This window comes from Hemicordylus capensis, chromosome 3 (assembly GCF_027244095.1).
Source record: "Hemicordylus capensis ecotype Gifberg chromosome 3, rHemCap1.1.pri, whole genome shotgun sequence".
NCBI lineage: Eukaryota > Metazoa > Chordata > Lepidosauria > Squamata > Cordylidae > Hemicordylus > Hemicordylus capensis.
Genome location: NC_069659.1, coordinates 268,123,600 through 268,267,778, shown reverse-complemented (window position 1 = coordinate 268,267,778; position 144,179 = coordinate 268,123,600). Strand labels below are relative to the sequence as shown.

Here is a 144,179-nt window from a genome sequence, read left to right as displayed (position 1 = left end):
ATCCTCCCTTAGCCCGATTGCTCCTGGTCGTGGGAATAGTTTCAGAGAATTGTCCTCTTTTGCCCTACCCAAACCAACCCTATTAAACTGGTGTTTATAGTGCATGTAGAAGAGTGGTTTGGACAGCTGCCCTCCCACACTATTAGGGAAAGGTGCCCCAGTGCATTAGGGATGTGTATGAACCGTGGTTCGAGCACCTTTTGGGGAGTGGGGCCCAGGAGCTTTAAGAAAGAGGAGAGTAGGTCCTACCAGAGAATCAACTCTCAGAACACCTCAGACATTGAAAACAACAATACCCAGTGCCCCATGGGCTTGTGGGTTTGTTGGCACCCTATGTGCATTACACCACAACCCGCTCTGGTCCACCCTGGTGCCCCCCGTGTGGAATTAGGGGGCTGCTGAAATTCCCATTATTTCCTATGGGGGGGAAGCTTAAAGAGGTGCAAACTTCAGAAATTCTTTTAAAAGCACCCCTTTTACCAATTTATTTGAAATCTGGGTGGTAGAAGGAACCCACTGGGGCACTACTACCTGACCCACTCTTCTGCCCCCAAAACATCTTTTCTGCCCCAAATCTGCCACAAAGATATGCCAACTTAATTAAAAAACAAAACAAAACACCCCTCTGCCCAATTTCTTTGAAATCTGGGTGTTAGCTTCCTTGCACCCATTGGGCACACCACAACCCACTCTGGGCTACCATGGTGCCCCCACCGGGGAGTTATAACTAAGGTTGATGAAATCTTCATTATACTCTATGGGAAAAAGCTTAAGATACTTTAAAAATTACTCCTTTGCCCAATTTATTTGAAATATGGGTAGTAGCTTCCTTGCACCCATTGGGCACTACCATCTAACCCACTTTGGCCACACAATGGAGATCTGAATCTCTGAATCTTTGGGGTCCAAATCTGGGGTGATTTGTTTTGTACCCGAACTTGGGCAATTGAGCCCAGGGGTGATTTGTTTTGTCTACAAATCACCCAAATTCGCCAGACTTGGGTACAAATCATTTTGTTCCCAAATCATTTTGCACATCCCTATGAAAATTGCCCCTTTACTCCATGAATGCAGACACAGAAGTGTTCCCCACACAGAACTCTTAGTTTGCATGTAGATGATAGATCATTCTTATTTTTTATTCCAGTATCTCTCTGCATTTGGCACTGATGACCCTTTATGAAACACAACCAAATGCACTTGGCATTCCATGCATTTGCATAATATAACAGTATATAGCAAATTCAATTTAAAAAAAAAAGTGGGGGTTGGGGTGGGTGAGAAGAAAACACGATCTCTCAGAAGTCCCTCAAAAATAAAAATAAAAATGGATGGATAATTTTCTAAGATGAGAAGAACAGAATCTTTAAAAGAGGGGGTGGGGTGCATGATCATCTCTCAGCATAACGTGGGATGATATGATCCTAATTCTGCACATGCATTGTCTTCTTTATCACATATTTCAGTGCTAAACCTTAGCATTGCAAATAGGTTCAAATTAAACCCTGCAAATGCACATGCAGAGTATAGTAACTTTCTCTCCTGCTGCATTCACTTCTGGTGCTTCAGTGGAAGAGAAGGGAGAAAACACAGCATATCTATGAGGAAATAAAATATCCTTCCTGGATATTTTATTTTCCCATCAATTTTTTTTAAAATGCACATCTTGTTGAAGCCAGTTTGTTAAATCTGCTTGTCATGTGTATATTTAGAAGGGGGGAAATGTGTGCGACTGGATTTATCAGTGAAAGCATATAGCAAAGACCAGAGTTTGCTACAGCAACATCAACCGAACCTTTGTACTGGCTGGGGGTGTAGGGAAAGAACCCTCTGAATATTGCTCTGCTTCCATTGGGATCACACAGCAGCTGTGCATTATGTATGCAATGCTATTGGCACCAGGCAGCTCTTGTTCTAATTAATACAAGTCAGGCTTAATCAGTGGGAGGAGGAAGAAACACCCCCCCCCCCAAAAAAAAACCCAAAAGGGGGAAGGAGGAAAAAAAGAATCTTCCCACAATTGCCTATTGCAATGCACAGTGACGGCTCATCTGCATAATATTAGAGGTACCAAATATGCAAACAGATGTTTCTCTCATTAAATAGTATATGCAAATAATATGGGTAGGAGTGGTAATGTTGTTTTAGGGTTGAGAGGTCACTGGGGGTAATTAAAGGTTAATCCAGTTTTCAGTTCACAGACTGTAAGACATGACTGGCTGTAAAGAGAAATTGTCACTTAACCTTCAATTCATTACCAACAGGCACATGGATTTTCCACTGAAATACCATAAACATATATGCATTTATCCATTATCTACTGTCTAGGCAGGGTGCATCTCACTAGCAATAGCTCGGAATGATTTGTTGTTATGAATCTAGTTAAGTAGGTGCTGGAATGCATTAATTAGGCAAACTGGAATTTGATCAGAAATTCTCAGACCCCAATCTAATGTTGTAATCTCATTAAACATATTTCAATTGCTTTGAGATCTTGTCAAACGCTAATAGAAAATCGTCTGAAGTGCTTGCAGAACTATCCCCTTCCCGAAGATAATTAAAATTCTACCAGTTCAGGTGGCGGGCTGTGGCAACCATCTGAAAGTTGGAAGCAAGCGTGAGTCAGCAGGCAGCCAATCAGCACTTGTGCTCCAAATGCCCTGCCAGGCAGATTGAAACCAGTAAACATTTTAGCACTTAGAGCTGGGTTCAGCTTGCCAGATGAAGTTTCCCCCACTTCTTGTTCCTAGGAGAAAATAAAGTGATAAGTGTTTTGCACTGCAGTCTACCCAAGTTCTACCTCAGTCAGGGTGGGAGGGGAACAAGGTGGGAGTAAGAGGAGTGTAAGTAAACACCTTCTACTACAGGTAGAAATCATCTCAGTGAAACATGGGGAAAAGATTTACGGCTTTCTTGAAACACAGAGGTATGTGTATCTGTCAGACACCTCGTTAACTCCATTTGGTCTGCTTGCAAGAGGTGAGAGTCACTTTCCTGGAGTCACAGGACAGAAGTCGCCAGCCGATCCACATGCTCTAATCAACTATACATGATAGTTTCCCATTACAAATATCTAAACTCTGAGGAATATAGGTGTTAAATAACTCTGCATTAATGTGCGATGTATATGGAATTGGGCAGCAGTGGTGGTGGTAGAACACAAATGCCAGACTTTTCTTAATCATTCAGGTTTAGATTATTCATTAGGCTAAGTAAGATATAAGGCTTGTTCACACAGTTGTTTGGATCTAGGTTTCATGTGGGTTACTGACATTCATGTGATTGTGTGAACCCACACCAACGTGGGTTTGAACCCACACCAGCGTGGCCCAAGAGTCCCACTTTGGCATGGGCTCATGCAATCACACTAATGTTGGTAACTCGCATTAAACAAAGATTCAGGGAACTGTGTGAACAAACCTATAGTATATGGTCTCATACAAACTGGATTCCTGTATCATGTCACTAGCTCTGTTTTTTTTTTCCAGAAGTATGGTAACAGCGTAGTCCTCAGCCACTGGAAACTGGAAAAATACCGCCAGCCGGCCATCTGGAGAATGGCTACATTTTCTATACTCCAAAGCTCCTATCATTTATTATACAGTGAGGCTATTCAAACGATGGGGCAAAATCGGGCTAGTAGAGGCTAACTCGATTTCGCCCCATCGTGTGAACCACCAGACTTGGCTGCGAGCCTGGTGGTTCCTAGGTGGGTAACCCGCCTAAATACCCCTGCCCTAAAACCAGGTTTGTGGAGCAAGCGCTCCGCAAACCTGGTTTTGAAGATCGTGAGTAGCCGCGGCACGACTCCGCACCACGCCCATTCACGAGGAGACCCCCGGAGGGGAGGCGAAAAGTCACCTTCCAGCTCCAGGGGTTTCTCCAGCATGCTCTGAGTGCTCGCACAGGGCATGCTGGAGCTTCTGGGGGCCGATTGGCCCCCGCTCCCCCCAGCCCCCACCGGCTCCATCACGGAGCCGGCAACCATGTGGGCAGCTGATCCAGCCGCCCAGGGCTCCCTCCGTGATCGTCTGCGGGGAGAGCGGGCTTAGGTGAGATCGGGCCCGCTCTCCCCACTTAGCTGCAAAACCCGGGTCTCACTGATTGTGAGACCCGGCTCTTTATGTGCCTTTATTTTTATCCTCTCCTGATCTGCCTTTGCCTCCAGAATAATGAGGGGCAGTTTACCTCAACTGTTCCTGATATGTTGTAGAACATTTCATGAGGTAAGCAGCTGGTGTGGAGGACACGCAATGAGTGTATCCCAGCAGCTAATTCTTTTTGCCTTTTGAGCTCTGACTTCCACAGGTATCAAGACAGGCCTAAGTCTCAAGAGAGCAATTGTGAGTAAAATGTATATAATACAGATAATTTTAAAAAAATTTAAAAATCCCAACCTTTTTTCTTCTTGGTTACCTGGAAGAAGGTCTGGCTATCAAACTGAAGTCATTCATTCTAGGATATGCAAAGAGAGTAGAACAGGTATAAGGCATAAGAGCTGGAGTTTTGCTCATCTAATTGCTGCAATTTATTAGGGAAACAAAACAGAGGAGATCTTTCCAGGCTTCAGTCATATCCGTGGGGATTAATTTGTCAGTCTTCAAAAACAACTCATTGGAGGAATAACCTCTTTGATTCTTTATTCTCACATTAATTAGGAGTAATAAGAACACTAGATACACTTGGTGCTTAAAAATTAGGAGCAATAAATCTGCCATACATCTCAAGGGGGGTGGGGACAAAGATGTGAATAAAGAGAGAGAATGTATCAAAAATGAACCTGACAGTCTCAGATGAACATTATTGCTTTAAAAAGTTCTAGTGTTATGGAGCCCAGGAAAAGTTCCAGACAGATCATTTAGTCACAATAACAATGAGTGTATATTAGGCATTTAAAACTGTGGGACTAAAATTATGGGAATCTTATTCCAGCAGACAATGAAATAGGTTCATAACATTTATGGCTACCATGCAGAATGCCACCATGAGGAAGGTGGCTTCATTGGCCTCTACATGGGGGCTGTAATGGGGGCCTCCATATGTAAGGGCTGTAAACACAGTCCTTAGACACACTGAATCATGGAGTCTAGTCCCCCAACAAAAATATGAGTGCAAACATGTTATGAGAAAACTGTTTTTGTTTTTAGAAAATCTGGTCAGAATAACCAGTTTAGTTTTCTGATGTGGTATGTATTCATTCTTACAAAGAATGGAGTCCCAAACTGATTGTGAGGCAATTGCTGCTTCCAAGTCTGCGGCTGATGCACTTGCATGGATGAAATGGCAATTGCATTAGGGATGGGGCTGCAGCTGAGTAGCAGAGCATCTGCTTTGCATGCAGAAGCTCCCTGGCATCTCCAGGTCTGATTGGGAAAGACTCCTGCCTGGAACCTTGGAGAAGCCACTGCCAATCAGTGGAGGCTGAACTAGATGGACCAATGGTATAAAGGCAGCATCCTATGGGATGTATTCACTTTAGGCGTTCATCATCTGTCACCTCAGTACTTATACAAAATGCTTCTGTATATCAAGATAATGGAAATTTCATACACCTTTTCCTACTCTGGAGGTCACTGCCTCTGGATTCTGGTGTAGAAGGGCTATAGTACAGATCATTCCCACAGCTTCCATAGCTTTGTGTTGCTGTTACTGGACTTTTCTCTGCTTCTGCTACTATTTAAAGACATATTCACACATACTTCTGCTCCTATCACTACAGTGTCCTTGGAAATGGTATACCTGTGTTGAAGATGGAAACACGAAACAGTTAACAGGAGCAACACTACACTGACTTAACAATGATGGTGTTAAATGAACCACAATAGACAGACAGACAGACTCTATGGCTCTGTTCCCCCACCCTGCAGAATGTCACCATGCTACACTCTTCAAAGGGCTTGGTCCTTAATGTTTTCTTTTCTGACTTGGTACAGCTTTTTTGCATGTCAGACCTTGGAAACCCAATATCAATGACAGCATTCTAGATGACACAATAAGAATCAGGCTGCACTGCCAGCAGAATGCCCATGTTGGGTAAAGCAGTGTACTTCCCCATCAAAGAGATTGGCATGGTGAGAGCTCCCCCTTGTGTTTGAAAGCAGAACACTTCATGGTAACTTAGTTTCAGGATGCAACAAGCATAAATACAGAATGTCGTCATGGTAAATGGGGTTGTATGGCTCTTAGTGTGAAACAAGTTTCCTAAAGAGGTTAAAGCGGTTAGTACATGTGATAATATTTAATTTCTTGCCTTATTCAACCCAGCCTAGAATTTGTGCCTTGAGAAGGCCAGAATGTAGCATAGCAGCCTACGTCTCCCAATCAAAGCAACATGAGCAGCTTGTTCAATGCCTGGGGCCAAAGTTAATCCCCACATTATTTTGCAGCTCCTTTTGTGCAGCAGCTTAGAGGATACATGTGACCATGAGAAATGTAGGGATAATTTTTCTTTTATCAGCCTCATATTCTCCAAATGGAACTATTTAATGAGTGCATAGAGTACTTTCTTGGGTGTGGTTTCTACAGCATACTCATAATTTGATTATTGCAATGTGATGTGTGTGAGTGGTATATCACGGATATAAGCTCCCCACACTTTTATTTCTTCTAAAGGACCAGCAGTGAAGAGAAACACTAGATAAGGACTTTTATTTCTTCTAAAGGACTAGATACGCCTTGGGCCTGATCTAGAAGTGCTGTGCTTATGTCCTTATGTTCTCAAATGCAATGCACTTCAATGGTGTCAGTTCATCTATTCAGTTTTCAGTAATCAAGCAAGAGGTGTGTGTGTGTGTGTGTGTGTGTGTGTGTGCGTGTGAGAGAGAGAGAGAGAGAGAGAGAGAGCTCCTGCTGTGTGTGCCATATGTTGGTATATGCCACTTTGTACCTAATGCTGGACATGGTTTGCTATCTATGACAGCTTAGCTGACATAATCTGTTCTTAACTGGATCTCACAATTCTGCTTATGTGCACAGAATGTCATCATTTTAATGTTTTGAGCATGAAGCACCCTACCCAGAGGCGTAACTAGGGAAAACGGCGCCCGGGGCAAGCACTGAAATGGCGCCCCCCCACTGCGCCCCCCCACCGCGCCCCCAACATACTACATTATACTTAGGTTTTTCCTCACAAGCGCCCGCTGCCACCGCCAAGCCAGGCCACTGACTAGCCGCCAGGCGCCAGCAAAGCAATGGGGGGGGGGGCACAGGTGGCGCGGAAGGGACTGCTAGTGGGGAAGGGGGCACCGACGCTCTCCCTTGACTGCTGCAGCGCTGCTGCACTGAGCAGGAAACATTTGTATTAACAAAAAATTAAAAAATTAAAAAAAAAATTGGTCATGGCGGCGCCCCCCCACGTGACCAGAAAAGATGGCGCCCGGGGCACGTGCCCCCCCTGCCCCCCCTATAGTTACGCCTCTGACCCTACCACAGTACACATTTCAGTTTTGTGGCATCTCAGTGTGAAGATGTGGAAATATGGGAAAATATATTTCTGAAAATGGTCTTTTGGGGTGGGGGGAATTCCGGGGCACATGGCACCAGATTCTGACTGGCACATTTGGCTTCCTGATGAGCATACTACAACCTGCTTTTTGCTGTTAATGTAAAGGAAGTTAATCTCTTCCCCCCAATATTAGTTTGCAGTCTTTTGGCTTACAATAGACTAGACCAAGAAAATTTTCATTATTGTGGCTGGATTTCACTTGGGAAGGTTAAACTCCCTGTTTTCATAAGTAAAATAAATGGCACCCGGAGCAAAGCGAAACACAAACTAACAATTTTGGAGGGACTTCCTTCAGACAGTGGGCTGCAAAACAGACAGGTTGAGCAATTAGTGCATCCAAATCACTGAGCATTCTCGTAAGAATGGAACACAGTTAACATAGACCATTGTAGCCTGGAATGCTAAGTTCCCTTTCGACATTTCATGTCCTGAAACCACTTTCTTAGGGAAGTCCCCTTTATGGCCTGCTTGTTTAAGGTAATTACAAGGTATATTTCCATGGCTTGCTCCACTGAAGCAGAAAGCTAATCACCCCTTACTTAACTCCCAAAATACCAAGGGGGAAAGCCCACCATATATATATATATATAAAATTTACACTCAGAGACAAACTGAAGGGTTTGGCTTGTTGTATTTGGCTTGTGGCAAAATAAACTTAACTTGCCAATCTGTTAAGTCACTGAAGTAGAGCTCTCTTGAGAAGCTCAAAACTGAAGGAGCTGAGAGACCACCTTGTACCCTTGTTGATAAACAGATCTTTATTTGCATACAGTTGGTCCTCCCTTTTACTTCCCCCTCCTAGATATTTACAACAAAATACTGTTTCATTTCTCGTTATGAGAAAGGAAGGCAGTGACTGAGAAACTAAAAAGAAGTTCAGCACTAATTAAATCTATGCTGCCTAGAGAGATATCAAAATCCATGCCACTGAGTTTCAAAGGGAAATGAAGTTGATCTGATTAGCAAACCACTTCACATGTAAACATAGGGCTTTAAGTTCTATAGTCAGTAGCTGATACTTCAGAATTGCAGGGAAATACCCCCTTTGTTGCTATCTTCTGACATTAAGGGCAGAAAATAATACAAAAAAACATACATGTGAAAAATGGGTATGTGAATTTCTAAAATAAAAAATTTAAACTAATAATTTTGGTACATTTTTTTTCTTTCAGAAAGATCCTTCCTATAAATAATATGGAAATGTTCTATTCAACAACTACTTAGAAGTTTATTCAAAATGAGCTGCAGTGCCACCTCTTTCCTTCTTCTCCTAATAAAGGGCTGCATCCAATTTGTATGTTATTCTGATGAAATGGTTTAAGCAAGAGAAAATGAGGAGCTCGAAAAATAAAGAAATGGTCCATAGAAGCAATGAAGTGCTATCACTGAAATCTTTATTTATGTGAAAAGAAAAGGCTAAAACATTACCTCAGAATTCAAGATTACAACATCAGTGGGACATAATGTAAATCCATTCTAGTGGCAAAACATCAGAAGCCATAATCCTTTTTCAAAGACCCTTTGTTATTTTAATGTCTGACAAATTATGCCTTTTTTGAGAGAGAGAGAGAGAGAGAGAGAGAAAGAGAGAGAGAGAGAGGAAGAAGAAGAAGAAGAAGAAAAAACACTTACATTTAAGAGGTTTCTTTTACTTCAGCAAAAGTAGTTTCCCTGCTTGAAAAGTTTTAATTTTCTACAACCAATAGTATCTACCAGGCTGGCTAAGTATTAACACAAGAGTAGAGTTATTTAGTTTCAATAGGTTTCAGTACAAAGTTGCCACCAAAGATTTTGCATCAGGTTGTTATGGCAACTCCACTTCTAAAAAGCACTTAAAATTTAGCAGAAGTCTTTTGTTTTGTTAATGACAATTTGGTAACTGGTCCTTCAGATTTAAGTTGTCATTATAATAAACTGCCACTTTAGTATGATTTACATGCGAGGAACCCAGACATAACTTGTCCATCAGCCAAAATTTTGTTATAACAGACAATAGGTCCCTTCCACCCACTGCAAAATTAGTTCATCTTAACTACTTCCTCATTGAATATGGATCAACTGAGGACTGTGTGGTAGTTGTCAAGGTCTGACTGACCTATCTCAGTGCAGGCAAAATGGAGAGGAAATGGCCTTATTCACATTTCTTTGGGTTGTTTGCCAGTAATCTCTCAGCAAAGTAAATTTTTAGACATTTAACTAACTGGAGTTACTGTTAAGTGCTCCCAACTTCCTTTAAGCTGTGAGAAGTCTAAGGGGAGCACAGCAGTGGTTTAACTTAATTTATATGAAAGTACATTGAGGACTTACGGTGTTTCTGTGACATCTGTTTTATTGATAAATATACAAGCAAAGTGTGATTTTTTAAAAAACAAAAACAAAAAAACCAAAAACCTAGATTCCTGCAGCGGGTAACATAACCATTGACAACTTCAGAGTCCCAGAGAGCAAGAAAATTGCAGCTGTACAGCCCATCCCAGAGTACTCCAGTTAAAAGCTGCCTCTGCTTTTAACTGTTCCAGATTCTAAGCTACTAGAAATGGTTTCTCTGCACCTCCAGCCTCAAGCATATCATCTTTCTAAAGCTGGAAAGAGATACTTGTCATCAGGGAAACCATCCACAGTCCTAGGTGAAACTACAGTGATAGATCTATTTGCACTGCAGTAATAAAGACCAACAAACTCATAACACTGGCTAAAATTCTGACTAACCATGCTCCCACACAGTGGGAAGAAGTGTGCCTGCCTGCTGCTGGAGTTCCACAGGAGCTTTGCCAAGTGTGTGGGGAGGTGTTGGGATTTTTGCCAATATCTTCTCTCCCCCCTCCCCACCGAAGTGCCTTGAACAACCCAAAAATATGAACCTGAGAGTTTTGCAACCCTCAGGGACATATTTTCAGGTGGTGCAGGGCACTTCTGGGAAAGAAGGGCTGGTAAAAGTCCCCTCCCTTGCACAATAGCCACTATAAAGCTCCTGAAACTCTCAGCAGCAGGGATGCTTCTTCTTAGTGCATAGTAAATCAGTATGTTGACCACTATGTTTTTAGAACAATCAACTGAGTAGCACGTGCAGAGGCCAGAACTGAGCTGCTGCCACAGAGACAGCTTGGTAAAGCAGGAAGGATCATGTGTGTTTTAGCTATGGGCTGTTTCAGGAGGGCAAGCAGCAGCATCGGCAGCCATGCAGGGCAGGTAATAAGCCCTTCACAACCTCTCTCATCAGCCTCCCATTGCCCCTTAGGAGCTAGGAGCCCTACCCCTTTACTTGTAAAGGGGAATCCTCACCGGATTCCCCTTTAGAAGTATTAGCCACTGTACTGCTAACCCAGTTCAGTTAAACAGAATGGACTGGCCGGTGGGTTCGACTGAACCTGTTCGGCTTGAATTCTATTTGAATTCAAGCTGAACCACGATTTTCGGTTCATGCATACCCCTGGCTACAGCTTCTATCACCCCCAGCCACAGTGGTCGATAGTTAGGGGTGATGAGAGTTGTCGTCCAGCATCTGCAGGAGGGCTGAAGTTGTGCAGCCCTGGCCTACCCCATCAGGTTTGCTTTTCAAGTTGCACAACCGCCCTAGCCGGTTCCTAATGTCAAGCACTATCAGCACAGAGGGCTTCCTGTCATGTCAGCCACTGTGTTTAATGGGGCCTACTCCCTAGTAAAGGTGCATAAAATTGCAATGGTAGAACTCCAAAAGAAATATTTACAACATGGTAATGTATCTGAATCACTTAAGAGAACAAAACATAGGCTTTAGGAACACAGGAAGCTGTCTTATTCTCAATCAGATTACTGGTTCATCTAGGTCAATAAATTTTACACTGATTAGCAGCAGCTATTCAGAACTTTAGACAGAGGTCTTGTACAGGGTTGGACCCTGGGACACCTCAGGGTGTACCTAAAAGATGACAGGGTTGGACCTGGGACATTCCGCATGCAAAGTGGAGCTACTACCCCACCAAGCTGTAAATGTCAGCCTGAGGCAAGTGAGTATTAGGAACGTAAAAGGGAAACAAACCATTGCAGGACCCCAATTGTTTTCATTATTCACATTCATTCCTCACATCTGATTTCACTTACCTTCAGTTTGCAACCCATTGGTTATTTTTCATTTGTTGCTATTTTTGGTCCCACTGCTGCCTATAGGGTGACACTATAGGGGTGGCACTGGAGCTCTTCAGTGGAACTGACTTCTGGTTGACCGCATCCTGAATACTAATGCTGCCTTGGGATGTAGTATCATCCCAGGGTGGCGTGGGTTAAAAAAGGTTTAAAATGTTACCACCATAAAATGGCAACCATCACACACACACACACACACACACCTTTTTTTTGTACCCATGCTGCCATGGGGAGATGAAATATCCCAGCTCAGAATGGGCATTCATAAGCCCCCTATTCCAAGGAACTGCAAAAAGGATGGAATAGGTACTTTGATCATAGCTCCAACCATAGCTCCTTTGGAACAGAATGTAATAATTTCAGAAGGAAGGAAAAATGAACCAAATAGACCCCATTTGTTTCATTTTCCCATTTGGCAAAACGAAAGCTCACCTCCACTGAGTATTCCTGTCACAGCAAGTTAACAAATTTAAGGACATGCTTTAGAAACATCCCGCTAAAGTATTTAGTATTGAAGCAGCTCTACATGCCTTTGAAAAGACTGAAGCCAGTGTGGAAGGAATTGAATGCAATCCAGTTTAGTTAAGGCTTTGTTGGTATTAATTGTTAATACGGTACTGTCAATTTTAAAAGGAAAACCTAGTGGAAATCTGTGGAAAGGGAGGGGCAAACCCCAGAATAGTTCTGGTGTCGGTGTAGACAGAGAGCAACAAGCTTGTAAAAGTATCTGTTGAGCTGAGAAGTAATAAAGGTTTGCTTCCCCCCCCCTCCCGCAGTCTCCTTACATTATGATCAGGGGCCTAGAGCACCTTTCAGGGGCCTAGATCAGGGACCTAAAGCGCCTTTCTTATGAGGCAAGGCTACAACACCTGGGCCTATTCAGTTTAGAAAAAAGACGACTGCGGGGAGACATGATAGAGGTCCATAAAATCATGCATGATGTGGGAAAAGTAGATAGAGAGAAATTCTTCTCCCTCTCACATAACACTAGAACCAGGGGTTATCCCATGAAATTGATGGCCAGGACATCTAGGACCAACAAACAGAAGTACTTTTTCACACAGCGCATAATCAACTTGTCGAATTCTCTGCCACAAGATGTGGTGAGAGCCAACAACCTGGATGGCTTTAAGAGGAGTATGGATAACTTCATGGAGGAGAGGTCTATCAATGGCTACTAGTCAGAGGGCTATAGGCCACCTCCAGCCTCAAAGGCAGGATGGTTTGGTTCAACCCTGAACTGTGCGCGTGCGCGCACACACACACACACACCAGTTCAGGGGTTAGTTGAGCTTTAAAAAAAAATTGGGGGTGGGAATCTTTATTTTGTAACCTACCCTCCTCTGGGGGTCTTCTCCAAGGTGGTGGTGGTGGTGGGTCCATGGAGGTTTCCCCTCCCCCACCGCCAGTCTTCCTTCTCCTAAAAATCACCCGGTCCAGGTGTCTTCAGTCCTTTCCAGACCTATTCCCTGGCATGGTGGCCATTTTGGAGGCTGCTGCACCTGTGTAATAGGACCCTGCATGGCCTGGGCCATGACCCGGTCACACAAGGTCCCACTGAGAAGGTTCAGCGGCCTCCATAATGGCAACCACGCCAGAGAATAAGCCCGGATAGGGCCAAAGATTCCCAAACCAGGTGATTTGTAGGGAAAGGAAGGCCAGTGGGGGGGAGAACCTTGAGGACCGCCCCCACCACCACCACCTTGGAGAAGCCCTCTGGAGAGGATAAGTTTTTTAAAAAGGGAAACCTTTAAAAAAAAAAGTTTGCTGAACCTCAGGCAGGAAATAGCAGAAGGTCTCCAAAGGGACCAGGAATGACCTCAGGCAGGAAATAGCAGAAGGTCTCCAAAGGGACCAGGAATGACCTGACAATTCAGAAAGCACGGCCCCAGAATCAAAACAAGCACATGGCCAAGGTCCGACCTGTACAGCTGGATGTGGTGGGAACTACTTCTGCCTGCCATCTCACCCCTAAGCAAAAAGCCAGAATGGTCCACTTGCTGGGAAAGAAATGTATTATTTGGTATATCCTCAGCCAAGTCACAATCCCAGCTAAGTGGGATACGGAGGAACAAATGTCCATGGTGTCTAGCCAGTGGGCAAAAGATAATCTTCCAGGAATTCCCCTGTGGAAGCTTGGAGAACTGCTAGAAATAGACAGTGAACTGGACATGAAAGCATCAAATGGAACTTCAATACCCTATGGATCAAGGCCTAGTTTCAGTTATCCATGGATGATATCTTGACCATTCTTGTGCTTGTCAATTCACATAAAATGGAGCACATGATCATTGGCTACAATGTTATTGAGGAGGTTGTACAATGTCAGAGTAGCAGTTCAACCAGGAAAGCACCTACATCCAATTTCCTCAACAGATTGATCAAGCATTTCTTAATGTTGACACCGGAAAAGTGGAGACTTTAGTAAACCTCATTAGAGGCAACAATTCTTTTTTTCTTTTTCATATTGAATTTTTATTGATTTTAACAGTCATAATATTCATTCATAACAAACATAATAAACAGAAGTGGACTTCCCGCTCATCTCTCTTCATGAAACATCAGCTATAAAATTTACCCTTGCTATAATAATAATTCAAAACATAAATTTAAACCCTTACAAACACAATTAGTCTACCCAATCTGCATTTCTTTTCTTTTTCTTTTTCTTTTTCTTTTCTCTCTAAATTTCAAATCCAGCTGTAAGGTCCATAGTAGGAAAATAGTTTTTTAGATACACCAAAAATGGTTTCCAATCTTCTCTGAAACATTCTGAGTTTTGATCTCTTATCAGTGTTGTAAGTTTTGTCATCGCCGCATATTCCAAAATTTTTATCAACCAATCTTCTTTTGAAGGCAGTTCATTACTCTTCCATTTTTGTGCGTATATTATTCTGGCCGCCGTAGAAGCATACATGAAGAATGTTAAATTATTTGTAGAAATTGAACCTTGTGTTATTCCCAGTAGAAAGGATTCTGGCTTCTTAGGAAATGTCATTTTAAATATTTTCTTTAGCTCATTATATATCATATCCCAATAGGCTTTAGCCTTCCCACAGGTCCACCACATATGAAAAAAAGTACCTTCAGAATGTCCACACTTCCAACATTTGTTTGAAACATTTTTATACATTAATGCCAGGTTGTTGTTTTTTTGGTGTCAAGTACCATCTGTACATCATTTTATAATAATTTTCTTTTAAAGCATAATAGCATGCAGTAAATTTTAAATCAGTTTTCCATAACTTTTCCCAGGCTGCCATTTCTATATTACGCCCCACATCTTGAACCCACTTTATCATAGTCGTTTTAACCACTTCCTCTCTTGTCTCCTCCAGAAGTAACAGTTTATACATTTTAGAAACTAATTTTTCATCATTTTGACATAATTCCTTCTCAAAACTTGAAATCTGATCCTCAAATCCAACATTAAAGTCTTTCTTATATATCTCATTTAACTGATGATACTGAAACCAATCTCTAACCAAATCTTGTATTTCAGTTAAACTTTTTAACTTACAATCCTTGTCTTGAAAATGTAACAAATCCCTATAGGTACCCCAACACATTTGCATATTTACTTCTTTGCGTGATAAAGCTTCAATTGGAGATATCCATAACAGAGTTCTAGGTTCCAACCAATTTTTGTATTTTAACCACACCCTCATTAAACTCCTTCTCACATAGTGATTCAAAAAGTCTTTGTGTATTTTACTTTTTTCATACCACAGATAGGCATGCCATCCAAACCTTCTATCAAATCCTTCCAAGTGCAGAATTCTAGGGTTTCTTAATGTTATCCATCCTTTTAGCCATGTCAAACAAACAGCATCAAAATACAACATTAGGTCTGGCAGGGTAAGACCACCTCCCTCCTTTGCATCTGTTAAATTCTTAAAATTAATTCTTGGTCTTTTCCCCTGCCAAACAAACTTAGTTATGTCTTTCTGCCATTGCTTAAAACAAGTTAAAGTGTTAATTATGGGAATAGTCTGAAAGAGAAATAACATTTTAGGCAAAACATTCATTTTCACCACTGAGATTCTTCCCATTAAAGAGAAATTCATTTTGGACCATCTTTGTAGATCACTTTTCACTGTATTCCATATTTTAACATAATTGTTTGTGAACAACAGAGAATTGTTATTTGATAACCAGACCCCCAAATATTTAATTTTCTTCTCCACTTTCAACTCACTTATTTCGGAGAATCTTTCCTTAGATTTCTGATGCATATTTTTAGTCAAAACTTTTGTTTTAGTCTTATTTATATAAAATCCAGCCAATTGGCCAAATTGTTGTATTTTATCCAAAAGTCTTTCAATCTTGTCCATTGGATTTTCTAAGAAGAGCACAACATCATCTGCAAAGGCTCTCAACTTGTAGTCTTGTTTCCCAATTTTGGGACCATGTAGTTTGTCATCTTCTCTGATACTTCTACAAAGCACTTCTAGAACCAGTATAAAGAGGCAACAATTCTGGTCAGTTATGTGGCCTTAAGGTAGGGAAAAGGGATGTATGGATTCCTTTTTAAAAAGACCATATATGTAAAGTGTTGCGCCCATGTACAGCCTCACCAGGAAAGCCTGACTATTAATATTTGAACCTGACCCAACTGCATTGTGGACTGAGGACGTGTACCTTGAAAAAACATTGGTCTGGATACCAAGAGGAGTAACTTGCCATGTAAATATTCCAACTAGTAAGCCCACGAAACGTGATTTCTTCTTAAAAGGACAAACCCCACTGCGAAGTCTCTACTTGATAAAACCTGTGGATATCCAACCCCAGTGGATATTCAGGGACTGAAAATATTTCAAATAACTTCAGACTCAAGAGCCAATAGCAATAGGCCTACACATTCTGAATCTCGTCAGATGAAGGGAGAAGGGGAAGGCAGCAGCTTCTCCAGGGTTGCAGGCAGGAATCTCTCTCAGCCCTATCTTGGAGATGCCAGGGAGGACTTGGAACCTTCTGCTCTTCCCAGAGTGGTGGCTCCATCCCCTGAGGGGGAATATCTTACAGTGCTCACACATCACAAGTCAGGGAATCAACTTGTGTTACCACAAAAAATATAAGACCTAGTATATCATGAACTTCACGAGGAATTGGGACATCTTGGTGGTAAATGGGCCTTTGCCTTGGCTGGGAAACAATTCTTCTATCGGCCTCACATGAAAAGAGACATTGAACACTATATTACCAACATTTGCAGTTGAGTCAAGCAATCTGAAAAAGAAACTTCATTACTCTGATAAAGCCACACTAATGCATATTATTACTTCAGAGCCTTTTGAGTTAGTGAGGCCGTTCCCATGATCAGTGGGAACCACCTGGGGAGGGTTAGTGGGAAGAGTAGGCTTAGACTCTCTCCCCGCACACGGGCAGGCAGTCTGCTCTGGGTGGCCAAAGCAGCCGCCCACACGACTGCCAGCTCCGTTACAGAGCTGGTGGGGGCTGGGAGGACAGGAAGTGCGCAGTGCTTCCTCAAGGTAATGGTAAAGTAGAGAGTATGAACCGTATACTGCTGGCTGTGTTGTGCACTTTGCCAGAGAAACAAAAGGCCTATTGGAATCACTCTCTTAACAAGATGGTCCATGCCTACAATTTGAACAGTTTGAAGCCACTGGACTCTCTTCCTTTTATTTGTTGTTTGGGAGATCACTACGTTACCTATAGACATTGCATTTGGACTTTCGCCAAGCACTGCATCCTCATTAAAAGACCACATTACTTATATAGACAGATGGAAACAACAGATGAAGGAAGCATATGAATTGGCATCACAATATTCCCAAACATCTGCTCTCCGGGGAAAACACTGCTATGAGCAGGGAGTACATGGTACTATCCTTAGCACTGGAGTTGAGTGCTAGTTTGGAATCTTTCTGGAAGAGGAGGCCTTGGCAAACTGAGAGCTTATTTGGAAGACAAAATACATGTTGTGCTCCAGAGGAAAGGTGATGGGCCTGTATATGCAGTGCAAGAAGAAATTGGCAATGGGGACATTAGGGTTCTTCACTGTAATCTATTACATCCCTGCCACTTTTACCACAGGAGCAAGCTTCAGTCACCAATAAATTTCAGAAGATATCAAAACACTACAAGCACACTGTGTATCCCAGCACTAGTGAGTCAGACACTGACCCCAACTCTCCAGATGATGAATATCATCAAATTATGCCCCTCTACCAAATACAGGACTCATAGTGGATAGTACTCTTGAACCAAATGCACAAATCTTTTCTGAAAAAGCTTACTCCTGGCCACCCCTGACCTTTCCAACACTGCAGATCATCTTACAGCTTTACCCAAAGAAGGTGTAAAAAGGTTGAAACCTTCTCATGCACCTGAGGGTGGGGAGGTTCCTGAGACTGAGTCTGTTGGATGTCATCAAAATGTGGGAGGTTGTTTAGTGAGAAAGAAACAAGCCCCACATGTATTGACTTATGACCAATTAGGAATGTCCCCCTACATGGGTATGCAAAAAACCAGGTTTCCCGGTTTGGTTTTGGACTTGAACCGGACTGGGCATGTTCAGTTTTGCCACCCACCCCTGAACCCCCCAGGTCTGGTCTGGTTAGGCGGTTGGGGGGTGGGGTTGTGATTTTTTAAAAAGAAAATCTTACCTCCTCTGGGGAGGCTTCTTCAATGCTGCAGTGGGGTCTCTGGAGATCCCCCTCCCCCCACTGGTCTCCATTATGTATCAAATTGCCGAGTTTGGGTGGCCTTCAGTCCATTTCGGGCCTCACCCCCATGGCAGCAGCCATTTTGAGGGCTGCTGCACATGGCCAATGGGCCTCTGCATGGCCAGGTCATGACTCCATGGCCGATGGAGACTGGCAGGGGAAGGGGAACCACCAGAGACCCCCTGCAGCCTTGGAAAATGTCCCCCAGAGAGGGGTGAGTATTTTTTTAAAAAATGCAACACCTGCCCCACCCTGAATGGCTGGGGGGTTTCAATCTGATAACGAACCAAATGGGGGGGGGCAGGGTTTTGGTTCAATGTCGGACTGTCGAACCTGTTCGACATCAAACCTGTTTGCACATCTCTACTACCAGCACCTTCCTTCAACTGTAACACAGATTGCTGTTCCCTGGTGTTATCTGCAAAGTTATTAGCCAAATTGTTGTCCAGTTCCAGTATTTTTTCCTGGCTGATATGTATCCATGTAAAATGTGGGTAAAATGTGGGGTGGGTGGTTTTTGTTTTTGTTTTGTTTGGTTGTTTTTTTTTTTGTTTGTTTGTTTTTGGTTTTGGTTTTGGTTTTGTGGGGGAGGGCAGTGTGAAAGGAATTGAAATGCAATCCAGTCTGGTTAAAGCTTTGTTGCTATTAATTCTCAATATGGTACTGTCACTTTTAAAAGGAAAGTCTAGTGGGACTCTGGGGAAAAGGGAGGGGAAACCCCCAGAATATATTGGCCTAGACAGAGAGCAATACTGCTCACTGCTGAGCTGTGAAGCAATAAAGGTTTAATTCCCCCCCCACAAACTCCTTGCATGTAACACCAGTAGTCATCATATCATTCAAAGCAGGCATGTGCAGACCAGGCTTGCAGAATCTATTCTGTTTTTTACTGTTAATTATTAATCAATATAGCACCACCCATGTCCATGCACTCTACAAAGAATGAGAAGACAGGGCCCTGCCCTAGATGCTCACCATCTTAGAAAGCAACTCAAGGATGGTGATAGAGGAAGGAGAGGGTAACAACGGCAGGGATAAAGTGGGGAAGAATATTGTTTCATTTACAAATACTCAGGTTCAATGACATCAGAGTTTGGGAAGCAGGAGGTTGGGTTAAAGGGAAAATATGAGGTTTGGGGAGGGATTTAAAGAAAATAATAGGTGGCAACATGGAGAATTCTGGAAGGCAGTCAAAGGCATAAGGGACAGGGGCAGATCCAGGGTTGTGTGTGTGTAAGAGTGTAGTTGCATACTCTGTGAATTTGGGGCTAACTTTTTTTTTAAGGGACTAACTTTTTAATTTATTTAATTTATTTGATTTATATACCTTCCTTCCAAAAATGGCTCAGGGTGGTATATAAATCAAATAACTTCCCTTCCTGATGCTTGTCCTGTGGTCTCCCAGCCTTATTGGTTCTTCTGCAGTCTTGTGCTCGTCCCCCAGTTGGCACTGGAATGTAATTGCAGAGCGAGGAAGTTGGCTGTTGGGCTTGTTGTCTGCCTCAAAGACAATAAGGAGAGCTGGTCTTGTGGTAGCAAGCATGACTTGTCCCCTTAGCTAAGCAGGGTCTGCCCTAGTTGCATCTGAATGGGAGACAACATGTGAGTAAGATATTCCCCTTAGGGGATGGAGCCTCTCTGGGAAGAGCAGAAGGCTCCAAGTTCCCTCCTTGGCATTTCCAAGATAGGACAAGATTTTTTTTATTAAACCAACAAACCACCAAAGCATACAGTACGTTACCAAAGCACAATTATATACAAAGTGGTTGTTTGTACATCATATATCTACAAAGATTTACACACAAGGGTTTGGTAACCCACAGGGTTATAAAGTATATGTAGGCTGGGAGAGATTCCTGCCTACAGCTTTGGAGAACTTTGGAGAAGCCGCTACCAGTCTGTGAAGTCTATACTGAGCTAGATAGCCCAATGGTCTGACTCAGTATATGGTAGCTTCCTATGTTCCTATGAAAGTAAAATATTTTTTAAAAACCAACCCAGAGGCGGAGCTATAATTGGGCGAACGGGTTGGCCGTGCCCAATCAGGAGCTGCCATTCGCGGCCCTGACACGCCCCCAGCCTTCATCTAACTGCCGAAGGGGACACGCAGCCCCTTCAGCAGTTAAGCTGCTTCTCCCGAACAGAGCCTCAAGGCTCCATTCAGGAACCAGACCACGCCCCCCGCGTCTGACGTCAGATGCGGGGGCGTGGCTATCCCCTGCATCTGACGTCAGACGCAGGGGGCAGGGCCATCGGGGTGCCCGCCGCGGCTGCACACGGGCCGCCGGTGGGCTAGCTACACCCCTGAACCAACCCTTATCTGTTTGTTTTGTTTGTGTGTGATTTTTCCCCTTGCTCAAGCCACTGTGTTTCTCTTCCCCACCCCATGAATGGCATGTGTTTGTGTGCACATGTGAGAGAAGTCCCACCCCCACTTTAAAAATCTCCGTGTGTGTGTGTGTGTGTGTGTGTGTGTGTTGTGTGTGTGAGAGAGAGAGAGAGAGAGAGTTAGTTTTAAACTTGGGGGGGGGGAATCATTTTCAAAGTATGAACAAAACTATTCTAGTACAAACTTGTAAGAAAAACACTCCCCATCCCAACTCTATGCCTTCAAGAGGAATGAAAAAATGCTCTGACAAAATGGATCAATTTTTGTTTTTGTTCCTGAAGATACTAAACTGCTTATACTTCTTTTCTGTTCTGTTCTTATCTGGCCTGTGTGCATTGGTTTTTCTCTCCCCCGCACCCCGCACAACTTATTAAAAATATTTAGATGATGCTCTTTTTTTTAGCAACAATTTTTTCAAAATGGCTTAAATAGCAAAATATGAGAAAATGGTTCTTTCTCAACATTGTTTCCTTTATAATCATTAATATTTTATTTTACTTTATGCTTGTAGTAGTAGCTCATATATAAATAACTTACATATTGTTGTTTTAATAAGCTTGTAATGGACTAAAATACCCCAACTTAGTTGGGGTAAAATACCCCAAGGGGCTTAGACAAATTCATGGAGGACAGGTCTATCAATGGCTCCTAGTCTGGTGGCTATAGGTCACCTCTAGCTTCAGAGGCAAGAGATGCCTCTAAATACTAGTTGCAGGGGAGCAACAGGAAAAGAGAGGGCATGCCCCCTCTGTAGTGAGCCACTGTGTGAAACAGGAAGCTGGACTAGATAGGCTTTGGGCCTGATCCAGCAGGGCATTTCTTATGTTCTTATTTTTTTACTTGCTTCAAATAAGGCTTTGCAAATCAGATCACAGGAAACTTATTTTAAAAGCCCCCTTGCTTGTCTTTAAATCCTAAGAAATTGGGGTAACTCCATAAATGACCTTCTGCTGTCCTGTTTGAAACCAAATTAGTGGCTTTTTCTTCTGTATTGTATACACACACTGTAGTGTATAGACATACAATATAGCTGAATATGGTTTTTGCTTAAATGTAGTTCATAGTAGAGCTCAAACTGAGTTTTTTGCTGCTGTGATAGGTGTTAAAAAGCTATTTGAATTTGCTTCTAAGTTTACATGCTTAGGATTGGAGTGCATGTGGCTAAAAGTCAGCATAAAGTCAATATATACCTATATTTTATTATGACACATATCGGGGCTATTCCCACGATCAGGCAAAATTGGGCTAGGGGAGCCTAGGCTGATTTTGCCTGATCGTGGGAGCCACCGGGCTCGCAGGTGAACCCGGTGGCTCCCAAGCGGTTAACCCGCCTAAGTACCCCTCCCCTAAAACTGGGTTTACGGAGCAAGCACTCCACAAACCGTTGGTTTTTTTAAAAAATCGTGAGTAGCCGTGGCACAGCTCCGCACCATGGCTACTCGCGAGGAGACCCATGGAAGGGAGGTGAAGAGACGCCTCCCGGCTCTGGGGGTCTTGCCAGCATGCCCCGCGCGCTCATGCAGGGCATGCTGGAGCTTCCGGGCGCTGATCGGGCCCCGCTCCCCCCAGCCCTCGCCGGCTCCGTCATGGAGCCAGCAATCGTGTGGTTGGCTGATCCGGCCGCCCAGGGCTTCCGCCCTGCTCGTGTGCACGGAGAGCGGGCTTAGCCCACTCTCCCTGCTCACTCTCCAGAACCGGGTCTCACTGATCGTGAGCTCATCCTGTTTTTCCTCCAAAGGGTTCAGGGTAGTGTACTTGTTCTTCCTCCCCACCTTTATCCTCACAACAATCCTGTGAGGCAGGTTTAGAAGGAAGAGAGAGCGTCAGTCTCACCTAAAGTCCACAGTGAGTTCCATGACTGAATGGGGAATGCAAGTATCCCAATCCTAGTCTTAACACTCTAATCACTACCCCACACTGGTTCTCAACTGTGTGGGTATTGATTGCATCAGATTGCTGAAATCTGATACAGGAGAAAAAGAGATTCATTTTCAGCAGTGAAGCAAACTAATCGGGAGGAGAGTGCTGGATACCTTTAGAGAGCATGAAAGGGTTCAATTATCAAAATGTGGGGAGGCTGTAGGCATCGGGCAGACTCTGTGGGCCCAAGCCCTGGATCTTTTAAGTACCTAGCAACACCTCTGCAAGGGAGAGAGGAAGAGGGGAGAGTGGCAGGATTGTGCATGCAAAATCTGGTATCGGCAGGTATGTTCAGAATTTCTTCTAAAAATATTTCTCCCAAAAAAACCCATCAAATTTTTAATATATGGGGGGACACCTTTTATGGGGGGAAATTAAGGATTAATTTCCTTCTGGATCTGCCCCTGATAAAGGAGAATCAAGAAAGAAAGGATGGGAATTGTTTGAAGGAGCAGGACACCATTGAACTGCTGAAGGTGGTGGAGCTGGAGGAGCAAAAGTCATAGGCAGTGATGTGTTGGGATAGAAGTGCAGAGAAATAACAAGAAGGAGAGGCCATGGGGAATTTTGAATGTCAGGACCAGAAGTTTGTGCAGGATTTGAGAGTTAACAGGAAGCCAGTGTAGTCATTTAAAGAGGGACATTACATTTCAGAGCAATGAGAGAGGTGTTTTTGGTTGGGTTTTTTTGGTAAGCAGAGTGCTGGATAGAGGTTAGGGGACTGAAGCAAGACAATGGATGGCCAGAGACAAGGCTAAGATTAACAGGGTTGTGAACCACACTTCTTGCCAAACAAACAGGGAGGATAGGCCAAACATTTGTAACATTGAAAAGGGAGAAGCAAAATAGTGGTGGGGTGGAGCCAGATGCAAAATGATAGCTCAGGAAATGGGACCAATTTTACCCATGATCTATACTCAGAAAGGTCATATATTTGTAATGTTGAAAAGGGAGAAGCATAATATGACAGAATTGATGCCAGATACAAAATAGCATCTCAAGGAGGAGGGGAATTGCCTATTGCACCCATAAACAAAACACATAGAGGACCAATTCTCATGATCAAGGCTTCCATCGAATGTCAGAGAGTGGAGAGAGGAGGAGGTGCACACTCTCCTGATTCCTGGTTCTCTGTGTGGAGAAAATGACTGAGAAGTGATCATGTGTGAGGGTTCAATCATAGCTGGATGACATGGCAGCCAAAATTGGCCACCCTACTTCAAATCTATGATTGCTGAACAAAACCAACCAAACATGATTGACCACTTGTACATGATCTCTTTCTAGTCATTTTCACCAGGCAGATGACCAGGAAATGTGGTCATGTGTGCTTCCTCTTCCCTCCACCAACTGACATTCAGCAGCAGCTTTGATAATGAGAACTGGCCCAGAGTTATTATAGATCAAAAATTCTAACTTCTTAATTGGGGGGGGGGGGGACCTTAGCAGCGTTTTTGTTTAAAACAAACAAACAAACAAACAAAAAAACTGAGAGACAAATCCTCAATCTACTGCAAATCACCCAAAGACCTACAAGTAGATCCTGATTGGTCCTCTGTCACTATTCAGAATTATATATTTGCATGCTGACAAGGATGCATCCTGTACAGTGAAACCATACAGATGTGTTTGTAGCATACAGGAAACCATCTGCAAGTCAGTTCTTGTATTGGCAGAAACTGATTTTAGCTGACTGAGTATCAATCAACAGATTGCCGCAGATGAGGTGTTGGGTTGTTTTTTTCCCGGAGAGGTAAAATAAATATGATAGAAGAACTGTTGCCCATGGTGTGCACACATTCATTATTATTTATTTACAAAATCCTTATACCAACATTCAGTATACATTTCCAAGTGGTAGATGATATATATCTACAACAAGCAAAACACAGTAACCTATCAGAAGACAAAAAAATTTCTTGAAAAAATGCAAGAAAACCAAAACCAATACCTAGAATGGCAGAGGAAAGAAAATCCTATTAGAAAATTACTGTGCTCCCAAAAGCACAACAAGAAAGTGGGGTCATAACCCACTATGTATAACAGAGCAGGGAGCCTCACAGTCAGTGGAGGAGCCATACAGCACACATGCAAACAAATCCATTTCCAATTTCCAGGCCTGCATGGAAAAGATCCTGTGCTTCATGGAGGTCAGTCTGGCTTCCACGTAAGTGAGTGGCTGACTAATGAAGTATGCACACCTTGAGGGACTGTGGGGATGCAAGGTGGGCTCTCGTGCAACTCCCTCTTTCCCCTTGCACACCCACTGTTGTGCAAGACACACTGTTGTGCAAGAGCCCTTAGAATCCCAAGCACTCCCAGAAGGGCTCTGAAAGATTGAAACATATTGCTAAAGGGAAGCAAAGTGTTTCTGATCTTGCCGAGCCCTTCTGGCCTGTGGGCAGTGCTTGGGACCCTGAGGGCTCTTGCCCAATAATGCACACACAGTTGCATGAGGGCCCCTGCAGCCCCTCAAAGTACGTATGCTTCATTAGGATGTCTGTCAAGATCTTTTATCGTGGCCTCATTAGTACATCTTAAATCTTGGGCTGTGGGAAACCACTGTTGTCTCTAATCGAGGGGGTGTGCAGAAAACCGGTTTTCTCAGTTCAGTTTGAATCTGAACTGGACCAGACTGGTTTGGTTTTGGCCCCTCCAAGTTGGCCCTCCAGTTCAGTTCAAATTCAAAGCAGTCTGGAACCGGCTCAAAACTCTTTCAGCAAAGGGGAATCCGATGAGGATTCCCCTTAACTGGAAAAGTGGCAGGTGTTGAGTGGGGTGGGCTTCCCTAAGCATAGGGGACTCAGAGGAGTGAATAGAATCACAGCAGCGGCTGAGGTGGCCATGGGAATGCCAGCCCAGGAGACTTGCTGGGAGGCTGGCAGGGGTCAGCGGAGCTGCCAGCCCCCCCTCCAAAGGCTGGTGCCACTGGCGTGATTTGAAAGTACTTCTATTCACTCCCCTGAGCCCCCTCTCTAGACCCCTGTCCCTTTACTGGTTAGGTGAATCATCAGCAGATTCCCCTTTGCTGGTAGGGCTTTGAGCCAGTTCCGAACTGGGTCAGGTTCAGTTCAAAGGCGATCCTTCAGACCAAACTGATTCAACTGTGAGCTGGCTTGATTTTGAACTGGTTCGCACGTCCCTACTCTGATCACAGCTTTTAGAGCCAAACTACATAGCATAGCATAGCATAGCACAGCACAGCACAGCACAGCACAGCACAGCACAACATATTGGCGATACAGCCCAAGCAGCATTGACTCTTTTCACCTTCTAGCCTATTGACCACTATGGGAAATGGAGATTGAGATAGTAAGCAAGTGGTTTCCTCTTTGTTTTCCTCGCCCTTGTTGTCTCTCTCTGCTCTGGCTTCTGATTGGTAGACTGATTGGTAGATTGATATCCCCCTCTTCTTGCTTGTTGCATTTTACCTTCCTCCTTCCTTGTTATGTTCTTGCACTGTGAAGATATAGAAAGCTCAGGGACACAGGCTTTCTATCCAAGTATGTAACTTCCTATATAAACCTTTACAAGCCTTTGTACCTTAAATGTCTGTCTCAAGATACTCTTAATTGGATTTGGTTCTTCTCACACACGCTTGCTCTGTTATAATTGGGATCACTGAAATCCCTTCCCTGCAACAAAATATACTCATAGTAGGGTTCCTTAACCTTGGGCCCCCAGATGTTGTTAGACTACAACTCCCATCATCCTCAGCCACAAAGGCCATGTCTGTGGATGATGGGAGTTGTAGTCCAACAACATCTGGGGGCCCAAGGTTAAGAAACCCTGGCTCATAGTATGCTTCCAAAACTTGTTTGATCAGAGAAAACTCTTGAACAAAAGCAATGGGTGTATGTACAGCAAGGACAACAATGGCTGTATGACACCTTTAGCATTTTCCCATTTATCCAAATGACCTGACTACTCAGACTTCTGGATATATACAGAGGCTCATTAAATGAGATAACCAGAAGACCTGGCTAATGAAGATTCTACTGTATGCTGGTTAAGGCACTCAGTAGATCTATGAAATGAAAGCATTTCAATATATAGTGTGTTCACAACAGCCATCGTTCTTGGAGTGTTGTTTTCATTGCTCTTGGGGCTGAAGATAATTTCCTGTGCATCCAACTTAAATATGCCCATGTGGTAAAATACAGCTGGGGCATCCAATAAGAGTAGCTCTCTTTCTCTCATGTAATTTATTGCCTAATGCTTAGCAGCCTGAGATTTAAAAGACACTCCAGAACTGTCTACATGTTTCCCCTTGTGGCAGATAATAGATAACTGCTAATAGACTTGCTTATAAAGTTTATTTAAAGGGAGAACTTCACTGTATTATTTTTTTCATGGAGGTGTGAACATTGCTAAGCTCCTTAAGTCTCTGTGTATAAGAATTATCAGATAGGTTTCTTAGGATTCTAATATGCATTAATATGAAACTTAGAAACCAGCTTGTGCTGGTATTATGTAGATAGGACTATTCTGTAAATAAAGGCCTTTTCTGATATTGCAAGACTTCTGGGAATTTGGAAGGTGTGATTCTTTCCAAGTATAACAACAGTAACATGAAGCATGGCCTCTCTGTCCTCTTTAGAGTCCTCTTGTGAAATCAGCAGTTTCATCTTGCACTTTCCTCATGTTGTTGGGGGAGAGGCGAGCTGGTCTTGTAGTAGCAAGCATGACTTGTCCCCATAGCTAAGCAGGGTCTGCCCTGGTTGCACATGAATGGGAGACTTGATGTGTGAGCACTGCAAGATCTTCCCCTCAGGGGATGAAGCCTCTCGGGGAAGAGCAGAAGGTTTCAAGTTCCCTCCCTGGCTTCTCCAAGATAGGTCTGAGAGAGATTCCTGCCTGCAACCTTGGAGAAGCCGCTGCCAGTCTGTGAAGACAATACTGAGTTAGATAGACCAATGGTCTGACTCAGTATATGGCAGCTTCCTATGTTCCTATGAGTAATATACCATGGTGCTTAGCCAGTCAGTCTTTATTATGGTCTATGACCAATACCAAAACATCTAAAGCAATATAAAATTTTAAACATAATCATATTAATAACATAACTGTACTCTGGATCTAACCATTAGCGAGCAGAGTGTGGCAAACATGTATTGCAGAACAACAGAATTTTGCAACTGTGTGTGTGATAGACAAATTAGCATCTATTAGCAACTATTTGATGTAGAATTTGTCTGATCAACCTGGCAGATTATATAAAAGAGGGTCAATTAACCTTCACCTAAGATGTATATAAAAGACACACTGCAGGAGCACATATGCAACTGATTCAATCTCATCAGAGTTACAGGGGCAATATCTCTGCTTAATTGGAATTCTACTATATCTACCAGCCAAAAGTTCTGAAGAGAGGGCATTCATATGGGCCCAGGAGAAGACCCATCTATGTTTAGGGAAAGTAAGGAGGAACAGATAATCTGTTGGGCAAGTTCTCATACCACCCCTAGGCAATTGGAATGACCTAGATGTCCTCGACAGCTCTTTCTGAAACTCAATATCCCAGATCCTTCATTTAATAAGTTCTTTGGCCCTGACCAAACCCACATGAGGATCGCCTCAGGTGACCATAGGCACGGAGTTTCCAGACACAGTTCTCCCACCAGCTTGAGCACAGCCTATCCAATAATAACAAGGGAAGGAGTCCAGAGGGCAATAAGTTTAATCTTGCCCAGTTTATTAGTCTTAGATACCAAGCTCTGGCCTCTACTGAGATAACACCTGATTCCAATCTCAGCATAGCATTAGAAATACATTGGGGGCTCAGAAATAATGTTCTTAAGAGCCTGGCTCGGACACCTGAAAATGTATGTGACACTTAGGAACATATTGAGGCGATTCACACGAGCAGCATAAACCTGGCTAAGGGAGCCCAGCCCAGTTTCTACTGCTCGTGTGCAGCAATGGGAGCTGTGCAAGGCTGCAAGCCCACCTAAATGACCTTCCCCTTAAATGAAGTTAATGGAGTGAGTGCTCCGTTAACCCCGTTTTTTCGGCCGTGTGTCTGCCGCAGCTGCTTGCAGGACACACTTGGGGAGGGGGATCCCAGAGATGCACTGTGCACTTGTGCAGTGCATTACTGGGGCTCTGGGGGGTGGGACACCACTCGGTGGCGCTTCCCTTTGCCCGACCCCGAGAGCTGCCAGATGAGCTGTGGCCAGGCACAGGACTCACAGGAGTGCCCGAGCGAAGCCACCGCTCATCTAGGTGGGAGATCTGCCTGCCCAGCAACGGGCCAGTGATTGTCTGCAGGGAGAGCGGGTCAAATCTGCTCTCCCCGCAAACCCTTTTTACGGCTATGCACACGAATCGGGTGAAGAGCCACAATGTATGGAGCCGCAGTAGGATTTGTGAGGAAGGGGTGAAAGACAAAACCCGCCCCTTCCCCAAACTGAATGTTGCACATTTACTGCACCAGGGCGTCCATAGTCTGGATATCAGGCAGAGGAGAAAAGAAAAAAGAAAAAAAGAAAAGCACAAAATAAAAATGAATACTTTCCTTTCAACCTTCATAACCTTATACAAAAAGTATATTAGAGCATTCCTTTAACCTCTCCCATTCTTTGCAAGCCACCCCATTTTTCTTGCTTCCTCTTTACTTTCCTCATTTAAAAAATTTCCTTCTTTTCCTTTTTTATTTCCCCCCCTTTCATGTCTCCTACTTTTAAAAAATTCATTCTCATTTCCCCTTTTTTTCTGTACAAAACTGGTCAGAGGATGCTCATAGATGGGGAAGGGGTTGTAATAGGAGACAAAGCTTAAAATAAACCTTGAGAAGTTATGGGTGCTTTTGTAATATTTGGGTTATGTATATGTTGTTGGGCATTAGATATAGCTGAAATAACACAGAACTCCTATAAGGTTTTCTTTGTTCTCAGAACATGACTTTTACACCCAAAGGTACTTCAGCTCCCTTCCCACAAACTCAGTCACTGAAGCTATTCCCATGATTGGTAGAAAGCAAGTTAAAGGAGCCTAGCCCGCTTTCTATTGATTGTGGGAACCACCAGGCTCATGGGTGAGCCCGGTGGTTCCCAGGCGGCTAGCTCACCTAATTCACCCTCCCCTTGAATGAGGTTAACAGAGCGAGAGCTCCATTAACCTCATTTTATTGCTCATGTGCTGCCATGGCGCATGGCAACACACAAGTAGACCCCCAACCAGGAGGCTACAAGTAGCCTCTTGGGCTTGGGGGTCCCCCCAGAATGCCCCGCACACTCACGCAGGGCATCCTGGGAGTTCCAGGGGCCAGGCAGCCCCCAATCTCCACAGACTCAGTGATGGAGCTGGTAGTTGGGTGGGCAGCCGGTGCGGCCGCCCAGGACTCTGGGCATGATCATCTGTGGGGAGAGCGGGCTAAGCCCACGCTCCCCACAGACCTCACTGATGCGCTTCACAGTAATCGTGTGAAGCGCCTCTCTGTCTGTCTCAGCTTGAAACCTGCTGTTTCTTTTCGCTGACCAAACACACACAGATGGTTGGAGATTGGGAGAAGGAAGGAAAGTGAGTCACCTTGCACTCTCACATCAGCCTCTTCTACCAGGTGAAGGCATATAGTAGCAGCCACAGACTCTGGATAGCTTCTACTTCAGGGTCATTGGTGTTCCATTCAGGAACATCCTTTAGCTTCCTATTAGCTAGTGATCTGCCAATTAGCATTCATAACCATCACCTCCAGCTCATTATAATACAATTCTTAAGTTACCCATGGTGCAAGGCTTCTGGAGGGAGGTTATTCTGCGAATTAAGTTAGTGATGGATTCATCTCTTGCACTGAAGGACCTGCATGTAGTATTGGGGTATATCCCAACTGACTGGGGACTAAAACCCAGTTCTAAACCATGGCTATGGAGTTGCTTACTGGTAGCCAAGAGATTAATATTGCAGCAATGGAAATCTCCCAACCCCCCTAGGAGTGAGGACTGGGTGCATGATCTGCTTGAGTTGGTGGCACATGAAAAATGGGCCCTCATGAAAGTAAATAAACCAGATAAATGGTCAGAAATCTGGGACAACTTCCTTGAACTATTCTTAGAATAAAAACCCCTCTGATCTACCCACATCTACTGGTGCAATGGTGTATATCCCTTCTCCTTTCCCTTCCCTCCTCTTCTGCTCTTCTTCTCCCTCTTTCTCTTTCCCTCTATCTCTCCTTTCTTTTCTCATCTCTCCACCAACCAGCGCAGACTCGGGAAGGAAAGGTTGGGCTTGAGAGGGGGGGATGGCACTGCGAAAGATGTTTGTAAAATACAAAATGTTTAAAAAAAAATAAAGAAAGGAAAAGGAAAAGAAAGAAAAAGAAAGGTTACCTGCATTCCCCCTCTTATTTTGTTTCAGCATTATTAATCAGCATACTAGAATACATGATTTCTCAGTGACTATTTTGAAAAAATATTCTTTAAAACAAAGTAAGACTTGTCTAATAGTGCTAACATTAATTAAAGGGCTACAAAGAAGCTTAGAGGAATAACACTATATGGGATATGACCAATGAATACAAGTATAATTTCACTAAAACTCTGTGAAGAGTTTCAGTGAAACTTCCGGTAGGTATTTAACAGCCTTGAAGTAAGCTGTCTCCTTTCTTTCAGTTGCAGTTGAAGGACTGCACGTTTGCACAAAGGTTCCATACAAAACAAACGAGGTGTGTCACAGGTTGTGCAACTTAATTACCTATGCACCTAGGTAATTTTGTTACCCACTAGCCTAGATCTAGTGGGTTACTGGCTCCCCTGCCACACCAATTAAGCATCCTCTCCACCCCAGGGGCGTAACTACCATTAGGCAAGGGGAGGCGGCTGCCTGGGGGCCCCCACGCCTCGAGGGGCCCCCCAGAGGCAAGTCACATGTGAAGTGAGTGTGTGTGTATCAGCGAGGGGCCCATTTTAAAATTTTATCTCTGGGCCCACTCCAGCCTCGTTACGCCTCTGCTCCGCCCCCCAGCCAGCTTCATGATTTTACACAGATTCCCATTGGCTCCAAGAGGGGGCTTAAGTTCCAGATGTTTTTGTAATGTTCTGCCATGAAACAAGCCATTTATATTACTTTTTAAAATTTACAAACAATGAATGTACCAATCCACTTGAAATTAGAGATAGAGCCCTCCTATCCTGCCCTACCATCTGTGCTCAATATCAAAGCCCCATGCCAAATCATTCCAATATATTTAAAAGGTGGGTCCAAAAAAAAAATTTTTTTTTTTTAAAGCTGGGGTGCTTTACCCTTTTTTTATGAAGGCAAGGAGCAGATTCTTACACATGAGGTGGAATGATGGTCAAGTGGGGGAGGGTTCAGTTCCAGAAGATTTAGTAATTTTCTGCCATGAAACAAGCCACTTATAGAATGCTTTTGATTTTTTAAAAATTCAAAAAGAAAAAAAGAAAAAAAATTAAAACACAACAGATTGACCAATCCACTTCAGATAAGACATACAGAAACCTCCCACCCTGCCTAAAATCTGTGACCAATATAAATACCCTGTGATAAGCCATTCCTTAAATATACAAAAGGGGGGATAACCACAAAAAGGAAATCACATACCTTCCACTACCACATCAGAGGAGTACGTAGGCACTTCTCAGTACACAGAGCAGCAGGGCAGGGTGTGCACAGTGCTGGCCACTCTGCCTCCAGACTGGCTATACAGATAGGACAAATATTTATATATTGCTTTTCAACAAAAGTTCCCAAAGCAGTTTATATAGAAAAATATACATACATACATACATACATACATACATACATACAATGGCTCCCTGTCCCCAAAGGGCTCACAAGCTTAAAAAGAAACATAATATAGACACCAGAAACAGCCACTGGAGGGATGCTGCGCTGGGGATGGAGAGTGTCATCATCATAATCATCAGGAAATGGCCTACTTCCCCTAAATGCCTGCCTTCAGGCAGGAATAAGATGGATGAGGGATAATAAATTGAAGTTGAATCCAAAGAATACGGAGGTACTAATGGTGAGGGGTCATAATTCGAGGGATGTGATAGAACTTCCTGTTCTGGATGGGGTTGCACTCCCACTTTTTTTTGTTTTTTTATTTCTCTGTGTAAACCGCACTGAGCCATTTTTGGAAGGGCGGTATAGAAATCGAATTATTATTATTATTTCTTGTTTACACAGTCAGACAGGTGTTATTGACTGGTTTGTTTTATCCAGACATCGAGTCCTTCCCAAGGACCTGGGATGCCAGAATTTTATCATCAATACTGTTGGTTATTATAGATATCGTCGCAAAATATAGGCCGTTCCCAGTAAAGCTGCTTTTTGTAATTGGCTGATGGTGTTTTCTGTGGCCCCTATGGTGTTGAGGTGCTCTTCAAGGTCTTTTGGGACTGCACCCAGGGTGCCAATTACCACTGGAATTATTTGGGTCTTTTTCTGCCACAACCTTTCAATTTCAATTTGTAGATCTTTGTATTTGGTGATTTTTTCTATTTCTTTTTCTTCTATTCTGCTATCCCCTGGTATTGCTATGTCGATTATTTTGACTTGTTTTTCTTTCTTCTCGACTACAGTGATATCTGGTGTATTGTGTGGCAGATGTTTGTCTGTTTGTAGTCGGAAGTCCCTTAATATTTTTACATCTTCATTTTCTTCAACTTTTTCAATTTTATGGCCCCACCAATTCTTGGCTACAGGTAGCTTGTATTTTTTGCAGATGTTCCAGTGTATCATCCCTGCTACCTTGTCATGCCTTTGTTTGTAGTCAGTCTGTGCGATCTTCTTACAACAGCTGATCAGGTGGTCCACTGTTTCATCTGCTTCTTTACAAAGGCGGCACTTGCTTTTTGTTGTGGATTTTTCTACTTTTGCTCTTATTGCATTTGTTCTTAGTGCCTGTTCTTGTGCAGCCAGTATTAAACCCTCTGTTTCTTTCTTCAAGTTGCCATTCTTAAGCCATTGCCAGGTCTTGGTGATGTCTGATTTTCCACTTATATTGTGCAAATATTGACCATGCAGGGGCTTATTTCTCCATTTTTCTGCTGGGTTCTTGACTTGTTCTTTCTTGTAGGCCTGCTTTCTTTCATTGGTGTTGAATAGTTTCTCGTTCTTGACCATTTTAAGTGCATCTTCTTCACTGTCCTTTATATATTCTTCAATGCCTCTTTTCTCCTCCTCTACTGTTTGATGGACTTGCAGCATTCCTCTTCCACCTGAGCTGCGAGGGAGGTATAGCCTATCTACATCACTGCGGGGGTGCAGAGCATGATTGATGGTCATGATTTTCCTGGTCTTACGATCTAGCGTCTCTTGCTCTGCCTGGGTCCAGTCTATCATTATTTATTATTATTTATTATTATTATTATTATTATTATTATTATTATTATTATTATTATTATTTAACCTGGGAGTCCTTCTGGACCCAGGCCTTACCCTGGTGTCTCAGGTGGAGGTTATGGCCAGGAGTGCATGCAACCGGGGCATTTATATCTACTTCCTTCCTGAGCAGAGCTCTAGAGGCAGGAGCTGACATCCTAAATCAAGCACCAGTGCAACAGAAGTACTGGTGCTTCAGAAAAATTCAACTAACTCAGCTCCACTGCTGGAGGCAATTTTTTACAACCCCCCCCCCCCCCACACACACACCTTTACTCAGGAAGTGCTCTGTGCCACCCTAAAATATGTCTATGAGGGTCACGCAGTCCTCAGAGAAATATTTTTTGGGCAACACCGAGGATTCCGGAGGAAAGGGAGGTCACTGAAATCCCACCCCCCTCCACTGCACACAAACACACTAGTACTAGTACAGTTTTAGTCTGGAACTCCTCAGAAGCATTGGTGGTACATGGGTGCTTCTCCTGTTGCACTGGTATATTTCATTATTCAAGATGTCAGTCAGTGAGACTGCCACATTTCGGACTGATCTCTTCTCCACAAATTCCTTTCCCCCCACTTTTAAAATATATGTTATGTTTACAATGTCATTTTTATTTCATTTACTCTCGTTTATTTCCCCAAACTATTAATTTGTTTTTAGATTGCTGTAAGCTGCTCTGGGACAGAGCAGGATATAAATCAAATAAATAAATGCTGCTTAGGCAGAAGTGGCAACAGAGTTTGACACCTCGTCCTTGAGTCTCTCAAAACAGATATTTTCACAACCTTTCAGTATCACATTTAGCAGTTGAGAAGCTCATTGTGACACTTTTAGATATAACAAAATGGCTTGCTGTTTAACAGTTATAAACCTGCACAGAATTCTCCAGAAAATTAGGAGGATATCCATCACAACATAATTTTTAATCCATTTCCCCCCCTGACTTTATGTATTTAGTTTTGGTGACATAGTGGATCTGACTGTTAATATAGTTCTCTTGCTTTACAGATGAATGCATTTCTCTTTGGAACCCTTGCTTCATCTCACCATCATAAACCGCCTATGAAATGTGTTCCCTCAGTGACATTTCTGTTCTCTTGTGCTCTTCGATCAGAGATAAATGAACCAAATACAATATGCTGCTTGTTATCTAAAAGGATTCAGGTAAAAGTATCATGGCACAATCACATTATTTGAAAATTCTGTTTCTTCAGACAAAAAAGACTTTTCCAAGATTCTTGGATTGCACACAGAGGAAGTCCAGTGTCTTGGGGGAGGGGGAAAAACAGTCACAGAATGTTTGAACATTCATATAGGATTAATTACTTTGTTGTGTTTTCCTTTAATTTTAAGTGATTGTACTTCTTATGGAAGTGAAGGATGAAAGGCTCTGATATGAGCCAGACTTAGCATTAATGTGTGTGTCAAGCCAGCATCCATACATTAAGAAATTTTATAATCACAGATTCTTAGATGGATTACGTGCGAAGAGATCTGAAGGACATCCACCCAATTGCTCACTGCAGATAGACAGTCATTTCATAGCCACCATAGAATAGATTACTAATGGGCCAGGTCCAAGAGGGAAATCGTACAATATATCTCAGGGGCCTCTTCTCCTTGCTCTTACCCCACAGTGGGTTAGGGTGCTATTGAGGGGAACCTAGAGTGGGGCTTTGCACATGCAGCCCAAACTCCTAGATCAGATACTTTGCTTTTCTTAACTCATAGGTATTTATATTTTTTTCCAGTTGTGTTGGACTGAATATACTTATTTAAAGACACTCAAAATGGCTCAGTCAAGGAAGCTAAGACATACTACCAAGGGGAGGGAGAGAGTGAGAGTGAGAGAGACCGTGCACGAGAGAGTTCTTCAGTTCATTTGGTGGTGGATAGATCAATGAAAACATCAACCCAGTATGCAGCAGCTGTAAAGAACAGCCAATTGCTTACCTGTAAAGGTAGTTCTTCTAGTGGTCCACTGTACCTACACCGGGAACTAGATGGGGGGGGGCATCCCTGTTGGTTCTGCTGAACCTCTCAGCAGCTTTCAATACCATCGACCATGGTAACCTTCTGGACCGCCTCTTGAGTATGGGAATCAGAGGCACTGCATTGGAGTGGCTCCAGTCCAGAAGGTGGTACTGGGGGACTACTGCTTGGCCCCGTGGCATTTGGGCTGTGGGGTCCCACAGGGTTTAGTCTCCCATGCTGTTTAACATCTACATGAAACCACTGGGAGAGGTCATCTGGGGACTTGGACTGAGTTATCAGCAATATGCAGATGACACTCAGCTCTATCTCTCTTTGTCATCTGATCCTAGGGAGGCAGTGGATGTCCTGAATCAGGGACTGGAGGTCGTGATGGGTTGGATGTGGGCTAATAAACTGAAACTGAATCCAGACAAGATGAGGGTAATGTTGGTCAGTAGGAGAGCCAAGTAGGGATGAGGAGATTTTACCAGTTCTGGATGGGGTTGCACTTCCCTTGAAGGAGCAAGTATGCAGCTTGGGGGTATTACTAGATCCGGCTCTGCTTTAGGAAGCTCAGGTGGAGGCGGTGGCATGGTGTGCCTTTGCACGGCTTCAACTAGTGCGCCAGCTGTGTCCCTTTCTCGAGAAGGCAGCTTTGGCCACAGTTACCCATGTTTTAGTCACATCATGGCTGGATTACTGTAACACACTCTACATGGGGCTGCCCTTGAAGAATACCCAGAAACTGCAGCTAGTGCAAAATGTGGCAGCTAGGGTTTTATCTGGAGCTGCCCAGTGGGAGCACATCACACCCATTTTGAAGGAGTTGCACTGGCTACCAGTTTGTTTCTGGGTCCATTTCAAAGTGTTGGTTTTTACCTTTAAAGACCTTAACAGTTTGGGCCCTGGATATCTGAGGGACCACCTGCTCCCAAGGGTTTCCGCCCACTTAACGAGGTCATCTGAGGGGGCTCTGCTCCGGGTGCCGACAATGAGGGAAGCTCGGTTGTCGCGCACGTGGGACAGGGCATTCTCTGTTGCTGCCCCCAGACTCTGGAATGCTCTCCTGGTGGTTATTCGCTCCTTAATCTCCATCACAGCTTTTAGAAAGCATGTTAAATCTTGGATTTTTACCCAGGCTTTTATATGATTGTCTCTGCTGTTGCTCTTTGTACTTTGTATTTTGTGTAGTTTTTATACTTGTGATTTAATTTTTTAATTCAGATTTGTCGTATATTTTTAGCTTAATATTTTAACAGTGTCATTTTTATAATCTTGTTTTTAAATTTTGCTGTAAACCACCTTGGGATTGTTTTAATGAAAGGCGGTATATAAATATAACAATCAATCAATCAATCAATCAATAAAACAACTTTTGGAAGAAACTGGAGGTCATGACGCAACACTATTTTGTCCTGGTGAAAAATGAGGTATGTTGAATCTTCCCGAAGGGCCTGTAGCTCGCTCACCCTTCACGTGGAGGTAATTGCCACCAAAAATATCATCTTCTAAGTGAGAAGACATAAGTCACAAGTGGCCAATGGCTCAAAGGGCTGCCCCATGAGTCCAAGTAGTACTAAAGGGTGGTCCCAAGGTGGAGACACGCTGGGAATGTCCAGATGTAAGTTATCTAGACCCTTCAGAGAAGCATGGTCAGGTCAGACCATAAGGACTTGCCCTTAGGCCCGCACCCATGCATGGCAATGGCCACCAAGTGAACTTGAATGGAAGCCAGCAAGAACCTTGACTGTTTGAGGAAAAGGAGGTGAGCTAGAAAGTAAGATTGAAGAGCTGTCCAAGGGTCCACCTTGTCCTCCTTTGCTCTAGAAACAAAACAACACTAGTTTGCAGAGTTAGACCTCCTGGTGGAAGGTTTGGGGGATGCTAGCGGGATAGGTTCTATAAGTCCCAACCATCTATCTAGATCCTCCACACCACCAGTCTTAGCATGTGTGGTAGAGGAGGAGGCAGATGATTCTCCTGCTGTGGCAATAGGTTCCCTTGCAAAGGAAGACGGTGGAAAGTGTGCTTTGACAGCTGCAGAAGGGATGGGAACCACTGTCTGCATGGCCACCAAGGGGTAACTAGTATGCAGTTTGCTCTGTCTTCCCTGATCTTCTATAACACCCTTGGAAGTAATGGAACTGGAGGGTACATGTAGAGGAGTCTCCAACTCCAATTGAGAGGAAACGTGTCCCCCAGAGTTCCTTTTCTGAGTCCTGTCCTCAGGTGACACTGACGATTTTCTCTTGAAGCAAAGATATCTACCTCTGGGGACCCCCAGAGGTGAAAAGTGGCTTGAGCCGGTTCCAGCACCAGGGTCCATTCATGATTGTATGACGTTACACAGCTGAGCACATTGGCTAGTACGTTGTCTTGTCCTTAAATGCACATTTCAGACAGAGTGAGGTGCTGTCTAATGGCCCATTCTCATATTTGTAGTGTCAGTGCCAGAAAACTGCGGGACCCTGTGCCACCCTGATGGTTGATAAAGGCCTTTGTAGTTGTATTTTCCGTCTGGATTAATACCTTTGGGCAGGGGCGTAACGAGGCTGGAGTGGGCCCAGAGACAAAATTTTAAAATGGGCCCCTCGCTGATACACACACACTCACTTCACATGTGACTTGCCTCTGGGGGGCCCCTTGAGGTGTGGGGGCACCCAGGCAGCCGCCTTCCCTTGCCTAATGGTAGTTACGCCCCTGCCTTTGGGCTGTGTACATGGGGATGCAATCGTTGCAGGGCATGCCAGATTGCGAGAAGTTCCATGTGAAATAACTGCTCGCTCTGGGACCAAAAATCCTGGACTGTAACGTTCAGCACCCCAGTCTGACATGGAAGCATCTGTAGTTACGAGGATGTGTGTCACATGTGGTCGAAGTTGTCGAGGAACCATCTTTGTAAGATGCACATGTGGAGACCTGTGTAGGGTATTACAAAATTTACCTGGAAGTTACCTGGAAGCACAGTAACTTCGTTTATTGAATCGAATTGGATGATGTCCAGGAATTTGATAATCCTTGAAGGTGAAGGGACACATTTTTGTAATTGATGCACAACCCCAGGTCCAACAGCAGGGCGATGGAATAATGCAGGCAGTCTAGTAGATCAAACCCCGTATCTGCGACAGAAAGCCAGTTGTCTAGATATGAGAAGACCTGGATCCCTCATTCCTGAGAAAGGCAACCATGTCCACCATGAACTTCGTGTAGAGAGCAGCCGAAAGTCCAAATGGGAGAGCTTTGAATTGGAACATGGAAAACCCAATCTGGAACCGCAGGAACTTCCTGTGCTGAAGTCTAATAGAGATATGGTAGTATGCGTCTTCAAGATCAATAGATGCAAACCAAACCTCTTTCCTTAAAAGAGGAAGAATTGTGGGAACTGTTAGCATCCAAAACATCTTATAGGAAACAAATAAATTTAGGTCTTTGAGATCCATAATTGGATGGCGCCCTCTGTCGGGTTTTGGTACCATAAAATAATGGGGGGAAATCCTTCCGTCCTATTGCGGGAGACTCACTCTATGGCATCTTTGACTAATAAGGAATCAACCTCTTGAAGAAGTTCTCATGATGGCTTTGTAATACGGATGCCTGATGCTGGGGGAAGTGAAATAAACTCTATAGCGTAACCAATGCAAATTATTATGAGGACCCATTGGTTGGTGGTAATCCTCTACCATGAAACTAGGTAGGGCCTCTGTGTTCCAAAGGTAAAATGTTCATTGTCTTTTATTGTAGGTGGATGACCTAGATTTGGCCTGGTTGTATTTCCCCAAAGAGAACTGACGCTTCCTAAAGTGAGAGGTGCATGCTACATGAAAGGAACGGTCAGACAGTTTGGAGTAAGGAGGCACCCGGAAAGAAGAAGCCACTGATGAGGATCTGGAAGCTTTCCCATTCTTGGGGAATCTGTAAATGGACTGATAGGAAGTCATGGATTTAGCAGTATTCCGTTACTTCTGAATCCATTCCATGACCTCATCGATACTATCCCCAAAGAGGACCTGACCATCGAATGGTAAGTTTTTGATCCTTGTTTTCATTTCAGGAGCTAAAGAGGTTGATCACATCCACACATGCCTCCTTGATGTAACTGCAGCTGTCATAGAACGGGCATTGCAATCAGTGGCATGTATGGAATAACTGTTTTGATAATCTAGAAGCCTCTTTATAGAAAGACAACACACCGTCCTTGTGATCCTGTGTAAGGGATTCCACAATGTCCGCTACTCTCTCCCAGAGCAGCCAGTTATGTCTGCATGCCTGGTAGTTTGCTATCTTTAGATTTAGCATAGACATAGAATAGATGCACCTACCTAAGGCATCTAACATCTTCCCTTCCTTATCAGGTGGCACTGTCAAGACCCGATTTTTAGACTGGGATTGAGCTGCCTCCACAATAACTGAGTTAGGCATTGGATGTTGTAACAGAAACTAGTTTCCCTCTGGCTGGACCTTGTAAAACCCCTCCAGCTTCCTAGACATAGGTGGTATTGCTGCTGGCTTTCCCCAGCATGCTTTCACAATATCCATAGGAGCCATATTCATTGGAAGGAAAATGGAGTGTGAGGTGTTGGAGACGATAGGGCCAAAGATCGGATCTGACATCACTTTAGGGGGCTCATTCACTTGAATGCCCAGTGAGGTTGCTATCCTGCCCACTTGTTCTGTCAACAATTTTAGATCTTCCAACGGAGAAGTTGGCTTAGCATCTTCAGTAAGATCGTTAGACCCGTGAGCCAATCCCAACTCAACAGAGGTGTCCACCTCTTCTTCCGAATCCGACCCCTCTCCTGAGGAAGCTGAGTGTTGAGGAACAATGTCTGGAGATGCTGGTGGAATCTCCCATACTTGGGGAGAAGCTGGAACACCCTGAGGTGATGGTTCCAATGGGATTGGGATCACAGCTGGGATAGGTGATCTCGAGTCTTGTCTCCCCATCCCTCACTATTTTAAAAGAACACCTGAAGACCCACCTCTTCACCCAAGCTTTTTCAGCATTTTAAATTTGTAGTTTTAATTTTATACTGTTTTAATTTTATACTGTTTTTAAATTGTTAAACTATTTTAACCTTTTATATTTGTTTTAATTGTTTTTATGTTATTGTTAACCACCCAGAGATGAAAGTTTGGGCAGTATACAAGTTAAACAAACAAACAAACAAACAAACAAACTGGCAGTCGCATAGGTACCAAAAATGCAGGGCATATCATTGTAGCCTGAGCCCAAGACTCCTGACATCTTGGAGACTGAGAACAGGAGCGAGAGTTCCTATAGTAGTTCTCCCGCCAGTCCCAAAGATGATAATAATACCTCTCCCTGTCTTCCAAGCCAAATCTGTCATTGAAGAAATAGGCATAGCGATTGGACAGGGGAGAGTAAGATTGATGATAGTCTGTAGGAGACTAATCCCTCCTGCTAGGCTCCCTGTATCGGGAACAGAGATTGTGCCGAATGCGCCTATCCGGGGAGTAGCATCTGTCTCTGCACCCCAGATGTCTAGGAATCCAGCCAGAAACTGAGGTTTTATCCTTGGAGTGCAGACTGCGTCAGTCCGGTTCTCGGTCCAGTGTGGAGTTCGGCGTCAGCTTCCTCAAGTCCAGTCCAGGTAGTATGTAGCAGCTACCATAATCTGCCATAATCCAGCGAAAGTTCCAGGTTCATTGGGCGGTTGCGTACCATGATCAGTTCCAATGGTGGGAGCAGTTGTGACAGTATGGCAGGGGCTGACACTGTCTGCAATACCAGGGATGCCTGAGCGATCACCTGAAGAGCCCATTTCTGCTTCTTAGCCTTTTGCTTAAGCAACTCCCCTGCCTGAACCGATTTAGAAGCACCTGGCACAGCAATGGAAGAGGCGCTCAGGATAGCTTGGGGCTATCCTGGTGGGTTCGGATTTGCTACCAGTCCCAAGGGACATGGAACCGAAGCCCCAACATCCCCGTTCACAGGTGTGGTTATCTGGGTTGCCACCTGGCCTGCGGTTGGAGCATTAGCCTGAGGGACGAAAGCAATCGTGGTTGAACCCTAAAGTGCTCTTTCCCAGAGCAGGGCCTGAAGGCGGGAAGCCTGGTTACACCTCACTTGGGTGAATTTTAGACAGATTCCCTGAGGCACTGCAAGCAGTACTGGTGGCCATCCGTAGAAGGGATTTTAGCCCCACAATTTGTGCACTTTTTGAATGTGACTTTAGTCCCCATAAACGGGATAACAACGGGCAGGAAGAATGGGGGAGTGGGGAGGGACCAGTTAAACCAAAAACGGTAAGGCCAAAGTCAGAAATAATACTACATAGAAAGAAGAAAACACTTTAGGAGAAATAAAATATAGAAATAGCACTTAGGAAGCTAGAACAAGTTATCCGCGTCTAAGGGACATTAGTCGTGTGGCGGACTATTAAGAATTGGATATGGGGAGATAGCCTCACTGTCATGTAAGGCTAAGGGGCCAAAATGTAGCAAAGCTTGGAGGGTTCCCGAAGTAGGCTTCTGCGCGTGTTCAAAGCCCATTTGTATGAAGTACAGTTACCACGCAGAACAAGGCTAATTCCATGCTATGGATAATAAGGAAAGGGATTGAAAATAAAGCTGCCACTATAGCAATGCCCTCATACAAATCATACACTAGAGTGTAATGTTGGGAGAGTGGGATCAAAAAATTGGAAACTGGCTTTTAATAGAGGGATATACTGCACCACTGTGTTCCATAATGATTTCATACAATGGTGACCATGGCTTACAAGTTGCATTACAGCCACCTTTAGACTTGATGAACTTAATGTGGAAAAGATAATTTGGAATATAAAAATAATACTGGACCTCTGAAGAATAATTTCATAAATCAACAATAAAGTGTTCACAATAAAGATGTGCACGGAACCGGCTGGCCCAGTTTGGTTTGAGGCCGGACTGGCCTCGAGCCCAAACGGGCCAGTTCAGTCCGGCACCCCCTCAAACAACCCCCAGTTTGTTTCAGGGGATCTTTAAATGCTTAAAAAAAAATTTCTTGGAGGTGGCGGGGAGCGTCTGCGGAGGTTCCTCCTCCTCCCACCAGCCTTCTAAATCACCCCCTTGCCCAGTTTGGACGCTCTTCTGCCAGTTTTTGGCTTTCACCCGGTGGCCATGTTGGGGGCTGGGCACCTGCAGTGCAGTGCAGAGAGTGACCTTGCTTATGGCTCTTCACACATGCAGTTTAACCCAGGCTGGGCTGCACTAGCCAGGGTTTGGCTGCACATGTGAAAAACCTTACAATCTGTTATTCTTATTCATCAGGTCTTTTGCCAAAACAGAGGGCTCTGCAAACACATTTGAGTAGAACACAGTAACATTTCAGACCAGTGCAAATGCAGCTGCAGCGTCATTCTGGTCTTAATGTACATAAATTTGCTTTAATGGCTTTAAAATAGTCTCTTCCTAATAGGCTTGGGTGCCAAAAAGCAACTTTACCACTCAGTGTAAATAATGAGCAGCATAGCCCTGCTAACTTGGCAAAGAGGCACCTTTTAACATGGTGATTCTCTTTATTTAGCAGGGAGAGAGAGTAACTGGCCCTATCCACTCCCAGCACAGTACCTCCAGTGACTGTTGCTGGTGTCTATCTTAAGTTTCTTTTTAGACTGTGAGCCCTTTGAGGACAGGGATCCATATTTCTCTGTGTAAACTGCCCTGAGTCATTTTTGGAAGGGCAGTATAGAAATAAATAAATAAATAAATACTTGGTGTTTCCAACAACACCTCCCATTTGTAAACACCTGAAGAGTAGCATGTTTTGGCTTCTTTCTTACTTTATAAAGCAGATCTGGATAATCCATCAAATGAAAAATCAACATGTTAAACAATGTGAGGTCATTGGTTCCATTAACTGTTGACCATTCAAAGTCATAAATTAAAAAATAATAAATAAATGACCATATATAAATAACGTCATAAATAAATAAATAAAGTCATAAATAAATAAATAAATAAATAAGAACTGCAAAGGAATTCAGCAAGCACAGATCAAAATGTACTGAAAGTCAGCTGAAAGGGCAAAATTACATGGAATGCGAAGAAGAGTGCTGATAAGCATAGAATTAGTGTTTTATCACAAAGTTTGACAATAATACCAATATGCCCTTCATGCTGCCCTACTATTGCCATCAGACAAGTCACTATTGCCAACAGAGCAACAAAAAAATGAGTAGAACCCTTAACATCTGCTGAATCACAAGCTTCCATATTTCTGTTGATTGAACTAGGTATTTCTTTGGAGGTTTTCTACTGTTACCAGTCCTATAAGAAAGAAAGAAAACATAACAAAGCAGTGCTTTAGTGATAGTCCTTAAGTCATGGAACAATGCCCCTCTCCAAAAAACTGAACTAAAGAGTTCAGGGAAATCTTCCAATCACACAAATCAATACAAGCAGAATGGTTGGATTGTACTTTCTTTGATGGTCACTGTTCTCTTTCACAGCAACAGTACAAAATTCTTCTACAATTACACTTTCTTACTGTCAATGCAGAAGGATAATCAGCATATTCCTTTCTAAAACTACCATAATAATTCTACAAAATTGGGTTGTCTAATGTCTAAATGACATTAAAATGCCACACTGGCTCTGCCCCACTAGTACTCAACATCTGATAGGGTGGATTGCATACAATTCTCAGATGTACCCCCTGGTAAGGTAAATCAGCTAGAACACTCTCAACAGCAGAAACAATCACCGTGGCTGATTCCGAGTTTGATTAAAAGTGCAAGGCCATTTCTTCCTAAACCAGATCAGCCTGACATAGGTGGTGTCTTATTCATGACAGCAAGAGAATTCAAAAGTTTTAAGTAACTTCAGAATATATACTATATAAGAAGCAGTACGAGATATTAACCTAGAACACTCAGGATTTTTCAAGAATATAATTTAAGATGTGTTGCTTGGCCTTGGCTATGGTGTTATTTGATGTAAAGCAGGAACCTCTAGCTGCACTGTTAAGCAGCTATCATTCCATCAGCAGGTGCAAAATAGACTATGTATGTATGTATGTATGTATGTATGTATAGCACACATTAATAAGGAATGGAAGATTTATTTATTTATTTATTTATTTATTTTATTGTTCAATTTATATACAGCTTCTCATTAAAATAATCTCAAAGCAGTTTACAATATAAGTAAAACAATGCATAATTAAAATATAAAGGTACAGATGATCTCAAAAAATTAAAACATAATTATTGTTTTAATTATGTTAATGTTTTATATTGTGAACCACCCAGGGACTTTTTTTTAAAAAAGGGGCGGTATATAATACATAATTAAAATATAAAAGTACAGAAAATATAAATATAAAAATAATCTCTATTTAAAATGTTAATGACCCATTAAAAATACATAAAACAGAAATCAGAAGCAGTAAAAACAATATTTTCATTAAAAAGCCTGGGTGAAGAGCCACGTCTTTACCTTTTCCCTAAAAACGGTCAAGGAGACGGAGGAGCAGATGCCAGCCGGGAGAGCATTACAAAGCCTGGGGGGCAATGACTGAGAAGGCCCTCTCCTGTGTGTTTGACAACCAAGCCTCTCCCACTATCAGCATGCGGGGCAGAGTGCCCTTTTGGATCAAGCAGTAGGACACCTGAGTAAAATAAAACCAATACTCTGTTGCCAAATTGTAGTAAAATACTTGACATCCAATGAGTTAATAGAATAAGGCTTACTAGCACACACTGCTAACAGCAAGGGCCCCACTAAAGCAATAAGTGTCTGAGTACTGAAACAATCAGATGGGCCCTGTGGCAACAACCTATGCAGCTGGACTTGGCCATACAGTTGCAGCATTCAAATCCATACCACAGCACTGTGGTACCTCAACATGGTGAAACAGCTTCGTAGTTACTAATGGCATGCATGAATGGGAAGTAATTCTTTTCCCATTTGGTGAGGACACAGGTCTTATTCAGATATCATGTTGTATGAATGTACATTAGTAATGTGCACAAGACAGATTTCACATTTTGTTTCACGCTTGAAATAAAATGCAGATAGCTGAAATGTTTCAAGTTTGTACCATCAAAATACATACAGAGAGAGCTGCCACTGTCCATTTTTCACCACGACACTATCTCACAAACAAAACAAACCACAACTCAAGGAAGGAAGGCACCCGAACTTCTGCAAGGGATCGCAAGCCAATCAGAAGCCACTGCCAGAAAACCAATCAGCAAGGTGAAAACAGCCCTCCAGAACGTTGTTCCTATCAAAACAGGGTTGTTCTTATCCAAGCTTGAAACAGGCCCTTTATTTGAAAGGTGTTTTGTTTCAAGTTTGAAACACCTGAAATGGCCTGTTTCAAGTCGGAATGTTCTAACTGTGAAATGTTCTACACATCCCTAGTGTACAGATGTCTGCACGCTCATACATGCTTTTGTGTGTATGATTGTACCTGTGTTTTAAAAGTGAACCTGGGTACAGGCCCCTCAAATGCATGGTCCAGATAGGAAGTGTACTGCTGAACTTGTTTTCAATAACATGTGAATAACTGTATCTGTGCACAGATCTGTACCTGTGTACCTTGTATACTTGTAAGAGTGTTCATCATAATGTCTGTATAGTAATTAAATAGTAAAAATAGTAAAAAAAATTCTATTGATGGCAGATAATGTTCTCAACATCATTTCTTTTTAGGTATTCAAACAAGTTCTAGTAAGAACTAATTAGCCTACTTTCCTTTCCCTGTCTCGACAACTGGACTAAATTTGGTTCAAATCAAGGTCAACAAGTTAGATCTCTTACACCTAAAATATTCATGCATCCGTCATCTTGGATTGGGGTGGATGACATAATCACAAACTATGCCATTGAGGTGTCCCTATGTTTCCCTACAACTGTACCCAATTTGGTTCATATTGGTCCAGGCATTGTGAAATTGATGGGTGGGGGACACACAGGGACACACACAGAAAGCCGGGTGATCTCATAAGCCTACTGGAAAGTAGGCTAAAAAGGGAATGGGTTTTGACTCAGAGCATGTTATTAACAATACACTTGAGTGCAGTTTCAGTGCTTTGCTTGACAGACCATATGGTGAGCAAATGAGGATGGATATTAGTGACTTGCAATAAATAGTTGTGATTTGCATGTGCAATACAGAAATATGTTGGACAATTTAAGTTAAATAACTTTTGCTTCAAGCATCCTTCTAAAATATTACATGTTGTCAAAATATTGATTGATAATAGCTGAAGTCAAGGCTTCAGAAATTACTTCCTATAATCAGCATAAAGTGTTGGGAAAGCATTGCAGAGGAAAGAAAATTGACAATTTAGAATGCAGTTTTGCCTGTTTAACCACAACCACTACAGAACTAATTGTCAAGAATGCAGAAGGCCTATGACTCACACCAGTCATTTGGGAAGTTTTTCTGTGAAAGGTTCAATTATCTGTTAAGGAGACAGACATCAAATCAAGTCAAGTTTTATTGTATGGCCAGATCTGTCACAATATCATACATTAAGACAAATGAAAGCAAACATAATCAAAGATACATATCAGAAAAATACTAATACAAATAGTGTGACCCATACCACCCATATTATTTAATCACTCTTGCAATTCAGCAAAATATTTATTTATTTTAAAATTTTCTATCCCACTTTTCATGCAAGTCTCAAAGCAGTTTACAAAAAAATAGAAATAAAATAAAATCACAAAATTCAAACCACATTTAAAAATTCTATAATTGCCAGATACAAGAGAGCAGTTTTAAAATGCTTTTTTCAAGCCATTGGCAGAAAAAGCATATCAAAGGCCAAGATATTTGCAATATCCTGATTAATCTTGGCATTTTCACAGGGAACTGAAACTTCAAGAATAACCTATCACCATTCAATTTTAAAAATCAGTCTTAAAAATCAGGCTTTGATGACATAACCAATCCAACATCTTATCACAGGGGCCTAAAAGCTCCTTTCTAGAGTTTTATCTGAAGAGAAAGGTTCTTCACAAGGCAGTTGCTGTGGTGGTCCAAGAAGAGCCGAGGGGAGTGGGTGGAGCTAGCTATATGCTATCGTGTCAGAGCAGGGTTCCCACCAAAACTGAGCGGAGGCAAAAGTAAGTTCAAAATGTGAAACACAGGTCAGTACATATCTTAGTATGTAGGTGTGACTGGACAGTCAGAGACCAAGAAGAAGAATGCAGAACATTATTAAAGTGTTCCTAGTTCACCACAGACTCCATCAACTAGAAGTAGAATTAAATGCTTGGTCTAAGATAAGGGAATTAATTTCCAACAGATAATTTACTTGCTTCAGGGCCTGCCTCAAAGGGGAAAACACACACACACAAAAATACCCACTAAAGGAAAGCCCTAGCAGCCTGACCTGATGCTAGATCCCCTTGAAGCACATATACATCTAGTTAGGGGGCTTTTGCCCCAAATGGTCTTGTTTCAAGAACTGAATCTCTTCAATAGTCTGTGAATCTAAGCCAACCAAGAATTATTATAAAGAGGTCACGAGAAGCAAATTCCTTTAAATGTAATTTGGGGAGTTCAGAATTGTCCATAAATCACAATTTCAGTCAATAATTTAACATAACAAACCTTATTCTACTTGACAGAACACATATCAGTTTCCAATAACACTAGAACTGCAGGACTGACAGTTGGAAAAAAGTGATCTAAGGAATATGTTTTGAACTGTTTCAGTTCCCAGTGAATAATTATAACTGCCCCAAACCTGAGCACCATATGACAGTTGCGTAGATACATATGTTTCAAAACTTCTTGGAGCAGCATAGTTCAAATTTCCTCCTTTATTTCTGAAAAAGCAAATGATTGCCCTAAAGCTGGTGACACTCTCAACTGACAGAAAAATGCAAAGATATTTGAATGAGTCAGTTCGCTCAACAGACCGACCATTTAGCATCCAGTTATGGGGAGGCTTATGTCCAAAATCCATAATCTTCACTTTGACATAATTACTGAGCAGTAAGGACTTTTTGTTGGTGTGTGTGTGTGTGTTGGGGGTGGGGGGATTTCATAATCCTAGAAACAGATCAGAATATACAATCTCCATAGTAGAATTTTCTCATTGTGCTAATGCTTGAACAGTGACTGACGTCTTGACTAAAGAAGTGGACACGCTTCCGGGACTGCAGTGACACGCTGGGAGCCCTCACACAACTCCCCCAATCCTCCTGCATGTGCACTGTTGCACCAGAGCCCGTAGAGCTCACATGCTCCCTGTGCTCCGGAAGGACTCTGCAAGATCAAAAACACATCACTGACTGTCAGCAATATGTTTTCCATCTTGCGGGGTTTCCAGAGTGCAGGGAGCACTCCAAACTCTAAGGGCGCTGGCACAACAGTGCACATGCCGTAGGACGGGGGAAACTGTGTGAGAGCTCCTGGCATGTCCCCATAGTCCCTTGAAGCACCCCCACTTCATTAATCAGGATGTCTGCTAGAACCTAAAATCATCTATAGACTGTAGTGTGTCTGGACTTGTCAACTGTCAACTTTTACTAAGAGTAAAGAATGTCACATTGAATTTGTATAACTATTGGCTGACACCCAAATATAATGCTGCACCAGTGCAGCAGTGTTTTCTTTCAGTGAGGATGTGTGTGCAGGTTTTGGTAATCCCCCTTTCCCCTGCAGCCAGAAGTGCCTCCAGAAAATATGTCCCTGGGGATTTCCCAACCCTCGGGGAAATATTTTAAGGAGGCATAGAACACAGAAGGAAGGGAGGATTGCTGAAAATGGTGTGAAATTTTATGAATACTGTAATAGCCCAATTCACAAAATCTCTAAGTCTTTTCTAAATTACACAATAGGCAGCACTTTAGGAGCATACATGCTAAATAGCACAAATGGGTGACAAATATGAATGAGTTCATTTCTTGCAAGCTACTTTCCCCAAGTTAAATGGCAAGGACATTCAGATGACCCTACAGTTGCACCAGTCTTGAGATGCCAGAGAGAACTATTGCCTGACATATCTCATAACCTCTTTGTTTTTTATTGTGCATCTTGCCAACATCTCATGTCCTCCCAAGTCTGAATAAAATTGTTTGTTGCCATTCTTCTCTGTCAGGCCTATGCCATCTTTACTGGTGTCTTTATTATATCTGTGCCCGATTTTAACCTCTTTCCATATCATGCCCTTAGTAGCTAGTGATGGCTAGAGTTGCTTTGGTGTGGTGTCTAAATTGCTCTCTAAACCAATCTCTCATGTGCCACCATACACATATTATGAGCATGTATGCCTGTCCTTTGCTCCCGGTTCAGTGCAACAAGATCTTAGCAGCTCTTATGAAGCTAGAAGGGCAAGATCCTAGCCCCACTTAGTCTTCAGGTGAAGGTCTCATGCTTACTGACACCTACTGCTAGAAGCCTACCCCAGCATCACCTCAGCTATACCCAGAATTACCCATCTGGACTTTGTATTGCTATATATTTTGCAGTCATGTTTGCACCCTGCCGGTGCCCCTTAATAATTGTTACAGAATTCCAAGCATCCAGATGTATACTTAACTCCTTCTCTACATGTAAATATATGTGCACAGCTTCGAGGACTGCACCTGCAAAAAACTTTGGATAGGAAAGAGAGAAGGACTGCAGTGTTGAAAGAGCAAGTCTTTGCTGGCTAGCAATATTCTATTCTATTGCACTGTATGTTGTGTTGTGTTGTGCTATACTATATATTAGAGGCTTAGGATACACTGTGAAACTCTGGTTTTGACTGAAATCCCAACATTGTAGACAGGGAGATAACAGAGAAGGCACATGAAAATCTTCATTAAAAGGGCTGGTAGAGATAATACGTGTAAAGTGTTTTTAAAAAAGTGTAAAGTGATGCACATTGGGATGAAAAACTGCAATTTCAAGTATATGTTGATGGGATATGAGCCGTCGGTGACTGACCAGGAGAGGAATCTTGGGGTCGTGGTGGACAGCTTGTTGAAAGTGTTGACTCAATGTGCGGCAGCTGTGAAAAAGGCCAATTCCATGCTAGGGATCATTAGGAAGGGGGTTGAAAATAAAACTCCAGACAGTCTTGGAGGAAACTGATTATCTAGACCCATTTCAAACTGGCTTCTGGGCTGGCTATGGGGTAGAGACTACCTTGGTGGGCCTGATGGATGATTTCCAACTGGGAATTGACAGAGGAAGTGTGACTCTGTTAGTCCTTTTGGCGGCTTTCAATACTATCAACCATAGTATCCTTCTGGAGCATCTGAGGGGGTTGGGTGTGGGAGGCACTGCTCTGCGTTCGTTCTGCTCCTACCTCTCGGGCAGGTTCCAGATGGTTTCCATTGGAGACTGTTGTTCTTCCAAATATGAACTTTCCTATGGTGTCCCTCAGGGGTCTGTATTGTCTCCGATATTGTTTAACATCTACATGAAACCGCTGGGAGAGATCATCAGGAGATTTGGTACAGGGTGTTACCAGTATGCTGATGACACCCAAATCTATTTCTCCATGTCAGCATCATCAGGAGAGGGCATAACCTCCCTAAATGCCTGCCTAGAGTCGGTAATGGGCTGGATGAAGGATAGCAAACTGAGACTGAATCCAGATAAGATGGAGGTACTCATTGTGTGGGGTCGAAACTTGGGAGATGATTTTGATCTGCCTGTTCTGGATGGGGTCACACTTCCTCAGAAGGAACAGGTGCACAGTCTGGAGGTACTTCTGGATCCATGTTTCTCCCTGGTGTCTCAAGTTGAGGCAATCAACAGAGATGCCTTCTATCAGCTTCGGTTCATACGCCAGCTGTGTCCGTTTCTTGAGAGAGATGACCTCAAAACAGTGGTACATCTGCTGGTAACCTCCAGACTGGATTACTGTAATGCACTCTATGTGGGGCTGCCCTTGTATGTAGTCCAGAAACTACAGTTGGTTCAGAATGCGGCAGCCAGGCTGGTCTCTGGGTCATCTAGGAGAGACCATATTACTCCTGTATTGAAGGAGTTACACTGGCTGCCGATATGTTTCCAGGCAAAATACAGGGTGTTAGTTATAACCTATAAAGCCCTAAACAGCTTGGGCCCATGGTTTTTAAGAGAACGTCTTCTTCTATATGAACCCCACCGCCCATTGAGATCACCAGGAGAGGTCTGTCTGCATTTTCCACGGGCTGGTCTAGTGGCTACTCGGGGACAGGCCTTCTCCGTTGCTGCCCCGAGGCTTTGGAATGCGCTCCCTAGTGAAATAAGAGCCTCCCCATCTCTGACAATTTTTAAAAAGTCTTTAAAGACACACCTGTTCACCCAGGCTTTTAACTGATACTGTTTTGATTGTTTTTAATGTTGTTTTAGAATATTGTTTTTAAAAAATTTAAATTGTCATATTTTAAATTTCTCGTTTTTAACTAATGTTTTAATGTTGTTGTTTTTTGTTGTAAAGAGCCCAGAGATGTAAGTTTGGGGCGGTATAAAAATATGTTAAACAAACAAACAAACTCCTAATATTATAATGCCCTTATACAAAACAATGGTGCGGCCACACCTGGACTACTGCGTACAATTCTGGTCACCACATCTAAAAAAAGACATTGTAGAACAGGAAAAGGTGCAGAAGAGGACCACCAAGATGATCAGGGGCCTAGAGCACCTTTCTTATGAGGCAAGGCTACAACACCTGGGGCTTTTTAGTTTAGAAAAAAGACGACCGTGGGGAGACATGATAGAGGTCCATACAATTCTTCTCACACATAATACTAGAACCAGGGGTCATCCCATGAAACTGATTGCCGGGAAATTTAGGACCAGCAAACGGAGGTACTTTTTCACACAACACATAACTTGTGGAACTCTCTGCCACAAGATGTGGTGACAGTCAACAACCTAGCTGACTTTAAGAGGGGTTCAGATAACTTCATGGAGGAGAGGTCTATTAATGGCTACTAGCTGGAGGGCTATAGACCACCTCCAGCCTCAAAGGCAGGATGCCTCTGAGTACCAGTTGCAGGGGAGTAACAGCAGGAGAGAGAGAGCATGCCCTCAACTCCTGCCTGTAGGCTTCCAGCGGCATATAGTGGGCAACTGTGTGAAAAAGGATGCTGGACTAGATGGGCCTTGGGCCTGATCCAGCAGGGCTGTTCTTATGTCCTTAATATATCCCCTGCCCTTGCCACACTTGAGTAAACAAATATTTGGGTTGCATGTACCATTTGGATAAACTGCACCCCGCCCACGCTGTGTGATAAAGGGATCTGCCAGGAGAGCATTAGGACAACTACGCAAGAGAGAATGATGGGCATGCTTTCAGTGTGTCCCCTTTCTAATCATGTGGGCAGAGTATGTATGCCTGTACTGGCCCAATATGACTTAAGCATGTGCTGTAATATTAAAGTCAAATTGGATAATTCATTATTAGTCTAAGTCAGACAACTAATAAGGCTATTCACAGAAGCAGCATAACCCAGGCTGGGGAAGGCTGCTCGTGAGCAGGACCAGGATCGGGGCCCATCCCAGCACTATCTGCCCACCTAACCCTACGTTAACCCTGGCTTTTAGCCAGGGTTAAGGGCGAAAGCGTGCCCTTGATCCCAGTGCCAGGATCGCATGGGTCCTTGGGCTACATGTAGCCCGAGCACACACAGAGTCGGGAGCCTAGAATGTCCGACTCCTGGGGGGTTCCCCCAATGAACCACACACATCACACATGCACTGAGGGATATTCAGAGGCCACGATGTATCAGCCTGGCCTCTGGAGGTCTGCACTGCTTGGAGAAGCGCAGATCATCTGGGAGCATAAGCCACGCTCCCAGTAGGATTCTGTTGATTGTCTGGGGTGCGGGGGAAGGTAAGTTGGCAAAGCCTCCCCCGCTGCCTGCCCAGTAGTGTGAATAGCCTTACTCTGTATTATCTTGTTACTAAACAAAACAGAACTATCTGCAAAGAAATTGTGAGGCTAGACAATATTTGCTTCTTCTCTCCACTATATAGCAAGAACTCCCCAAAAGGCCTAGTAATTTAGAATATAGACTTTACAGATTTATGGTGCTCTGTGGTAAAAACCTGTTTGGCCAGTGATTTACCGACTTTGTCGCGTAGTTAGCTGTCAATATAACTAATTACAGTTGACTCCTGATTACTGTATTGCAAGATCTCATCTTTGTGAAATACAGTGCTTTGTAGAGGAGGAGGAGGAGGAGGAGGAGCAGGATTAGGAGGAGAAGGAGAAGAAATCATCCTCAGGGCTACCAAACAAGAATGAACGATTCCATGTTAGGCTGGAAAACATAGGACTTGTCATAACCTTGAAATTACTATGCCTTGGCACAATACTTTAGCTCTAAGTACTCAAATACAGTAAATCACCATTACGCTAGTATAAATCCTTGTGCATGAAGTATTTCATCTTGCTTAATAAGAGAAATTTACCAGTTTAACTAATACACACTGGTGACAGACATTTGCAGGAGCTTCAGGAGAAAACTTGTTGCTAATTTACTTGCTATATTTTTGTTTTTGAGGAAATATTACCTTTACCTGTTCTTATTATTTAAAGACACAGGTAAACGTTTGCTTTAAATAAAGATTGCTTCTGCAGCTAATAAATAATTGAACACATTTGCACAAAGTTATTTTTCAAAATTATATTTTCAATAGTTCCACAACAAACAAGAGCCATTCAATTTAGGATGGGTGAAAGGGAATCAACTGGAAATATTTCCAGGGCTAAGGATAGAATTATTTTGAGATATGCCAGATATATGGAATTGAAACCTAAATTACCCTACAGCGATTCCTCCAGCTGCAAAAATAATGCAAACCAAAAACAATGAAAATATAATTTATGTATCCACAATATTAACAACTCTTTCCCTAAGTTTTACAATGCCTTTTTGTCTTCCAGAGCCAATTAACTACATGTATCCCATGTTGCTTTTTGTTTCCCATCTTTTCTTGGCTTCAAATCTGAAAAGAAATATAAACATATGTCAGTGTCTACCGAAGTAGACTTTGGGGAGTTTTCAATCAAATTTCATTTAGCAGCAATAGCTAAATTGGAACTAGGTTTTTAATACTCTAGCAATCACAAAAGGGAAAATATAAACATTTGAATAATGTATCAGTTCTAGTAAAGAGTCTACATTAAACAGATGCACTACTCAAGGAAAAAGCCAAGGTCAAATTAAACAAACAAGGATTAGTACAAGCCAATTTGAAGGAGAAAAATATTTAACTCAGAATCTCTATTAGTCTTAAATAAAGAAGGCCAATGACTCACCCCCATGCAAGCTTCTTTTTCTTTTGGGCCTCTTGAGAAGCTTCTGCATCTTGTTTTGCTTTCACAAAATTTCGACAAGCAACAGCTTTGGCAACTTTCACACCAAGCTAAAGGGAAAAGAGAAAGACATAACATAATCAGTAGGATAAAAATAATTGCACTTGTATGGGGGGTGTTTTATTGTTTTCTTCAACATTCAGATATTCATTTAGTCAGTCATTCATTCAAAATATTTAGACTCTGCCACCATTACTGGACTCAAGATAGTTTACAACCCAATTGTGTTTTTAATCAGTCACAATAAAAAACAAAACAAAAAGCAAAAGCAAATAAAAAAGCAAACAGAAACGGAGAACAAACTTTTTAAATTATCTGCACAAATAAAAGTTACAGTTAAAACTTAAAGTAGGGGCTCATGTATATTAAAGTAGAGGAAACTTTGGAAGTAAGTGACTATATAATGCAGAAATTCTTTATCTTATGGAAAGCTAAAGGCAAGCGTAGTCAAAGATGTACCTTGGATTTCAGGAAACCTGATTTTAACAAGCTCTGAGAAGTGCTAGATAAATTTCATGACAAGATAAACTAACAGGGAAAGGAGCCCTAGAGGGGTGGACATCCTGAAGAAGCAATTATTACTGTTTTAAAAACCACTCACGAGGGGTGTGAGAATCAATTCAGGAACAAAGATATTAGTACCTGAATCTAGCTGATTTGGGTGATTTGGAGACAGCACAAATCGCCCCTGTGGTCCATTGGCTAGATTCAGGTCCAAATCATATCACGCCTGATTCTATCTGAATTGATTTAAGATTTGGAGTCCTCCAATCAATTTCCCCAAATCCCCAGCTTTCATTTTTTTAAAAAAAGCTAAGCTCTAGCCCTTGCAGAAGTGGACTTATGGAACAAAATGTGTGGTCATTATTGTTCAAGTGTTTGGATTCTTTGGTGTATAATAACTTTTACTCAATGAATCCCTATGAGGATTCATTACACACCTTCATTTCTTCTATTCTTTTTTACTGTCTTTGGACAGTGTCAATTGTCAACTGCCATGTGCCAATTACACCTCCCCTCCCACCCACAAGGCAGTGGGGTACTAAATTTATATTCTAGGTATTTTTTCCAAGTGTTTAGACTCTTAGGTGTCTAACAACATTTCCTCATATTGAATCCCTATGAGGATTCATTACATACCAAAGAGTCTAAATACCCTAAAAATTCCTAAAATATAAAATACATACTCAGTGGCTTGCGGGTTGGGGGATAGTTGGCTCATGGGATGCCACTAATTTTCCACCCCCACCTGCAAAGCAGTGGGGTCAAAATGAACAGAATAAATGGAGGTGTGTAATGAGGACACCAAAGAATCTAAACACTTCAAAAAATCCTAAAAAATAAACTGGGTACCCCAGTGTGTGTGTGTGTGTGTGTGTGTAGTTGACACAGTACAGGCACCTGTCTTGTGCTAAGCAGTGCTGCAGAAATGCCCCCATGCCATTTTAGGTCATTGAGTAACTTCCTACCTCCTATCTATAAAAATGGGAAGCCCTTGAAATTGTACAGAAAATATTGCATGCTTTCAGGGTGTCCTCATAGGCAAGCTGAGAGTCTACCAAGAGGAGAGAGTCACAAGAACTACCAAAAACTAGTTGAGGTCAACATCCCTGAAGACATGAGCTGATATCCCGACTAATGAGGTGCACATCTAAGGAGGCTCTGTGGGGATATGCCGGTGCCCTTGCAAAACTCCCCCAGTCCCCCCTTATGGGGCATAGAAAAGAAACCTGCCAAAGGAATAAACTATATTTTAACTATGAACCAAGTAATTAACTGCAATATATTTGTATTAATACAACGAACTAAGTATTCAAGAAAATGTGTGTAGATCACTTTAAAGCATGATAAGTGGTGGTTTTCACTTTAGGAACAGGAATACCTATTCAGATACCACCTGTCATATTGAAGTGTCAATTCCTCTGTTTTTTTAAAATTTTAAACCATTATGCAACTCATACGAGTATGTATAGTACTCCACAGGCCTCTAGTCCTGATCTGAGCACTGCAAGTTAAAGGTGTGGCTATGAAGTGACTTGTACTTGCTTTCCTTTCATAGTCAACAATGAGGCCTGGCTAAGTAAATAGTTCTCAAGATGGCTAGGTTCCTATATGGACTCTTCCTGTCTTTGTAAAATATGGGTCCACGATGAGTTAAACCGGTCCATAATATTGTAGGAGGGAAGAAAGATAAACATCTTGCAGTATTAACATGAGGACTGCATAGAATGGAAGCATACAACTTATAAGAAACAAATGTGTTCTCTGAATCATGCCTGATTCAGCGGAAGCATTTTGCCTTTCCACCAGTACCCCAAAATGCAGCCTCATTTCCTTTTCTAATAGAAGTCCCAGAAATCTTGGTCAATTGGTTTTACTTTTTTATTTTTTTATTTTAATGTTTCAGGTCATCAGATAATGCAGAAAAATACAATGTTGTAAGAAGCAATAAAACATGAATAAAAATACATACAACAATTCCTTGTGTAGTCAAAGTATCAGCATTTTCCATATAGAACATCCAATATTTTGCTGCATTTTAATTAAGGTGTCTAAACATTATCACAAAGAACTGCAAATTGGTCAGAGCACGCAGTAAGGAAAATTAAGCTCTAAAGGCTTTTTATCACCACATTTCAGGAACCAAGGGTGTAAAATGTTCTAATTTGGGATATATTAAAAGCCATAAAAGGTCTTTCAAAAAGATTAATGGTACTTTGCTTGGATTTAAGATAAGGGCTTTAGCTGGTTGGAAAAGCAGGGCCCTGGCTAGACCCTTGAGGCATTCATCTTTACAGCCACTTGGAAGATTTGTAAAAGCGTCTGCATAACCTCAAGCAAACGCACTGCGACATTTTTTTTTAATTCCTTTCAATTTTATAGGTTTAAAGTGTGTAAATCATATTGGGAAGTAACATAGATATAATGGTTCATCCTTGTAACAAAGTATAGCTTTAAAAACTTTTCTAATCAAGTTAGTTTTCTAGGAGGCAAAAATCATTCTTATTGAAGTTCACAGATAATCATTTCAAATATCTTGTTCGTCCAGCTTAATACAGCATAACGGCAAACTTGTTATCCATTATATTTTTCACACACACACACACACACACACACACACACACACACACACACACACAGTATAATCATCAAGAATACCTGGAAACAAATTTATGAATCTTCATCTCTTTCTAAATAGTATAAAGGCACTTATTTTAAAAATACCAATTATCCTATTTTGGAATAACAGGTTTCTATGAAAAATATTTATGCTATTCACTTTTGTTCTTTAATTAAATGAAAACAGATGTTTTCTGAAGTAAAGCGGAACCATTACTGAAGTACTTAAAGTGCTAAGGTCTTTAATTTTTATATCAGTTTGGTCTACAATTCCTGATTGTCTTTACTCAAGCTCAACATTAATGTCAAGCAAGTTACCTAGGAGACGAAAGAGATCAAAGAGACAAAACCCCCTCAAATGTCTGATTAATCAAGCCTGCAAACAGCTTATTTCTTTTAGCCTGCATGCAAGTATGAAAATGAGATTCAGGGAGCCGTACATTGTGCAGATTTGTTCATTCTTATCAGAACAAAGCCAGCGGCAGCTTATTTCATGGATCATTGGCACTGTCATCAGTGCTACACAGAACGGGTGACAGCTCCTCATTTTGAGGCTTGAACAAAATTAGCAAAAAGTCGGCACAAATTAGCCTCTCATCTTTTTAGTAATATGACATTATTCATTTACTTTTTATCCAATTTTTAATTTTTTCCTTGTCAGCTATCCCTTTCTAGTGTTTCTTGCACAGCATCATAAAACCTTTTTTTAAAAAAGCAAAGACATGGCTGAAGTTGAAATAGTAAATAAAGTTGAGACAGCAAGAGGAAAAATACATTTTCTTATTCATTGGTGAAAAATATTTACTGTAACTTTCATGACAAGAAAACATTACAGAACATCTTTGATAACTGACTGAAATGTTATATAGGGGAAACCATTTATGACCATCATGGCCTTGAAATCTACTGGGGATGCTCTCCTAGAGGTGCCATTCATATGCCAAGTTAGAATGTTGTGAGCAAGCTATCTCAGTAGTAATTCCCAGGGTATGGAACTCACTTCCTTTGGAAGCTTCTTTGAGTCCAAGCTTGGCTTATTTCTGGAGGCAACGCAAAGCTATTTTGCTTAGACTAGTCTTTAGTGGCCAATGATTAATGCCTCTGTTTTGAGCTGTGCATTGGTTTTAATGTTTTATATTTTGATATCTTATGATTGGATTCATAAATAATTGTATTTTACCTTATGGGCATCACCTTGAGCCTCTGGGTTGGCAGTATAAAATTCCCCAAAAGATAAAGATTTATTTCTAAGACCTATTGTAAAATACATACTCTCTAGGATATGAATAATGCGACGGAACATTCAAGGCAAGATTCAGAAATGTCATATGCAGGTATGCTCTATAAAAGGCTAAACCCAAAGGGGTTTTAACAAAACATCTCTATTCTAACAGGTCCTGAAGCATCCTGGGGTCTATCAGAGAAACCAAACAGCCTTTTAATACTATATTACAGTTTCTCATCAAATATGAATCTAGTTATTTCAGGTTCTGCCCGTAGCAATGATTTCCCCCCTTTATGTTATGGAATGTTATCCATTGCTGATTTATATTAAATATATAAAGCAAACAAGAATATTGAGTGGATTTTGAAGTGAGAATGATCTTCTGTCAATGATTTCTTCAACTTCTAGTGCAAAATACTTCGTAATACCTTTGTTGAGTTTCTATTGCTGGGTATTAAAACATCATATTATACATAGACATCACTGTTGTGTAGCAGGAACATAAAAATTGTTCTTATATTTGAGCTTTGTTTTGGATTTAATATTTATATGCAAGTAACTTCTTCCATTCATAAAAAAGCATTAAAAATTAACCATAAGCTGTTAGATGTTTTACACAGTCCCCTTGTAAGAAAGGCTGTTTAAAAAAAAAAAAAAAAGAACTGTAGTACTGTTTTCAGCAATTTCTTTATCTCTGTTCTTCTAAGTAAGAAAGCTTATTAACAAGCTTTGAACTTAAAATCACATTTACAATAATGTGCCATCAACAGTTTTATAAGCTAATTAGAAAAAAAGATTAATTAATGACTGGCTGCTAATAAAATGGCAATCATGAAGAAAGAAACCAAGGGTGCTAAGCTTCAACTACCACCAATTAAGAGCTAATTACAAACAAATTATATATGTGTTTTGCTGTGGGCTTTAATTTACTAAAATGGTTTTAATTAAAAGAGAAAACATGCTGATTAATTGAACTGCAGAAAAAAATCTACAGTATAAACTGTGCTTTGTCTCTTTAATTAGACTTGTAACATCTGAAATCTTTTTTTAAGGTTTGTTAAAAAGAAGATATACATAATTAAGAGAGCATATGAATATAATCCTAGGTGATAACCTTTACTATATGACAGGGGTTAAGAGAAAACAACCTCAGTGAAGAGAAACTGAGAAACACCTTCACTAGGGAGAGAGAAACTGGCAACAAAATAAAATACATTTGTCTCTCTATCCCTCCCAGAACTTAAACATTAAAGGAATTCCAAAACTACATATGGTTTCTTCTTCACTACTGATATTTGTTTTAAATCCTTTGAGCATCTAAAATATTGCTGTATATTTGTATGTAAGGTTGGACATTATTAACTCCATTCATGCTCTGATGAGGATACAACAATCAATTTCTTATATATCAAGCTGACTGTGTTAAAGAAACTGCAAAGATGTTCTGCACTTCTTTCTGCATTTCTCCATTGAAATGAATGAGGTTATGCAAGAGTCCCACCCAATCATTTTCAATGGGGGTTGTACAGGTCAACTCCCAAATTGTGCCCCATGCGTTTATGTAACAAAAGGATCTCTGCAAGATCTGGGAATTGTTAATTTCTTAATAATGCGACATTTTAAAAAACTCAAAAGGGATACTTTATGAGAACATTCAGTTTCATAAACTTTTATATTCCATCTGGCCTGCATGAGGAAAGATTCACCCCAGAGTGACATTCACATCTGGTGCTGCCTGGCAGCAAACTTCCTGAGACAGGGCTATTTCTACTTGCCATCAGAAGAGCTGGGCAAAAGCTTGAGCAACATGTCCCCGCAACTGCCCTGGCACCACTCTTTTGAATTTTTGTTAGCCATTTTAAATATGTTCTCAGAGAATAGGGTAAAAATATTAAATAATTAAATAAACTAATCTACATGCTTAGTGTGCACCATTATCAAGACTAAATTCTTTTTTAAAAATTACCTTTAATTTAAATATTATGGAGGTGTATAGGAGGCAATAGAAACTGAAGGAGCATATTTAACATAACAGAAGAGTACGCGTACGTTTGCTGTTAATATAAGAATGATAACATAATTTTAAAAACTTAATTCATTGGTACAACTATAACAAACCATTTTACATTTTTAAGAACATACAAACCACTTTGTAAAATCTCTCAAACCAAAGTGCCAGAAAAAACATAGCTCACACTTAAGCAGTTTTGGCAGGAATGTTCTTATATGAAAAATGACAGCTGCAGTAATTTAGTGTCCTGTACTACACAGTATTTTCAAAGTTTCTTTTGATGGAAAAATCATACATAGCCTGGGTTTTTTCTTTCTTATTCAAATTGTTGCCCTCAGGTTAATCACTGCTATAAAGCAAAGTACCCAAGAGTAGTTAGACAAAGTCACAAGATAACTCCAAAGGTTTAATATCAAGAACCTCGATTTTTTTTGTCCCTCATCTTTTAGTTACATGTAGCAACAAGTAACTATTTAAGTTAACCATTTAAATTTCAACAAAAGAACAGAACACTTCAAACTTATGATGATGATGACGATGAAAATGGCAATGGAGTATTATTATTATTCTTAGTGGCTGACACTCCAGGCAAGTTTATGAGTTCTGGAATGGAACTGCCTGCAAAGCTTGCTTGCAGTGCTTAGCAGGTAGAAGGGGAGGAAATTTTGCTTCCCTCCCTCATAAGTCCATACAGGACTATGTCAGTGAGGGCTCTATTGTTAATAGAACAATAGCAACATCCAAATATTCAAGACAGGCTGAAAATATCAGTGATGGCACTGAATCTTGTAATTATCAGGCTTGTATTACAAATCTGTGTAGTTTGTAATTCATGAGCAGAGTACCTTCTCCTCCTTCTGTAGTGCTTGGAATGGTTACCAAACTGCTATGCATACACCATCAGGAGTAATGGGAAATGTATTCCCCTTGGTTCCTGACAGGCCTAGCAGAAAATCAGATCAATCAATCAATCAATCCACAAAAGCCTTCCCTGTTCGCAGTCCCTCTTTCTCCAACTTATCCTGGTGATGAGGGCACAACTGGCAAGCAGGGCTCCTGGCAACAGAAGCCCCAGGCTTAATGCCTGGATGTTCTTCCACTGCTGCCAGGAGGAATGGAAATTGTAATTCCCAATGCTTCCAAAGCCCTACCCATACATTACAGTGTACATGTATATAGGCATCTGTACAAGTATATATATTTTTGTGTGAATGACTGTACAAGATGAACCTGGTACAGGCCTCCTCAAATCCAGGGTATTTGGTGTTGGCTACTAGTTTGGATGGCTTTAAGAGGGGGTTGGATAACTTCATGGAGGAGAGGTCTATCAACGGCTACTAGTCGGAGGGCTACAGGTCACCTCCAGCCTCAGAGGCAAGATGCCTCTGAGTACCATTTGCAGGGGAGTAACAGCAGGAGAGAGGGCATGCCCTCAACTCCTGCCTGTAGGCTTCCAGTGGCATCTGGTGGGCCACTGTGTGAAACAGGATGCTGGACTAGATGGGACTTGGGCCTGTCCCAGCAGTTCAGGGTATAGGTAAGTGAATTATAGCACATGTATTAAACTTGACATGTGAATAATTGTATGCCAGATTGTATATGCATTGTACACAGATTGTATATGCGTTGAGCATGACATGTGAATAGGGCTCAAGTCAATCCATTAACTATATTTTCTATGCTTCCCTGCAGCAACAGACAATGCAGAGCATGACCATCTTTCCCCCACTTACTGAGGCAAGTATGGGAAGCTTACAGGGAGACTTGCAAGTGGGAAGGCCTCCTGACCTTGTTGCACTCCTGATGACATCATTGAGAACGTGATGGGGCCTTCATCCAGAATGAGCCCAAGTTAGTATAAGATCATTCTAAACTGAGTCCAAATTAACTTGTTTGAGGGGAAAACCCTAATGAATGACCTTGGAAGTGGGAGGACTTACCAATCATGCCAATGCATTAAATATACTGTAGCACACAAAACCCCAAATAATCAATATTGTTTAAAAGCAAGGCTGGGAAGCTTGTTCAAATTATTAGCACCAGTTCACACAGCCAGCTTTAAAAAACAGAAGAAAAAAGGTTAAATTATTATACCCTAGTATAAACTTTTAGGAGGCCAGAGAGTCAAGAATTTTTTTTACTGAAATGTAAAGAAGTTCTCTAACACTATATTGTGTTTAAACTAATCAAAGTTCCACAGATTAATAACTTTTTAACAATATTTCTGTAGGATGCAAAATGGGTAAATATATATGGACAATATAATATGGAAAATTTGAATTTCTTAGCAGATCTGAAAAATACTTAGAACTCCAAATAATGAAGGTAAACAAATAATTTGCATTGCAACTTTTTGTAACACCCTATGATTAACAAGGAACCTACATCACTTAACTACAACTTACTTATTGAGCATTCTTAATATTGGCTTTGATCCAAATGATTTACCTATGCAAGCAGAATTCACTTTTACTCGCATAAGCTGGTCCTCCTGATTATGCCAATTTTCTCCTTGTGCCACAGCCTGTCACACACTACTACAGAGGTTCCCTAATTCCCAAGAGCCATTTTTCGGGTGGTGAATTTTAGGGATGTGCACGAAACCATTTGGCATTCCATTCCAGGAGCACCAAACCAGTTCCAGCAACTGGTGTTTCAACCAGTTCGGAGGGGACTGGGGGTTGCTTTAAGGGGCAGCATTGGCCATTTGTGTGATGATTCTGATCCCAGCTGCAAGGAGGCATGCTGCAGCCCCACGCACCCACTTTTTGGAAGAGCACCAGTGGGGGAAAAGCTGGGGGCAAGGGCTGGCAGCTAGGAAGTGCCTTCCCTGCCCCTTAAAGCAAACCCACCCACCCTCCGCCCTCCCAGGAGTTTGACGAGTTCGAACTGGTTCCATGCACATCCCTAGTGAATTTGGGGAAAGGAGAGAAAGCTCCATTACATGAGCAGAGTTCCACTTGTATATCTTAGGATTCAAACCATTATAAATAAGAGCAGCAAATGAAACCAGAACAAACTCTTAAAATCTACTCTTTTCGCAATAATTACTTTGAACCACATACACTTCAAAAGATTTCTTGCATCACACGTTTTTTAAAAAAAATTCCTATATATATCCACATCTGAAAATTATCTTCTGATCCATGTAAGGCTTTAAAACATACGCGCGCACACACACAAAACTCTTCCACAGTACAACAGTGCCTATTTTTGTTATGGCCATTCTTATGGCCAACGTGGCCAGTTAGTGGAATGGACCCAGAATATGGTTCAGAACTCAGGCCTATTTCCGATAGCAGTGTTCAGCTCAGAGAGGCACTGATGCAAGGTCTCCCTCAACTCTGAATGAACTGATCAGTACATGGCATCCAGGCCTCATGACTTGGTTTTTGTGACAAATGGTAATTGCTTTGTGAAGGTAGGGGTAATTAATCCAGCATTTCCTATGAAAAGGTGTTTCACAATGTTTGTGCAGCTTGTAATAAAAAAACACAATGACCAGGCTTGCTTTCCTGTTTCACATATATTCAAATGCTATCACTGTGGAATGCCTTTACAGATGCATGTTATGTAGATTTACACACACAATTAATTTGATTTCTATAGACAGAGTTTAGATCTCTTCCTCCTCACACCTTTCCAACTTCTAACACTCTTTGGAGCAAGAGGCATCAGGAGTCTGCCTTCTTAAGCAAAGACAGAGCCACAGCTTAAGAAATGCAGGTGTTTTGAGAACACAACAATACAATGTTTTCTGATAGCAGCTAACAGGAGATGGAATCCAGATCTTGTTTATCCTGGACTGAACTAGTATCCCTGAACTGATCAATAATTGTCAGGAGACAGGATCTAGAAGATAACAACAATTTACACTTTTGAGATTCATGACAGATCAAAAGGACCAGCTTGTATAAAAGGGGCCACCTCAGACATGGCCAGTCAGCAAGCTTTGCCTAACCAGCAGACCTTTGTTGAAGATCAATCCCCAGAGTTAGCTGCTCAAGCCACGGGGTTAAAGCAGGAATTCTAGCCACGGATAGGGATTGTCTGTGACTTCTGCTGCATAGTGAGAAGTCAAGACTACCCACCATGGCTCTCTCTCTCTGCCTTGCTCTGAGCATCTACCACTAGGCCTGCATCGTTCCCAAGTCTCGTGCCCTAGCAATGAACAAATCCTTTGAACCCTTCTTCGTGAAACTGGTGAGATGCCTATTCAATGAACAGCTCAGCCTGCTCTCCCTTCCCTCCTCCCTACTAATCCCTTTCCTAAGCCCTCCCTTCTTTCTTCTCTCTCTGTTTCTCTCTAAATGTTTTATTCAGATTTGTTAGACAACTGTAATTACTGATTGCACATGCACACCAGCACATTTGATAGTTAGTCACCAGTGTTCCCTCTAAGGCATGAGCATGTGTATGCGCTCACACATTTTTTGATGCCCATTCTGTTCATTTTAGATTCCGCTCAGGTTAAATCAGGAAAGCCCCATTCTGAATGCATGTGTGTGCACACTGCCTTGATACTGCTGCCCAGAACAAAACTCATTCTGCACACAGACGAAAAAAATTAGAGAACACTGCTAGGCACACTGCACTACACTTTGAATTGGAAACATGTTTAATTTGGATGACCTGTTTGAATTTTATCCTGATGAGCAACTTTCTATAATAAAGCCCATTGAACTTTCTGAGTGTGTCTCTCTCTATCTCTGTTTGCGCGCCCAGATCCTACATGGTCACCATCTCCAAGAACCAATTCAGTTTGTGTATGATGTGACTTTCCCTCTTTCCCTCTGAGCATATGCAGAGTGCAAAACCAGGCATGGATTATTTTCCATCCCATTAGGCCTTACAAATGATAGAGAATGATGATGATCCATATTTCTATGACTTCTATTTGTGTCTCACATAAATTGGTGACAAACAAAGCTTAACTTGTCCAACTATAAGCTTTTCCAAGGAATCATCCAAGAACAAGCTTTTCCAAGGAATCATCAGCATGGATCTTTTAAAGGGCAGTCTTGCCTCACCAACCTTTAAAATTCTTTGAGAGTGGCAAACATAGAGATGGAGCAACCCAGTAGGCATTAGATGCCAGGACTTCCAAAAAACTTTTGATGAAGACACTCCTCAAATGAGCCTACGTTTTCATTACTTCAAGGTTGGCTACATATACGCAATTTTTTTAAAAATGATGTTAATCTTACTCACTGTCTTATTCACTGTGAACATAACTGAAATTAATGTTGGGCATCCTAAGAAAGTCCACTAATTTATCGTCCCCATCATCTCAGAAAAAATAGTGAAACAATTCAGAATTGCATCATAAGACCCAGATAAAAGCTCACAAATGCTAATCACTAAAGGGCCATTAAAAAATACCCCATATGACACATTCCTATGGTTATCAAAGCATTCCTTTGTGTACTCTATTGCACTAGAAAGTACCCTTTGAAAAATAAAAATTCCACAGCAATCTATACCCAGATACAACCTGCAACAAGTACTTCATAGAAAAGAGGCTTTCAAAGTTATCATCCAGATATCACATTTTACTCAGCCTGCTTCCAGATTATGTACGTTCTTCAAGGCCTTCCCTGGTTCTACATAAATCTGATGCTATAAAAATTGGTTCTCTCTGTGACATAATGATAGTACATTCATAGCCCTGTTTCGGCATCCCCTATCTTTTCAGGGCATGTTTTCATAGCCTCTTCTTAGCCATCTCTTTATTTTTGGCTTCATTTCCCCCTTAAATACTGATACTGCTCTATCAGTTTCACAGGCTTATAAATGTTATACATCAAAAATTAGTTTCACTTATTAAGAGAGGGAACAGCTTTAAGAACTCTGGAATCTGTGCCTCAAAGCAAAGCCTTTATCAGCAGGTTCCAGTTACCATTTTTTGAAAAAGAAAATACCACCGATTAAAAACCTATACACCTGATTTCCAGAGAAAACCCACCCATTGCACACATATTCTATCAGATTCTGAAACAGCTGCACCCACAGACACAGCTCAGCTTCCCCCCCCCCTCCTTAATATGAAAATGAAAATGGGTGATGTCTTAGTACCTTTATCATGGTTTCTTGCTTGGCATCTGGTCAATATTTGTTTCTATACTAGACTTAAATAATGTCAAATAACAAGCAAGTAAGAAGTCTGCAATGAGTCTCACCTAGTATCAAGAGCAGTTGGTTATATTCTTGAAGATACCCTGAATAAGCCCCCTAAGGATCTCCATAGTGAAGAGTTATTTCCTTTACTAGCCATCCAATCAGCTCTAAGAGACAAGCTAGAACTTTGGTTTTATGGCTTTGATTGTTTAATGTTTAAATGTATTTAACAGGAGCCACCTTAGACAATTAATTGAAATGGTGGGATATACATGTATTGAAAATATAAACTTTTTATCTGAAAAGATCTGAAAGCTTTAGCATAGTATTTGACCTTGTATGTAGCAGAAAATGTATATAAGCTTGAGAGCAGTGTTTTGGAGCTAAGAGGGCAATGGTATGGATTTTCTTTAACAGATTACAAAATGGTGGGGGAAGGATGGGCTACATTGGTACCATATGCATAGTGAGGACTAAGGTATTGCAAACTGAGACAGGGCAAGGGTGGAAAATATTAGTATTAATTAAAATTGCATTTTTCAATGCTGTAAGTCACTAAGGCCAAATAGTCAAAAAGCAAATTATGAATCCAATAAATAAGTTCACTTTAGCAGGCATGTGAGACATATAAGAGGTAGACCTGTTAATGGTATAGTATAATAGACTATGGGACCAAGGGCAGGGACAGGTTAACTACAGAATTTCTTAAAAGGTCAAAATTAAGGTGGGGGGGAATCTAGTGTTGATTTCTTGATCAAGGCCCTCAAACACCACCACCCCACCCCAAAACACAGTGAACAGCAACACACAGCCTCCCAAATTATAATGGGTAGCAACAGTTTTGAACTGAAACGTTAGAACATTTGTTACAGTACTTGCCATCTTTCTTCATTACAAAACATGAAGCCCAGAGCAATTGCTTATGTCCCATTAAGTCAACACAGTTTAACTGGACTTAATGTTCTCAATGGTGGCCATAAGTTTTAAAACATACTACCAACATCTAGACTAATGAAGCATGGGGTAGGTACCACAATTTGCATGCTACAGCAGGAGAATGATTTTTGTCAGTCCTCTCTTCCCTCTGAAGCCACCTGTGACTCCCAAAAAATATGTCCCTGAAGTCTGTGGGACCCTCAGGGACATATCCTAAAGAATTACTGTGTACTTCAGAGAGAAGGGAAATGAAAAAATTGCCTGTCTATTACAGGGCATGTGCAGTGCTGCTGTACCAACACCTTTTTAGTCTGGATGTCAGCCATCATCCTACGATTAATTGCAATTCCAAAAGTGATGAATCAGGATCAGTTTATAAAATCAATCGCATAGCTTTGGCAGACTGTATCATATCAGGCTTCATGTATGTAGCTATGTGTTTAAATGTTCTCCCATTTAAAACACACACAAATACATATGAACATTTTTCCTCTCCTAAAGGAGCATTATGGAAGCATCTACTTGCAACCTGTAGAAGTACACTCCAAAAAACGTTTTGCTGCTGGATTCCGCTAAGTGGAATTCAGTGGTGTGCGGTGTTGCCCTTATTTTTCCCCTCCAAATTGTACTTCCAATAATGATTCTATATTGCTTTGTAAGCTTTCTTGGCACAACAAAAGCAACTTATGGTATGGGAGGCTGCGATTAGATAAAAATAACTGTAAAGTCCTGCTACTCAAGAAGACCTCATCTCTTCATAGGAATTTATCACTGAATTGTGCTATCTGGGCCTTTTTTTCATGAATGGTTTATTTTTACATAACAGATTTCAAGATGAAGTATGCTCAAACAAAAAGATGTATCCACTACATTTCCCAATACACAGATACATACATACATAAAGGTGGCCCTCTCTATTTGTGGGGTTCAGTGCTGATCTACAACCATGAATAATGCAACTGTGGATAATGAAAACCTGGCCAAATTCAGACGTAACATGAAACTAGAGTTAAAATGGGGCAGAAACTGGAATTCCAGTACACCCGAATATATGAAACTGCGGTTTCAAGCCCAAAGTGACCTGTGGTTTGCTTCGCCAAACTCCTATTTGAACCTTCAGTTTGAAAAAAGGTTTGCTGCCGAGACCTCCGGTTTGGTCGCTGAAGCATTATGTCTGATCCTGGACGCCGCTGTAACCATGGTTTCATTCCTATTTTCAAACCACAATCATAGAGACAGCATAGTAGACCCACCCAGGATCATGGCTGCTCCATGGCTGTGGTGCTTCTTGCTGGCCACCTCTCTGAGCACCAGCCTCTGGTCACCTATCCAGCTATCAAACTGACCGCCAATAGGGATGCTGCCACGTCCCATCCCAAGCTTGTCAAACGCCACAGTCACACAGGGGCATTCCCTCTTCCCATTCTGTTCCTTGCTCCCCCCATCTGGCAAGCAGGAGGGAAAGGGGATGGTATGACAGGGTGGGCACTAAGTGCTTTGCTCCCCAAGAATGAAGAGGTAATGATGCATGTTCTCAAGCACAAACATGCCAGGTGACAACACAAGCAGGGCACCCCAGCACAGCACCAGGAGGGGAACAAATGGCTGGGGTGTGTGTGTTGGGCTTAAAAGGCAGGGGTCAGGTTTTACACCCAGGGTCAGGTTTAAAAGGCAGCCTCAATCAAGGATTCTCAAGCAGCCAAGTTCTATTGGGCCCAGCTCCCTCCCCTTTGGGAGTTTGAAATCTCCAGACTTCCTCATGAGAAGGGCTGGTCTCTAGGGTCAGATTGCCCAGTTAAAGGGACGATTCCTCATAAGTGATGATGATGGATGCTATCTCAAGGCGGATCATGCTCACTCAAAAGAGTGCCATGCCATGGGGACACCCACTCACAACTGAGGAGAACCATCAGAGGGGAGGGGAGAGAATTGCTTAGCAAAATCTCTAATAATGCATGATGACAAAACAACCCATTCTCCCATGGACTGCTCTCTCATGAGAGTGTCAGGCCCTTGGGGCTCTATATCAAGCCAGGTTCTGTATGGAGAAAAGCTCTGGTGTTGGGAACGCTGGTTATTGTTTTCCCTGTCTTGGTGACTGCCACCAAATACCTGTCAAAGCTTGCCCCCTGCCAGCCCATCCACCCATGTGGGCATGTTCCCTTAAGGAATGGAGCCACTCTGGGAAGAGCATCTAGGTTCCAAGTTCCGTCCCTGGCTTCTCCAAGATAGGGCTGAAAGAGATTCCTGCCTGAAATCTTGGAGAAGCCACTGCTAGTCTATGTAGACAATACTGAGCTAGATGGCCCAACAGTCTGACTCAGTATATGGCAGCTTCCTATGTACTATGTTCCTCTCACAACTGACATGTGCTCCACCATGTAAGTGCAGAACTGCGCTGCCGGAAACTGCAGATATTCGAAGCAGAGTACCATTGATAAAAAGTTCGGGTATATATTGCCCTTAGGGATGTGCACGAATCATGGTTTGAAACACGGTTTGAGCACATTTTGGGAGTGGGATCCAGGAGCTTTAAAAAAGAGGACAGAAGTTCCTTACAGCTTCCTGCTGCGGCGGTGCACATTCCAAAAAGCTCCGTGTAACATCAGCATGCACATGGCATCCATGCACGTGCAGGCACCATTTGCATGGTCAATAGTGTTGCTGACCATGCAAATGGCACCCGTGCATGCATCCTGACAGCATGCAGGACTGGAGGGGCCTAGGGCAAATCAGCCAGTGCAGGGCCCCTTTCCAGTTAATTCTAATGGTGGTTAAGAGAGCGGGGCCCAAGGAGGTCGCCCTGCTTGCCATGCCCTAAGGACAGCCCTGCATGCACGTTACCCCTGCTAACTGGGCAAAGAGGCACCTTTTCCCGTGGTGATTCTCTTTATTTAGCAGGGGGAGAGTAACTGGCCCTATCCACCCCCAGCACAGTACTTCCAGTGACTGTTGCTGGTGTCTATCTTATGTTTCTTTTTAGAATGTGAGCCCTTTGGGGACAGGGAGCCATCTTATTTGTTATTTCTCTTTGTAAACCGCCCTGAGCCATTTTTGGAAGGGCGGTATAGAAATCGAATTATTTATTATTATTATTATTATTATTATTATTATTATTATTATTATTATGTGCATGCTGATGCAGCACGGGGCTTCTTGGGACATGCGCTGTCCCAGCAGGAAGCTGCATGAGGCAGCCGAGAGCAGGTAAGGACCTGCTCTCCTCTTTCTTAAAGCTCCCGGGCCCCATTCCTGTAATGTGTTTGAACCATGGTTTGTGCATATCTCTAATTGCCCAACTACAGATACACAAAACCGCAAGTGCCGAAACTGTGGGTAACTAGGGCCACCTGTAGTGGTACTAACTACCTCCAGTATCCTAGCTTAGACAGCATGTTGCTGTCTATTCAGGTAAATTATTCAGCTATTTCATGGAATTCAGGTAAGATGAGCTAAATGGTGGGCAAGAAGGGAAAACTTATCAGTTTAAAAAAGAGAAATTGCACTCCACCATAGATTCTCAAGAACACACTATCAATAAAAATAGGGGGAAACATGTAACTTTGATAAGCAATCTGATTAACTGCCAAAGTTTTTAGGGCCTGTCAAAACTTGGAAGTGATCTAAGCTGTTCAGAGCCTCATTCCAAGTTAGACACCAAACTTCACAACAATTCGCAAACATAATAAGGCGAAACATATTCTTAAAATTAAATGTTTAGAATGATCAGTCAGTCAGTTAGAATGACAGAAAAGCTGAATCAAAGCACATCTCAAAATTCTGAAATAGCTGATGAGAATGTTCTCTGGTTAATTAATCTGATCAAAACATCGCAGATGGAAAGCAAACTTTTGCACTAAATTCAAATACAGGATGGGATTATCCAAAACTCAGACTTATTTTAGTAAGCTATTTCCAGTATTGTCTACAATTAATGATTTACATCCCATCATTCTCCATCAGAGTTCAACATGGCTGCACACAGGGGTCCCAGTAGGTCATCCTTTCAACACTGAAGGGTCTGAAGGCACATGAAGCAGCAACCTTGCAGATGCTACAATCCCTCCTAGAAGGGTATGAATACCACCCAGAGACGAAAGTTTGGGGCGGTATACAAATTTGATAAACAAATAAATAAATGAAGGATATACCCAAGAGTGGCTTTTAGTACTGTACAGTTTGTATGTGCAAAGCTCTGGGCTGGATCCAGCAATATGCAAAGCAAACAGAAAGGAACTTCTACTCCCACAAGGTGATCTCCCAATGTCCGCCAATTCCCTCTCCCCATTGTAGCTGTCTGCTTTCATTTCATGGTGTTTTGGAGGGTTCCAAACAGTGTTTCCTCTAACAGGGATTCTCAGATGTGGTTCACTACAACTCTCAGCATCCCCAATTGCAATGGCCAATGGCTGGGGATTCTGGGAGTTGTAGTCAACATCATCTGAGAATCCCTGTTAGAGGAAACACTGTCCCCAACCCTTAAAGCAGCTCAAATCCATAGTGGAGGGAAGGGAGTGGAGGCCCTGTTATAAGAGCAGAGTTCTGCTTTTGCAACTTAGGAGTGAAGCTTCTGTTTAGAAGTTATGATGAACATGTTGCGGCGAGGCAGCAGGCACAATCCCACTTCCCCTCCCATGCATGTTTAATCAACACCATTAGGTTTGTCTGATCAGTGCTGTTGTCCCATGAAAACATAATGTGCAAAGACAGAGATGAATTGCAGGAACAGTAAAGTTTCCATTTCACATTACTAAAATTTCACAACTCCTCATTATTACTAAAATTTCACAATAAATCATTTGAAGCCTGCAATCCACATTTGGAGTTTATTATTGTTTGCAGAAACAGAAACACTGAAAATACAACTAATAACCATAACCATTCCTAACTGTAACTATAAACTGTGTAGCTGAAAAGAATGCTGACTGGAAGGAGAAAAGTATTAGGAAACTGAAAACATAGTTTCACTGTAGTTGTTAACCATATTATAAAGATCTAGGAGCAAAACTACCAAAAAGTTCAACTCACCTCTCGAGTAGCTAATTGATCACTTAGTTCCTCAGCTTGTGCAACATCTCCTTCAGCCAAAGATTTGTCTATGCTGAGTTCAAGGCCAGACTGCAAAGAACACCAAAACAAAATAGCAATTTCCACTAGAATACTAACTGAACATTGTAAATGGGTGTTCAAGGAAATTAATCAGATCCAAAACAATATTCACTCACACAGTTAAAATTTCTACATATCACACACAAAAATATCATTAAATACTCATAGAACGGTTGTTTGAGAACAAATTGTTGTATTAGTTCCACCTTATGTGTTGGATAAAGACTGCACTTTAAAAAAATTACATGGACTAGTTCACGCCTGTCACAATAACATTTTATCTCAAAATCTGACTTATCTATTCCATCCCTGGAGCTTCCCTGAATAAAACGTGAGGTGTATGTGTCAAATAATATGAAGAATGCCAATTACCACTGTGTCTTTGCAATGCTTAGATCTTATCTTTATCCAAAAAGTGAATTCTGGCATGCCGCCACTCCACTACTTCACTATATTACTAAATCCAACCCTGCAAATTGTCAAGTGTAAAAGAAGAGAAGGCTACATTTTTAATCTCTGAAAACAAGCAATGAAGAAAGAACCTTAATAACACAGGCAAATCCTAACTTGTCTTGAGTTAACATTTACAAATGAAGGACCACTAATGAATGCAATAATAATAATGTAATAGATTTCTGCCCTGAAACTCTAGGTTCATTTTTATTGAACACTCTACTTGTAATATATCTGAAGAAGAAGAAAAAAAGAAAAAGAATGTTGATTACAAGTTGATATTGTGTCAAGAAGAATGTCATCTTCCAATTAAAAAGAGAGCTATCCACTGGATCTGCATTTTATTTAGGTATATGCATTTTTACATATCTTTGCAGGTCACCTCATCTGCTTTGTCACTGAAGGCCAAAGGCAAATATATAATTTTTTATTGGATGTTAAGAAATATTAATAAACAGATAACATTCTGGGTACCCGTATCAGATGAAAGATAAAATAATGCAAAACCTAGCAGCAAAGGAAGCATTATTTAGTACTGTGGCAGAAACCAGTTTGGTATCTTCCATTTTTCCACAGTATAAGGAAGTTGTCCTCAAGACTGGGTTATCAGCCACCCCATGCTCTGAGACAGGGCCAATCAAATTTAAGCAGGCTAGTATGTATAGCTAGATAGCTGTCACTCAAGCCCCAGTTCCGGTCCTGTCTTGCTTTGGACTGGCAGCACTTGGGAAGAGTTCTTGCAACTATTGCCTTTTTTTGTTCTTGTTCAGGCTAGTTCTTTTCTCTTCCCCCTTCCCTATTCTCTGTGCACAAGGGTGGGAAGGGAGTTGTTTATATTTGTTTTAAGAAAAAAATAATCCTTTGGAATTGATTTAACTGCATTTGATTATGGAGGTCTCCCAGGTTGGGGACATGTTGGTCAGTTCCATCTCGAAGGGGCCACTGTCAGACAGGGCACAGATTCTATAGCGCAAGCCCTTCCCTTATCATTCATTCCGCGCTCATTCATACCACAGCGCAAGGGGGCTGCTGACGCTTCTCTTGTTGTTGCCGAGGAATCTGTAGTTCCCACAGTCCCCTTCAAAAAGCCAAAAAAGGCAGAGAAGAAAACTAAACATTTGGAGGGAGAACCTCCAAAGAAAAAGAGAAAGGCAAAGCTCTCCTCCTCAGGGGTCAGGATTAGTAAGTGGCTCTTAATACAGGCGCTTTGCAAGCAACACAAAGCGCAATGTTTCCCTCCCGCCATTTTGCCGGCGCCTGCTCTTTCATCTGCTAACACAAGAAGTGTTTTGCAGGCTAGGACAGAGAGGTGTAAAAAGTGCGTGAAAAAACAAGATCAGGGGACTAGCTTGCTAGCCCCTGACGATGTGCTTCCAGCAGATGGTTTCCTGGGCATTGGTATGAATGTGATCCCTGTGGGGGTTCTGATCCTGCCGCTGCCAGGCCTGATCCTGCCAACTGAGGGCCCGATCCAGCTTTTGGCTCCAGTCATGCCTGCACCAGCTCTGCCTGTGCTGCAAGGGGGCATGCGCTGCCTTTACTGGTGGGTAAGCCTACTATTCCCCCAGATGTTTCTTCCTGGTTACAAGATTTTCTTACAAGACAGTGTTGGGCAATTGTCTCTCCAGTTCTTAAAGCTCACACATCTCTGGTCCCTGGTCCTCCTATGTTACCAGGTTCTTCAGCACCAATCCCTATCCCCTCCATTCCCACACCCACTCTTTTTAAAAGCCCTGCCAAGTTGTCTTTTTCTTCCTCCCCCAACTCTAGCCCACCCAGGGAAGCCATTCCCGTGGCAGAGAGGGGTAGGTTTGTGGCTAGGAATGGAAGGCATTCACACAGGTGCAGGGCTTTTACCCTTGCTTCATCTCCATCCTCATTTGATGAGGCTCCTATGCCCAAGAGGCCAGCCAAGACATGTAGATGGTCCCTTCCAGTGGCTCCAGTGTCACAAGAAAATCAGCCTGTGAGCCAGGACCCGAGCTAGTAGCACCTGTCATTCCAGCTCTGACTAAGGATCACCCCATGACAAGCAGACATCTGACTCTCAGTCCTCTGAGTGGGAAAGGGAGGAAGGGGAGAGTTCCAATGAACAGGCTCAGCCTGATCTACCGAGCTCAACCCGCCTTTTCATTACCTCCAATTTTGAGGTTTTGCTATCCAAGGTCAAGAGGGCCATTAAAGACATTAGCAAGGACAGCAGGACACAACTTTCCTCCAGCTTGCAGCAGGAGATCTTTCCTTCAACCTCTAGTTCTATTTCTACTGTACCCTTTCTAGATCTTCTAAAAAATGGAATGATTTCTGAATGGGGGTCACCGGTTGCCAATAAACCTTCCCTGTCCTATCCAAAGAAATCATACAACTTGTCACTGGAAATAATGTCCTTGTTAGCTGTTCCTCCAGCAGATGCCCCAGTGGCCCAGACAGTATCCGGCACATTGGCGAATAAGGACGGGGATGAACAACTCCGGTTACCTGAAGACAAGAAAGCTGACCAAGTTCTTAGAAGGGGCCATGAGGCATCGGCCACAGTGGACAGAGCTGTGACTACAAATTTCATTTTTGTAAGGGCCACCATCCTCTGGGCTAAGGACCTGGTCAAGTATATCCCTCCCGAGAACACAAGGCTATGGCAAGGGATTAATAAGATTGCTAAGGCAGCAGCCCTGACTTGATGATTCAAGTCTGGACTGTATTCAGTTCACCTCTCATGCCATGGCATCTGGGGTTGCAGTTCATACGGGCCTATGGTTAAAGAACTGGCATGTGAACTACAAGTCCAAGTTAACACTAGCTGCTACCCCTTTCAAGTTCCTTAGAAACTGTCCTGGTAGAGACCAGGGATAAAAAGAAGGCCGTGTCCTCAGGCAAAAGGGATTTTCACAGATCTTTCAGGGGAACACCTTTCAAAGCATCTTCCTTTCACTCCTACAGGGGATTCAATCGATCTGCTGGGTTCCAATGGAGATAATCAGCTCAGAGACAACCATCAACGGTCCTTCAAGCCTCCCTGGCAGCAGCAATGGAGTTCCTGTGGCAGAGACAGATTCAAACAACGGGGCCAAGGCTTCCCCGCTACGGGGCAACAGAACTGTAAGCAATGACAACCTCCAAGTGAGGGCCAGGCTCCTTCATTTCTCGGAAGCCTGGAAGGCCAGGTCCACCAACCACTGGGTGTGAGAGGAGGTGCAGGCCAGTTACTCTATAGAGTTCACAGCACAGCCCTCAGATTTTTTCCTGCCCACTCCCAAATCCAGGAGTTGGACAAATCAAGTCCTTATGAATCAGGCAAATCAACATCTCCTGGTAATGCAGGCAACAGAACCCGTACCACTGATGTCCTCATGTCAGGGAGTTTATTCTCGGTGGCCAAGAAGGACGGATCATGGAGGCAATCCTGGATTTAAAGTGCCTCAACCACCCAGTGAGGAAAAGAATATTCTGTATAGAGTCCTTAAAGTCCATCAAGGAGGCAGTACGAGCAGGGAAGTTCCTAGCCTCTATCAACCTATCAGAGGCCTACCTGCATGTGCCTATCCATCCGTTGTTCCAGAAGTACCTGTGGTTCGCTTACGACCAGAGGCATTATCAGTATCGGGCCCTGCTCTTCGGCCTGTCATCGGCCCCATGGGTCTTCACCAAGATCATGGTGGCCCTGATTGCCCATGTACATCTGCAGGGCATTCATGCCCATCCATACTTGAATGGTCTTTTGATCCAATTATCATCTTTACCTTAGGCCGTCCATGATGTCAGGAAGACAGTTCAGTTGCTCCAGGAGCACGGATTTGTGATCAATTGGCAGAAAGGTCACCTAAAGCCTTCCCAAAACCGTCAGCATTTGGGAGCACACTTCAATACTCTGGTGGCCACTATTTCACTTTCACTGGAACACAGACAGAAGCTGGTCCAGCTGATATTACCGCTCATGACTTCCAGTCGGGTACATCTCATGATTCCATGTCGGGTGGATCTCATGACTTCTAGTCGGGTGGATCTTATGATTCTTGCACAAGTGATGGGCTCAATGATATCCTGCATATCAGTTGCATTGGCACTCCAGGACTCTACAATGGCACATCCTCCCTTATCAGCAGGCCACTGTGGATCACATGCATCAAGACATGCATCTTCAGATCCCCTTGTGTCCAAAGGTGCAGAGGTCTTTTCTTTGGTGGATGTGTCCATCCATGGAGGAAGGTCTTCCCCTCGAAATATCAGTCAAGATGGTTACATCAGATGCGAGCCTCAGCTGGGGAGCGCACTACCTGGATCATTTCACATAAGGGACCTGGGATCTGACCGAAGCCAAGCACAACATCAACTGGTTAGAGTTGAGAGTGTTGCGCCTGGCTCTTTTACACTTTCAGGACCTAGTCCAGGGTGTTCATAGTATGATATGCTCTTGATATTAGTGATTGCCTGAAAACAACATAGGGAGCTGGACAATGTGTACAGAGTAAACAAAATGCTCTTCAAAAAATGTTTATGAGTGTCAGTTGAAGGAAGTATAGATTTGCTTGCCGTAGACAGGTATGATTCAGTTATGGCTAATGTTTTTGGTTTGTTTAATTAGTACAATATTTCTATTTTAATAAGGAATTTTATTTAGAAAATCACCTTTCGAGAAGTTTCCTTGCTTGCAATTGGTTTAAACCTATCATTGATTCCAAAAAATTGAGTAAGCTCTTTCAACTGGCTTTCCTTTGTAGATGGTTGGCTACAAAAACAAACAACAAAACAACACGGTTGCATGAGATTGTTTCAGAAGAAAAGTAGTACTTATTATTAAAATGTGCATCAAAGTATTATTATTGAAGTATCTTTGAATCTGGAAGGGAAGACACTTTCCACAAACTGGCTGACATCCAGAGCAGCCAACCACGGACACTCCGAACATTACCAGCTTACTGCACACTCTCCCTGAAGTGAGGGTGGTCTTACACCCTTATGTAAAAGCACAGATCCTTTTCAGAGCCTTGCTCTTATCCCAGAAGTGATCTGTGAGGTGGAAACACATTGCTGACACGTTCCAGAGTGTGGGAGAGGTCCGAAAGGTATTTGTATTCTTGCACAAGTCCACCTGCACTTCATGTAGAGCGTGCAGCAGCGCAGGGATGTTAGGAGTGCTTGCAGTAGGCTGTTCTGGATGTCAGCCACTGTGCTCTTTTATCTGGAAATGGTTGCATCTTGTTAAATAGCAATGAAATTTTATTTACTGGTGTATTTTTACATGTAAGGAACCATGTGACTACGACCAGCCTAATGAAGTAAAACCCTCCCATCCTAATTTACATTTAGTGGAAGGGGGAAAGGGTTTCCTCAACTTACAGTATGGTTGTATTTTCAAATTAAATTACCTTAGTGGCCAAACTAAGACTTTGATAGTCTCTGCAGATAGTCTCTGCAGAGGAGAGCTGGTCTTGTGATAGCAAGCATGACTTGTCCCCTTAGCTAAGCAGGGTCCAGCCTGGTTGCATTTGAATGGGAAACATGTGAGCACTTTAAGATATTCTCTTCAGGGGATGGAGCCGCTCTAGGAAGAGCAGAAGGTTCCAAGTTCCCTCCCTGGCTTCTCCAAGATAGGACTGAGAGAGATTTCTGCCTGTAACCTTAGAGAAGCCACTGCCAGTCTGTGAAGACAATACTGTGCTAGATAGATGGTCTGACTCAGTATATGGCAGCTTCCTATGTTCCTAACCTTCAGCAGGAATTACACAGAGACAAGGCAGAATGCTTTAAATCATTATAAGAAGTTTTAAAAATACCTCTCAGTTACTTCTTCATTGTTCTTTTTCAGTTTAGCTGAAATGGGGAAAAATACTCCTGTAAGTTAAATATCTAATAGAGACTACTATTACAAACAGAGACTTGGAGTTCACTCCACTGCACGTGTAGCATCAAACATGAATGCTGTACGCATTTGTCTATAGAAGAGCACCGTTTTCCTTTCTCCTCTAGCAGTGGGTGCATACGGGCACCCTTAGGCAGTATGCCAGAATGTTACAGGGATGAGAAGTCTGTGTATACCTTTCATATCGCTGTAACAGTGTGTTGTCCTGAGTGGCTGTGTGCATGTGCTGTGAGGGGAATGAGAAGGGGAAAAGGGCTCTGGAATCTTTTCATGCATAGTGCTGTATCTCCTGTGCACTGGACTGAACTCTTATTATTATAATGATATCTAAAATAACTACTTGATATCAACAGAATGCTGCTGATTACAAAACTCCTTTACACCCAGATCTTAAATATATGACATTAAGTCAGCCTCATAGGCTTTATACCTCAAGCTTCAGGCCTCAACCCAGATTCATGCAATAGGAAGGAGAAGGTGCATGGAATGAATTTCTTCATTCCCAAATAGGAGATCAGCAGTGTCACAGCTGGCAGCATCAACTGCTGTCCACATACCACAGAATGCCACATAGAGCACTGTGCAATCTCCCCTTCCCGAACACAGCCCTTCTGAGCTTTGCAGAAAGGTGTGCAGAAAGCAGTTTCCAACACAGAATGGTTATGGTAGAGGCAAGAATGTTTAAGCAAGGTTTGTGGCAGGCAGCTTCAGAGAGCTAACGCACATAAGAATCTACACTAGTTCAAAGGCTTCCCTGAAAAGTCATTAATTATTTAAATCTTGAATTGCCTTACAATCAAAATACACAGGAGAACCACTGAAGTTCAATTAGCAGCGTGTGAGTCCCAAACTTGAAATTCAATCCCAGCTCCTTTATGGACATTTGAGAGTTCATGTGCAAGTCACTGTCTCTCACTGCAGTTCTCCAATAAAACTATAGTAAGTGACCTATGTAATATGGTCACTGAAAGAATAAATGACAAAAACCACAAAGCACATGAAGTACTGAAAGACTTCACCAATGAGACAAGATTCACAGAGCAGTTTTGGCCTCGCATCAAGGCCTTTGACATTTTTATTTGAAGCATAGTGCCTCTGTCTTTATTAGAAACTGCTTTTAGCATTCCTCTCCGATTCAAAAATGAAGTGCCATGTGGCTGTTGTTCTAGAACATATGTCCAAACCCCTTTAGGTACCTGGAAATCGCTATGCAGTTCTTTGGGTCCTAACCATGGTAAATAATGCTAATTACATGTAATTATAACCAAGTCGTAGACAATCCTAAAGTTTAACATGCTAAAGAGTACAGGAGAACCTCGTTAATCACAGACTCAACTTCTGCAGTTCCACATATCCACGGTAAGGTAACTGGCACCCAACCTTGGTATAAGCCCCCCCACAAAAACACCCCCCCCCCAAAAACCAGCAGAAAAAGGGTTAAGTCTCGCATAACTATGGGTTGGGGTGGGTGGGCAGAAATGAACTCTGAAGTCATTTCCGCCCACCATTTTGTGTAAGGGAGCCACCTTCTGGCTCATATGGAAGCATTTTGGAGGCACTGCTGGACAGCTGGGGACATACTGATCACAGTAGGGCACTTCCCCCCGTGATTTCTGGCTGATTCTGCCCATTTTGGGGTTGTTATACTAAAAAAAACAAACAACTCCACGATTTTTTCAGCACAAACCCTGCAAATTGCAGCATGGGGTGGGTGTGGGAGCATTGTGGGACAGCTGGGGAGAGAATGGGCACAGTAGTGCACTTTCCCTGTGATATATGGCCAATTCTGCCTGTTTGGGGGTTGTTATACTTAAAAATCACAGAGGTATTCCCCCCAGCAAAAAAAGCCTGTCAATTGCAGCACTTTTGGGGGGCATTGCTGGACAGCTGGGGACAGACAGAAGTAGGGCACTTTCCCCCATTATTTTTGGGCAGTTTTTGCCCATTTTGGGCACATTTTTTGACCTCTAAGACCTAATCCCTCCAAACCCATTGCTTCAATTACTCAGTATTTGTGGTTTCCTTATCCATGGCAACTGCGGAAAATGGAACCCTGCAAATACTGAGGTTCTCCTGCATGTGTATCACTGTTGCCTCCTAACCCCTTTACTAAACCATTTTGGAACTTGATTACAGAGAGCATTTTCCACCTTAACAGAATTTCCCAGCACTTGTATTAATTAAAAACCAAGCACCTTTTCTGGAACGTTTTCTCTTTTTCCCCCTCTCTCTCTGATTTACTTGGATTTTCATTTCAAAGTTTTTCTTCTGCAGATTCTGAAATTTCTGTTGAGAGAGAAAAATGCAAACTGAGAATGCTATGGGATTTTTAATTTTTAAATCTTTTTGCTTGTTTTTACACATTAAAGTAATGTACAAAATCAACCTGTTTCAGGAAACATTCAGCATCTACCATAGGAAATGTTACTATGTTCCTAATTGCATTTATTAGTTCTAATTTGCAAGTATTAAACACATATACATTGATCCAAAGCTCTGAAGACTCGCCGATGCTGCACAGTGATCCCAGCAAGCACAGCCTTTCCTGATCATTGCAACATTGGAAGATGTTCTATGACTGCAACATAGATATGCATGAGCAGTGTTGCTGACACAGCAGTGAAGAATTGCATAATAAGAAATGTACAGCTGTGTTTGCACCCAAGGGAGCTCTGGGTTAAGTTGAAAGACTACACTGATCTCTGTGTGGCAACTTTGTCTCTGCCAACTGAGCAGAGAGGCTCAAGAAACACCTTCTTGTGGTATTTCTAAGACTACAAATATTTATATACCACTTTTCAACAAAAGTTCTCAAAGCAGTTTACATAGAAAAATAGAAATAAATAAGAACGTTCTCTGTCCCCAAAGGGGCCAAAGCAACTGTCCTCATCCAGCCCCAGCACAGCATCCCTACAGTTGTTATTGCTGATATTTATCTTATGTTTCTTTTTCGATTGTGAGCCCACTGGGGACAGGCAACCCTCTTATTTATTATTACTACTACTATGTAAACTGCCTTAAGAACTTTTCTTGAAAAGCGGTATATACATATTCATAGTAGTTTCACTTCTTGGGTCATTAATTACGCAGGAATGTTCTTGATTGTTTTCACATTTCCACTTTATAAGTTGGGATTTAGGGTGCTATTTTAGGCACATCCAATGAGATTTTTCAAGTTTATTCCCATGTTAGATGGGATACTACAGAATACCATATCACAAACAATACAGGTTGTGATATGGTGTGACATTGTGTGACATAGCTTCCCTCGGTGTGAAAAGTAGTTTGCAGGGCTGTTATTTAGGAAATATAATCTCAAAGTCCATTTGGACTTATAGAATTTGTTGAAGAGTTTTCTGGACCTAGTCAATACAGAAGAGAATACTACATACATTCCCTAAAAATGAAATAAGAATATTCATAAATGGGCACATTATAACTACTTAGAGTTTACAAAAGAGAAGACATGCTAATTTTTGGAAACCTTTATAAACTACAGATCCACCCTCTGTGCAATTGCCAACTTGGTCAACTCATCCATACAAGTTGTCCTTGCCTGAAAATAGGATAGAGTGTATGCACTTCTTGTAGAAAGCTGTATAAGAGAATCTCTCACACATCCTTCCCATCCTATTTTGATACAGCAATGTCAAAAATCCCCACAAAACATTAGAAGTTTCTTTGTAGCTAAACAGCTTAAAATAGTAGACTAAACTGAATTCAAAATTAGTTGACTTCTTGTTTTGTCCTAATGCACTCAGAACTATTACCTGTCCAAATATTAACTATAGAAGTAACAACACCATGCATTCAGTTTCAATCACACGTGGAGATGTAATCAAACCTACATTCCACATATCTAAAGAAACTCCAGAAGGGCATGCTTGGAATTCTTGTACTTCATCCACCACTGCTGCAGAAGCAGGTTTGCTTTCAGCAATGTTTTCAAATTCCTGTGTCTTCCGCATATTAGAAGCCTGGATGCTTTTGCAATCCGTTCGTTCTTTTTCCTCCTTTAAGGTAGGCACCGGACCATCCAATATTTTTTCATCATCAGAACTTGTGTCAATGTCACTTTCATTCACACCAGGAGGTAAAAGACCACTCCACATCTCTAGGTATAAAATGATAAACGAAATATTCATTATCATTATGGAGAAATCTTGAACAAAATTATTACAGTGATTTTGATACTTTGCCTGCCTTTTCAGCAGTAATAAAAACAGAGTAAGAACTTCTCCTGAATCTTCTTTCTTAACTATTCATTCATCAGTGTCAATGTGAATTCAGATTTTCCAAGATCCAAAGAAACTGAATGTGAAAACAAATCCTTTGGATGTACAAAGAGAATTAGAAAGATACATTATTAAAAAAATAATCTTTTTTTTCATTTGATGTTTTAAGGGGCTTACACAGGCTTATTAGAATTAATGCCCAGCATCTTAACATTTATCAAATGGGCAGTTTACACAACTGTACTTTTCCTCTAATGTATTTCAGAAATGTTTCTGAACAGATGGTAATAGGTTTAAGTTTTGCTTTGTTTTCCTGACAGGCATGATCCAGAACCTTTTTATGCCAAAAGGATGAGGGGAGGGATGGACTACTTGTGCAAGTGTAAAGCACAAAGAGGGGAACTACAGTTCGAGTTGTGATGATCTCTGTGATTAAGAAGTGAAATTATCTCAATATTTTTGAAAAACATTTTACACATAATCTTTAAGTGACAGTATTGCACATACGCTTTTCCCTCTGTGTACATCAGCAGAGAAGCCAATTAGCTGCAACTCCCTAGCTTATATAGAGTGAAAACTTCGTACCACAAACGACAACCAAGATGTGGGACTCACACGATGCCCCCACACTAAATGGTGTTTTCTATGCAGCAACTGATTTGGCACTGCGTCAAGTAGCCCGTAGCACAGTATACATCTTTTCACCTTATACCTTAGGTCAAAGAGAGGGGGGTGTGGTCCTGCCAGAACACAACGCGACTCGGTACCTTTTATTTTCCCGGAGCTCTGCAGTGACGCAGAGCACGCAAAGCAGGCGACGGGAAAGGGGGAGGGATTGAAGGCGGCGGGCTGCAAAAAGAAAGCGACGGAGCTTCAAGGAAGCCAGCAGCGGCGAACGGAAGAAAGCAGGAGGAAAGGAGAAAGACGAAGAAGCAGGCGCGTGGGATGGGGGTGCCTTACCATTCTCCAGCCACTTCGCCCTCTTCCTGCTTGACTTCGCTGGCTTCTTTGAAGCGCCGTCAGCTTGTTTGCACAACCCGCGCACCGCCTCCTCCTTCTCCTCCTCCCCGTCGCCTGCTTCGCGTCACTACAAAGAGTCCCTCCTCTTTGGCCTGCTCTTTTTCATTGCCGTGGAGGGTGGAATTGAGGTGCAGGGGCTCAGGGAGCAAGCAATGCTGGGAGAAAGAGGAGCCCCCCCCCCCGCTCTTCTCTCTCGCCCTCGCTTGTGATGACGCCAGGAGAGGGGTGGGCAGCTGTAGCAGTAGCCTGATAGTAGGGACGCGGGCCTTTAGGCGGAGAGGCTGGAAAGGAAACATGGTGGGCTGTTGGCTCCCCTCCTTTGGTGCCTAGGCTGGTCTTAAAAACAATGTCTTTCCTTTGGTTGCGGGCTGAAGCTCCTTTAGAATATGGTTTCAGGGAATTCTGTTTTAGGCTGCTTGCAGACTGCGCTTCCAACGTCATTGCTTTCTGTCGCGGGTAACATAATGTTACTCTCCTGTGGCCTGACAGCATTGCTGTCATTTGCTTGTCACAATTAGCACTTCATTTGTGGAAAAACCCGTGTTTGAAAGGCTGGGGCAAGAGGGGCTGCAGCAACACCCAGTTTTTAGCACGTGGGAAAGGAGGTGGATTCACATATAGGCCAGAGTCCCTGCAAGCTAAGAGGGAGTACTTCACACATAATTCGGATTTTTCATTGCGCGTTAAGAGTGTAGCCTGATTTCTATCCGGGGTTTTAAAAAAATCCACTTTTTGGTTGGTTTGGGATGAGGGCCAACTTTAAACTCAAGGCAAAGACTCACAGAAAACCTACGATAAAACTTTCTGTCTGGGAAAGCTCCTGGAAGTTATTTACACATGGCTTCATGCTTCGGGGTAAATGTTGAGTGAAGCCACTTTGAACTACATTCGTGACATTGAGGGAAGCAGCCCCTCCCTTCTGCTCTCAGATTTTGTTTTTTATTTTTATTTATTTAACACATTTTTATACCACCCAAAATGCAAGTGTCTGGGCTGTTTACAACAAAACAATAACAGCAGATAAAAAGATTAAAACATTGCAACAGTTAAAATTTAAAATGCTGAAATTATTAAAAAGATAAAACTTGTTTTGAAACAAGTTCACATGGCATGCTCCGTGTTTTCCTTCTAGCCAATGGGGGGAGCTTGCTAAAGAGCGATATCTGCATTTCTAAAGAGAATATCCCTCTTATGCTAACGATTCTGCGTCAGTGCATCTTCCTACTTGGTTCAGCGTTTTCAGAAAAAGCAGCGTAAAACCAGCATTTTAACAATCCAGAAATAAGCTAGAATTCACATCACAAAGCCCGATTTGTGTGTGGAGTGGGTCCAGGACTTTGGGGTAAGTTTGGCTGGTATGTGAACGCACACACTGTCTTCTGAAATAGATTTGGGGTAGATGCCCTGTTTGTAAAGCCTGGCCGTAGCAGGAAAGCACAGTAAGCAGTGGCGGGCGTGGGCAGAAGGAGTGGCAGCAACAATGGCAAGGCTTCACAAGCAGCGGCTGGTGGGAGGATTGGTGGCAAGACTCTGCAAGTGGCAATGGGGCAGTGTGCGAGAAGAGCGGCAGCAACGCTGGCAATAGTGGCAAGGCTTCACAACCAGTGGCAGGGCAGCAGGCAGTAGTAGTAGCAGCCCTAGTGGCAAAGTGCCACAAGTGGCTGTGGAGCAGCAGGTGGGAGGAACGGCAGCAGAGGTGGCAAGATGCCACATGTGGCTCTGCTGTGGAGATCTAAGGCCAAGACCATGAGATTAGAGTATAAAAAGGTTGTCTGCTACAACTCCAAACATCAGGATAATAGCGGCACAGCAGAATAATATGTAGAAGATTGATATCCCAGTTTACCATGTCCAGTATGCCATGCCCAAACATTTAGCAATAGCAATAGCACTTACATTTATATACCGCTCTATAGCCGGAGCTCTCTAAGCGGTTTACAATGATTTTAGCATATTGCCCCCAACATTCTGGGTACTCATTTTACCGACCTCGGAAGGATGGAAGGCTGAGTCAACCTTGAGCCCCTGGTCAGGATCAAACTTGTAACCTTCTGGTTACAGGGCGGCAGTTTTACCACTGCGCCACCAGGGGCTCATTTAAAAAAACAAAAACCAGTAAAACAGCTTTCAGAATGTAACTCTGCATTTGCATATGGATTTATATTTGCTTGGAATGAGGAGGTAAAGTGACCGAGCAAATCACCTTGTATCCAGGGGGGAAAGAGAAGAAACCGTGGAGAGGAAACATCAGGTGTAATTGGAAGATTGACAGCCTGGTGGTTCGGTACCCCCCCCACACACACACACCTTTCTTAAGAAAAGTAAGCTTATGAGATCACCTGTCATTGTGTGTGTGTGTCCCCCTATCAACTTCACAATGCCTGGACCAATATGGACCAAATAGGGTACAGCTGTAGGGACACCTCAACAGCATAGCTTGTAATTATGTCATGCACCCCAATTCAAGATGGCAGACCCAAACCTTTGAGGCATAAGTGGGCTAACTTGTGAACCGGCTAACTGATCTCAACCAAATTTGGTATAGTTGTAGTGAGTGACACATAGGGACACCTCTATGGTGCAGTTTGTGATGTGATCCACCCCAATTCAAGACGGTGGGTGTGTGAACATTGGAGGCACAAGTGGGCTCACTTGTGGACTTTCTAACCGATTTGAAACAAATTTGGTATAGTTGTAGTGAATGACACATAGGGACACCTCAACAGTGCAGTTTGTGATGATGTAATCCACCCCAATTCAAGATGGCAGACACATGAATGTTTGAGGTACAAGAGGGCTAAATTGTGAGCCACCTAACCGAGTTGAACAAAATTTGCTACAGCTGTTGGAACACAGGGACACCTGAATGGTGCAGTTTATGATGATTTCATCTACACCTCAGTGCCATAGTTTGTGATGCCATCTATCTCAATTCAAGATGGCAGGTGTGTGGGCTAACTTGTGAGGATGGTAATTATCAATTAAGATTATAGTGAAAAGTAAGTAGGAGATTAGTTCTTACCATAACAACTTGTTTGGTTGTTGTTGTTTTTTAAAAACGATCATTAAATAGGAGATGTTTAACTGTGCATGTGCATGGTGCCCTTCATTTGGGGGCGGAGATGTTTTACAGTGGGAGGGGGACACAAGCCACATTGGGAGGAAGTGGGATGTTGAACAACCCACTGTCACAGCCCTGTGCAAACAGAACATTGTCCAATGACTTGAGAAAAACTGCCACTCTTGATGGCCCAGTTTGACCTCTGCAAGCAGTTCTCCCACCGTTCAATTAAACAACCTGTAAAAAACTTCCTGGTCTGGAAGCAGCCAGTTTCCTAACAATTGCTTGCATTCTGTGAAGTGACCCACCAATCCAAAGAAGAGGGGTGTTTACTGCTTCCAGTCTACTGAATATTCTGTCTGTGCTGCTCTCAAAGGAGGGGAAACGCTGTGCCTCGTAAGGAAGGTGTTATTGCACTTGCAGTGCCATTCCTGTTGCCTTCGGAAGCCACACAAAGAGGGTACACAGTAGATTGGAGGCAGGGTGCACAACTCTCCCTTGGATTGGTGGCTTGCTGTGCAGAATGTAAAAATGTAACCAGCATTTTTTATTATCATTATTCCTGGATGGAAGTTGTTTCACATTCCTCATTTGTTTCTGGAGGTGCATAATCCCCTTTTCTGCATATTTACTTATGATTTATTTAAAATATTTATACCCTGGTTCTCCAGTGCTTTACTGCTTGGGGCAGCTCATAAAATTAACAAAAGATAAAATTATAATTATAAAACAAGATAAAATAACTAAGCCAAGATCCAGATTAAGATCAAATTTAACAAGTACAAATTAGAAAGTTAAAACCCACTGTATATGAGCTGCAGATAAACATTTAAAAGCCTGTCTGATATATTTAAATAGCAATAAATAATATTTTAAATATATTAAAATAATATTTTATTTTAAATAATAAAATATATTTAAATAATGATAATAAAATAAACCGCCGGGATTGTTTTAATGAATATTGAGATAAAATGGGATTGTTTTAATGTTAAGTAAAGGGGGTTTGCCAACCAAGGCACTACCCTATTTCTTCCTCTCTGATGCTTGGCTTGACTGGCATTCAGTTGCAGTCCAGTGCATTTCCTTTGGAGCTACATTTCATTCTGCTTTCTCATTTAGATGTATAGTTCATTCCCTATCTTATTCTGATACTTGAAAGAGGAGTTGACAACTAATGTAGGTCTCCCTCTTGGTGCTGTCAAAGAGGCAATTATAAGATAGCATGAGTTTGCAAGCAACCATCAACCGTCAGTTAGTGTGTTCTAACATCATAGTATGGAACTGTTTGACCATAGGCTGGAGCTTGCCATTGAAGAGACAGTTTCAGAAGACTATGGAGTGAACCATGGACAAGCTAACTATATGGCAAGTTTAGTTACCCCAATTCACATAGAGCTAAGGAAGTGTTCTGAGCAGCTGTAGGAGCAGATAAACAAGATTGGCTGAGTCTTGGATGTCAGATGGGTTGTGAGTTCTTATAGGACTATTGCAGCTGTTTGGAAAAGCTATTCTTCTCTGTTTACATTTCAAGTCTCCTAGCAAGGATGAAAATCGCTCAAAGGCTGAGAGATCATCTTTCAGCAGTCTGTATAAGCGTTTGCCTTCCAAGCAGTTTCTGTTAGACCTATCTCTTATGTATGAGTCTTGAATGAGCTGACAATCCTCTCTGAATATCTACAAAAAGAACCACTATTGTTGTCAAAGCAGACAGGCACATTCAATGGTCTATTAGAATCTTGGAGACAAGAGAAAAAGGCAATTTTTAAAGCAGAATCTGCAGTCTTAAAAAATATTTTTCATTTTGTCACCCTGACAGATACCCAGAAGATTGTATCTATTAATCAAAGGCAATTCATAACAAGCATTATTTTAAATAAATAAACAAACAAACAAACAAACACTACCTCCTTTCAGTGAATCCGAAGCCCACAGTAATAGAGTCCATCCCTGGAATCATTAAGGAGTTGCAAGTCCTGGAAAATGATGATTGACCAACAGGAATCCCAACAGGATTTGGGGAAGATGAAGTTGAATTGTTGTGCAGTTCAACTGTGGGATCGTCCAGAATGATGATCCCTCATGTCTCATTGCTACAGTTCATAAAAATTAATGGGTGTCCTTTGAAGCAAGGGCAACTGGAGAGATATGTTGTTGATGACTCCAGAACCAGAGTGGCTGCTGGTCAGGATGGTTGACTTTATACCATGCAGAATCAGGTTATCGATCTAGTTGTAAATGTGGTACTTTTTTTACCACTGTACAAGTAACACAATTTTTAATAGCAGGTACCACCTGTAAATCCATACCTGGCCACCACAAAAACACACTTGAAGTGAATGAAATAACTGAGGCCAAAGTTACTCATGTAAATGCTACTTCAGGCCATTTACTAAAATAGTAATGCTGACAACCACTAGGGGCAAAATCAAAAGGCCCTACAACAGGCCTGCTCAACTTTGCCCCCCCCCCATGTGTTTTTGGACTACAACTCTCATAATCCCCAGCCATAGTGGCCAATAACCTGGTATTATGGGAGTTGTAGGCCAACATTGGTAGGAGGGCCAAAGTTGAGCAGGCCTGCCCTACAATATCAGTAGCAACTTTATACTATGTAGAATCTGGGGAGGAATCAGGTTGTGTAAGTGCTACATTTGTCTCTGCTGTTTTATCATACAACTGACAAGCAACACAGTTTTTATAGCAGGTACAAGCTGTGAATCCATACCTAGCTACCACAAAAATCTCTTAATGTTTGCTTAGTTCTAACAATGCCTTTTTGAGTGTCATGTGCAAACTTATAAATGACTGTAATTCTCAGTCATCTGAGACTGTAAGTCTCAGCCTACAGAGTCTATCAGGATAGTGGATGGCAGATACCCCCCAATCTAAATCCTTTGAATCAAAACACTAAGGTTATACCTAGTAGTACCTCAAAATGGAAGAGGATTCAGTTGCATGAACTTTATTGTTTCAGAAGTACGATCCAGACTGATGATCTTATATGTCTCATTGCTACTGTTCATACAAATTATTGGGTGTCCTTTGAAGCAGGGGCAACTGGAGAAGTATGTTGACTTGTAGTTAGGAGTTCTCCATACTGCTGATGGCTCCAGAACCAGAGTGGCTGCTGATCAGGATGCTGAAATAAATCAATTTTCAGAGGCCATGAAGTAAAAGGAAGTTAAGGGTGTGTTACATCTTGAATAATTCAATATACAAAGGAGGGTAAAACTCCATCATTCCGTTGCAGAGAAAAAGCACACATACATTGCAATCAACCCCATTAATATATTAGCTGGGTCACTTTTTCTCACTCCTACTTCATGCCCTTCTTACTACATTTCCCAGCAGGCATCATTCTTTAAAACTCCATATTTCCCTTAAAATAAATTGACATTCCTGCATTTACAAGAAATGTTCACCCAAATCACTATCATCACCACATAATCTTTCATTCAACCAGGAGGTTGTCTAAAAGATTCATCCAACTTCCATCTCAAAAGGCCCTACTATTTCTTGTTCTGATTCAGTGCCTGGAGACATCTGTCTTGACATGAGACGTGCATCCTCTTGCATGTCTGTTGCTTGATGTTTCATTGTAAGGAAAGGTTAGGAACCGAAAATCCTTCAAACTCAACCATGAATCTGTATCTTCTCTACTTTGCATAGGGCAAGCAGATTTCAGATATGTTCATCAGAGAGTTTATATGTAGATGGTCCTTCCCCCCCGCCCCTAACTTTTAACAGGGTGATTTTAAACTACTACTACTAATTATATACCACTTTTCAACAAGTTTCCAAAGCAGTTTGCATAGAAAAATAAATAATAAATAAATAAAATGGTTCTCTGTCCCCAAAGGGCTCACAATCTAAAAAGAAACATAGACACCAGCAACAGTAACTGAAGGGACGCTGCGCTGTGGTTGGAGAGGGTCAGTTGCTCTCCCCCGCTTAATATTAGAGAATCACCACTTTAAAAGCTGCCTCTTTGCTCAGTTAGCATTTACCTTCTCCATTTCTCTGAATTTAAGGTTTCTTCATCCTTACAAAAGAACCACATTCAAACTTCACATCCTTAAACAACCCAGTGCTTATCCACACAAGCTTTACATTTTCCCTGTGACTCTATATGTTCTATTTGGTAAGACAATTATTTATCAGGTCCTCTGATCTATTGACAACCCATTAATATTTAACTTGGTATACATCTCCTTCCTGTGCAAGAAATCAGCTGGTGATGTTTGCACAGGAAGGAAACCCATTTATAAATGGGTTATAAACTTTTAAATAGAGATTATTTTTATATTTATATCATCTGTACTTCTGTATTTTAATTATGTATTTTTTAATTTTTGAGATCATCTGTACCTTTATATTTTGATTATGCATAGTTTTAATTATATTGTAAACTGCTTTGAGATTATTTTAATGAAAAGTGGTATATAAATTGAACAATAAATAAATAAATAAAATGCTTGCAAAACCTCAGTTATAAACACTTAATATTCCAAATTAGCTGTTTGTCCCCTTCAAACTCCTTTAAAAAGTTTGACTTCCCCATTTGCTAGCAGATGATAAATAGATGTAAATAGATGTTATCATGACAGCCTGTTTGGGGGCTCCTGTGAGGAGCACCCCTCTATATTTGGAATTACAAGCCTGTAGTTACCACAGTTTGGATCCCACGGGACCGTAAGATCCCCACTTTGCTTCACCTGTAGCTGACTAAAAGGACACATCATTTTGGTAAGCAGCTTGGAAGAAGGAACTCTCAAGTCAAGTTCAAAGTACAAAGACTGCAGGTGGGCCTCTTCACCCAGTCACCCCCTGATTGCTCAACAGGTGGGAAGCTGAAATAGATGTGATTTAATCAAGAGCTATTCTTTAAAGAATAAGCCAAGTATTCTCCTGTGTTGGCACAGTGAACCAAGTCAAGTTATCATCCCCTCAGGAAGGAGTGATAAGGAAGCAACAGGTCATCTCCTTCCTAATGAGCATGTTAATGAATTAGCTAGAAGTTTGCTTATTTACATTTTAGTTACTCACAGATATTCTGACAGAAATGGGAAGATAAACTCTGATGCACTCATTTGGTCTGTCCTTACATGGGTCTTTTCAGACTCTTTATCCAAGAAGAGTCTTACTCTTCCACAGCTTTTGTTAAAGAAGTTCACTCCTCACTTTTAAAAAGCACAATGGCATGTCCTGAGTTTTATCCCTATTGTCCGCCTTTGTCAAGAGCATTTAACATAACACCTTCAGGCATATCTGGTGAAGTCACCATCAATCAGTGTGTCTTCTGGGTAGCCAAGTACCTTCTGGGTATCTCAGAACCACCATTCTTTCCCCCATGTCGTGGCATCTGCATCTCCATTTTGCCCTGCCTTGACCCATACCTCCATACTGGCTTTTCCTAACCCGGTCTTCCCAGTGCTTGGGACGGTGAGGTTTTGTTCTTTTTTGGATTTCATTTTGGTTCTGGGACCCCTGCTCAGTCTCTGGATTGCTGCTCTTATCTCTCTGCCTTCCTGCTCCAGAGAAGAGAAGTCTCAGGCCTCGGCGTGTGTCTCTTGGAAGGAGTGTGGTACCGTAGTATATAACTTCTATCTTTAAACTCTCCTTTCTTCTAATTTCTCCTGAAATTGTTACATTGAAATTGTAAACCACCCTGAGCCATTTTGGAAGGGCGGTATATAAATCAAATAAATAAATAAATAAAATCCAAATCTGTTTCTCTCCCACCAGCTTCACAGTGAACCAAATTTGAAAACATAAGCCAAATCAACGCCTTGTGAACCTTATCTTAGTCTTTGTAACTTGTTGGTATTACTAGTCTATATCAGTTATACTTTTATTATGCTTAATAACCATTAGTTTTCTCTTTTCTGTACCCCTAACCCCTCAAATAAAATCTTACTTTGTTTTTGAACTTCCACCTCTCCATTCAGTTCTTTCTGCAACTGAAGCTTTGAACATATTTATTATGGGACTACTCCATTTAAAACACCCCGCACCCCACGAACCTAAAACAAGTCCCACCAAGTCCCCAGGATAAGTTCCACCTTAATAAGAACATAAGAACATCCCTGCTGGATCAGGCCCAAGGCCCATCTAGTCCAGCATCCTGTTTCACACAGTGGCCCACCAGGTGCCTCTGGAAGCCTACAGGCAGGAGTTAAGGGTATGCCCTCCCTCCTGCTGTTACTCCTCTGCAACTAGTACTCAGAGGCATCCTGCCTTTGAGGCTGGAGGTGGCCTATAGTCCGACTAGTAGCCTTCTATGAATAATATTCCTTTCTGCTAAGAAAGCTCAAATTCCCAGGTGTAAATTGAGTGACATGACCTGAAATCAGCTCATTTGGACTCCTTTCCCTACTAAACACATTTGAAATGATTGAAATAACCGAAGCCAACGTTACTTAGGTAAATGCTACTTCGGGCCATTTACTAGAATAGTAATACTGACAATCACTAGGGGCAGAATCAAAAGGCCCTACAATATCAGTAGCAACTCTATACCATGTAGAATCAGGGAAGGGATGAGATTGTAAAGATGGTACATTTGTCACTCTATATTTGTACAGTTTTATCATACAACTCACATGTAACACAATTTTTTATAGACGGTACTACCTGCAAATCCATACTTGGCCATCCCAAAAATCTTTTAACCTTTGCTTAGTTCTAACAATGCCTTGTTGAGTGTCATGTGCAAGACTTATAAATGAGCCTGAAGTTCTGCTGGTGCTACCAATAGATGTGTATCTTGTAATAAGTATTCATCATGCAAAGAAAGTTCATGACACACTCTGAAATAAGGCACCAATATTGGACACAACATTTCTAAATCAACAAGCAATCCCATTACCAGAACTTTCCATACCTTCTGTTTAAAATGTCATGCCTGGCATGCCCTATTCAACTGTTTAATTGGAAATTATGGTGGAGCATAATTTGGAATACATTTGCATAACATGAAGTAAGAACTAAAAAAAGAATGAAAAGAATGTAAATAACTTGGTGAAGGTGCAACTAAAACTGCTAACCCATTATTTGACATCAGTCCTGCCAATGAAATTACCTACACCACCACTATCTCCCAAATCAATTCTGAATGCCTAAATTCACATTTAGCTGTATTAAGTTTTAAACACACTGCATTCAATACAGATTGTAGATTGCTCTGATGCTCTTCTGAACTACCCAGAAGTACGATGATATCATGCAAATAATACTGAATTCCTCAAGAATCAGTGACATCATCTTTTGAAAAGCACCAGGTCCTGATGCCAAACCTTATGGGACATGCAAACACTGTAGAGGCAGCTTCCTCTACCCTCCTACATGACTTCATTGTGCCATATCCCAGAGCTATCCCCCAAACACCCTGCAGGACTAGGGATCCCCCCACCCTCCATCTTTTGCCCTTTGTTCTTGCTTCTGACAACCCCAGCTTCCTCACTTACTACCAACTCTTGTTTTCAACACAGCCATTTTTTGCCAAAGTGGCCCTCACTTGAAAAATAGTGAAGATCACTGCTCCAGTATATTTCCTTGTTTGGCTGCAGAAAGGCCTTGTTTGGTTTGAAAAACTGTTCTCAAAGGCCGCTGGGCTAAACAGCCAATCCCAGCGGTCACGGCCGCTCCACATGCCGCCGCCTGGGGGCGGAATGCCTGCTCGACTCACCCCCCCACACACACACACACACCCTGGTTGCACACATGGTGGCTAGAATTACTGGCAAGATCAGTGGTTCGGCCTCGCAGTGGGGGCAGTCTGGACACCCAAAATACCTAAGTGTGCCACTGCCAATCATCTAGTTTGGTCTGGCATTTGTCCCCCTGCCCGGTTCACGGCCATATTAATGTAGAGCAGCAGTTGCTTTTACTGACATACTTATATGTAGATGCTTTGCCCCTCCTGAAGACACCCATGGCCTAAAGTAGTACTTAACATTTTAAAGGCTTGATGCTATTGTCTCATTTGCCTATGGGTGAATCCTGCTCTGCACCTCTCCTTGTTTTAAATGGAAGTGGGACTTGCATCATACCCTCCAACTTATCAAAGACAAAAAGAAGGCCGTGCTTTTAACTTTTCTATGGCTGGATACCTAGAATGATTTCAAGTAATATCTCCTACATTATTACATACTGGGTAGCTTTCTGGTTAGTAGTCGGTTGTTCTTTTGCTAAAGATATACTAAGCACAATTATTCTACAATATGTTATTAACAGATCCAATATATATGAACCGTCTGCAGTGTGTAAAATTTCAGGCTATACATGGCTTGGTGCCTTAGTGTTCATGCACACGTTTTTTTTTGTAAACTGCCCATAGACATGCGTTTGAGGTGGTATATAAATATGCAAAATAAATAAAATTTGCTTTTATTTGTGACTTACCCAAACAACATGCTATCAGAAGTTTAAAATGCAAAAACTGGTGGAGCAGAGTCAGTGATTTCATCAGGGACAAGTACTAAAAAATAGGGACTGTTCCTGGTAAACAGGGACAGTTGGTGGGCGTGTTGCATTAGAACCTGCACATACTCTGCTTTTCAGTTCCTCATCTGTGTTTCTTTCTCATACCAACAGTCTGGTCTCTGTCTCTCAAGTGCTCAACGTATGATTTATTTCTTGAAGTCAAAGGAGCTAACTTCCTTTCTCACTTAAATTCCTGTCCTGGAATCCTGCCAAACAATGATATATGAATGAAAGAGTCATGTCTCAGAGATTCTCCAGCACATAAAACAACTACAAAGATCACCAATTAAACTGTAGGCTGTAGAACTGTTGATGCTATTGGAAATGTTTGTTAATCTAGAGAACTATAGCAGCAAGGTGTTGTGCAAATCGTACATTTGTGTCAGAATACATTTCAGTCCAACCATCTGCACCATGGCAGAATCTGCCACACTGAAACATGATTAGAAGATCAGGTCATGTCCCCCCACCCCCAACAAGAGAGAACAGAGGAAAAGGTGTGTCATGCTGAAATGCCCTTCAGGGTTGAGAAAACAAACAAACAGAAACCTTGAAGAAATAAATAAATAAAATTAATTAATTAAATGGCTCAAGCCTGAATGATAGTATAAAATGCAGCCCCACCCTGCCTCAGCTGGGCAAACTATCAAATTAAAAATGCTGCCCTGGACTAGAATTTGTTTTATTTGTGTGAAATAACCACAACCTGTGACTGTTGCCGGTGTCTATCTTATGTTTCTTTTTAGATTGTGAGCCCTTTGGGGACAGGGTTCCATCTTATTTATTTATTATTTCTCTGTGTCAACCGCTTTGGAAACTTTTGTTGAAAAGTGGTACATACATATTTGTTGTTATTTGTAGCTGCATAGATGCTTGATAGACACCGTCTGAGCAGTCATACTTCCAAATATTGTTCTAGCTGTGTCATTTTCATCTGATGAATCTCTAGCAGATAATCTGGCTGCTCGCTGCTCTAATGAGCAGTGCAGCATGCTTGCCCGGCCCCGCTGAGAGGAGCACGAGGCTTGCTGGGGCTTCACTGGCTGGTGGGCCCGTGCGGCGGGTGGGGCTTTGGCCGCACATCCCACTCGGGCCCAGTGGAGCTTCAGTTCACTCTGTGAAGGCACCCACCCACTCTCCCTAAAGGTACAGTCTGGGCTCTTGCTGGTTGCCTTTTGGGGCCGGGCAGGAATTTGGGGGGCTCACCTGGCTGGCCTTTGGTGCGTGTCCTTTTTCGCCTGCTCCTAACTGTACTAGTCCTTAGTTAGAAAGTCAGGCTTAAAATCCTTATTGGTCACAATTTTGGCAGGTACAGTGCGGTTGGGAATAACATCTGAGGCTTGTAAACACCTTCAGGTAGCATTTGGCTATAGGTTGGACAGAGACTGCACAGCTGAGGGACATCTGCCCTGGATCCGCCTACTCTGTCAGGCTAAGCTTTCCAGGATCACTGAACGGCTACCAGGGAGTGTGGATATGGCAGAGGCCTGGCCCTAGGCCTGCTAGGATGGGCAGCCCCTGCTTTAGAGCATTAGGGGCTGCCTAAAGCCAAGGTGTATCGTCCTGGTGCTGCATGCCTATAGATACTGCACTGTATGGAGTGGAGAGCCAATCCCTGTTTCTTAAAGCTGTTGTTTTAAAAGTTAAAATAAAATTGTGGCCCTAGTTTACACCAACACTTGTGTCTCGTGTCTTCTTGGGTGTCGGGCAATGGAATATTTATTACTGGTTAAGAAGAGCACCACCTGAGAAGTGTAAATTTGAGAGAGAGAGAGAGAGAGAGAGAGAGGGAGAGGGAGAGGGAGAGGGAGTGTGTGTGTATAATTCAGTAATCCAAAAACCTTCGGTTTAAAATGAGAGTTAAGATGCTTTACATTTTCACTCATGCTCTAAAAAGGATGGAAATTGTAAGTTTAGGCACCCATTTCACGTCCATGCCATATAAGCTGTAAAGACTTTGTATAGTAGTCTGGTATGTGATGACGGCTTTAGAAATGAGGCTCCATGCACCCACACTTTGCCTTGATCAGAGATGCAGCAGGCAGAAATTCACCAGGGACATCTCTAGGAAATGATTAGGGAGACTGCGCCTGTTAAATGTCTGCCTGGATGCATCCCTCCCCAGCCCAACGTCAAACTAAAAGACCAAGGCAAAGTGTGGGTGCATGGAACCTCATTTCTAAAGCCATTGTCACATTCCAGATTGTACAAAGACATTACATCTTATATGTCACGGAAGATAAGAGGGGCACCCAGCATCCTCTTTCTCACAGAGCTCAGCTACATGCTTCCAGAAAGCTCCAAAGAAGTACAACAAGGAAATCCCAGAAACCATTCCCACCTAGTGCCAACATACTGTTATTCTGGTGTAGAGTGCCCTTGAACATGGAGGTTCTACATGTGCCAAACTGCCTGTGAATGTGGAGACTTCATTTCTTAAGTATGGCCAAGTGACGCTTCCATATCCACTGACAATTTGTCTCTGTAGAACCCCCACATTCAAGTGCCATCTACACCAGAATGATGGGGGGGGGGTTTGGTGCTGGGTGAGAATGGTTTTTAGGATTTCCTTGAGATTTCTCGTTCAGGACTTCCTAGCATGGAATCCTTGGTCCCAATCCTATACATTTTTACTCAGAAGTAAGCCTCAAAGAAATAAATGTGTTTCCTTCTATGCTTTGCTGAGGGGCTGGGAGGAAAGAAATAAAAGCGAACCCACAACTTTGCATAGGATCTCTCCTGGTCCTGATTCCTATGTGTGTTTACTCAGAAGAAAGCTCCTGTGGAAACAATGGACTTACTTCCTAGCTTGGAATATACCAAGCTTTGCTGAGGGCCTCTGGTTCCCCACTTTGGGGGAGGGGTGAGAGAAAGGGGCCAGAGTAAGAGAACAAATGGCCATGAAAGGAAAGGGTGAGGGAGGAATGGTTGTTTAATTACACAGGTGCCAGTGTACTCATAGACTGTCCTTATCATGCACCTATGTTCAAACCCAGAAAGTCACTTGCTAGAAATTTCCAGGACTTGCCCCTCCTAGCTTTGGCTTCAGAATTCTCAGTGGACAGACTCAATTATGCTCTTAGCTAACTTTCCCTTAGTTATTTACTCTTTTATTGTGGGAATTTCTAATAGTAATTACTAAAAAAATCACTAATTGATGTGTTTCAAACCAGCAAAAGGCACTAGTGCCTTATGGACCTGAATTTTGAGGGGATGCTAAAAATACATCAGACATTTAAAAATATACATTATCTGTGGTGAAAAAAGGTAATCAAAATTTTAAACCTCTTTTTATGAGTTAACAACTTAAACTGCTGTATCTCAGCCATTCTGCAATGGGTTTGCACCAAATCTGGAGGGGTGGTTCTCTTGCCCCCTAATTGATGTATGCACAATTTCAGAGGGATCAGGTGGATAAATTCAACTTTATAAGCAATAGAATATTCAGGGCTTATAATGGCGGAATGTTGAAAACTATACTGGTGCGACTGTGCCAGGATAATGAATAAAACCACATTACTCCTATTTTAAAAGAACTACACTGGTTGCCAATTAGCTGAGGGGGAAATACAAAATTCTGGTTATTACTTATAAAGCCATGAACAGCTTGGGCCCAGAGTATTTAAGAGAACACCTTCTTCTTCATGAACCCCGCCACCTATTAAGATCATTGATGGAGGTCCAGTTGCAGTTGCCACCAGCTCGCTTGGTGGAGACCCAAAGCTGGGCCTTCTCTCGAGTTGCCCCAAGGCTTTGGAACACATCCGAATGAAATCGGAATTTTCTCATCTCTGGTTAGGGATGTGCACGGACTAAGGTTTGGTGCTACGCTGAACCAATTCAGGTGAGGTCCAAGCTGGTTCAGCGCTAGTGGGCGGGATCTTTAAGGAGGAGGGGAGCACATCTCTTTTTTTGCACACAGGTTCTTGAGGAGAGCGTGTCGCAGCAGGAAGCTGACCTGCTCTCCCCCTTTTTAAAGATCTCACTCACTGCTCCACTGCCCAGCAGCGTTGAACCGGTTTGGACCTCTCCCTATGGTTTGGCTCTAAACCTCTGCACAAACCTCGGTTCATGCACATCCCTATCATTTGTTGTTTTTCAACAACTTTTGAAAACATACCTGTTTCATTAGTAATTTTAATCTGTTTTATATGATTTGGGGGTTTTAGCTGCTGTTTGTTTAGATTGTAAACCACCCTGAGATTTTATATAGAGTGGTATGTAAATGCATTAAACAAACAAACACATAAATAAATTTAAAAATTCTTTTATTTTTTCAGTGCTAGCTCTATTTCTATTTTTTTGTTCTGCAAACTATATTCGAAATGGACCATACGTAGAGTAGTTCATGCTGTTCTAGACATTATGTAAATGGTATGGCAAACAGCATTTAAGGTAGGTCCAGTGGTATTCAGGGGTTCTAGATTTCAACATCATGCTAGCTAGATACTAGATGTGGTCAGAGCACTGAGAATTAACATGTCAGATATTTTCTGGATTTTTAGAACTTCAGTTCACACAGAAAAGCTTAGATTTTGTTAAAAGACTGACTGGAATTGGTTGGGGACTTTACAGTTACATAGAAATAAATGTTCTTTGAAATTTACATATGCACTTATTTGCACAAAAGAAAGCAAATTATATAATCCTGATGTTAAAATGTATATTTAAGATATATTAACTAAATAATCACTCATCACAAGATGCTCTTGACAGTAGGTGGCAAGGAGTGAATCTAAAGTTACTTTCGCTCACAAATATGGAAAAAATATTAATTTTCTTCATTTTAGATAGTGTTTTGGAAATAAGTTGAAATAATCAAGAATAAAATTCTTGTTTAAACATACTGTGAAGAACTTATTGTATTAGCAGATTACAGACATTGTGTTAGTATAGTATCTAGCCTGCATTCATTTTGGTGAACATAATGGGAAATTCTCTAGCATGATTGTGTTTTAATAATAAAAAAAAACTTTTGAAAAGGAATACTAATGATTTTACAAAGAGATGCAAAGACAATAAAATGACCTTTAAATTTTACTGCCCTTTTACTACATCCCTAACTCTACAGATTTTTTTTTTTTAAATAATCCTTTGAAACAATTACTCTCCACAGAACATTTACAGATAACTTTAAAAGATTTTCTGTTCTTTGGGGCAACACATTTTTCTCAGTGTTTGCAACTGATATGTAATGGCATTCTTACTTCCTATAGGTAATCACAGGCGGTACTATATATGTAGAAAAATATAAGGTAAGTAATGCACAACAATAGTAGTAGTTCCAGCCATATACTAAGATGGTTTGGATCCAAAGATCTGGGAGCAGAAGGAAGAGATGCCTCATAAACTCTTGCACAAGTGTTAGTGGAAGACTTCTGGTGGTGCAGCAACACAGTATATTGTGGTTGCATTACAGTATGTGGTGAATAAGGAAGACACAGGCTATAGCACATAAATTGCAGTGGTCCATTAACAGATCTTGAAGACGCTCTTGTGTAAGCATAAAAGCTTACACAAATGGGAAAAGTACTCTGGATCTGATGTCACTTTTCATACAGTTCTCTTCTGCTAGGCAGAAAACGGCCCTTTAAAAGCTGTAATCCTATGGTCATAAAATTATAATTGGAATTGAATTGAATTGAATGGTGGTATTAAAACATTTTCAATAATATACATGAATAAAATCTTTTTTTTACAAACTGTGGTGCAGCATTAAGTACAGAGGATGACTGAATGGGCTGCAGCCACTGGCACTGCCCCTCTGCTATTGTGGTGGTGGCGGCAGATCATGGCCCAATTGCCAGTGTGGTAACTGCTGTATCTTCAGCAAAGACCACTGCTGTCTACCAGGTACATCAGCAATGAGCCTCTGATTGAACTACCAGTGGCAGACATCCAGACTAATGGTGCACTAGTGCAGCAAACAAAGATGCATCCGAATAAGAATGTCATATAGCGGAGTGTATGCTCAAAATGTTGTGCAACCTCTTGCTCTCTTAGCACTTGTGCAAGCATTGCACTTGTGCAACAAGGATAGTGGATAGCTTTGCATTGTTCCCTGCAAAATATATGGATAGAGAAAGAGGCTACACAGCAAAAGGTGCACCATAGCTTGTGCAAGAGTATTCTGCTGCACTAACCTAACATTAGTCTGGAATATGAGCTCTTAGGTAAGCAGAACTATTTATTTATTTATTTATTTAATTTTTCTTATATATTGCTTCCTTCAAAGACTCTAGGTGGTGAACAATAATACCAATAACAATTAACTAAAATAAAATATTTTTATAATTATAATAACTATTAAAGGGTAAGTGCCTGGCAAAACAGGTAGGTCTTGAAAAGGGCCTTAAAAGCAACCACAGAGGGGGCTGAACGAATGGGGGTGGGGTGGGGGGGAGAAGAGTGTTCCAAAGAAGAGGGGTGGCAACAGAGAAGGCCCTCCTACAGTCCCAGGCACCACGCACTACAACAGGGCCTTGGACACTAAGGAGGGCCAGCTGAGAAGACCTCATAGGTTGGGATATAACCGGCCGAGAGAGGCGATCCCGGACATATACAGGTGCTAAGAACTAGCTATCTCAACATCCTTGCACTAATGCAGCATATCTGCCGCATTAGTCTGGATGTTAGCCAACATGAACAAAGAATGTTTGAAAGCCAGCAGAGAAATAGTTACTGGTTCTGATGAGCCAGCAAGCTGGCAATGAGCCCTTCATATAAACAATTATATGGATGCAGCCATGAGATGGTCTTTCCCCCTGGAAATTGTTTCCTAATCAACATATCTACTCTCAAGATAGTTGAGAGTAAATACAGAGGTATGTTTCCTGCCCTTTCCAAAGTTGAGTTTCTTTGTGCTAGAGGGCATGCTAGTTTTTGCTGTATTTCTCCTACCAAAAGTTCCCTGAAAGATCCATTCTTACTACTCTATATAAGGAAGGATAGACCAAGAGAGAATACATACTTGGCTGGTTCTAGGAAGAGCACAGTTAGTTATGTAATTACCTCTTGTAATATTTTGAATTATTTTGATTGTTTTGAGATTGACTATCACCCAGACAGTGACCATTTACCGTGGACTTTGACCTTGAAAACCCCAGAACAGCATATAAAAGTTGAAATTGTATTTTTTGGAGCTGCCTGACTGGACTCTCATATTTTTGCCCTTAAGTGGGAAGACTCACTTTCAGGCCTTGTATGAAAAGATTAACCATCTTTTATGCAATTTGACAGACATTACAAACATTGCCTGATTGGCCTCCAATCTCTAGTAGTAAAGTCAAAAACTTGATTGACCAACTCAAACTAGGGATGTGTGAACTGTTTCTAGATAGAACCATCCTGGCTCAACGGTTCTAGGTCGAACCAGACTGAGCCTGGTTCTAATAGAGCTGGTTTGAACTGGCTCAAGCCTCCATTTTTGTGTAAGAAAGAGACTGTCATCCATTTTGTGACACTTGTGTCACTTGGAGTGATTGGCTGTGCTGCAGATCCCCTGATTGGCCAGATGTGTCTGCCCCTTTGAGTGGCTGTGAAAGTGTGTCACTCAGCGACACCTTTCACCCCATTGGCCAGGGGGAATGGACAAGGGGGGGTGCTCCAAGGAGGGTTATTCAAAGTATATTTAAAGACTACTTTGTGGCTTGGAATCTCACTCTGTCTCTGTTACTCAAGTCTGCTGCTGTTCTGCCTCCTGCCTGAGAGAGACTGAGCAAACTACTATTGCTGCTGCTGCTTTGGTTGCCTTGCCTTGCGGTCTGCACTGGCAGTCTCCAGAGAGAGGTTTGACTGACTCCTGCTTTCCCATCCCCAACCCCTCTATTGATTGATTGACTGATTGATTTAAAATTACAATATTTAAGTATTTTTCTGGTTGGCTGTAGTGCACTTAAACATTTTTTGGTATAGTGAGTGAATGTGTAGTGGGCCCCTAACCCTCCCTCCTGCTTATTTCTCAGCCAGCTAGCCTGGCTTCAGGCCTCTAGCCCATTTTTTCTGCATAACAAATCCCTATGTAGAATCTATGTGCCATCAGAGAATCCAACACTATTGACATCAAATAATACACATGTGTTGGATTGCCTGATGGCACATAGATTCTACATAGGGATTCATTATGTAGAATCTATGTGACATCCAAGAATCTAATCCCCATGGTTCCTGATGGGAGAAATAATATAACTTTAAGAATGTTTTAAAAATAATTAAACATCGCCCCTTTGGCCAATTGCTTTGGGGTTTGGGTGGTAGTTGGAACTCATGAGGGCCTACCACACACCCCACATTGTCATCCTTGGGTGCTACCCCTAGGTAATAATGGGCCAGTTCGAGCCCCATTATTCCCTATGGAGAACTTTTAAGAACAGGTTCTAGGGGGTTCTAATTCAAACCAAACCATATGCCAATTCTAACAGTTTAGAACCCAAACTGATAGAACTGGTTTGAGTTCAGTTCTAATTAGAACCAAACCACAACATCTGGTTTTGTGAACATCCCTAACTCAAACTTCATAAAGCACCAGGCTATGACTTTATTCCTTCAGAATTAATTCAGAGAAACAGCGATTGGTGGGCCCTTTTCTTGCTAGCCTTTTCACCTGCGTAGATCAATCTGCTACTATACCTAGTGACTGGGGCTTAGCAACCATAATTCTGATATTTTAAAAAGGAAATAAAGATAATCCAACCAACTACAGACCCACTAGCCTTCTAAGCATAATTAGTAAACTGTATGCTAGGTACCTGTATGGGAAATTGTTAGACTGGGTATGGGTAGATCAAGAAAATTTACTGGCCAAAGAGCAAACCAGCTTTAGACTGGGACTTGAGCCACCATGGATCAAGCACTTTATTTATTTATTTATTTATTTATTTATTTATTTATTTATTTATTATCATATTTTTATGCCACATGGTATGTACATCTCTAGGCTGTGTACAAATTTCAGTATTAAAAATCAAAGATTAAAAACACAATAAAAACAATATAAAACAAATTATTAAAATCATTAAAATTAATTCTAATTAAAAGCTTGCTAGAAAAGGAGAAACATCTAGTGGAAAAATACACCAGCATATCAGTTACAGATCTGAATCAAACCGGGTCTGATTCTAACTGGCCCAGTTAGACTAGTTCACACTCAAACCGGACCAGCCTCAAAAAGAGGTGGCTGGTCCGAGTTCAAACTGGACTGGGCCCAGTCCGATACAGACTGCTTGACCCAGTTCAAGGGGCTCTGCTTATTAAAGGGGATCTGGTGAGGATTCCCCTTTACAAGCAAAGAGGAATCCTGCCTTTAAAAGGTTTCTAAAGGCAGCCGGTGGGTATGTGGGTGGGAGGGAGTGCTGAGTGCTCACCACCACTGAGTCGGCGGTGACCCGGCAGTTGCAGCTACTCTCAACCCCACCAGCACCCCTTCCAGCAGCGTGGGCCAGCAGCAGCCTGGTTCCAGCCTCTGTGCATGCTTCACGCTGAGAAAGAGGGGTATGGGCTGAGCGGTGCTCCGTATAAGAGCTGTGACAATGATTTAGCGTCATAAAGTTTGATAGCTGCTGAGATAAAGAAACTCCTCCTTGAGTGGAAAAATCTCAGGATTTTTGTAATCTTCTGTAAGATTACTGTAAACAGACTGAGATGCATAATCTATCTGAACAGTCCACTTACCTGTGGCCTGAAATACTATCCTCAAGTACTTAAAGGACTTTTCTTGTTCAATCTTGTTCCCTTCAACAGACCAATTTCTCAGTACTGGCTTTTTTGCAAAGCCATCATCTTTGATTTTTGATCATTTATTTTCAGGCAATTTTCTTGCAAGGGCCCCCAGGGCTCTCCTAAGTCCAATGGTGAAAATATGACTGCATCTAATTCCCAGAATTCTGCTGATGCCTAGGATGCTGCCATTTAACACTCCAGATTTATTATTAATTCATTTAATAGATCTTTACGCTGCCTCAGAAGGTGTCTTAGAAAAAGGTAAATAAATAAATAAAAGGATAAGCTTCCCATCCCAACAATTGCTGCCCAGAAATAAGAGAAATGGGCACTCACAGTGGCAGAGACAGCACCAGGGCAAACATTTTATAAGCTGGAACTGAATTTTGGAAGTGTTTGAGCTAGGTTTTAATTAATTTGGAGAGGGGCCTCTTATATTACACATTATACTGCCTTCGATTTTGAATTTTGGAGCCACCACTATGTGGATTGTTTTCAACAATCCAAAACCAAAGAAAAAGTGGGTATGAGCAGTGGCACACCTAGATGATTTTGATGCCCAGATCACCGTGGCTGCCACAAGGTCCCCCTGCCATGAGGTTTTTTCCTGCTGCTGCGAGGCCCAGCAGCAACGAATGACGGCTTTTCTGTAATTTTAGCCACCATGTGCGGGGGTGAAGGGTAAGCCGAGCAGGCCTCCCCCCACCATTGTGGTGGTGGCAGGCGGAGCAGACAAACTGTGACTGTGAGGCACGCCTGTGAAGTTTGGATAGATCGTCGCAAGGCTATGATGCCATGGGTTTGGAATGATATATTCGCCTCACAGTTTTTGAGGGCTGGTGGGCTGGCCAGCCAGTTAAGCCCACCAGCTGTTCCACCTGCCCCCGCCACGGGGGGCAGGGGAGAGGCCTGCTTAGCTCACCCCCCATCCCCCACACATGGTGGCTAAAATTACAGAAAAGCCACAGATCAATGCAGCGGGCAGCAGTGGCAGAGCGGGTGTGGGGTGGTGGCAAGAGGCCCCCTGGTCTTTGGAGGGCCCCCCAGACCTTGGAGGCCACAGATCGGGGCCCCAAGGTCCAGGGGTAACACCACCTCTGGGTATGAATGGGAAAGAGAGAGTCAATAAAGAACTCACATCAAGGTACCAACTATACTAAAGGGCATTGATTTCTCATGGAGTCTGAAAGCATATACCCCTAATTCCACCACAGGTGCATGGCTATGCATTGCTTGAACAGGTGTAGTGCTGCAGCACCAGTAAGAGAAATGCATAGTACAAAGTGCAATTGAAACAGAGACACAGAGCAGTAAGCTTGAAATCTAGTTAACCCTATTCAATAACATTCTAGTATCTATAAGCCCACGATAGGGGCATGGAAGTTTTCAGAACCCTGCAAATTGCTTTCCTGGTAATAAGAGGATGTGAAGGACATTTCCCTGGTTTTATGATGAAACCTTAGTATTAGTCACTTGATAGGTTCAGGTTGCCTGATTTGTTCAACATGCAACATTTGTATTCATTTTATATATTAAGTATGTGTCCTAGAATGGTATCTCTCAGTAGGGATGTGCACAGAACCGGCTGGCCCAGTTCGGTTAGAGACTGAACCAGACCTGAACCAGACCAGGCTGATCATGACCCGGCTACACTAGGGCCATTTGCGCATGCGTGATGGCCTCCAAAATGGGCACCGCACTGGGAGAAAGGCGCAGTAAGGGCCAAAGACCACCTGAACCAGGCTATGGGTGCATAATGGAGGCTGGCAGGGGAAAGGAGAACCTCCACGGACCCCCACTACCTCAGAGCAGCCCACTGGAAGGGGTACATTGAAAAAAATCCAAAAAAACACATTTTGGTCTGTGTGTGAACCCCCCGAATGGCCCGGGGGAGGTTTCGTCTGGGGTCTAACTGAACCGGGGACTACGTCTCCCATCGGGCCTCTGAGCACATGCAAAATGCTGCAAGAGAACAACCCATATGCAGAGTGCTCAGGAAAAATGTGCCTCCTCTGAGCATATGAAAAGTGCTGATGAAGGGTTACCCTCTGAGGGGATGCAGAGTGGTCAAGAAGAGCATGCTGCCACTTTCTCTGGGTGTGCATCTCCTCTTCTGATCATATGCAGAGTGTAGCAGCAAGTGACCTGCTGAGCCTATGTAGACTGTGTGTTTCTTCCTGGGCAACTGAAGAGGAGACCTGCTGCTCACTGAGGTAGGTGTGCCCCTGAGCATGTGTGGAGTGACTCTCCTACATTATCAGAGCCTGAGGGAAATACTCTGTTGGTGGGAGACAGGGATAACGACCATCTTGGCACACATCTCTAGATATGTTTTCCTACCGCCAAAGGGGGGGGGGGAGAGCAGTAATATGCCTTGGATTCCACCAGCCTCCCTCTTTCAATTATATTATATTGAAGGGAAAATAGTAGCATTGTGTGAACAAACTGAGAGTTTGTTTGTAAAGGAGTTTGGGGAAGGGGAGCACTATAGTTTGCCATTAATATTGATGATAAAGAGGGCACCGATGTATAGGTTGCAGGGGGGTGACAGAACCCCTAGCACCGGCCCTGAACTTCATAAGGCTAGAGGTTCTACATGCTGGAGGTGAGATATACTATATACAGGTATACATTGTATGTGTAATAAAAATCCACTACTTCTGGGGAAATAAAATTTGTGGTCATTCCTTAGGGCATGTAACCACCTCTTGTCCAATGTAACTGTAGTTTAGTGTAATTATATTACTTACACTAATCTGAAATTCCGAGGTTGTTCATGTGACCAAATGGCGGCGGTGAGCTTGTGAGGAGGCAGGATCCTACCTACTTTCCCTCAGATGATTGGAGCCTCTTCGGGGCTCCACTGCTCATACGCCCACACATCCAACATGGCAGCAGATGCCCAAAGTGGGAACAGGAGAAGGAAGTCCTCCCACATCCATGATCCCACAATGCAATGCACAGGAGGTGGAGAGGCAGCCCTCGCCAATGCAGCAGGGCTCACAGGCCGCAGTGTTCTCTGGGCTCTATGGCTGCTGCTCCCAGTGGACATTTTCAGAACTGTGGTGGTGCACACGATCAGAAAATGAGGTGGGCTAGGTTCCTTTCCCCCCACCTCACTTTTTGCCTGGGTAGAGGATCTGGGCTACTCAGGTCTGCAGCAGCTGGGGTGGGAGGCCTCCTGGTAGCTCAGAGGGCACGTGCTGCTTGGGTAAACTCCCTCCTACTCAAGCAGTTTGTGTCTTGTGAACAACCTCTCTGATTATCTGCATAATCAAAGGCTGCTGAAAGAGGCCTTGCAAAAGAATGTGAAGAAGTGGCAAGGTGGCAGGGACTTTATAAGAGTACACAATGTGGTAGCAGGGTGACAGAGGTCTTTGCGAGGGCATATCGGTGGTGACTGCACAATATAAACGCTAAAGACACTGTACAATCTCATATATTCTGCTGGTTTTACAAATGAGGCTCATGTGCCCACCCTCTGCCTTGGTCAAAGTAGGATGCATTGGGCTGGGGGGGATGCATCCAGACAGAAATTCAACAGGTGCAGCTTCTCCAAGTACTTGCTAGAGATGCTCCTAATTAATTTCTGCCTTATGCATCTCTACAAATCACATTGTTTCTACAAAATGCCACCTATAGTTAATTTCAAGCCAGAAATTTACAGTTAATGGCATGACTTAGTGATTAGCTATGTATTTATACCCTGTTCATATATAGCCACAGAACATTCTATCCAGAGAGTATAAACCTCCTTTTGAGGCATATGAAAAACAACTCCAGTTTTGAATTCTGGTTTTTCTAAACAATTTCACCTTCACCTAAACCAGGGTTTCTTAACTTTAGGCCCCCAGATGTTGTTGGACTACAACTCCCATCATCCCCAGACATGGCCTTGGTGGCTGAGGATGATGGGAGTTGTTGTCCAACAACATCTGGGGGCCTAAGGTTAAAAATCCTGACCTAAACAATGCCGCTGGGAATTAAGGCTGCCCCCCAAATGAGCGTGCTAGACCAAAACAAAACTTTGCAACACAGTTGCATTCCATTGTAAGGAAATTGTCACTTTGATATAATTTAACTCACTTCCAAAGCTATGTTGCAATGTGCCTTCTTTTGATCTAGCAACCTCAGCCCTTGGACCTTAACAAAATCTGTACCATCTGAGCTATGAGATAAAGCATACTTTTCAAATTAATTAAGATAAACATGTCTAAAGCTGTGCAGATAGGTCAGATCTAATGTCTTGCAAGGAGACCTCATAGGGGATGACTAATTCAGAATATGCAAATAGAAAAACAAAAATAAGCTATTAAAGCATCTTCTTAAATCTACTTCTCTATTTTATAGTATGGCAATAAGAAGCTTATTAATAATTTTGCTTCTATACATTTAGAATACTATCAAAATTAATGCAAATACAAAAATATCTGTACCTTCATCATGGGCCAAGTAATAAGGGGAGGGTGAGGAGTTAGGAATCGGGGGGAGGAGTCTACATCTTCTCCTTGGGATTTTCCCAAGTTACGAATACAAATATGAATATCACGAATATTTATAAGTTGGCAAGTATGTCTACTGAGCTCAGAAGCACTTTACCTGTGCCATGAAGCCAGAGGTCACATGATTTTGGAATGTGTATCCAAAGATAATGCTACCTTCAGAAGACTCTACTTACAGGTAAGTAACTCTCCTTTAAAGGAGGTATCTTTGTGTGGCAGACTGTTTATGGGAGCAATTTGAATTGAACTTTAAATGAAAAAGGCATATCTCTGTAAGTGGTAATAATTTTAGTCATCTTGCTGTGGCTAGGGGTTGTGGAATTCATTAGCACAGATTAACATATAAAGTGGGTGAGATATCTAATAGCAAACGTAGAGGTTTAGGGACCTTAATTCATCACTGAATGAACAGCGTGTACAGTATTAGGGACTATGAAATTTTTAATTTACACAAAGTGTTCAAGAATATAGGGAATAAATTTAAACCCAAAACAGATAATGGAGCTGTGCCCTGCCTCGCTGGCAAGTTGAATTGTTTTTACACTGAATGAAGAAAGCTAATTATCCCAAGCACAAGGAGACTGCTAAAAATAATAAGATTATAAAGAATAATTTGCTGATATAATTACAACAAAATTGGGTACACACAATCGTCAGATACATGTATTGCTTGACCTGGGTGAGAAAGTGAAATAAATCCTTCCTCTATAGCCTTCGTAAATTTGTTTTTATCATCTCAAAGTGGTGTTTGCATAGGCAACACAATTTGCATGTGTAATGTGGCTGTACAAATTGACAACAAGTAAATTATTCAAGGAAATAGGCTGGTCGCGGGTCTGAACTATCTCCACAAAGCCTATTCATTTTGAAGAATCACTGAGACGTGAAGCTCATACATCAACCATTTTCTGACAATCCTCAGACTTATTGTCTCCTAAAATGTCATTATGGCTATTATTTATGAAGCTAATTCATTTATTAATATATATTTAACTCTGACTTGTCATGCACCTTAGCAGGCTTTCTGTGCACTGCATATTTTTGAATAGATGAAAGAGTTTTGCATGCTTTAATGATTACTCTAAGCTGCTATAGATTTATAGAATGCAGCTTTATTATCTACTTGCATTAATACCTTTTTATAACTTTTTCCCCTTAAGGCCATCAAATATAAATGGCAAATGACACATCCAAAAGATTGTGTAAAAAGAGATTTTCTTGGAGTTTGCTGAATGTTAGAACAAAATGGGTTAGCTGGCTTTTTAAAGCTTAGTTCATTTTAAAGAGTATATAACAATTATATTGGATTTTTTCACATCCCCCCACCCCTGCAAAGCCAAATGCAGAATACATAAAGACAAACAGATATATTTGTATTACTTTAATCTCTTTAATCTTGGGGGGAAATCTTACCCCAAACAAGGCAAGCACCAATACCAAGTAAAAAGGTTGTGCATAGACAGCCATAGATGACCTGTTATAATGTACAAGTTCTCAGTAACAACTAGTTAATTTCTTCAGAAAATACTTTGGAATATTAGCAGTTTAGCAGATTTGGACAGAAGGGCATTGGTCACAGTTAACAGATTATCTATAAATATTCTAAGGCTTGTTACTGAGTGTGTCAGAAAACGGAAGCTACATTTGCTATGATCTTTGATATATTTAAATTGCTTCTCATTTTGGTTACCACCATGCTACTGTATACTCACTTCATCAACGTGGCTGAGACCAGCTGCTATTTGGGTCCTTCCCTCCCAGAACTGGTTCTGCAGTGGCCATTCTGATTGGTCATTATGTAACTTGAAAGTGTTGGTACCTAAATTGGCTTGTTTTCCTTTTCCTTGCCCATTCCTTTTGTCTTATGTCTATTAGATGTAAGCCTGCATAAAGGATCTGTATGTGGGAAGAGTGGTGTAGTGCTGCAGGGATGGGCAGGGGCACAGTCCCAATACTTCGCCCCCCCCCCAGGGTCTCAGCAGGGCCACAAAGCTTTTGGTTTTCTACATGGAAATAATGTGATGCTCTTGCTATTCCAACCATGTATTACCATGCTTCCTGTCTTAGGAACATAGGAAGCTGCCTTATACTGAGTTACCCTTGATCCAGCTAGCTCAGTTTTAGCTACACCAGCTCTCCATGGTTTCAGGCAGGAATCTTTCCCAGCCCTACCTGGAGATGCTGCCAGGAATTGAACCTGGTACTGTCAGCATGCAAGTCCTATGGTGGACTAGTGACAGGACATCCTAAAATGAAGGACTGGAAATGCTGACTGACATGCACTGGTTCCTTCCAAATGGCCATGGAATGCATTGGATTTCCAAATGGCTATAACAAGTGTGGCTATTAGGGTAGATTTGGCAATGGGGGCTGTCATGGAGAACACCCACACTTCTGATTTGTGACTACATCACTGCGTGGGAATAATGCTAATATTACTATTACTACTGCTGCTGCTACTGTAATACTACTAGTAAATAATGATGATACACTGTATATTCAACTGTGTCCTCTGTTATAAACTTCATGGGCTTCTGAATTCACTGAAATAATTTGGCAGTTCCATCTCTGAGCAGGGCTCCATCTGAGGCAGTGAATGGTGAAGGCCTTGTACTCTTGCTTGCCCACCCTGAATTGCTGGATCAGGATGACAAAATGGATGGAAGTGAGCACCAAGTGCCTAGTTTGGAGTTAAAATTAATTATGACTTGATCGATGAATCAGAGAATAGCATTAATACATTGTCAGATGTGTGGAAAATATAGTCACACATTTGAGGTGAAGAACCTCAATTATACAGAACCCAGTGAAGAACCCAGCTATAAAGTTTTCCTCATTGAAGAACCCAGTTATAAAGTTTTAACCTTGACCTTGTCTTTTCCATCATTTTTCCATGCCAGTGAGACACGTTTAACATAAATTTTACCCAAATTATCACACTCAAATTATTATTTATCACATTTCCCCATTTTCCCGTGACAGTGTGCAGGACTGTATACACAGGATTCCTAAGTGCTTTTCCATCCAGGAGTCCAGATCTAGACCTGCTTTGCTTCATTAAGGCTGCTGCCTTCAAACCTTGCCTTGAGCTCCCTAAAAACATATGGAAATCTCAGTTGACCCAGATGTCTTAAGGGCTGTTCTTATCTTCCTATATCCCTGCCTGTAGAAATCTGGCATGTCAGGGACCTTCGCCTTCTCCATGCTAAGTTTGCCTGGTGCAGGAAGTTCTTAATTTTGGGGGGGTTTTTTAGGAGCAGCATTCAAACATGCAAGTCTCCAGGCCTGAGGGGCTGAATTAGGGTGTCTGGGGCCCCACACCCATCACCCTGCACCATCACCCCTCTCCAAAACTTCACATGAGAGAAAAGCAAGCCCTCCATCAGTGACTGGCTGCAAGCCGGGTGAGGCTGATGAAGGAGAGCACTGGCATCAGGGAGAAGGCAGGCTGGCCCCTCCCCCTGGTGCCAATACTTTTCTACGTGTATCTCCTCTTGTCAGCCTCTTCAGGCCTAGCTTGCAGCCCGTTCACTAGATGCAGGGTTAGTTTTCTCTCATGTGAACTTCAGGGAAGGGGTGGTGGCCTGCAGCCTGGGATGGCCCTGCATCTAGTGAATGGGCAGGGAGAGGGTTCTGAAGGGGTGCACAAAGGAGGTGGATTGGCCTCACCTCCGACTCTGGCATCAGAGAGTATGGCCTGGGCCCTGCACACCCGGCATGTTGCTAAATACTTAAAAGATCTGAGGCCTGGCACCACAGCCCACCCCCCCCTATTGATAATCAAACTCAATCAAACCTCCCTAAGAATAATTACATATATTTTTTAAAGTTTCTAATATTATAACATTGAATGTATGATGATGAAAGCAGCAGAGAGCTGGTTGAAATTAGGAGCTGTCTCCCATGCTCTGTACAGGTGCCTCCGCTGCTGCACTTCCTTTCTGGAAGAGGTCATGGAGGAGGGAGGGAGGTGTCTGATGAGAATCGGGGCTCTGAGTGATCCATTGTGGGAGCATGCCCCATGGACCACTCCTTAATAATGCTCCTGTTGTACACATTCCCATTTGCCCTGGGTCCTGCACCCACTTCAGAGCATCTCTGCACATTCTGGGAAAGAGGCCCAGGATGTAGTCTCTATTATAGTCATAGATAAATAACAGTGATGAACTGCTGCTCAGGATGCACATTCAAACAGCAGAATCAGGTTTGGTCTAGACATGAAGGAAAACAACATGGTAGAAATTTGAAGTGATAGGTTGGCCTGTACCACTTCAGAGCATGGGTGAGCTCATTGCATCTTGCAATGTGTCCCTACATAAAAATCCCCTGTAAGACTTGCACATGAGGTTGCAATCCAGCATTGTTTCTACATGCTAATTTTTTATTTGATGTGAATTGTTATATGTAAGGCTGTATGGCACCCCACAGTCTGAAGGGATACAGTCCGTTCTTCCACCTCAGGACTCCATTATGTTGGGGTAGCCACTCTAGTTGCTTTGGGGTGACCTCAGTCAGGAAACTGGATTATAAATGCATTAAATAAACAAAAGAGCAATCCAACAGTACCACATACACCAGTGTAACTTAGTGAGGATTGCATGCATTCCCAGAATAAGATGGGAAGAGGAAATAAGGGTGTAAAAAAACCAAAACCCTAGAAAGGTGCAGCCCACCAGCCACTCCCCCAGAGTCCATGGCAAAATCGCTGATATGCATCAGTCATAGGGCAGCATGCTGACAATGCCTCCCGGTGTGCCAGGCCTGGAAGGCACCAATCCACTCACTGCAGTGGTGAGACACCCCATAATGTCACCACACAAGGAGAACACACAAGAAGCCACAGCAGCTCCTACTGTATGAGTGTCTGTGGCACAAGCAGCAAGAGGTCATACACAGAAAGCTGCCAGGGATTCAAATAATTCCTTATACTACTTACATACACGTGCTGTTAATGACCACTTGTTTGAGTGCAGAAAATAAAACCAAGTAAGGGAGCTCCCTTGAGAGCAAAGAGGCATCTAGGGAAAACACACCATCTCCCTAGAGCAGGGCTGCACAACTGTGCCCCTCCAGCTGTTTTTGGACTACAACTCCCATAATTCCCAGCCAAAGTGGCCAATAGCCAGGGATTATGGGAGTTGTAGGCCAACATTTGTGGAAAGGCTGGAGTTGTGCAGTCCTGCCCTAGAGCAAGGATTTAAATTCAGAGAGGATAGCAAGACTCATCTGCAGGAAAGGGGAACCCTGTCCGCATTCAATGAGCTATAAATGCTGATCGGTCATTGCACAGAGCTCTGGGATCAAAGCCAGGTTGCCGACCTCCTTGCTAAAATATTTAACTTATCCCTAAAATCGGGCTCTGTACCAGAGAACTGGAGAGTAGCAAATGTAACACCGATTTTCAAGAAGGGATCCAGGGGCGATCCGGGAAATTACAGGCCGTTTAGCCTAATGTCCGTTCCAGGCAAATTGATGGAAAGCATCCTCAAGGATAAAATTGTAAAGCTCCTAGAAGAACAGGCCCTGCTGGGAGTGAGCTGTGGAAAAGGCAAATTCAATGCTAGGGATCATTAGAAAGGGGATTGAAAATAAAACAGCTCACATTATAATGCCCTTATACAAAACTATGGTGCCGCCACACTTGGAGTACTGCGTACAATTCTGGTCACCACATCTTAAAAAGGACATTGTTGAACTGGAGAAGGAACAGAAGAGGGCAACCAAGATGATCAGGGGCCTAGAGCACCTTTCTTATGAGGCAAGACTACAACACCTGGAGCTTTTTAGTTTAGAAAAAAGACGACTGTGGGGAGACATGCGGGTCTATAAAATCATGCATGGTGTGGAGAAAGTGGAGAGAGAGAAATTCTTTTCCCTCTCACACAACACTAGAACCAGGGGTCACTCCATGAAATTGATTGCCAGGAGGTCTAGCACCAACAAACAGAAGTACTTTTTCACACAACGCATAATCAACTTGTGAAATTATTTGCCACGAGATGTGGTGACAGCCAACAACCTGTATGGCTTTAAGAGGGGTTTGGATGACTTCATGGAGGAGAGGTCTATCAATGGCTACTAGTCGGAGGGCTGTGGGCCACCTCCAGCCTCAAAGGCAGGATGCCTCTGAGTACCAGTTGCAGGGGAGTAATGGCAGGTGAGAGGGCATGCCCTCAACTCCTGTCTGTGGCTTCCAGCGGCATCTGGTGGGCCACTGTGCGAAACGGGATGCTGGACTAGATGGGCCTTGGGCCTGATCCAGCAGGGCTGTTCTTATGTTCAGGTTCAAGCTCAGCACGTGGAATAGTAGAATTGAGGCCAAACTCAGTTTTGCAAACCCACCCAGAAGCAAAAAGGGGGAGTGGGCAGTTCTCAAAGTCATATTACCCAGTCTACAGAGCAGCTTTCTAACTATCTAGCCACAACAGCAGACAGGTTTGGGGCACATTAGGGGGCAGTTGTCATATTCCACCCACCCCACCCCACCAACAATCTAGCTATGCACATCAGGAACACAGAAGCTGCATATACAACTCTGGTCCTGTGGAACTGCATGGATTTTATACAAGTCACAGTTTCAAACCCTGGATGTGTTCTCCCACTGGAAAGGGCTGAGAGGTACCCCCATTCCTCCCTGCCCCCACCCCCCAAAAAACCAGGTATACTTGAGAGACTGTGAAACTAGGGGCACTGCATGAGCCAATTATCTGGCTCATATCCAGGACCACCCTTTAGGATGGGCAGGGCCGGCTCTGGGGGATCTGGCGCCCTGATGCAACATTCTGTTGAGCGCCCCCCCCCCCCAGCTATAGTAAAAAATGAAAATTCAAAATAAATACAATTAGTGTGTATTCAAAATTTTACTTAATTATGTACATAATATGTATATAATATAATTATAATTATATTACTCCTATATTTAAAGAGCTATTTGGCTACCAATATGCTTCTGGGCAAAATACAAGGTGCTGGTTATAACCTATAAAGCCCTACACAGCTGCCCTGGGTATTTAAGATAATGGAGCAGTCTTGGTGAGGGTGAGAGAGAGAGAGAGAGAGAGAGAGAGAGAGAGAGAGAGAGAGAGAGAGAGAGAGAGAGAGAGAGAGAATGGAGCAGTCTTGGCGAGAAAAAGAGAGTCCGTTCCCTGTCGTTCCTGAGGTCCCCGTCCTCCTCCTGTCACAGGCAGTCTCCCCCCCTCCACAGCACTTTCTCTCCCCACCGGGCTCCCTCCTTCCTGCCATTTTTGCCCGCCCGCCGCAGGGCTTCCTTGTGGGGCCGCCGGCCACCTCCTCCGTCATCACTGTGTCTGGTGCCATTTTCTTCTCACCGCCTCCCGCCAATTCAAGCCGCTGCATGGCCGAGGGGATGTCTGTGGGGGTGCGTGTGTGTCCTTTTACACCCTCGCCCCCGGCAGCGGCAGTAGATATCAGAGCAATGCTGTGGCCTGCTGCTTGGCCCGGTGTCGCTTCCTAACTGCGAGATACTTAATAGACTTCACTGCACAGGTGCACCTTGCAACTGGGAAGCGACGCTGGGCCAAACAGCAGGCCACAGCGTTGCTCTTGTTCAGTTGCTCCGCCGCTGGTGGGGAGGTGTAGGCAGTAGGACACACACGCACCCCCACAGCCATCTCCTCAGCCATGCGGTGGCTGGAATTTAATTTTTTTTAAAGGAGGTATCATCAGCTCGACGCCCTCCTGCAGACTGCGCCCTGATATGGTGCATTTTCTGCTTACTGGTAAGAGCCGGCCCTGAGGATGGGCAAGATGGGCAGTTGTCTAGGGCACCTGAAGGCCGGGGCACTCAGCTGGTGGCTTGCTGTTTGCTGCTGTGAAACTTCAGTGGCATCCCAACCAGAAATGGAGTGGGCAGCATGGGCAGTAAAGCTACAAATGATTAAGAGGCAGCTCTAGAGTCCCCTTTCATAAGCACTGCTAGGAAAGCCTGAGGAAAGTGGTAGGGCCTGCTATTATTTATTATTATTATTAACATTTTATATCCCGCTCTTCCTCCAAGGAGCCCAGAGTGGTGTACTACATACTTAAGTTTCTCCTCACAAAAACCCTGTGAAGTAGGTTAGGCTGAGAGAGAAGTGACTGGCCCAGAGTCACCCAGCAAGTATCATGGCTGAATGGGGATTTGAACTCGGGTCTTCCCGGTCCTAGTCCAGCACTCTAACCACTATACCACGCTGAGCACATTAGGGGGCAGTTGTCATTACCCACCCACCCCACCCCACAAACAATCTAACTATGCACACCAGGAACACAGAAGCTGCATATAGAACTCTGGTCCTGTGGAACTGCAGGGAGCTATACATTCATCCCTTGCCAACTGCAAGGGTTCCGTTCCAGCAAAACCTCACCCTTGGCAAATTCACAGTTGGTGAGGCATTAAAGTCTATGGGAAACAGGGTTAGGGGAACTGTGACCTCAAAAAGACCTAAAAATAAAGGAAAACATACAAAACAAGTGCTAAAAGAAATCACAAAAAATCCTGTAATATTGCCAAGAGTCACCAAGAAGAATGAGCAGATTGAACCTCTGAAATGTTTTTGAACCCACCAAAATCACTAAAAGGCATTTTAAATCAGCAAGGGACAGCAAGGTCAGCTAGGGCCACCAAGAAGAATGAGCAGATTGAACCTCTGAACCCCGCAAAATCACTGAAACCACCACACCTCCCCTCAGTCACAAAGAAACCTTGCCAACCACAGATACTCAGGTCACAGTTGGCAAGACCTGTCACAATATCCTATTCGCATATACTCAAAAGCGTGTTTGGTAAAACTGTGGTTGGCAAGGGATGACTGTACAAATTGTGCAAATTTGTGTTGTTGTTTTTACAAACCTGCATGAACACCGCAACTTGGCAACACTGATAAAATAATGGGGGGTGGGGCAAAGGCACTCCTCCTACAGGGCACTGTTTATCGTAGGGCCAGCCCTGCCCCATATGACAGGGGTTAGGTTGAGTTATACAAAACACAGCTAGCCACATACACTCCGTACTTGCTGCTAGCCCAGCTGACTGACTCATCCATCATAGCAGCAATGATCCATCTGACTGCTTGTGAGCCAGGAGGAGTTTTACCCTTAATGGATCTCATGGGGTCAGAGACTGCAGATGTTTGGAGCCCTGAGTCCTTGTAGCAGAGAGGCCTCTGTCCCTTCCCCTCCAGAGTCCCATCCTGAGGCCAACTTGGGTAGGGGAAATGGATCCCTTTCTGCTTATACCTGGTAACAAAGCAACAACAGCTGTGAAAAAGTAAATGTTTATTGACCAGCATCAGAGATGCAGCTGCATCTGAAAGAAAGAACTTCATGAGTAAATTTGTCAGCCATCTCATCCAAGCAGGGCCTCTGTGCCTCTGAAGACTGCATGGCAGACAGCAGGCTAACAGTTTTGGGTTGAGTCTGGCTTCATCAAGCATCTGGCTCCCATGGCTGTCTGTGATGGAGCTTGCAAAGCTTCAGTGGCCTGTCTGAAACAAAACGTAACCACTGAGAAACAGCTGGAACCATATTGGTCACTGACGTGGGCTTCTCTGGTGGTCTGCACAGCATGATGGGACATGCCTTCTACATCTGTTGGAGGAGGCTGCCTGCAGAGAGCACACAGAACTAGGTGCAACACATGGTCTTTGCATCTAGATAATTGGTGGCCAGGTTTGAGGCTCTCCAGCTGTTGGATGACAACTCCCATCTTCCCCAGTTGCAACTGGGGGAGCTGTAGTCCAACAATAACTGGAGAGCCTCAGATTGGCCACTCCTGATCTAGATGTTCAGTCAGCATTTACAAGCAATTGATTGACCTATACACCCCATTAACATAACCATGCACACCCAAGTCAGAGCAGAGGCTGCACCCAGGTATGCATGGTCATGGGTGATAGTGCCATGCAGTGCCCCCACCCTTTTTTTAAAGTTCTGGCTACCCTGTCCCCAGTTGGGGAAGGAGAAAGTGCAGTGTCAGAGATGATACCTTTTCTTCTCCTATGGAAACTCTGTGTGCAGTGACTGTGTGTTTTGCTTTATGTGACCAGCCTGCAAGCCACAAAAAGAAAATGCTCATGAATGTTTAGTAAGGGAGAAAACATACCCTATGTGGGAAACATTACTACTATCCTGGATATTTATATGCTGCTTTTCAACAAACAACAACAACATTCCCAAAGCAGATTATAGTTTACACAGAACAAGAAATAAGCAGGTTCCATGTCCCAAAAGGGCTCACAGCCTAAAAAAACCAACAGCCACACACACACAAGGTAGACACCAGCAACAGCCAGTGGAAAAATTCCCTGCTAGGGTTGGATAGGCACCAGGGGCGTAACTATAATAGGGCAAGGGGAGACAGTTGTCTGGGGGCCCACTGCCCTGGGGGCCCCCCAAGAGGCAAGTCACATGACTGACTCCCCCAGCCACACGGGCTTCCTTCAGTTGTATTCATTCTCCAAAACTGATGTGAGTGTTAAGACCTGGAGCTACCAGAAGAGCATCTCTTTCTCTAGTACCATCAAATGACTTGCATCATCCACAATTTACAGAACCTTTAAAAAAATAATTTAGGATGATGTTCTCTTGTGGCACATAGGTTATATGTCACACACACACACACTACATATACACACACATACATACACACACATACGTGTGTGTGTATAGATAGATAGATAGAGTGTGTTACTACTATTCAGCCTCATTTAAGATTTCTTTACTTCATGAGCTGAGCTTCAGTGAGGGGGGCCCCATTTTAAAATCTTGTCTCTGGGCCCACTACAACCTTGCTACGCCCCTGATAGGCACATTAGCTGTTGCAGGAGGAAGGAATTGTTAGCCAAAGCAGTTTACAGCCAAGATGCATTTATTTATACTGAAGAGGTGACTGAGAAGGGCATGAGAGACACAGTATTCATACTTCTTTGTAGCATGCCACACACTATCCACCCCCGCTAATTTGTGCAGGGTGCATTTGTCCTTGAATCCCCAGCTGGGTTGGCCAAATGAAACTTCCAGTTGGGTGTTTGTGTCTGAGGTTCTGAGGCAGAGTATGTGTAAGGGTTCTGAGATGACAAGTGTGAAAATGATCTCTCCAAATATGTTCTAAGGGCAGCAAGCTGATTGTGCTTTTGAAGCACCCTTCCTTCATGTCACCAAAGTTCACTTTTGTTTGAACAACATGAGGCCAGAGAGCTATAATTCACCCTCTCATCTGAATTCCCTGTGATTTTTTTTAAATTTAAAAACATTTCTACCCCACTCTTTCCAAAAGATTCAAGGCAGTTTACAGAATAGAATAAAAACACATTTAAAAATAACTGCTAAATGTTGGAAATACAAAAGCAGTTTTAAAAAGACTATGAGTGAGGGAACTAAAAACAATTCAAGCAATAAAGATGGTTGCCAGGAAATGGAGAGCACTACTTAAAATCAGAGGGACTTATTTTCAGCTTCCAAAGGCTTGTTGGAACAGTCAGGGGTTTTTTTTGGCTTGGGAGTAGATGTGCTGTGACAGGGTGCCAGGTTAGTCTGAAACCCACACGCTGTCGCCCTTTTGAATAGACAGGGTAGGTGCACCAAAGGGTGATGTGTAGGCAGTGAAGTTTTGTTCTCTTTTGATTTCAATGAGTGCTTTTTGAATTATGCCACCCCTGAATTCACTATAACTTTAGGCCATCATTGACAGCATGGCTGTGATGTGGTGGGGCAATAGGATTTGCTGTAACTTTACCTGTCCCTGTCCCACACACTTCATCTCCACCCATTTTTGGCATTTGTGCTGCTGCTGCTACTACAGCTCCTACTCCTACTAGGGATGTGCAGTATGTTTCAAGGTTGAAATGTTTTGACTCAAAACAAGCAGTTTTGAGTGTTTCAAACTCAAAACAGAATTCCTTTTAAATAAAGGCTCTGTTTTGAACTTGAAACAAAACAATCCTATTTTAAGGTGAAACATTTCGATGTTCCAAGATCCATTTCAGAGACCTGTTTTCCCCTTCCTGGTTGATTTTCTGGCACTGGCTTCTGATTGGCTTGCTATCTCCTTGCTTCTTGTTATCATACAAATTGAGTGTTGTCATGGGTAACTGTGCCCCTATTGGCTGGGGGAGGAAAGAGGCCAAATGGGGGAGTTTCTAAATGTATTTAAGGGGACTGGGAGGCAGAGAGATACTGTGCTCTTCCTGTAGCAGCAGAGGAGCTTGTGTCGGCTGTTTGCCCTGCCAGATCAGTCCTATCATCCTCCCCAATCACCTTTGGCAATGCAACCCCTTGGTCTGAGACTGAGGATGAGCAGGAGGAAGTCATTCCACTTCCTGGACCTTCTCAGCCCTGGACTCAGGGCAGCGGTGGTGGCCCCCAGAAGGAATCAGCAGACTCAGTACCGCTACCACTAAACAGGGCCATACTGGCTCCAATAGCAGCATAGTGTGGGACCACTTTGAGCTCTGCCTTGGTGACTCAACCCATGCTGTCTGTATCCACTGCAGGGCACAGGCCAGCAGAGGGAAGGACCCTAAGCATCTTGGGATGGGGATACTGAAGCACCTGCAAAAGAAACACCCGGGAGGCCCTGCTCCTGCTGGCAGCAATAGGCCTGGTGTACCCTTGATTAGCAGCAAAGCACCTGCTCCTGCTCACAGTGGGTACAGTCGGTGGGCAATCGATCTGATGGCCTAAAGTCTAATCTCATCACTTGGGCCATTGCTGAGATAATCACTTTGGATAACCAGCCATTCCAGGTCATGGAGAACGCTGGCTTCCACTGGCTGCACCTACTGCTTGCCCCAACTATAAGATTCCTTCATGCACTACCTTCAGCAGGTGGGTGGTGCCCTCCCTATACCAGGTGTGCAGGGAGACCATGTTGGGGTTGCTGTGTGCATCAACACCTAAGCGTGCACTTCACTGCTGATCTGTGGACTAGTGTCAGTGGGCTGTATGCTTCTTTTCTCATGGCTCACTGGTGGGGGCTAAGGGTGTGCATGGAACCGGCTGGTCTGCTTTGGTTCAAGTCCAGCCTGGATCCGAACTGGACCGGGCCAGTTCAGTCCGGCACCCCCTCAGAAACCCCCCCCCCATTTGGTTCAGACCTGGGGGATTCACAATTTTTTAAAAAATAAAAACAATAACTTTTTTAAGCTCACCCCCTTCGGGGGAGTTGTTGGAGGCGACGGCGAGGTCCGTGTCCCAGGCCATGCAGAGGCCAATTGTGCAGGTGTGGCGGCCTCCAAAATGGCCTCTGTGACAGAGGGGGGAAGGCCTGAATGGGCCGAAGAGCCAGGCATGAAGGAAGGCTGGTGGGGGAAGGGGGAACTTCCACAGACACCTCCTCCCCCTGCCACGCTGCTGCCTCCAACAACTCCCCTGAAGGGGGTAAGTAAACAAAAATAGTTGGGTTCTAAAAAATGTTTTTTAAAAGTCCTCGAACCCCCCGAACAGTCAGGGTGTGTTCAGTTCCGGGTCAGACCAAAAAGGGGATGGTTCGGTTCGATGTCAGACCTGTTTGCACATCCCTAGTGGGGGCAGGAGAGTAAGGGGACATCCACTGCTGCTGGTGTGGCCAGCCTCTCCCATGCAGGAAAGCACAGGTGGGCTCTGCTGCATCTGCAGGTGCTGGACACATGACAGATGAGCTATTGGTGGCCATGGATCCCCAGGTAGAAGGATGACTTTGCCGAGGGTTCATGCTGATCAACAATGGTCTGAACATAGTGAGGGCAGCCAAGCAGATTCAGTTTGTACCTATCCATTGTGTGGTGCACACTCTGAACCTGGTCACAAGGGATGCACTTGGCCCTTCTAGGGCTGTGGCCAGACAAGACATCCCCACTGAAGGTGCTGAGCACCATCCTGCTGCTGCTACAGCTACTCTTGTAGACAGGTGCCACAGGATCACAGCTTACTTCCACCAGAGGGGAAAGGATAGGCATATGCTCAAGGTGAGGCAGATTGAGCTCAGCCTACCTGAACGCTTCATCCCTCAGGATGTTCTGACCAGATGGAGCTCCACTTTTCTCTTGCTCTAGCATCTGCAGGAGCAAGAGCCAGCCATCCATGACCTGGCAAGGAGGTGTGCCTTGGAAGTGTGCAACCTATCTACCCAGGACTGAGTGCTCATTTCTGAGGTTGTCTTGACACTTGGAGCCATTCTTTTTTGCCACAAACAGCTTGCGTGCCAAGACAACAATAGCAATAGCAATAGCAATAGCTGAGCTAGGCTTTACCTGCCTCTCTTCTCCTTGAGAAGACAGTGGGTGAGCTCCAATCCATGCTGAACACTGAGGAAGCAGTCACCTTGGCAGGTTGGACTGGAGCGGTGGATTGACTCAGAACCCCCTTGGGTGTATCAGCAGAGCATGTTTTGTCCTGCCTATGTGACCCAAAGATGAAGGGCAAAGTGGTTACCGCTGACCAGCTCAGCAGGTGGAGGGACCTCCTGGTTGCAGTGGTTGGGCAAGCAGAGGAGAGGAGGCTGGGATGTAACCAGGAGGAGGGTGCTGGAGTGGGTACTGCTAGTGCACAGTCCACCCTAGCAGCACCATTACCACCACTTCCCAATCCAGCAGCATGCTGGTAGTTCCGCCTCAGCACTCAACCCAGTGGTTCACAGGACGCTTCCTTAGTGCCTTGCTGTGGGAATAGCCCACAGAGACCTGCAGCAGTGCTGAGCAGTGTGTTCTGCATAGGAACTATGGATCCTATGAAGGTTTGAGGGAAAGGTTAAAAATTTGTTAAAAATCGCCCGCTTGCCCATTTCATTTGTGGATTGAGTAGTAAGTAGCACCCATCATGCCCTACTACCCAACCCACCTTGGTGTCCCTGGGAGCTACTTATGGGAATAATGGGGTGGTTTGAATTCGAGTTTCGAGTTTTCCCAATGTTCCCAAAGGCCAAATCACTCAAAACATTTTGAGTTTTGTTCTATTGAAACAGCCGGTTTGGCCGCTGTTCCAATGAAATGTTTTGGCCATCTGCGTTTCGAGCTCAAAACAGAATGCAAAAACCATTCCATGCACTTCTCTAACTACTACTATTTATTTACTGTACCTCCTTTCAACAAAAGTCTACAAAGCAGTTTACATAGAAAAAGAATAAGAAGATGGTTGCCTGTTCACAAAGGGCTCACAATATAAAAAGAAACACGAAGTAGACACCAGCAACAACCATTAGAAATATCCTGTGCTAGATCAAATGGGGACAGTTGCTCTTCCCTACATAATATAAAGGGAATCATCATTTTGAAAGTTGGCTCTTTGCCCAGTTAGCAGGACAATCCTGAGCCCTATCCACACATTATGTTGAACACTTGTACAATTGTACACAGGTACAGATCTGTCCACAGATACAGTTATTCACATATATTGAACCAGGTGCAGCAGTACACTGCCTGCATGTACCCTGCATCTGAAGGGCCTGTACCCAGATTGACTTTTAAAATGAACATAGGTGCAGTTATTCACACAAAAACAGGTACAACACCATCTGTATACTCATACAATATAGTGTTGTAAGACATTATATGGCTTTGGAGTTATACCAGTGTATCCTGCTGCAATGAAACTGGAGATATTCCATTGTATCTCAAGATAAACAAACAATAAACATACCAAATCCTATACTGATCCAGACATTTCTTTACGCATACATAAAGGTAAGGTGTGCCGTCGAGTCAGTGTCGATTCCTGGCAACCACAGAGCCCTACCATTGCCATCTCCCGTGCAGTATGAGATGATGCCTTTCAGCATCTTCCTATATTGCTGCTGTCCGATACCGGTGTTTCCCATAGTCTGGGAAAAATACCAGTGGGGATTTGAACCAGCAACCTCTGGCTTGCTAGTCAAGTAATTTCCCCACTGCGCCATTAGGCGGCTTTACTTTAAGCATAGGAATACACTCTAAATCAAATAAATAGAAAATACATCATTACTGTGTGAATCTTGGTAAGAAGGAAGATTAGTAGTTCACAATTATTAGTCCAAAGCTGTAGACTTACCGCGTGAAATGGGCCTTCTCCATTGCTGCCCCAAGGCTTTGGAACACACTTCCTGCTGAAATAAGAGCCTCTCCATCTCTTACAACTTTTAAAAGGGCAGTCAAGATGCTTTTATTCACCCAGGCTTTTAATTAGATACTGTTTTAATTGTGTTTTAATAGTTTTAAATTTTTAATTTTTAATGTTTTAATCTTTTTATCTGTTGTTTTTATTGTTTTATTGTAAACCACCCAGAGACTTGTGTTTTGGGTGGTATACAAATGTGGGGAGGGGGATGTCATTCTTCAAACTAAAATACTCACATACCTTTATATACATTCCAAGTTTTACATAACTACTTCTGTGCAAACCAGCAAAACCCCTGGAGGTGAGCTTCCTCAGCAGACAATCAGCCTCTTGACAAAACCTGAAAATTAACAGATTTGCCCAACAAAGAAATTGGCAGGATACTCCCATCGAGTATCCAGGTGCAATGTTGTTTCTTAACAGATGTATGGATTTCTTTGGAGTTTGAAGGCTTAGGAGTTGTCTTCTCGGGTGATGCTATGAGGGTGTGGCCAGTGAGTTGGCGATGTCCCTTTGTTTTTTGGGGGGGTCCCTGCAGAGAGGAATCCCTGGCTGGTGAGGCTGAGCTCCTCTCTCTCCTCCGATTCTCCCACCCAGCATTGCTTTCTCTGGTGGTTATAAGCAAAAAGACTTCAGCCTCTTCTCCCTTCTCTGAGCCATCTCCATGGAAGTCACCATCTCCATGGAAAGTGATGCTTTTTGTGCCTTGGGCTTGGGGTTCTTTCCATGGCTCTGCAATGGAGCACACACTGGGGAGGATGGCGGGCAAACTATTGGCTGTCAATCAGCTGCTGCTTTTCCACATATATTGTATACATTGGTCTTATGCTTGGTGGCAAGCAAATCCTCTGCCTTCCCCTCAAAGCCTGATTGCTTTTCACTCCTACCTCTGCAATTGGCTAGTTTAAAAAAGAAAAATCCCCAGTGTTCTTGTGCAAAAGCTATTAACCTCTGCAATTGGCTTGTTTTAAAAATCCCCCTCCCTACAGTGCCCTTGCGCAAATTCACCGAGAATTTTTTTTTTTTAAGTTGGGGAGGGAAATTGGTTTATTCCCTTTATTCATACTTTGAACTAGTTAGGGTTAGCTGTCATATTTTACACCAATTCCTCTCTTGCAGTCTGGAAAGCACCCAGCACAGGAAAAGCTTCCTTTATTTTTATAATAATACATTTGGATCATTTCATTTTAAAAAAATAAGCACATTCCAGAGAGATAGTGATTATCAAGAACTAGTGTACTTAATTAAACTTTGGTCTGTATCATCTAAAGAAAAAGGAAGATAGGTAAACCTTAATTCTTTGAAAAAAGCCATGCATTAATAATTAGAGAGTAAAAGAGAAAGTAGTGTAGTGCACATCTCTTATGATGTAGTATAAATGTTTTTTAACATGTGTCAGATGAGTTCATTATTACTGAGTATTCCCAAGTAATCACAGATTTGTTCAAAAACATGCAAAGTCCATACCTTGAACCATTTCTGTTCAGATGGAATACAGTGCCATTTATCAGAGCTGTGAAACTATTTTTAAAGAGTGATTCAGAAGAAAGAGTATTTGAATGTTTTTGTTTAATTTACAGTATATCACAAGTAAAAAAGGTGGAAACACATGAAGATCCAGAGCATTAGATTATTGTATTTTATAATGCTCCTAGCTCAGTTCTACATTCACCCATTGGCTTTTTGCAGCTGAAGACATGTCAGCCATAATTCCCCTCTGTACAGTTAAAATATTAATGACTTGGGTTGCCAGATTAGAGACATCCCCAAACCTGAGATTCAAGAGGCAAGGTTGGATGATGACACAAAGTGGGTCCTGGTAACATGGTTGCCAATTATCGACTGATCCAAGGCCACTGCCTCCTCTCCTTTTAGGTCCATTGGAGGAGGTGGAATCATGCTCCTGAAGTCTGAATGGAGGATGGGAGAAGAGAGGTAGTGAGTGAATAGAGACTGGGTTACTTACCCAAAGGGTTGGAGATGGCCCTCCAACTGTATCTCAGGTGAAAAACCTGAAATCTGGCAGTCCTATCAAGCCCTCCTGTCGTAAATCCGCCACACTCTATGAGCCATCCGTAATTTATGACGTAGCAGCAGACAAAAAGATGTCTCTGGTTACAATACATCTTTCAGGCAGGCACAAGGTGTTCATCCAGCACCTGCAAAAAGCACAAGAGAACAAATCACTACTAAGCACAAAGTTCAACCAAGTTCAACCAACTTGTGGTTCCTTCACAACCAAAGTCTCTCACCAGATTCCTGAGATCCTGAGTCCATGGGCACAAGGTATCAAGGCTGTCTGGCGAGTTGTCTCCAGCAGTGTGGCAGAGTGAAGCTGCAGAATTTATAGCAGGTTGCCAGCTGGAAGCAATCAGTGCTCTGCCCCGTCAGCCACCTTCAATCAGTCTCATGCACACTGCAAGCGACTGCTGCGTCTCAACTCCCTGATTTGGTCATGCCACTTTTCACACCTGCATGCCCTGGGAGATAACACTGGCAGCGAGAGTTCCTCCTGGGATTCGTCACTCTGCTCTTCCTCCTGCACCAAGCCCTCCTCGAGTGCCTCCTCACTCTGATCACAAAGCCGGCCCTTGAGAATCAAGATCCTCAGGTAAATTCACTGCCTCCCACTCCTCTTCTGAGTCCTCAAACAAAGGCCTGACACCTGCTTCAACTCAATAGGGCAGTTTACACCATGTGTAAAGAGGGTAGGAGAAATGTCCTACCCTCGTTTGCGAGCTGTGTGCGCTCCCGTTTTCTTTTTTGTGTGTGAGTTAAAAACAAGGTGCTGACAAGTGACCAGCTGATAAGCATCAGCTGGGTAGGAGGGCTCTGTTCTACCCAGCAGCTGTACTGAGCTCTTTAATGAGGTAGGAGGAAAAGTCCTCCTATGCAGCTGCTGCTTAACAGACAATCACTGTTGGTGCCTCCGACCTTGTTTTTCATTCACACGCAAGCATAAAATGGGAGTGTGCACCGGGTACAAACTAGAGTAGGACACTTCTCCGACCTTATTTATCATTGTGTTAACTGCCTTTATGATTCTATAGCCCTGCATCATATAGTTGTTATGATGATGAATGCAATGATGTGTTGTAGAATTCTTTTCTACAAGTGCATTAATTATTTATTATTGTTGTTGTTATCTATCTATATATTTATTTCTCTAAGACGTAGCCATGGCTAATCCCATGCCTGGAAGTGCTTGCAAGAGTTCGCGAGCAGCTGCCAGATAGCCACAGGTACAGGGAGAGAAAATAGTGGCTGCTGCTGGGCCGGCTGTTGGGGGGGGGGGAAGTGTCCACCGATGGGCCAGCTGTCGGGGAGGGAAAGCTCATGCTGCCAGGCCAGCCCGAAAGGAGAGTGCCTGATGCCCACCGCTCGGCTGGCCAGTGGGGAAGGAAAGCGCCCTCCACTAGGCCGGCTGGCAGGGAAGGAGAGCACCTACCACCAGGCCAGTGGGCAGGGAAGGAGAGCGCCCACCACTGGGAGGGCTGGCGGGGAAGGAAAGTGGCCGCCTCCGAGCCGGCTAGTGGAGAAGAATGACAGGGAAAACTAGGGGCACAGATGCTCTGCGCCAGGTCAGCTAGTTTTTTAAAAATTATTATTACTAGGCTGTCATCCAGTTTAAGAAATTTTAGACAACCAATGTTGATTAGTTGATCAGTCAATTAAATCTGTATACATTTGCATAGGAGAAAAATAGTTCATCAAAAGCATACTCTATGTTTTGATGATAATCATTTGTTGCAGCAAGCATCATCTTAGAAGAGGCATTCTCTGTTCTCTTATATGCAGGAGGAAAGTCTCTAAGATGGCACTTGCTACCTTTGGTTTTTATAAGAATTTTTATCAATAATAATTTTAAAAAATTAAATATCTGATACCCTATTAATTGGGAGCCTATTTTTAGGTCAATAAATATGTTTTTGTTGATTAACCAATTAAATTAATCTAGTAAATCAATACAATGTTTCAGCCCTAATAATACAAACAACAACAACAATAAATAGTTCAATGAAAAATGCACATTTTGCATATGATCTTCCTACTGCTTGAACAGATGGAGAAGATTTAGGAGAAAAACTGCAATGTAGAATCACATTGAAAGTATTTCAGTGGGAGTTTTCTAAACAATCCAGCAGACAGTACAATTTTTTTAGGCTGTGCTAAAAAAGAAAGTGCCCCATCACAAGCTGCTCCCCCCCCCCACACACACTTTCTTTCAGCAGCTCCTGATGACACTAATCCACATCCCACTTCTAAGTTGGCTGCTTCTCAGGGAAAATGCTTCCACTTCAACATCTTTCTCTGCTGATCCTGCTTTACATTTTTGGAACAATCTAGAGGCTCCCACTTGTTCTTCTATAACCAGGCAAAGTGAACAAGAGTTTCTTCTGTCACAGGACAAAAATGCAGTCGGCAGCGACACACAATGCCTCTGCAAGTTCTAGCCCCATCGTATTGTCACAATAAACACTGAGCCTTGTGAATGACAAATTGGAGTGATTACATCATCTTTGCTTCTTAAAAAATTACTATTTATTTATTTATTTATTCAATTTTATACTGCCCTTCCAAAGTGGCTCAGGGCATGGTTTATAATTAAAACAAAACCATTAAAACCAATAACAGTTAAAACAGAAATATAAACAATATAAAGCATCCATTAACAATTAAAACATCATAAAAAACAATTAAACAACCAGAACAATTAAAAAACCCTGGAAACCAGGTTATACCATTAAAACAATTAAAACTAATTAAAAACCCTGGAAGGCCAGGCCAAACAGATAGGTTTTAAGGGCTCTCCTGAAGGTAAATAAAGAATTCAGATAGCAGATTTCTATCAGGAGTGCATTCCACAGCCCAGGAGCAGCTACAGAGAAGGCCCGCCTCTGAGTCGCCACCAAACAAACCGGTGGTAACTGGAGACGGACCTCCTCAGATGACCTTAACGTGCGGTGGGGATCATGTAGAAGAAGGCGCTCTCTAAGATAACTCGGACCCAAGCCATTCAGGGCTTTAAAGGTAATAACCAGCATTTTGTATTTTTCCCAGAAACATATTGGCAGCCAGTGTAACTGTTTCAAAACAGGCATAATATTGTCTCTCCAGATTGCCCCGGAAACCAATCTGGCTGCCGCATTCTGAACTAACTGAAGTTTCTGGACTACGTACAAAGGCAGCCCCATGTAGAGCGCATTGCAATAGTCGAGCCGGGAGATTACTAGCTGATGCACCACTGTTTTGAGGTCATCCTCTTCAAGGAATGGACACAGCTGTCAAATCAGCTGAAGCTGATAGAAAGCACTCCTGGCCATGGCCTCCACCTGAAATACTAGGGTGAGGCCTGGGTCCAGGAGTACTCCCAAGCTGCGCACCTGCTCCTTCTGGGGAAGTGTAACTCTGTCCAGCACAGAAAGATCTAACACACCCCTCAGATTCTGAGCCCCCACAATGAGCACCTCCATCTTGCTTGGATTCAGCTTCAATTTGTTCTCTCTCATCAAGCCCATTACTGCCTGTAGGCAGGCATTTAGAGAATGAGTGCCATTTCCTGAAGATGAAAAGGAGAAGTAGATTTGGGTGCCATCAGCATACTGATAGCACCCAGCACCAAATCTCCTGATGGCCTCACCAGAGATTTGATGTAGATATTAAAAAGCACTGGTGACAGAATGGAGCCCTGGGGGACTCCATATAACAGCTCCCATTTTGAGGAGCAACTGTCACCAAGCTCCACCATCTGGAATCTACCCGAGAGATAGGAGCGGAACCACTGCAAGGCAGTGCCCCTTATCCCCAACTCCCCCAGGCAATCCAGAAGGATACCCTGGTCGATGGTATCGAACGCTGCTGAGAGATCCGGAAGAACCAGCAGAATCACACTCCCTCCGTCGATTCCCCGGTAAAGGTAATCCATCAAGCCAGCCAAGGCTGTCTCAACCCCATAGCCAGCTCTAAAGCCAGTTTGAAATGGATCTAGATAATCAGTTTCCTCCAAGACTGCCTGGAGCTGGTTGGCCATCACCCTCTCAATCACCATGCCCAACCGAGGGAGATTGGAGATTGGCCTGTAACTATCAATTACTAAGGGGTCCAGGGAAGGCTTCTTTAAGAGTCATCTAACCATTGCTTCCATCAGACAAGGAGGCACCCCACCCTCCCTCAGCGATGCATTTATGATATTAACTAGGCCACCTCTAACAATCTCCCTGCTAGATTGAAGCAGCCAAGTTAGGCAAGGATCTAGAGAACAGGTGGTAGGCCTCACTGACCCAAGCAGCTTGTCCACATCCTCAGGAGTCACAGATTGAAACTGATCCAATCTAATACTGCAAGAGGGATCACCGGACACCTCCTCCATAGACCTTGCAGAAATAGTGTAATATAAATAGAGCAATAGTGCAATAGAGCAATGTAAATATAAACAGTGCAATATAAATATAAATAGCTTTTGCCCTTGTGATAGGAAACAAGGTATGACATCAGTAGAGTGAAGGCAAAAGGAAGGGTGAAGCTCTCTCCCCTAGGACATTGTAAAGCATCCATCTCTATTAACACCTGAGGTCAGGATTGGAAAGGTTATTGAGTGAAGGGACTGAGTAAGTGTGTGAATGGATAATCCTGCCTTAAAAGAAGTTGAGGTAGGTTGATACTTGATCACGTCCTTCTCTATAATTCTTTGGAGGTGCCTTTTTCTTCACAGGACTGTGCCTATCTTGTACCATTTCTCTGGACCAGAAAAGTATTTTACTACCACCAATGCACCAGACTGAGTGGCTGCACTTCTCTCCCCACCCCCAATTTTGCCCTAGAAATCATTGGCTGTTGCTTTTTCTCTGGACTACTTAATTTAACAGATTTTTCTGACACAGAAATTGGCAGGGTACTCCATAGAGTATCCAGGTGCAATGCTGTTTCTTAACAAACCTATGGGGCTCTTTCTTCACTGGCTGAGCTTTTCTTGTCAGCAGATGGCTGGAGCAATCAGCTATAACACACTTGCAGCTGGGAGAATTGGCAGGTAAGTTGCAAGCAACCCCCCCAGTACTGGGGGTTGCTACTTAACCCAGATTAGCAGCCAGATTTTGGTAGACATGACCCATGGTTACTAAACTGAAGAAAAGAAGACGTGCAAGCTAAGGAAGAAGAAAAGAAGAATACCTTACTTCCTGAAAAAAGGGATTTGCCATTGGCAAGGCCTTTCTGGATCTTGTTTCCATGCCCCTTCTGCAATATCTAATTCTATTTTTGGATGTTCCTGGTCAGCTACACCATTATAGTCATGGAGTCAATTTTCTAAGGGCCTAATTCACAAATGAAAAATGAGTACAGTACTTCCTGTTCCTGAGCCTAGAATCATTGTTGCAACAAATTATAAATGGTAGCATGTGACGGGCTGAAACTAAGAAATGATCTCATGCTTGAATCTGTACAAAATTTCAGAGTCTAACTTTTTACCCTTACATCTTAACCTCTTCTTATTTGCCTTTTTGTTTCTTTATCACACACTATAGTCATGGTGCTATGCAGATGTAGCTCTGAAAGCTAATCACATGAAGTCCAGTAATTTATTTAAAACTTGAAGACCACATAGAAATGTGGGAAGCATTTCATGGCCCTTGGGCAATCCGTTGGCAATCCTTGTTTCAGTCTTCCCACAATACAGGCATGAAAAACTGAGCCCTGGGATTAATAGATATGAAGTTTAAACTAAACAACTCTCAACCTGTCCTATGAAGTCAGCTACTGCAGCTATGAGTTTAACCAGATTTGTGGAGAATAGGATTGGTGACCATTATTTATCCAAGATGCTCAGAGTATAGCTCTCTAGCTAAGTCTGCTATACAGAATACATTCCCATGGAAACAGCCAAGGCATTTGCTGAACTAGCTGAGGGTGGATGGCGTTCTTGGTGAGCCTGCTGTCATGTGCATAGGGACGCCCAACTTTGCATTGACCCCATTCCTTACCAAGCTTTTAAGTCTTTGGGTTTGCTTAGATGATGTGTGTGTAATATATGTACCTCTTCTTCAACTACAGTGGTCCCTCGACTTACGAACTACTCGACATCCGAAGTTTTCGACTTACGAACGACAAAAATGACCGGAAGTCGTTGCCGGTTTAGATGCGGCTTCCTCGACTTACGAATTTTTAGATGCGGTTTCCTCGACTTACGAATGTTTCCAGACCTCCGTGGGTGCGCTTTTCGACTTACGAAAATTTCGACCTACGAACGTGCGTTTGGAACGGATTAACTTCGTAAGTCGAGGGACCACTGTATAATAATATTCAGGCATTCTGCTGTACCTCTGCACACATGTGCATGGTTTGGAGTGAATGACTGCACCAATGCTCATTTTAAAAGTGAACATGGTTACAGGCCCTCTGAAATGCAGGATAGAGATAGAAAGCGTACTGCTGTATCTGATTCAACACAACATGTGAATAACTGTACCTGCATACAGATCTGTACCTGTGTACACTGTACACTAATCAGAGTGTTGAAGATAACATATAAATAGACTTATGAAACAAGATGAACTAATGCTCACCCTTTTTTCACAGGCTTTTCATGTTTATGTGCTGATTCAGATGAACAACTTCCTCTATGCATGGCGAGAATGTATCCATCCCAATGTCATCATGTATGTATGTATGAAGAGCCCCTGGTGGCGCAGTGGTAAAACTGCCGCCCTGTAACCAGAAGGTTACAAGTTCGATCCTGACCAGGGGCTCAAGGTTGACTCAGCCTTCCATCCTTCCGAGGTCGGTAAAATGAGTACCCAGAATGTTGGGGGGCAATATGCTAAATCATTGTAAACCGCTTAGAGAGCTTCCAGCTATAGAGCGGTATATAAATGTAAGTGCTATTGCTATGTATGTGTGTATGAAACAGAATTAAAATCTTAAAACATTAAAATTTAAAAATTCAACACAATGTTACAACTATGAAAAACTGAATCTAATTAAAAGCCTGGGTGATCAAATGTGTCTTAACTGCCTTCTTAAAAGTTGTCAGAGATGAGGAGGCTCTTATTTCACCAGTGAGCACATTCTAAAGCCTTGGGGCAGCAACGGAGAAGGCCATCCCTGAAGACTTAGAGGTTATTCACACATGCAGCAAAAACTGGGCTAAGGGAGCACAGCCTGGTTTCTGCTGCATGTATGAACCACCGGGAGCTGTGTGGTTCCTGGTGGTGGCGCAGGGGCAAGCCCGCTTATGTAGCCCACCACTTAAAAGAGGTTTTGGGTGTGAGCACGCCCAACAACAGGGCTAAGTGATTATGTGTTAGCTGTGGCTGCTTGCAGTCGCGGCTGGCATGCTCTGGGGGGAAGGCTCCCAGTAATGCACTGCACACTTGTGTGGGGCATTATTGGGGCTCTGGGGGTTGAAGTGCCACACAGTGGCGCTTCCCTGCACCAGGAGCGTAGCAAGGTTGGAGTGGGCCCTGAGACAAGATTTTAAAATGACACACACACACACACACACACACACACACACACACACACTCTGAAGCTCAGCCCATCTACCTTGCCACTTCAGCCCCTGTAGTTCTTCAGGGGCCAGATACAAAGCAGGTTGGAGAGGACACTTAGGAGCAATTATGTCTACTGCCCTGGTGAGTTTGCTATTCCAATTCTTCACCAGAGCATCAACAGTATCACCAGCAGAGCCAACACTAAGTCCTTCCAAGGCTTCTGGGTTCCAATAACTTTCTCGGGCAAACCATCCTAACAGGTCCCTCACTATTGCAGAGGTGGAATGTGATTCTTAGCCCAACCTTAACCATATGTTGGTCTGTCCACAACAATGAGGAAATCACAGAGATCCCCACCCACAGAACACCACTCTAATCAGGTGAAAGACCAGACCAAGGATGTGACCAGCAACATGCATCAGTCCTGAGATGACTTGAGATAGACCCATAATTTCCATGGCTGCTATGAGCTCCTGAGCTACCCTGAACAAATTGGTCCCAAAATGAAGATTGAAGACCCCCACCACCACAAGCCTGGGGGACACAAACCTGAAGCCCGAGACCAAGTCTGTAAGCTCAGTTAGGCACTCCACTGGGCAGCAGAGTGTTCGGCACACCAACAAACGTCCCAGTCTATCCCTGGTCCCCAAACTTAAGTAAACACATTTGATATGGTCAAACACTGTGATGGGGATCCTGGTAAGGGAGATGTTATTTTAATAGACCATATCCACTCCACCTTCCCGCCCACATTCCTTCACCTGCTCCTCAACAGAGTACCCTGGAGGAAGAAGCTGGGACCAGACTGGGTCACCAGCCTTCCCCAACCAAGTCACTGTGATACATACCAGGTCGGCCCCTTCATCCAGAATCAGATCATGGATTATTTCTGATTTATTCTGGACCAACCTGGCATTGCAAAGGAGCAAGGTAAGGCTCTGTGGATGGTTGGCACTGCTCCCCAAGGTCAAAGAGCTGGCTGGAAGGGGAAACAGCTATTAGATTTCTGATTTCCCTTCCCCTTTAACAGCCTGATGACTTGCAAACGTTACTTCTTTTATTCCCCATCATCACTGGAATAGCTGTCCCATAATCAGTAGATACATCCCCTGTCTCCCCATCTCCAGAGAGACCAAGACACATTATTAAAACAAGCTCACCCGAGACTTAAAACAGAAGCCAAAATATCAAAAACTAACCCACCACTAGGGATGTGCAAAAAATTTCGGGCACAGATCGATCTGTGCACGAAATGAGCAATTTTGGGTGATTCAGGGCCGAACCGAATCACCCCTGATGTCCCCCGATATTTTTCGGGGCTGAGCCGAAAATTTGCTATCATTGAATGAGAATTCACACCTCAGAAAATAAGGGAATAACATCCCTTCAGAAAAACTTCTGAGGTGTGCATTCTCATTCAATGATAGCAAATGAGATTTTTTTTCAATTAAAGAACTCTCATGACCCCACTTTCACTTTTTTCACACTCTCACTTACTATGAATATTGAATGAATCAATCTACCACACTGCACTTTATGAAGAAAAACCTCAGAAAATCAACAAAATCCAGCCCTCTGGCTAATCACTCTGAAATTGGGGATGGGTGGTAGCCTCCACCCATTAGGCACTATCTACCAGCCCACCCCACTCTTTTGGGGCAGATCCACTTTCTGCCCCCAATCTGCCCCAAAGACACCAAAACTTCAAATATTCTCAAAAAATCATCCCTCTGCCCAATCCCCCTGAAATTGGGGTGTTAGCTGCCACCCATTAGGCACTACCACTCCACCCCACCCTTTTGGGGCAGATACACTTTCTGCCCCCAAACTGCCCCAAAGACACAAAAATTTCAAAAATTCCCAAAAAATCACCCCTTTGCCCAATCCCCCTGAAATTGGGGTGGTAGCCTCCACCCATTAGGCACGACCACTGCACCCAACTCTTTTTGCCCAGATTCCATGTTATGCCCCTGAACTGCCCCAAAGTCAAGAAAACTTCAAATATTCCCCCAAAATCAGCCCGTTGCCCAATCCCCCTGAAATTGGGGTGGTAGCTTCCACGCATTGGGCACTACCACCCCACCCCAAAATTTTGCCCCTGGGCCATTTTTTACCCCCTGAATCGATTTGGATTCAGATTCGGGTTAAATCCGAATCCAAACCGAATCAAGGGTGATTCGGGTGGCCCATATTCGGGCACAAAACAGAACAGGGGTGATTCGGTTTGGGTCCCGAACCGAATCACAGAAAATCCGAATTGCACACCCCTACCCACCACTACCACAACTGAAGAAAGTGCTGGTGTAATCTCAGCATGTCCTCTAACTGCGTGTAAGAGATGTTCATCCAAATTGCCCCTTTACATGTTCTCCAATACCCGGTTTAAACAGGGTTTTGGAGTGTGCATAGAGGGGCGCTACACAGGGGCGGAGGGAGGGCAGCAGTGGCCTGGGTTCAGCCCACCACCGTGGCACCCTAGCCCCGCCCCCTACACCTGATTTCAGATGCTTACCCCCTCCTCCTGCATCTGACATCAGATGCAGGGGGCATAGCTTTTCATTCAAACAGAGCAGCCAGAGCTGCTCTCCCTGCCTAAAAGGGAGGGAGAGTCGCTCATGGCCATGCTGCGAATGCGGTGCTGGTTTAGCTTGCAAGAGGGGTTGTGCAGCCCCGTTTGTGAGCAAAATCCCTGGCCAGCACCACGGGCCCGTTTGCGTGGCCCCGTTTGCAAGCAAAGCTACTCCCCCTACATCTGACATCAGATGCAGGGACATAGCTGGAGTGCGAGGTGCGGTCCCTGAGGGACAACGGCCTGGGTTCTTTGAACCCATTCACTCAATGGTGGCTCCGCCCCGGTGCTACAGATTAACACCCCTCACATATGATTAGTGGGCATGCCAAGATCACATCGGCACATCCTTTAGTGATTTCAGGGCAGATGCATTCTAGGGATGTGCAAACAGGTTCAATGTTGAATGTGTTCGACATAGAACCTGTTTGGATTGACCATTCAGGGTTGAACCGAACTATTTCCTGCATCCCCTGTTCGGTCCAACCCTGAACTAAACACCCACTGACTGTTCAGGGGTTTGCAGATTTATTATTATTTATTTACACAGTCAGACAGGTGTTATTGACTGGTTTGTTTTATCCAGACATCGCGTCCTTCACAAAGACCTGGGATGGCTGAATTTTATTGTCAATGTTGTTGCTGTGTGGTTATTATAGATATCATCGCAGAATATAGGCTATTCCCAGTAAAGTTGCTTTTTGTAATTGGCTGATGGTCTTTTTCTGCCCCAGCCTTTCAATTTCAATTTGTAGATCTTTGTATTTGGTGATTTTTTCTGTTTCTTTTTCTTCTATTCTGCTATCCCCTAGTATTGTTATGTCGATTATTTTAACTTGTTTTTCTTTCTTCTCGACTGCAGTTATATCTGGTGTATTGTGTGTCTGTTTGTAGTCGGAAGTCCCATAATATTTTTGCATCTTCATTTTCTTCAACTTTTTCAATTTTATGGTCCCACCAATTTTTGGCTACAGGTAGCTTGCATTTTTTGCAGATGTTCCAGTGTATCATCCCTGCTACCTTGTCATGCCTTTGTTTGTAGTCAGTTTGTGCGATCTTTTTACAACAGCTGATTAGGTGGTCCACTGTTTCATCTGGTTCTTTACATAGGCGGCACTTGCTGTTTGTTGTGGATTTTTCTACTTTTGCTCTTATTGCATTTGTTCTTAGTGCTTGTTCTTGTGCAGCCATTATTAAACCCTCTGTTTCTTTCTTCAAGTTGCCATTTTTAAGCCATTGCCAGGTCTTGGTGATGTCTGATTTTCCACTTATATTGTGCAAATATTGACCATGCAGTGGCTTATTTTTCTATTTTTCTGCTCGGTTCTTGACTTGTTCTTTCTTGTAGGCCTGCTTTGTTTCATTGGTGTTGAATAGTTTCGCGTTATTGACCATTTTAAGTGCATCTTCTTCAGTGGTGTATCTAGGGCAGGGCAGGCAGGGCACATGCCCCGGGCGCCACTTGAAGGGGGGCGCCATTTTGTAAAATTAAAAAAAATTAAAAAATGGCTGCCAAAAACAAAATGGCCACCGTGCATGCTCAAATGGCCTCTGTGAGGCCCTAGGTCATGCCAGGCCTTGCAGAGGCCATTTGAGCATGCGTGCTGGCCATTTTGTTTTTAGTGACCTTTTTTTTAAATTAAAAAAATGATTATTTTTTAAAATTGGTCACCGCACATTTTCAAGTGGTACCTGTGAGGCCCTAGAGGCCAGCGGAGTGAGGAGGAACCTTTGCAACCCCCCCCCCCAGACTTTAGGAAGCCCCCAAAGGTGCTCCAGGTTAAAAATAAATAAATAATATAATATAATATAAGACACTGTACACATATTCAGTTTGGCACTATGTACAGAGAATCAGGGCTTGTGAATACTGAGCTGACGCTTATGAGCTAGGATTGTATTCATTTGCTTCTTGTGATAAGTGAGTTAAATGTGATGTCTTGCTAATATGGCTATTAATGGTGAGTTTGTCTTTGAATCAGTGTGAAATCCTTAATATTAAGGCCCACTGGGAGTTTCTTGCTCTCTTTCTCTCATTTTAACTGTCTTTCTGAAAGACTAGAATATATTCCAAGCAGTAAGACAGTTTACTCTGCATATCCTTTAATTATTTACAGAGTATCTGGGAAAAGTCAAATTCTCCATTGATTTTTAAAACTTATGTAATAGTGATGCTACAATGCATAGTAGAGAATTAGACAGGCACTTCTGTTTAGTTTTCCAAGTACATCTCCACATAGTATTTGGGTATTTCATGAGCCCCAGAATACAGAAATTTGTAGTTTTCCAGCATTTTTTGATCTGGCTAAGTCCACTGCTAAATAGTTTTTGAAATATTAAAAGATTAACAAGCCTGACTTGTATTTTTCAGCTGATATTATGGTAAAGTTATCTGAAAGATGGGTGTCAGATGCTTGGACAGGGGGCGCAATTTCAGTGTTTGCCCTAGGCGCTATTTTCCCTAGATACGCCTCTGATCTTCTTCACTGTCCTTTGTATATTCTTCAAGACCTCTTTTCTCCTCCTGTACTGTTTCGGGGTCGAACTTAACCATCCCCTGCATCCCCTGTTCGGTCAACCCCAGACTGAACACCCCCCAACTGTTCAAGAGTTTGCAGATTTATTATTGTTGTTGTTGTTATAAGCCAGGCCACACATCGACCAATTGCGCAGGTGCAGCGGCCTCCAAAATGTCCACCGTGCTGGAGGGGGAAGGCCCAAATTGTTTACTAACCCCCCTCCCCCCGGACTAAACCGGGGGAAGATTCGAGGGGGTGAACTGGCCCGGTCTGGTTCAGGTCCAGTCTGGTCTCGAACCGAACTGGACCAGCTGGTTTTGTGCACACCCCTAGTGCATTCTTGCTGTGGCCCCATCCTCCTCTTGTGTAGAGAAGACTGTTCACCTGAACCAACAATATAACTCCCAGCTACACTTTTTAAAAAGTATATAATTTAGCACATTTGTATTTCTGCTTTCCTCTTAAGAATCTAATGACAGCATTACCTACTCTGTGAGGTAGGTTTTGTAACTTCGCTTTTGCAAATGACACACTCAGTAATATATGACATGTTCTGAAAGATAACAGAAATTTTCAGTTTGTTATGTCCTTTCGTTAAGCCCTTGAATTTATCTTCCCTTTCAACACTAAGTACAGTAAGTAGTCTGGGGACTACAGAAACTCTCAAGGGACACATTTATTAACATCACCTACCCCCACACTTTTGCTTCATTGAGATTATACTTTCAAGGCACATGAGGATACAACAGGTTAAGTTAGTTGTCCAAAGCTACCCACTGGGCTTCAGGGACAAACTTTGAACCTAGGCCCAAAACTATAGTCACTGAACCTCACTACAGCTATTATGGTCCTGCTCTCTATTTTCTCGTATCTTTGTGGTCTCACTTTAAGAAAAATTAAGCCATTTTTTTAAGCCTATTTTCCTTAAGGAAAGTAAGCTTATGAGATTACCTGACGTTGTGTGTGTATCTGTGTGCATGTACATGCACATCTGTGTCCCTCCGCCCACTATCAACTTCGCAATGCCTGAACAAATATGAACCAACTTGGGTGCAGTTGTAGGAATACATAGGGATGCCTCAATGGTGTAGTTTGTGATGATGTCATCTACCCTGATTCAAGATGGTGGATGAGAGCTAACTTGTGAACCACCTAAACGATTTGAACCAAATTTGGTACAGTTATAGTAAGTAACACATAGGGATACCTCAACAGCATTGTCTGAGATCCCAAATCAAGATGGTGGACATGTACACATTGGAGGCACAAGTGGGCTAACTTGTAAACCACCTAACCAATTTGAACCAAATTAGCTACAGCTGTGGGAACACATAGGGATTCCATAATAACAACTAGCTTAACCCGCGCAGAGCATCTGTGCACTAGTCCTTGATTGCTCCCCTCACCCCCTGCCACAGCCCCTCTCACCTCAGAGATCTCTCCACCCTCAACTGAGCTGCACTCCTGCTCCTCCATCTGGTTGCTTCCATCCCCCTCACCTCTCTTGGTCATGCCTCCATCTCTTTACTCAATCCCCCTCACCCCTCTTGGTCACAGCTGCAGTGTTGCTGGTGCCTATTGGCCAAGCTGCAGCCTCCTATCCCTAGAGACCTCCCCACCCTCACCTCTGTTTTTCTTCCCCTCACTACTTTCTCTCTCTCTCTCTCATTCTCCCCTCTCTCCCTTCCTGAGTTAAGAGATCTTCTTCATCTTGTTTCCTCATCTAATTCACTCAACAGCAGCCTCCTTCTCCTGAAGGGGCTCTTTCCTCCCTCATCAAGAACATCTTCCAACCAGTAACAGTTGCATTCCAACTGACCTTAACAATCACAGGCTCCTCCTCCCTGTCTGCATATGGAATCCCCACTGCCCAATCACCATGGTGCTTCTGCTCTCACAGGCTCCTCCTCCCTATCTGCATATGGAATCTCCACTGCCCAATCACCATGGTGCTTCTGCATGCAAACTCCCGCAAGAGCTGCCATGCACGGGATTAGCCACAGGTACACCTTATAGAATTATATAGTGATGGTGATGGTGACGATGAAAAAAACTTTATTCGTTAGCTGCCCCATAACAAATTGTCCTCTGGGTGGCTTACAACACAACATTAAAACATGAGATAAAAACACTTAATAAATCAAAGCAGAATGAAAAAAGGGGGGAGAGGGAGTTCCTGGAGGTGATGGGGGGATTCAGCGGAGGTTCCCCCTCCCCCGCCAGCTTTCTATATCCCTCTTCCAGCTGGTTTGACTGGCTCTTCAGCCAGTTTTTGGCCTTCTCCCTTTGGCACGGTGGCCATTTTGGAGGCTACACTCCTGTGCTATTGCCTTCTGCGTAGCCCAGGCCACACAGAGCCCAGTCATACAGGCACGCAGCCTCTAAAATGGCTGCTGTGCCAAGCAGGGAAGTCCAAAACCGGCCAAAAAGCAGCCGAACCGGCCGAAGGGGGACATATAGAAA

General features: G+C 42.9%; 1 protein-coding gene and 2 long non-coding RNA genes across 11 annotated transcripts; all 3 read right to left on the bottom strand.

Moving 5' to 3' along the window:
• Positions 1–2,604: 2,604 nt before the first annotated feature.
• LOC128351102 (uncharacterized) lies at positions 2,605–9,264 on the bottom strand. The gene is made up of 3 exons (XR_008319587.1): positions 9,137–9,264; positions 4,398–4,455; positions 2,605–2,746 (listed from the first exon to the last, which is right to left on the bottom strand). It is a non-coding gene; the product is annotated as an uncharacterized LOC128351102 (long non-coding RNA).
• A 38,119-nt stretch (positions 9,265–47,383) lies between these two features.
• Positions 47,384–85,401, bottom strand: FAM204A (family with sequence similarity 204 member A). Of its 5 annotated transcripts, none has more exons than XM_053310767.1 (8): positions 85,249–85,401; positions 83,902–84,167; positions 82,249–82,339; positions 79,968–80,004; positions 78,820–78,919; positions 73,663–73,752; positions 55,169–55,275; positions 47,384–54,855 (listed from the first exon to the last, which is right to left on the bottom strand). In XM_053310767.1, exons 2-8 carry the CDS (start codon positions 84,163–84,165, stop codon positions 54,804–54,806), a joined length of 741 nt encoding a protein of 246 aa, XP_053166742.1. In that variant the 5' UTR covers positions 84,166–84,167; positions 85,249–85,401; the 3' UTR covers positions 47,384–54,803. The 5 variants fall into 5 exon arrangements, with proteins under 5 accessions (XP_053166742.1, XP_053166746.1, XP_053166743.1 ...); XM_053310771.1 differs by lacking the exon at positions 85,249–85,401 and adding an exon at positions 85,056–85,185; XM_053310768.1 differs by lacking the exon at positions 85,249–85,401 and adding an exon at positions 85,001–85,120.
• Positions 85,402–89,267: 3,866 nt separating this feature from the next.
• Positions 89,268–99,317, bottom strand: LOC128349214 (uncharacterized). 5 transcript variants are annotated; one of them, XR_008318623.1, is made up of 5 exons: positions 98,063–98,584; positions 96,776–97,062; positions 93,769–94,008; positions 90,277–91,511; positions 89,268–90,046 (listed from the first exon to the last, which is right to left on the bottom strand). It is a non-coding gene; the product is annotated as an uncharacterized LOC128349214 (long non-coding RNA). The 5 variants fall into 5 exon arrangements; XR_008318625.1 differs by lacking the exons at positions 89,268–90,046; positions 98,063–98,584 and adding an exon at positions 99,213–99,317 and having other exon boundaries at positions 90,148–91,511; XR_008318621.1 differs by lacking the exon at positions 89,268–90,046 and having other exon boundaries at positions 90,148–91,511.
• Positions 99,318–144,179: the final 44,862 nt, after the last annotated feature.

What these genes read in the sequence shown, in the direction of transcription:
- FAM204A (XM_053310767.1), bottom strand. Translation starts at nt 84,165, where the DNA reads ATGTGGAGTGGTCTTTTACCTCCTGGTGTGAATGAAAGTGACATTGAC. An exon ending in AATGAAGAAGTAACTGAGAG is followed by an intron (nt 78,920 to 79,967) that starts GTATTTTTAAAA and finishes TTGTTTTTGTAG; the next exon opens with CCAACCATCTACAAAGGAAA. An exon ending in GCAAGGAAACTTCTCGAAAG is followed by an intron (nt 73,753 to 78,819) that starts GTGATTTTCTAA and finishes TGTTCTTTGCAG; the next exon opens with TCTGGCCTTGAACTCAGCAT.